The 144,179-nt window shown below is 45.2% G+C and overlaps 2 protein-coding genes, 1 long non-coding RNA gene and 1 other non-coding gene across 5 annotated transcripts in view; 2 read left to right on the top strand and 2 right to left on the bottom strand.

Annotated features, from left to right (window-relative positions):
- Positions 1–51,007, bottom strand: part of CEMIP (cell migration inducing hyaluronidase 1) — a 160,219-nt gene extending 109,212 nt beyond the window's left edge. For both annotated transcript variants that reach the window (XM_027521094.1, XM_027521095.1), the window contains exon 1: positions 50,759–51,007. The gene's annotated coding sequence lies outside the window, so the exon portion shown is untranslated. The remainder of the gene's footprint in view (positions 1–50,758) is intronic.
- Positions 51,008–62,038: 11,031 nt separating this feature from the next.
- On the top strand, positions 62,039–62,174 carry LOC113880200. Its single transcript, XR_003507664.1, has one exon. It is a non-coding gene; the product is annotated as a small nucleolar RNA SNORA1 (small nucleolar RNA).
- A 637-nt stretch (positions 62,175–62,811) lies between these two features.
- On the top strand, positions 62,812–66,191 carry LOC113879860. The gene is made up of 3 exons (XR_003507487.1): positions 62,812–62,890; positions 64,790–64,887; positions 65,915–66,191. It is a non-coding gene; the product is annotated as an uncharacterized LOC113879860 (long non-coding RNA).
- Positions 66,192–82,979: 16,788 nt separating this feature from the next.
- On the bottom strand, positions 82,980–137,619 carry ABHD17C (abhydrolase domain containing 17C). The gene is made up of 3 exons (XM_027521233.1): positions 136,951–137,619; positions 88,994–89,173; positions 82,980–84,446 (listed from the first exon to the last, which is right to left on the bottom strand). The coding sequence occupies exons 1-3, from the start codon at positions 137,538–137,540 to the stop codon at positions 84,227–84,229; spliced, it is 990 nt and encodes a 329-aa protein (XP_027377034.1). The 5' UTR covers positions 137,541–137,619; the 3' UTR covers positions 82,980–84,226.
- Positions 137,620–144,179: the final 6,560 nt, after the last annotated feature.

The following is a 144,179-nucleotide window of genomic DNA, read 5'->3' as shown; positions in this document are numbered from 1 at the left end:
AATGAGTTTTATAAATAATGCAGAATTTGAAGCATCTGGAAAAAGTATGCTATTATGTGAAATAAAGTTAGAATTTCCTCTCTGAAGGTGGGATCATATGTATTTTAACTTTCCTACCATGCATAGGCAGGCTTCCCAGGTGTCTCAGTGGTAAAGAATCTGCTTGCCAAGGCAAGAGACTTGGGGCCTATCCCTGGGTGAGGAAGAGCCCTGGGATAAGGGAATGGCAACCCACTCCAGTATTCCTGCCTGGGAAATCCCATGGATAGAGGAGCCTGGCAGGCTTCAGTCCATGGGGTGGTGAAGAGTCAGACACAACTGAGTACATGAGCACACACCACAGACAGGCTGCCTGAACTCACTCACAAAAGGTGTTTGGTTCACCGTAGAAGAATGAAAGTGATGGGAAGGTATTCCTGGGGGAAAAGAAAGACATGCAAACTGTGGAGTTCACAAGTGATGACTTACACACCTGGGGGCAGGAATGTCTAAGACGTGAGTCTCTGCCTTTCACAGCAGCAGGGAGGAAGGCCAGGTCTCTGCCTTTATCATAGATGTTTGAGTGGCTGAGACAACAACAGGCATGGAAGCACCCTCAGGCGGCCCACAGGGTCAGGGTGGGGAGAATGTGTCCGGGCCTCGTGGGAGGACTGTCTGCAGGCTCTGAAGTGGAGGAAGAGCCTTTAAGCCTAAGGGTCGGCCATGAGTCCTGCCTTGACCGGAGTGACACCTGTGGCTTGGCTCCAGCATGCAATGGCTGACGGAGACGTGGGTTCTCACTTTTGTTCTCTTCCTAGATGTTAATGAGAAGGCACGATGGCCTTGCTTACTCGTTTGAACCCTGGCCATTTATGCAGTGGCTTGGCCGACTCTCAGCACTTGGAGTGGTGTAAACGGAGGGTCAGACAGAGGCCTTCCCAGCCCGGCCCTCTCCTGGAAATTCTTATGAACATTTCCAAGAATAAGAGAAGAAAATCATGCCTGCTTTACCGAGGGTGAGAGAAAGAGCTTAGGCCTTATAGTTAGGAATTTGGCATTTTCATCCTGGCTCAGGAATGTTCCCTGGGCAGGTGTCCTTAGGGATATCACTTAACTCTCAGAGCCTCAGTTGCCTCGTTTGTCAACGGAAGGGAATGCCACCATGAGTTAGTTGTGAGAGCCATTTAATGAGCTCACACACACACAGCATGGCAACACCATCAATGCCCACACGGTACACAGCAGACACTCAGTGACCAGCCTTCATCTGCAGCTGGGAACACAGACGCATCTCAAAGCCACATCGCATGTTCATCATGTCAGCCCATAAAATAAACCAGGAGAATAGTTTGGGGTGCTGATAGGTCCTCTCTTCTCCTCCAGCTGATGGTGTCAAACCCAGATGGAGAAACAAGTGTTCACTTCACTCAGACTCCCTGGTACCAGCTCCTTGGAAAATCCTTTAGAACACTACTTGTCCCAACCTAAGTGATGAAAGCTGAGCCCACAGGTAGGACCAGCCTGCTTCTCCCAGAGGTTCGGGGGGGTCACTTTCTGAACTGGGGGCAGGCGGGCTGATTCACTCTGTCCCTTGTGGTCTACTCACCACACAGGAACTGAGAACATTAAGTGCCCCCTCAGCTCCCGCAAGCTCAAAGAGGTCAGAAGAATCAAAGATGAAAGACAGTGAGGACTCACTTGGTGGTCCAGTGGTTAAGAACCTGTGTGCCAACACAGGGGACCTGGGCTGGACCCATGGTCAGGAAGATCCCACATGCCTCGGGGCAACCAAGCCTGTGCACCACAACTACTAAGCCTGTGCTCTAGAGCCCAGGAACCCAACGATTGAGCCCATGTGCCGCGACTACTGAAGTCCACACACCCTAGAGCCTGTGCTCTGCAGCAATGAAGCCATTGCAGTGGGAAGCCCAAGCACCAGAACTAGAGACTAGCCCCCACTTGCCACAAACAGAAAAGGCCCCATGCAGCAACCAAGACCCAGAATGGCCCAAAGCCAAAAAATAAAAATTAAAAAAAAAGACAGTGAGTCCTTCCTATGTAGTAATGGTCTTTCACATTATTAATTAAGTTATAAATCAGTGAAGTGAGACCGGGTAAGAGCCGCCCTGGGGAGGGAAGCCGGCCAGGCTGCTGATGTCAGAACAGGATAGAGGCAGAGGCTGGTGCGGACACCTCCCCAGCCCCCAACACAAACAGAGGGCAGCCATTCCAGATGTATGGCTGGGGACACAGATGGCTCCAAGTGCCAGCAGGGAGAGGAGGAGATGACCGGCATAACCCACAGGATTCTTGACGGCAGACAGCAGGGAGGCCAGCCGGGATGGACAGGGGTGTCTTGCCCGCCAGCAGTTTCCACTGGAAACTTCAAAGATGAGAGCCTGAGGCCCAAACAAGAAAAGCCTTCGTGCCTCCAGAGGCCAAGAATAGGTGAAAGGGAGCAAGAGAAGGAAGAAACAGGAGGGAGTGGCCAAGCCCAAGCCATGAACTCCTGCCCGGGACACTTGACTGGAATCTGCTGGAGGTAAAGCAAACATCACTCACTTCCCTTCTCCAGTGCCAGGCAGACATCACTAATCAAACACCACACCCTTTCCCAGGGACCACGAAGGTGTTGTCACAATCCTCCCTTGAGTTGATATTGAAGGACGACACCTGATTGCTACCCCAGGCCTAGAGGAAAGACCAACAGGAGGGAGCGTGCCACACTCTGGATGTGCTGAGTCAATGCTCACATCAGCCTCAGCTGTGTCACATCTACACTAGAATCTTGCTGTCTGCACACTGGGGGTTGAATTTCAACCCTACCACTCATCAGCCAGGCCCTTCCTTCTCTGTGAGGTCAGGACACCTCCCAGGTGTACGTGAGAATTCCCACACCTGGCCTGCTGGTCATGCATGTATGAGATGTTCAAAGCGGGTTGGCTGTCTTTTTCTTGTATTCATCATTTCCCCTCTGGAGGCTCCCCCATCTGACCTCAGACCAAATACACAACTCACCGAGCATCCTTATCATCTCCCTCTCTCTCTTGCTCTTTTTTTTTGGTGGATTTCTTAGTTTTATTTATTTTTAATTGGAGGATAGTTGCTTTACAATATTGTGTTGGATTCTGCCATACATCAACATGAATCAGCCATGATCAGCTAACTCATTGGAAAAGACTCTGATGCTGGGAAAAATTGAAAGCAAAAGGAGATGAGGGTGGCAGAGGATGAGATGGTTGGATGGCATCATCAACTCAATGGACATGAACTTGGGCAAATTTGGGGAGATAGTAAGAGACTGCGAGGCCTAGCAGGCTGTAGTCCATGGGGTTGCAAAGAGTCAGACACAATTCAGCGAATGAACAACAATGACAATACATATGTCCCCTCCCTCTTGAACCTCCCTTCCACCTCCCACCCCATCCCACCCCTCTAGGTTGTCACAGAGCACTGGGTTTGAGCTCCCTGCATCATTCAGCAAATTCCCCTTGGCTATCTATCTTGTGCTCAGTCAGTCAGTCATATCTCTTTGAGACCCCATGGACTGTAGCCCACCAGACTCCTCTGTCCATGGAATTTTCCAGGTAAGAATACTGGAGTAGGTTGCCACTTATGTATATGTTTCAGTGCTACTCTCTCAATTGTTCCATCCTTCTCTTAATAATAATTATTGTTATTGTAATTTTTGGCTGTGCTATGTCTTCATTGTTGCAAGTGAGCTTTCTCTAGTTGCAACACTTGGGCTTACTTGCTCCATGGTATGTGAGATCTTAGTTCCCTGACCAGGGATTGAACCCAAGTCCCTGCATTGGAAGGTGGATTCTTAACCACTGGACCACTAGGGAAGTCTTCTCTTAATAATTATCAAGCCTGTTATGATTAACCCACATATGGCTTAGCAGGGGGCATCTCAATGGCTTGGATGGAAAAACTGCAAGTCCTCAAGTCTAGTCTCAGAACAGGAGACCCCAGGTGATGGTGTGTGCGTGTGTGTGTGTGTGTGTGGATTATAGAAGAGGGCAGGGCAAGAGGGAGGCTTCTTGGAGAGTCAGCCTGGGACTGAGAAGTCAAACAAGGTCCCCATCAGGAGGCCTCTGTGGTTGCCAGTGGGATCCTGAGATCCCTTCCCTGTCCTGAGTAATTCTGGCCCTGCGATGGCAGGTTGGAGTCCCCTGGCTGAGGGCACCATCTCCAAATGTCCTCATACAGGTAGATGCTTTGCTACTGGTCAATCCTCTGGGGAGTCCAAGCATGTCTGAAGTTGGCTGCCATCAATGGAACGGCTTGTACTTAACTCAGCGGGAATTAGCACATACAAACGTCTGGAAAACCACACAGGCTGGCACTCCCCAGGGGCGTAAACACAGGCACACTCTCACTTCAACAAGGAACTCAAACAAACTGCTTTCCCCAGTTCCCTTCCCAGAATCCTGCTCTCTTCCATTCCAACATGTGCAAGAAGGGTACTCGCGGTTTGTTGTTGTTGTTCTCATGCGTAAGATCGTGGAGGCCCAGGGAGGGTACACAATTTTCCTGCAATCACACCATCAGTTGGTAGCCCAGCCAAGCCTGGATTCCAGACCCCCCACTCCCAACTCTCAGCGCCATGTTCTCTCTGGGTTTGACAATTTCCCATACTTGGCTCTGCTTCCTGACCATCTGTTTGAAAAGCTGAGGAGCGAGGTGCCCTGTGTGGTGGCAGATGGAAGTGGATACAGGCACAGAAACCAGATGGCACCACGTGGCGTGGAGGGATGCTCTCAAACTGGAAATGTCCTCACTTTATGCCACAAACAACAAGGCAGAGGGAAGTAAACTAGACCATTAGCCAAGCAGCTGTGCTTGCTTCTAAAAACACTGCGCTCCCTTGCAGTGGCCTTCACTGCTGGGCAGGTGACTCTTTTAAACGTGGTGTTGACTCTGCTAATGTCGGTCAGAGCTTTCTGCTCTGTGTGTGTCCACTGTCTCTTTCGTTCTTCCAGTGGAAAACTGAGGATGGAGACATGGGGCTCATACAAACAGTCACCACAAGAGCTGGTCAGAGGGAGCTTAAAAGGAGGCTCACGAGACCCACATCAAAGGGAACTTTGCCTCTGTTTCAGAGACCTGAGGCCTGGCTCAGAATGGGTTTGGTTTGGAAAGGGGTAGAGCTGTGCCCACACACATGAGAAGACCATCAAAACAACATGAGGTCATTACAAACACCAATCACCCTCACTTCCTTCGAGGGCTCAGAGGTAGTGGCCCCAGGAGCAGGCAGCAAGGAAGTACATGTACTCAGCCAGGAACCACTCGGGGAGCCAGGCCTTGGGCTTGGCTCTGGGACTGAAGGGAAATGCACTGATCAAGGGCCTCTCGGAGCAGGGCAGCTGTGTACAAGGAGTGTCAAGTTTCAGCCATGTCTAGAAGCATCTGCCAAAACCAACCAGATGCTTCTGAAGGGGTTCTCAGACCCATCCCATATCAGAGACAGGTTGATAAGTTAGTACACTTTATTGGCTTTCCACTTGAGGACAAAATACGATCCAATCACCAGACCAGAGTCTCAAGGTAGAATAACCAGGAGGAAAAGGAAACTGGCTAAGTCACTCTCCTTGGGCCCAATAACAGACGGTCTTCCAACATGGTGGTCTCTAGCGAGCTCAAGAGTGATCAAGAGCTCCTGACTTGTAGCCTTTCCAATCCCATGGTAAAACAGAAACGCCCACCCGGGGATTCCCCTCAGAGGCCCCCTCAGGGGACCCCAGAGCTCCACCTCAGGTTAGTTCTCTCCCCTCAGCCTCAATTCTGTCCCATGACCCATGGTGATGTCCAAGGGAGCCCATGAGAGGATTGTTCCATAGAAAGAAAGGAGACCCATGGGGATATAAGTGCCCTTCTTCTTCCCACAAGACTTCATCTTCACTCTTCTCACTTCCCTGCCTCACACCTTGATTAAGACCTGTCATCCTGTCTTCTTGGATAAAACCTGTTAACTTAATCTCTTATAGAGCCCTCGAATTTGTCTATTTTGAGTCCTTGTTATTTTTACCTGGTTGATGGAAAAAAAACTTCCAAGTTGGGGTCCCTAGCATTACTGACCCTCTCCCATCCAACCCAGGTGGCTGCCATAGTTGTCTTTCTAAAAGATAGATGTGATAGAACTTCCCTGGCAGTCCAGTGGTTAAGACGCCATGCTTCCAATGCAGGGGACATGGGTTCAATCCTTGGTCGGCGAACTAAGATCTCTCAGGCCGTACGGCCAAACACAAAAAAACAAAAAAGAAGCAAATGTGCCCACGCCCTTCTCCTGCCCCAACTCTTTCCATGGCTCTGTTTCTTATGGGTCATAACTTGTTAGCATGACCCTTTATAATCTGGGCTCTGCTCACCTTTCTGGTCACTCGCAACACAGCAGTAGTGTATGAAACCACTAGGAATAAAATAGAAACCGAGCTTCCTGAACACAATGAGCCAGGGACAAAAGGATATGGTCTTCCATGCTCTAGCCACCTCCATTCTCCGTCATGGCCAATGGGTGTTTCCCTGTGAGAGGATGGGCTCCAGGGGGCCAGCAGATGGGCGAGGTTCTTCACTAAGTTCTGAGCAATTAGCACAGAGCTCAGGGCACAGCAGGCATCCAACTGGCTGAACAGAACTCTGGTTGAACAGTTCCTTTCCAACTTTCTCAAAGGTTTCACATCTTTATGTTGAAGACCTAATTCAGCTCTTTCTTTTGGCTGAGCCTCGTGGTTTGCAGGATCTTAGTTCCCCCACCAGGGATTAAACCCAGGCCATGGCAACGAAAGTGCCAAGTCTTAACCACTGGACCACCAGGGAAGTCCCCAATTTGACTATTTTGAAGGAACTCTTGTATTCCATACTCTGTGTGTGCATGTATGCCACATCGTTGCAGTCATGTCCGACTTTTTGCGACCCCATGGACTGTAGCCTGCCAGGCTCCTCTGCCCGTGCAATTCTCCAGGCAAGAATACTGGAGGGGGTTGTCATTTCCTCCTCCAGGATATCTTCCTGACCTAGGGATTGAACCTGAGTCTCTTAGGTGTCCTGCACTGGCAGGCAGATTCTTTACCACTTAGCATCACCTGTGAAGTCCCCCAAATTCTGTCCCAGATACTTTTACATCATTAGCTTATTTGAATCTCACTACAACCTTGTAAAGTGGACAATAATAACAGTAAAATTGTAATATCCAACATTCATTGAGCATTGCCAACACCAACAACTGTCCTACGTGTTTCCATGTCTTAATTCATTTACTGTGTACAACAAACTAATGGGTTAAGTACTACTGCAATCTCCACTCTATGAATGGGGAAACTGAGTTCGTAAAACAGTGAGAGACTTTCCCAAAGTTACCTCGTTCTCAAGTCCTTGGAAATCAAAGCCAGACCTATCAGTTTCCATAGCCTATGCCTTTGGTAACAATTATCACCCCATTTTACAGACGAGGAAACTGAGGCTCAGAAAGTTTAGGGAGTTGTTCAGGATCACACAGCTGGTGAGTGGCCTAGCCAGGCCTCCCAACTCCACGTCCCTCGCTGAGGTCCACCACTACTCCTGAGTCAAGTGATCAGAACTGAGGTTTGGGTGGACCTAGGAAAGAACACTGACCCATGGAAAATCAGGTTTCCCAGATAAGAAGACCCTGGGAGAATATGAGAATCTGTGAACACAAAGGCTGCACTGTTCTGCCAGCCCTTGAGAAATTTATGCAGGCCAGAGGAAGGAGGCCTTGGGTTCTGCATGAGTTTTTTTGGCAGCTGGGGAGACATGTGACTCACTGTATTTATAAGGAACAGGCTGCCCACTTTCCTCCAACCCAGTCTGGGGAACAGCGCTACCACGGAATACCACTGTCCAAGAGAATTCCAGATTAAATAAAGGAAAATCAATCAGGGACAAGGAACACACACACACCACACACACACACACACAGAAAAAAATAAGTGGCATGTTTTTGCACAGCTCCAAAGATTTCTGGAAAGGTCCAGAGTAGGAGCTGTGACTTTAGAGAAGGAAGGATGAATAGCAGTAAGAGACAGGCTTGATGAAGCTTCCCTCTTCCTGCACCACCATGCTCTGCAGTTTGGGATGTCCTCAATCCAGTTCTTAGGCTCCCAGCCCAGGGTCCTAGACTTGCCTCTGAATCCTGACCTTGCTCCAATGTGACCAAGTCATTCAACTTGATGAACCTCAGTTTCCTCATCTGCCAAACAGGATAACTGAGACCCACAGCTCAGAGCTTGTTATGAGGCTCAATGAATAATGTACCAGACGTGCCTTGCACAGACCTATTAATAGTACATAGTAAGCATTCAATAAATATTCCTCTCTTCCCCTCCCCACCCTCTCTGTAAGATCCTTTTCTCTCCCCCGTAAAATAATAAAACAGGCTGACAAAAAAATCTAGATGGTCATTCTCAATGACTCATGCCCCAGTTTCTTGTCATAAATGCTATAGAGCAGCAGTCCCCAACCTTTCTGGCACCAGAAACCAGTTTCGTGGAAGACAATTTTTCCACAGACCGGGGGCGAGGGGATGGTTTTGGGATGATTCAAGTGCATTACATTTACTGCCCTTTATTTTTATTATTATTACATCAGCTCTGCCTCAGATCATCAGGCATTAGATCCCTGAAGTGGGGGACCCCTGTAGAATGAAGGAGGGAATGCATACAAAGTGTTTCAATGGTTCCGATGAATATACATTTGAAGATTCTCACCTCGGCTCCCACTCTAGGTCATATCCTGCCGTAAGCAAGACATAAATGGGTAGGGCAAAAGTCCCAGATGAAAAGTGCCTTCTAAATCGCAGCCACTGGCCTCCTGAAGTAAGCAAACATGAGGCGAATTGAACCCAGCTTGACAATCTGGGACCATCACTAAGAGCGACCATCACTCTGATTAGGACCCAATCCTGCCAGGAGTGGGAGCAATTTCTTGGCTCACAAGGCCGCAGATTTCAAATCCTGTGCTGCTCCACGGCTTCCTGAGGTCCTAACCACACAGTGACAGCCATGGCATCTTTGCAGGAAGGGAAATGGGTGAGGCTGGTTTAAGGATTATATAATCCTCCATTTTTAAAAATACGAGTGGGTATTTTTGGAAAAGAACTGGCTGGGTGAGTTGTTGAGTAGCCTTTCTGGAGAGCCCGTGGACACTCAGAAAATGGCTTTCTCTCTGGGTCTCTAGAAAGATGTTCACCCAGTGTCACCAAAGAAGAATGAAGATGCCCACACAAGGCTGAACTATTGGAGAAAGGCACTTTACGTTGGGACTAGGCACTGTAGAATTGATGCTATTAAATTGTGGTGCTGGAGAAGACTCTTGAGTCCCTTGGACTGTAAGATCAAACCAGTCAATCCTAAATGAAATCAACCCTGAATATTCACTGGAAGGAATGATACTAAAGCTGAAGCTCCAATACTTGTCCTACTTGACACGAAAAGCCATCTCATTGGAAAAGACCCTGTTGCTGAGAAAGATTGAGGGCAAGAGGAGAAGGGGGAGACAGAGGATGAGATGGTGGGGTGGCATCACCAACTCAACGGACATGAGTTTGAGCAAACTCTGGGAGTCAGTGAAGGACAGGGGAGCCTGGCATGCTGCAGTCCATGGGGTCACAAAATGTCAGACATGACTTAGTGACTGAACAACAACAGCAACAAGGGGGACATAGGGTGATCCTTTATAAGCTCTGGACCGGTTTTGGAATTCTCAGAAGGCAGTGGAGTTTGGAAGCCATCCTTTGGCTGAAATCTCTGCATGCAACATCTACACCAGCCACTGTGAAGCCCCCGTGTGTGCATGAGTGTTAAGTCACTAAGACGTGTCCAACTCTGTGACTCTATGGACTGTAACCTGCCAGGCTCCTTGGTCCATGGGATTCTCCAGGCAAGAATACTGGAGTGGGTAGCCATTTCCTCCTCCAGGGGCTCTTCCTGACCCAGGGATCAACCTTGCATCTCCTGCATTGCAGGTGGATTCTTTACCACTAGCATCAGTTGGGAAGGCCCATGAAGCCCTCAGAGGGGTACAACTGATCCAGAATGACAAAGGCCCGGCAATTGCTCCCATGCCCTACTTTCTGTTCCCATCTTAGACATTACTAACTCAATCCTAGCTCTCCTTCTGTCTGAGCCCCTGACCCAATCTTTTGACACAACTCTTTCAGAACCCACCAGTGCTCACTAGGAGTTGGCATGAGGTGACACTTCTCCACTCTCTCTGCAACAGCTCAGGAGCTGCATTGTAGCTTCTGTCTGGATCCCTGCTGTAGGTACGGGCCCCAGTGGGCATAGCTGAGAAATTCTGACATTGGGTGGATGCTCCCTGAAGCTTCCAGGGTTTCTATTGTGATACAAACACAGGAGGTTGAAGCATAGAAACATTCTTATTTATTGGGGGGCAAGTATACAGCACTTTGCCAAAATTAAAACCAGTGCAGGAGACCTGGCTTCAATCCCTGGGTTGGGAAGATCCCTGGAGAAGGGAATGACAATCCACTCCAGTATTCTTGCCTGGGGAATCCCAAGGAGAGAGGAGCTGGTGGGCTACAGTCCACAGGGTCGCAGAGTCAGACATGACTGAACGACTAACACTTTCACTTTTTCACAGAGTAAGACAGATAACCAACAAGGACCTACTGTATAGCAAGGAGAACTCTACTCCATATCCTGTGATACAGCAGGGAAAAATAGGGTGGAACGACTTGAGAGAGTAGCATTGGCATAGATGCACCACCATGTGTGAAATAGATGGCTAGTGGGAAGCTGCTGTATAGCACAGGGAGCTCAGCTTGGTGCTCAGTGATGACCTAGAGGGGTGGGATTGGGGAAGTGGGAGGGAGGCTCAGGAGGGACAATATATGGAGAAGGCAATGGCACCCCACTCCAATACTCTTGCCTGGAAAACCCCATGGACGGAGGAGCCTGGTGGGCTGCAGTCCGTGCGGTTGCTAAGAGTCGGACACGACTGAGCGACTTCACTTTCACTTTTCCCTTTCATGCATTGGAGAAGGCAATGGCAACCCACTCTAGTGTTCTTGCCTGGAGAATCCCAGGGACGGGGGAGCCTGGTGGGCTGCCGTCTATGGGGTCACACAGTTGGACACGACTGAAGTGACTTAGTAGCAGCAGCAGCAGCATGGCTGGTTTATTTTGTTGCACAGCAGAAACCAACACAACATTGTAAAGCAATTATCCTCCAATTAAAAACTTCAAAAAATAGTCTGTGATAACCTATACAAGAAAAAAAATCTGAAAAAGAATGAATATACGTATAACCGATTCACTCTGCTGTGGACCTGAAACTAACACAACATTGTAAACGAACTGTACTTCAAAAAAACCAAAAAACAAACAAAAGAAACCCATCCACAGACACTCACATTTGCCTCTCCTTTGGGTCCAGGGTAAGTTTGGGCTTTCCTGCCTGCTGCGAATTTAGGCACAGTTGTGTGACTTCGATTGGCCAATGGTAGATGAGCAGAAGTGATGCATATCATACATGTGAAGTTTTAGGGACCAGCTCGTGGTTCCCATTTTCCCTTCCTTCCGCCTGGTGATTGTAGAAGTCTGTGTTGAGATAGAGCTTCTACTCAGTTGGGTGACTACCTTGGGTAGCCCCTTCTTGCTGAAACTTACATACTCTACTCAGAACATTTTTCTAAGGGGTGGGGCATGGAAACAAGTCATAGATCTCCCTGAAAAATTAAACATTATCTGAACATTGACTCTGAAACAACAAAATCAACTCCAAAATGACTCAACACAACCATTTAAGAATAAAGTCAGTGGACCTCCCTGGTGGTTAAGACTGTGCTCCGACTGCAGGGGGCTCAGGTTCTATTCCTGGCCAGGGAACTAAGATCCCCACGTGCCACACATGTGGCCAAAAAGTTTTAATTTAATTTTTAAAAAGAATAAAGTCAGAATCTACCACCACAACTTCCTAAATTAAAAACCTCACTCATCTTTGCAACTGTCACCCAAATCCTCCTCTCTAGCCACACCCGACTCCTGAATGTTCCCATAATCTCTCTGCCTTTGCACACATATTATTTATGGAAATCCTATTTTCCAATTCCTTAAACCACTCTCCCGCCACTTCTCCAATGGTAGATACTACACACTCCTGGGCAGCCTGCCCTCTGGCCTTCCACATCCCCAGTTCCGAGCTATATATAATCCTAATAATTATATCAGCTAATGCATCATAATTTTAGCTCCTTCCTCCTTTTGCCTGGCTTTCAATTTATATTTCTACATAAATAGCCTTATTGTAAGCCCTTTACTGTCAGCTAGCTCCATTCTTTTCTGGAAGTAGGCAGAGTATATATTACCAACATAAAAATATAACCATTGATTTCTCCTTACTCTCTTCAAGCATATAAATAAGATCTGAAGTCATGGGGAGGGAAGCCATCTCTTGCACTTGGTTTGTAGTTCCTCTCCTGGAGTCAGGGTATGTGGTAGGTTCCTAAACACCAGTATGAATTGGTCCCTTTTCTGTCCCCTGGGTCAGAAAGATCCCCTGGAGGAGGGCATGGCAACCCACTCCAGTATTCTTGCCTGGGGAATCCCATGGACAGAGGAGCCTGGTGGGCTACAGTCCGTAGGGTCACAAAGAGTCAGACACAACTGAGTGGCTAAGTAGCAGTAGCAGCTATGCCCTGTGCTGTGTTTGGGACTGAAGATACAGGATACAACATTCTCCCCACCTCAACTCACCCCTGTCTCTTCTTCCAACATTCTATCCCAAGAGCCATGCCCTCCCCTCCTCACACAAACAAGATGAGAAGAATTTAATAAAATCTAGCAAAATGGGACTTCCCTGGTGGTTTAGTGACTGGGACTCTATGCTCCTGATGCAGGGGGCCAGGGTTCAATCCCTGGTCAGGGAACTAGATCCCACACGCTCGCTGCCACTAAGATCCCACAAATAAGACCCAGCACAGCCAAATAAATAAATATTAAAAAAGAAAAAAAGTAAATGCAGTAGATGGGGCCATGTTAGAACACTGGAGGAAGTCACAGAGTTGGCAGCAGTGAAGGCTGGGAACGCGTCAGGAAAGGACATTTCGAGATGCAGAGTGGCCGGGCAAGGCATCCCAGAGGAGCTACAGCTTGAACTGGGCTGGGAAACCTGGCTTCTCTGAGGGGCAGTGGGAGGGTGATCCAGGTGAAGCAGAAGCAAGGTTAGGAGGCGGGAGACGGGAAGACCATGATGATGGGCACAGACCTCAGCCTGAAGGAGGCTCTGGAGAATGAGGCAGAAATGGGTTTGAGGAAATATCCAGACAGCTCTTCTGCCCCTCAAGACTTCTGTGGCTTCAGAGACTTCCCTGGTTGTCCAGTGGCTAAGACGTCATGCTCCCAATGCAGGGGGCCTGGGTTTGATCCCTGGTCAGGAAGGTAGATCCCACATACCACAACTAAGAGTTTGCATGCTGCAACTAAAGATCTCACTTGCTGCATCTAAGACCCAGTGCAGCCAAATAAATAAAAATAATAGCACTGACTTTGCATGGCAAAATCGCACTGCAGAACACTTGCTTTAGCAAGTCACAGCCGCACTTAACTCACTTGGATTTTATGCATAAAATTCAATCTGGAAGAATACTGGAAAGAAGGCACTGTTGATGGATTCATCCCAGGAAAAGTATTTATTCTTGCCTTTCCTTGGCCAAGGAAAGCTTCTCTGCTGGAAAAAGCACCTCACCCTCCACTGAGCTGCATGGCAAAGATTATAAATAGAAATAAAGAAGTCATTCTGACATGTTTATCATTTTTCCTTTAACTCCTGGAGCTCCTGGAGCAGAAAAGATCTGGACTTTCCCCCCCTCCTTTTGGGAAAAAAAATCTTATTTCTTGATGTTTCTAAGTTATAGCCCAGTAATAAAACATGGTCTTTTCTTCTTTCCCTCCCCTTTGTTTCTTAGCTATAAAAATGAGGAGTTAAAGATTATTTAAGTAAATAAACTGAATCTGTCCTGTTTTAAAAGTAACAGATTCAGTTTATTTACTTAAATAATCTTTAACTCCTCATTTTTATAGCTAAGAAACAAAGGGGAGGGAAAGAAGGAATGAAGGGCGGGGTTGGGGAGGAAGGAAGGAAAGAGGGAAGGAGGGAAAGAGACCGTGTTGAGTCTCTACTCCACTCCAGGCACCATGCTGTGCACTTTCCCACCAGGTACCTCATTTCATCCTCATCATCAAACTATCTGGCAAGTATGTGTGGCCTTATTTTCATGATCAAAGAATCCGAGGTACGGTGTTTCCCCATGTTTCTTTCCCAGTGGCACACAACTAGATGAGGGCAGAACAAGGAGAAGTAACCTCCCTGCCAGCCTAAAGTCTGGCATACGCATGAGTTCTTCAAGGCCAGGCTCAGTCAGCAGCCTTCTCAGTTCTGAAGCCACAGAAGTCTTGAGAGAGGCAGAAGAATTACCTGCATATATCTTTGAACCTCTTTCTGCCCCGTTTTCCCAAACGAGTGAATAGCTACTATAATCTCATTGGAAAGACTCTCTCAGGGTTCAGAGAGAGGAGCAGAGGAACTGTCCATTTGCACTGAGCACCTGTCAGTTATCAAGAAGTATGTGCATGCTCAGCCATGTCCTACTTTTTGTGACCCCATGGACTGCAGCCTGCCAGGCTCTTCTGTCCAGTCTTCAAAGAAAGAGTATAAAGCAGACCTCACCATTGCGCAGGAGCTATGTCCCTTGGTTCAGACCCATGAATATGAACACTGGGAGAAGAAACAGAAAATCAACGTCATTGACCTTGCGCATCCCCAACCCATATTCCAGAATTTTGCCTCTGGAGTTGCTTTATTTTCCTGTCAATGTCAAATGATCCTGTCATTCTCTTAAAACCCTTTTTATAATGTCTGAGCAAGATCATGCTGTTAGGAAAATCACCAGATAGCTACCCTATAAGATTCTCATAGAAATAACCACGGGTTAAGAAAACAGGTGCAGATAATGAGGAGAGGAGGCCAGGAACAGACTGGATGGATTGAGCAGCTTCTTCTGCCCAGGATGCTACAAGTTGGGCCAGGATAAATGAAGCCTCATAAGAAACACTAGAAATTCTCCCTCCTGAGAAAGAGTATCATGGGGTAGGCAGAGAGGACCATTCCAGGCAAGCTTCACCAACGTGCTCCAACAGGTAGATGTGGAGGGGGCTGAGATGCTACCGAGGGACAAGTCCAGGTTCTCCACTTGCCCCTGAGGATCCACAGGACTGAGGGGCCCTGGATACTGAAGGCACACACCCCGTAGAACACAGACACACTCTGTCAGCATCTGAAAGGAAGGTGCTGGCAGTCAGAGACTGCACCTGCTAAGCAGGCTGTGCCAAACCAAAAGTAGGATAGAAATCTGGTCCCAGGCTTCCCTGGTGGTCCAGTGTAGGAATCCACCTGCCAATGCAGGGGACACAGGTTCTATTCCTGGTTTGGGAGGATCCCACATGCAGCAGAGCAACTAAGTCCATGAGCCACAACTACTGAGGTCACATGCCTAGAGCCCATGCTCCACAACAAGAGAAGCCACAGCAATGAGAGGACCAAGCCCAGCAACTGGAGACGAGCCCCCGCTCGCCGCAACTAGAGAAAAGTCCAAATGCAGCAACGAAGACCCAGCATAGCCAAAAATGGATAAATATTTTAGAAATGAAATCTAGTCCCTTAGGGGAGGAGCCCCCTGCAGAGAGAAGTTTCCCTGGTGGCCCCTCCCCCCCCCACTTCCCCACCTCCCATCGCCTACAGCCTATGAGTCACTGGACATGCCCCACACCCAATGAGAGGTGCAGGCAGAACACAGCTCCCTGCTTTTCAAATCTAGATAAACCTCTCATTATTAAAAATGAGTGAAAAACAAGACACCTTAGAAAGGATCCTATGGAAAAACTCTGTCAGCATAAAAAATGGATACCTCACAGGAGGCCAGACACGAGGATAAATTTGACAATGTATCTAATTCACAATTTCAACATATTTGAAGAACATGTGGATTCCAGGAAACAAACAAACAAAGAAAATCCAAGATAAGGTAAGACACTGGCAAAATCAAGGCTGCTACTGAAAACAGAAGTAAAAGGGGGACGCTGGAAGGTTACAAGGAAACTGAAGATGCAACAGTAGAATTTACATCTGCATTGGAAAGATCATAGAATTAACACAGGAGAAAAATCACCATTTGAAGTAAGTACTGGATGGTTCTCTCAGAACCATGCATTTCTCTACGTCTGCGCCTCTTTTTTTTTTTTGTCATGCGGCATGCAAGATGTTCCCTGACCAGGGATCGAACTCTTGTCCTCTGCAGTGGAAGGGCAGAGTCTTAACCACTGGACCACCAGGGAAGTGCCTCCAGGTCTGTGCCTTTGCCGTGCTGTTCCCTCTGGCTTGGGTACCCTTCCCATTTTCACAGACCCAAAGTCAATTGGTCCTTTAAGGTCCAACCAAAGAGCCTCAGTGGATGAGGACATCCTAAGAACCCGCATGTTCTGCATTGCGGTAAGAAGCAGTGACATTGAGTTTGGTCTTAAAGGACGAACAGATTGTCAGGGACATATGGAACTTGAAGAGGACCTTTAAAGGCAAAGGACGAAATGGCTAGAGATGGAGCTGAGGGCCAGCATGACGCCCTGGCTGGAGCCCAGAGGGAGCTGCGGGAAGCCGGCAGGGTTGGAGACGTAGCCAAGCTCTGAGTTGCTTTGAGTGCATGCCAGAGATGGTACTATGGATGGGAGGCAGGGGCTCAACTTTAATCAGTAAGTTTCTCCTACTGCCAGTTAAGAAGCCAGGTCCTGGAGATAACTCCAGCAAACCAATCCTGCCCTCCCATCTTTGAGAAGCAAGGAGACTAGTGGGTTTTAAATGAGAGGGAAGGGGCTTCCCTGGTGGTCCAGTGGTTGAGATTCCACCTACTAATGCCAGGGGTATGGGTTCGATCCCCCGTCAGGGAACTAAAGTCCCACATTTTGCAGGATGTGGCCAAATTTTTTTTTAAGTTAAATGAGAGAGAGCGTGATCAAATTTGCCTTTCAGAAAGATATTTGTAATTTGTACTTATCAAATGGCAAAATTATTCTGAAATGGACACTTCAGAGTGCTAGCTCTGAGATCACCTATGAAAGTGTTAGTCACTCAGCAGTGTCAAGCCATAGACTATAGCCAGCCAGGCTCCTCTGCCCATGGGATTCCCCAGGTAAGAATACTGGAGTTGGGTAGCCATTCCCTTCTCCAGGGGATCTTCCTGACCCAGGGATGGAACCCGGGTCTCTTACCTCACAGGCGAATTCTTTACCATCTAGGTCACCAGGGAAGATTACCTGCTCAAGTTCTAATCAGATGGGGCCCCTTGCTGTCTGACCATGGGCAAGTTACTTCATCTTTCTGGTGCCTCTGGTGCCTCTGGTGCCTACTCTTAAAAGAGTATCACTGCTCCTATCACAGATGGTGATGGTGATGGGAATTCCCTGGTGGTCCAGGTGGTCCAGTGGTTAAGACCCCAGGCTTCCAGGGAGCTCAGTTCAGTGCTCTGTGACGACCTAGAGGGGTGGGATGAAGGGGGTGGGAGGGAGGCTCAAGAGGGAGGGGGCATATGTATACACATATCTGATTCCCACTGTTGTACAGCAGAAACTAACATAACATTGTAAAGCAACTATATTCCAATGAAAAAAAAGTGCTTCCAATACAGGAGGCATGAGTTTGACCCCTGCTCAGGGAATTAAGATCCCTCATGTCAAAAATGAATAAATAAATAAACACAACAAATGATGTTGGTGATGATAGCAGCTAACGCTTACAGAACACTCATGATGTGGCAACCGCTGTCTTAAGAACATCTGTGTTAACCCATTCAGTCCTGAAGACAACTTTCTGAAGGAAGTGTTAAAATGTTCCCACTTTACTAACCCCTCTGGAACTAGAAGTGACCTGCTTCTGGCTTCAAAAGGGTAATTAACTTGTTCAAGGTCAAGTGGGGATAGGTATTATTAGCTCTCATTTTCATTTTTCATATTCCACCCTTACTTCCAAGAGACAAAAGCATTCGTAAAATGACAATTCATCCTGTGTTGTAAAAGGAAAAACACACAGTGATGTAAAAGAATGAATTTCTTTTGAAGCCTGTCCTCTAGTATTTCATCATGACTGCTGTAAGCTTCTCTATGCTCAACTGTCTTTTTAAAATCCTAACATTAAGAGGTACTTTATTATGCAAGCAAATATTAATCAAAATGATGCTCAAGACCAGCAAGTACCAAAAATAATAGTTACAGGACAATTCGAATGTGTAGGCACTGAGGTGATTTTCTTTCTTGATCATTCAGTCATCCTTCTTCCGAGGTTCTAACCAGGTAAAAGTGAAAGTGTTAGTCACTCAATCGTTTCTGACTCATTGTGACCCAATGAACTGTAGCCCACCATGCTCCTCTGTCCATGGAGTGTTCCAGACAAAAGTACTGGAGTGGGTAGCCATTCCCTTCTACAGGGGATCTTCCTGACCCACGGAGCAAACTTAGGTCTCCTGCATTGCAGGCAGATTCTTTACCGTCTGAGCCACCAGGGGTAGGAGGTGGGAGGTAAGTTCAAGAGGGAGGGCAGATATGTATACCTACGCCTGATTCATGTTAATGTATGGCAGAAACCAACACAACATTGTAAAGAAATAATCCTCCTATTAAAAATAAATAAATAAAAAAAAAAAGTGAATCCAAATGTTAGGTTTATTCATGGAGGCTCAATAACTTCCAAAGTACAGGGCTTTCTGGTCAAGCTCTGTCTTGAATGAGTATAACTGGCCTCGGCCCCGTCCTTCTCCATGACAGGGCATGTTAACCTTTCAAGATAAAGTGTGTGTGATGATCCCCTGGCCTAAGCTGAGTGTTTGTTAACTGCACGATTCATTTCAGTGTTTTCTTAGCCTAATAAATTAGACCGAGCACTTTGCTATTCTACTGCATTAAGCAAGACTTGACCAAACTTTTTTATGAGCGTGGTTAACCATAAAGCTGATTAGTTTGATCAGACAGCCAAGTTTGCCTGTGGAAAAATAAGAGCATGCTCACACTACAACTTGAAAAGATCAAATGCCCCTAGAAATAACCACAATAGCTGAGGACAAAAGCAAGTCCCCTTCTCTGAGTATTTTCCTGTGCCCTGGGCTTCTCACTTCATCTGCCTTAGCCCAAATAATCCTCAGAACAAGCCCTCAAGCAGATGCCACTAGCTTCATTACACAGGTGAGAAAACAGGTAACTCACACAGGCCCATACACTTGGTTAGTGCCAGAGCTAGGATTTGAACCAGTCTTCAAAATTAATCTTGGTTTAAAAAAAAAAAAAACAACAACTAATAATAAACTTTAATTATTTAGAGCCATTTTAGGGTCTCAGAAAACTTGAGCAGAGGTACAGAGATTTCTCATATATTCCCTGCCCCACATATGCACAGCCTCCTCCATTAAAAATACCCCCACCAGAGGAACACACCTTTTGTATCAGTTTGGGATTCTCGTGCAGGGGTGGTAAGAGGAAAAATAATCTCGAAATACTGATCAAAATTAGCCTCCATGGGACTTCCCTCATGGTCCAGTGGTGAAGAATCGTCCTGCCAATGAAGGGGACATGGATTCGATCACCGGTTCAGGAAGATTCCACGTGCCGCAGAGCAACGGACCTGAGTGTCACAACAAGAGAAGCCGAAGCAATGCAAACACAAACACTGCAACCGGAGAAAGCCCACGCACAGTGATGAGGACCAGCACAGCCAAAAGCAAATGAGTGACGTTTTAAAAATTAGCCTCCACGAAGATTTTTTTTTTCTTTGTCAGTGAGGGAATAATGTTTTAAAAGGAGTAGTGAGGAGCTAGAAAAATGACAACAGAAACATCGAGATCTGGAGTGGCTGTTTAATTGGGTGAGTGACCTTCCTAGCACAGGACTTGAGAGGGAGAAATGTTCACCTTGTTAACATGCCTATTTCCCAAATACCTGGTACTTTCCTAATAAAAAAAAATGGTAGCATAGTACTTTATTTTTGTCAAATGCCAATTTGCTGAAAATACCATCAAAACAATCTACTTCCAAGACAAAGTTGAATTTATAATATAAGAGAGACAGACTACAATTTACTTATTTTTAAAAGGTGTCTCTGATTCTATTAGATTTAACACATGCGTGCATAAATTTACACGACCACCACTATAGTCAGAATACACAACAGCTCCATCACCCCCCAAATTTCCTTATGCTGTTTCTTTGTAGGCAAAATTTCTCCTTCTAATCCCTGATGATGACTAATGCCTCCTACTTGGTCCCTATAATCCCACTATATGGATATATTCATATTTGGGGATGCAATATACGAGAATCATGCATTGTATCAATGTACCCATTCAAAAACATTTGGGGCATTTGCAGGTTTGGGCAATTATGAATAATGTTGCTATGTGCTGTGTTTAGTCGCTCAGTCATGTCTGACTCTTTGCGACCCCATGGACAGTAGCCCACCAGGCACCTCTGTCAATGGGACTCTACAGGCAAGAATACTGGAGTGGATTGCCATGCCCTCCTCCAGGGGATCTTTCCAACCCAGGGATCAAACCCAGGTCACCCGCATTACAGGCAGATTCTTTATCATTTGAGCTACTAGGGAAGCCCAATGTTGCTATAGCCATTCATATATAGGATTTTGTGTTAAATAAGTTTTCAGTTTTTTGTGTGAAATAAGTGTGAATAAATTTTCCATTCTCTTGAGTAAATACCTAGGAACAAGACTGCTGGGTCATATAAGTGTTTATTTAACTTTATAAGAAACTGCAAAACTGTTTTCCAGAGTAGCTACATGATATTATAATCCCACCAATGAGTGATTCTTTCTTGCTTCATATCCTTTCAGTACTTATTGTCAATTGTTTGTTTATCCATTGTATTAGGTATGTAAATGATACCTTATTATGATTTTTATTTGCATTTCCCTAATAGCTAATGATGTTGACCATCTATTCCTGTGCTTACTTGTCATCTTTATATTTTCTCTGATAAAGTGTCCTTTCAAATCATTTGCCTATTTTTTAAATTGGGCTTTTTCTTACTGTTAAATTTTGAGAGATCTTTATAAATTCTGCATACAAGTCCTTTGTCAGGAGATTTTAAAATATTGTCTAAACAGTCTCTACAATTTGCAGCTTTATTCTCCTAACAATGTCTTTTGCAGAAAAAAAATATTTTGAAGTTTTGATGAAGTTCTATTTATAATTTTTTTCTTTTATGGATTATACTTTTGGGATCATAATTAAAAATAATTTGCCTAACTCAAAGTCACAGAAATTTCCTTCTATGTTTTCTTCTAAATGTTTTATAGTTTGGGGGGGTTGAGGTTAAGATAAAGGATTTTTTTTTGCATTTGCATATACAATTGTTTTCCCCTACTATTTGCTAAAAAGAGTATCCTTTATCCATTAAATTGACTCTGTACCTTTGTTTTAAAAAAAAAAAAAAAAAAAGCTTCCAATGGACATGAAGAGAAAAGCACTGAAGTGGTTCCTGGAGCTGGCCACTAAGGTGACCATACTCTGAACAACATACAGCTGAACAACATACTATCATGAGGGGTTTGCCAAAGTTGGTCACAGGCAACCTGCATTGAATCAGAGGATGTGGAGTCAAAATAAAGCCATGCGGACAGTGAGCCCTCAGGCACAGTGACATGAATTCTCTGGCACTCAAAGCAGCTAGACAAATTACGCCAGAGAAATCAAGGTATCTGTGGGCTGTGTTTAAATGAGGCTCACAGAAAATGTGATGGAAGATGACAGTCATCACTGTCTGTTGATCAGGGCTGCCTCTGGCATGTCTCAAGTGTTCATGACAGTTACCCTTGACCATGTCCAGGAGAGACTAAAACTGATGCCACTGATCTAGCCCTCCAGGGCTGTGTGCTGGGATTCCTGCAGTATATCAGTTGCACCAGGCGAAACAACGCATTCAGAAGGAATTAGAGCAGTTGCGTTCTCCATGCCCTGGGGGAGCAGCAACAGGCTTTCACTGGGGCCAGATGACTCATCCTCCAAAGGCCAATTCATAAGTCTCTTCTATGCCTGAATTTCCCCAGACCTGATTAGTTCCCACCTGCTTTGGGCTTATAAGCTACCTGACATATTCTGTTATTAAAGGACTTTTCATGTTGAATTGTAATGATCTGTTTACTTTTCTGTCCCCTTCTCCGGTAGGGTATAAGCAGATTAAAGGTAAATGTTTTGATCCTAGCATCCTGGTGCCCACTGCAGGACCTAGCATGCAATTAGTGTTCAAACAGTTCTAACAAATCAATAACAAAGATGATGTCTAGGTGATGGGTAGGCTGATGGATAGATAGGTAAATGAGTGGCTGGAAGGTTGAGTAGGCAGATGGATACTTCAGAATTGAATGTACTGTTCGACAGGTGACCAGATAGATAGAACGCTAGATGGATGGGTATGTGTATGGGTTGTTGGTTGGACAGATGGAAGGACAGATGGATGAAGGAATGGCTGGATGGATGGGTAAATGGCCAGATGAATGGAAGAATGGATGGATGGAAAGACAGACTGGTGGGTAATTTGTTAGATGGAGAGACTAGACGGGTAGATGAATGGGTAGGGAAGGTAGGTGGATCAACAAGGAACAGACAAGTTCCCAAGAAGCCAAGTCACTGAACCATTTTAAGAACAAGTTCAAAGAGCAGAGTTCAAACAAGTTCAAGATTCAAAAAATTGGTAAACCATTTTGCAGGAGAATTCAAAATGAATCTTACCCAAATCAAAAGGTAAAATAGCTTCAAGCTATATTTGTAAGCCTTATTTTGCATTATAAGACACAGGGTGGTCCCAACCACATCATCATGTTGTACATCCATATTACTATTAAGAAAGAATTCAGTGTGTCAACCTCAGGGTTTCAGGATTCCCTCACTAAGATTCCTAGCACCTGCTCAGTCATTTGGTCAAACACTAACATAGGTGCTACTGGGAAAGGATTTTGCAGATGTGGTTTAGACCCCAAAACAGTTGCTCACTTCTTTAAATCTGCCCTGAGCAAGTTCACCCCACAATCCAAACCTCTCACAAAAACTCACGGTAATTTGTGTTTCTGATGCTCACTTAGCATCGACCATCAAATCACTTCCACAGGCTATTTCCTGTGTCATAAACTGAGGCTCTCATATTTTAAACAAATGCACCAGAACTTAGACATCCAGATGGTTCTTATCTTATCCTACACACCCTCTGACCAGACCGGGAACTTATTCTAACATCTCTCTACAGGGAGTGGCCTCCAAAAGGCTGCAGCAATTCTTGACATTACTTAAAGGTGGCAAATTTTTACCATTCTTAGGATTCAATTCCTGGAGATAGTCAGACATCATTTGAAAAAAGAACTGGAAAGTAAAAATGATCACACAGTACACTAGGGATTTCCCTTGTGGCCCAGTAGCTAAGACTCCATGCTCCCAATACAGTGTGGGTTCAAGCCCTGGTCAGGGAACTAGATCCCACATGCTGCAACTAAGAGCCAGTGCAGCCAAATAAATCAATAAAAGAAAAAATTAAAAAACCCAGTATACTGTTGTGCAAAGTGAGTGCCAAACTCTAAATCTCAGATATTAATTCTCTTCCAGGGCTGACAGTCTAGTTTAGAGAGCAGTTCCAAAGAGCTTTTCAAACTCTCCTAAGCTACCGTCTAAGGGAGACGTTATACTTAATTCTACCACTGCTCTTTTCCCATCCCTTATGCCAGGTATATGAAAAAGATGAAGCTCCAGGGACTTCCCTGGCAATCCAGTAGTTAAGACTTCACCTTCCAATGCAGAAAACACGAGTTCAATCCCTGGTTGGAGAGCTAAGATCCCACATGCCTCGTGGCCAATAAACCCAAACATAAAACAGAAGCAATATCATAACCAATTCAATGAAGACTTTAAAAAATGGCCCACATTGAAAAGATCTTTTAAAAAAGATGGAGTTCCGTAAAGTATACAGTGAAAGATGATCACTGTAGATGCACTGTCATGTGCTCCTTCCTGGCTTCTGGCAGAAAACTGTCCTCCTGGGCCATGCCCCACCACTGGGGAGATCAGAGACCCCTGTGGACATAGTCTCAGGGGCTCTGCAATGCAAGTATATTCAGGATCATCCAGATGAGTACCTTCTAATGAAGTGCTGTGTACAGTTTCAGCGCCCACATTTGCATCATCTGGGATCCAGTCCTGACTGAACGATATCTAAATGCCCTCAAAAAAGTTTTCACTGTAATTAGAGTAAATGGCCTAAGTGAGTCACCAGACTGCATGTTGGTACAGGCATACCAATCTCCCCAAATGGTAGGAGATTCTGAAGGTTGCTAGCAGATGCACTAGACAAATCTTGACTTCACCTGCACTAACATTCAACTGTTCATTAGCAGTCAGTAAACATGCCATGAAGAACACCCCATGAACCAGCATTTGACTCCTTTTTTTTTTTTTTTTTTTTGCTATTAGACATTGATTTCCTTTTAGAGACTGGCTTAATAAAATAATGGCTTTGTGGCTCCAAATGAATTCAGTGTTATCACGTGGAGCAGGGGGATGATACAGGATAACTCAAACAATGGTCCTTTATGCACAAAATCAAATCAATCAAGACCCTAACAAGTGAAATATGAGATGTCAGCAATAAAGCTTTCTTCCTTGAAGCCCAACATCAGAGATTGGCAAGGTAGTGTACTGAGCTAATGTGGATGCTCTGAATTTCATTCATGTTACAGTTCTGTTGGCATATCATTTGTAAAATTGCTTTAAATTTATAATTGTATAAGAACTATAAGCTGGAACTCCCTTGGCGGTACAGTGGATAAGAAACTGTCTGCCAATCCTCCCTCTTCTGGGAGGATTTCTTATGCTGCCGTGCAACTGAGCTTGTGCAACACAACTACTGAGCTTGTTCTCTAGAGCCCACTTGCTGCAACTACCAAAACTCAAGTGTCTAGAGCTGGTGCTCTGTGACAAGAGAAACCACCACAATGAGAAGCCCAAACACTGCAACTAGAGAGGAGCCCCCACTCGCCACAACTCGAGAAAGGCCTGCTGGCAGCAACGAAGACCCAAAGCAACCAAAAATAAAATAAATACAGATGAAAGAAAGTGAAATTGCCATTTCCTGCTCCAGGGGATCTTCCCAACCCAGGGATCGAACCTGCGTCTCTTACGTCTCCTGAATTGGCAGGTGGACTCTTTGCCACTAGTGCCACCTAGGAAGCCCAAATATAAATAAAATAAATAATTAAAAAAAAAAACTCTAAGCTGAAGGAATGTATCCTTGGTGTGATATTTGTACATATTTAAATAACATAATAATAAGGGTAATTTAAGTCAACACTGGGACATCCTTGAGAATGCTCTTTCTTTAAAGGGGTCTGTGTCTTATTCAAGCAGGAGCAACACCGCCCTAGACTTACTAACCACACCGTAACCACCACAGCGCAGGCGGGCTCAACTGGCTGGCAAAGGCTCTCTTTAAACACCTACCTCAGGGATTGCCAGACAAGGACTCCAGCATGGGGAGAGCCTGGCTCACGGGGCCATTTAAACCTGAAAAGAAGGTCTTCTTGTTTGCGTGTCTGCTTTGTAAATATTGTCCTGGGCTGGGCAGGAAGAAGCAGATTTTTTAAAACACCCATAATCATCATCTTCCGTGTGTTCCTTTTGCCCTGGACTGGACTCACAGAACACAAACCGCCTCCTGCAGCTTTGTCAGGCTGAAGCCGACTGGTTTCTCCCCAGGGTGATAGGATCTCTCAGCTGATTTTATCAGTGCACCAAGCTTGTTCTTTGGGCTGTTGAGGTATCAGTCTGCCTCTCTCTCTTGCTTTCATGTGGTTGTGGGAGCTGGGATGGGGGTAGGTATTAACACAGAAACTGGGGTTTCGTGCTAGCTGAAGGCACACAGGGGCAAATGTACACTCTCAGGGCAGCAATGACGGTTCAGCCACGTGACCCGCTCCCAGCACTGGTTCCCTGAGAAACTCAGGCCTGGGCTATCTCCCACATTACAGAGGAACTAAACTGACTCAGTAGACAAGAGTCTGAGCAGACTCCGGAAGATGGTGAAGGACAGAGGAGCCTGGCATGCTGTACTTCATGGGGTTGCAAAGAGTCTGACACTATTTAGCAACTGAACACCTATAAGGAGATCAAATGAGTCAATCCTAAAGGAAATCAACCCTGAATATTCATTGTTGAAATCAACCCTTAATATTCATTCAGCTGTTGCTGAAGCTAAAGCTCCAATAGTTTGGCCACCTAATGCCAAGAGCCGACTCATTGGAAAAGACTGCGATGCTGGGCAAGATTGAAGGCAAAAGGAAAAGAAGGTATCAAAGGAAGAGATGGTTAGATAGCATCACTGACTCAACGGACATGAGTTTGAGCAAACTCTGGGAGATAGTGAAGGACAGGGAAGCCTGGCGTGCTGCAGTCCATGGGGTCACAAAGAGTCAGACATTACTTAGCAACTAAACAACAACAACAATGACAAAGGCAACAGCGAAAGTCTCTCTACCTTTTGCTCGCCACATGGTTTAGGCACTGTGATAAGAACTCTGTAAAGGCTTGTCCTAACCGGAGGGAAGAGATTTATTACAGAAGGAAGATCCATTTGCTCTCATGTCAGAGTCATTTTCAGAAGTTTTGAAATGTTCACCTGATGTGAAGAAATTCCAGTCATCCATTAGAAAAAAAAAAAAAAATGCTTCAAGAAAGCCTGATCCTGGGACTTCCCTGGTGATCCTATGATTAAGACTCCGAGCTCCCAAGGAAGGGGGCCAGGGTTCCATCTCTGGCCAGGGAACTAAGATCCTGAATGCAGCACGGTGCAGGCAAAAGTCTGATTCTGCCTAAAAATCTGCCCTCGCATGTCTGGAGCAGCTGGGGAAAGGAGATGGCATTCTCCTCCAAGGCTCAAAGGGTCCTAGGGACAACTGCACCCAAGCTTCTTGGCTCCAGGTAGGGACACAGGCTCAGAATGGTCAACCTGTCTCAGGCCACACAGCCACTTGGTGTGGAAGCCAAAAATAAAAATCAGGGTTCCTGGACTTTCCTGGTGGTCCAGTGGTTAGGACTCTGTACTTTCACTGCAGAAGGACAAGGGTTCAATCCCTGGTCAGGGAACTAGGATCCCACATGTTGAGCAGTGCTGCCGAAAAAAAAAAAAAAAACCTAGGGTGCCTGTTCCTTCTCCCAGAACTCTTACCATCTACTGACAACTCTCAACTTGGTCCCATATACTCTCTGGGGGTGCAGCAACATCACTTACAAACAGGCCAAGCGGAAGGCACCATTTTCTTCAGCAAGACATTAAGTCAGAGATCAGGGCCATTCAGCGCTGGAAAGGGATCCTAGAGTCCAGCAGATTAACTTTCCAGATAGGATCTTGGTAGCTCCCCATAACAGAGGATGAGAGAGAAGCCAAGAAGAGAGACCTGAGCTCAAACAGCAGATCTCCCCCCATCCCACCACCACACACACAGCCAGATTTACTGTGTATCTTTGGGCCAGTTGCTTAACTTCTCTGGGCCTCTTTTCATCTCATCTAGGTTGTCTGGATAGCACAGACCCACGCTTGTGGAACAGCAGGGAGAGCTCAAAGAGGCAAGAGATGCAAATACTGATCATAATGCCTGAAGGATAGTAGGTATTAAAGAAACTATAACCATCATTATCACCACCTTCATGCCTTACTTCCAGCCCAGGGAATTTTCCATGACTCTCTTGCTTCTTGCAAGATTCTTTTCGGTTTTGCTTTGATGTGGATGGACCTACAGTCTGTCATACATACAGAGTGAAGTAAGTCAGAAAGAGAAAATCAAGTATTGTATATTAACACATATATGTGGAATCTAGAAAAATGGTACAGATGAACCTATTTGCAGGGCAAGAATAGAGATGCAGACACAGAGATTGGACATGTGGCCATGGGGAGGGGTGAGATGAATTGGGAGATTAGATTTGACATAAATACACTACCATGTGTAAAGTAGATAGCTAGTGGGAAGCTGCTATATAGCACAGGGAGCTCAGCTCAGTGCTCTGTGAGGACCTAGAGGGGTGGGATGGGGGGGGGTGGGAGGGAGGCCCAAGAGGAAAGGGGACATATGTATATGTATAGCTGACTCACTCATTGTACAGCAGAAACTAACACAACATTGTAAAGCAATTATACTCTAATAAAAATTAGAACCCTAAAACTAAACCGTCTTGGTTGGACATTTCTTAATCCAAGTTGACCTAAAAATATGGATCAAAACTGAACTGAATACTGTTCATACATCTATTGGGAGGATGGCACTCCTGCCTGGTCATGTATAGCCATGTGAAGTCATCCATAGCCTTTGGAAGACTACACATTCATTCCTGGGAGAAATGCTGCCTGCCCACTGTATGGGTGGATGGAGTCCAGCCATCCCACAGCCCTAAGGGAGGGGCAGTCCACACTGGGTACTATTCACCCATGAAGGAGCAAAGTCTGGCTTTCATCCATCATCTCCTGGGATCACCCCACTGCTGTGCTGGGCAAGAAGGATGAGGCAGTAACTGCTGGTCTTCTTATGTGAGGACATACAGAATGGCCTCTGGAGGCAGGGCGGTTTGCAATGGGGTCAGCAATCCCCCCACCTCCTCTGGGCTCTGGGAAACATCAGTGGAGAACAGTGGTGTGGAGAAGCCATCCTGCCCTAGAAGGTCTGTGCCCAGTGCAAGCCCTGGGTACTTTTTGTCCTTCCGGCCAAGACCACGTGGGACTCAGAGGCAACTGGAATACTGGCTCTCATGTGTGGAAACATGAGAAACTCTATTGAGTTTCATCATTGTGAAGGTATGTCTCCTTACCCACAAGGGATCCTTCCAGATAAAATCAAGGTGGGAAGGAAGGAAATACCTGACTCTTATCTCCATGATTCTAATCTGCAAGCCTGGAATGACCCTTTCTTCCTACAGATAGATTTAGGATATATAGGTCTGTTATGATAGTAACCAACTGAGGACTCCCCTGGTAGTCCAGTGGTTGAAATTTCACCTTCCAACGCAGGGCATGTGGGTTCTATCCCTTGTCAGGGAGCTAAGATCCCACATGCCTTGTGGCCAAAAAACCAAAACGTAAAACAGAAGTAATATTGAACAAATTCAATAAAAACTTTTAAAATGGTCTGCATCACACTATTTACAATAGCTAGGACATGGAAGCAACCCAGGTGCCCATCAACAGAGGAATGAATAAAGAAGCCGTGGTACATATATATGTGATGGAATACTACTCAGCCATAAAAAAGGAATGCATTTGAGTTGGTTCTAATGAGGTGGATGAGTCCAGAGTGAAGTAAGTCAGAAAGAGAAAAACAGGTATCATATATTAACACATATATATGGAATCTAGAAAGATAGTACTGATGAACCATTGCAGGGCAGCAATGGCAATGCAGACACAGAGAACAGACTTATGGATATGGGCAGTGGGGAAGAAGGAGAGGGTGAGATGAATGAAGAAAGTAGTATGGAAGCATATACACTATCATATGTAAAATAGATAGCCAATGGAAATTTACTGTATGACTCAGGGAAATCAAACCAGGGCTCTGTAACAAACTATTAAGGTGGGAAAGAGTGGGAGGGAGGTTCAAGAGGAAAGAAACATATGTACATTTGTCCATTGAGTTGGTGATGCCATCCAAACATCTCATTCTCTGTCGCCCCCTTCTCCTGCCCTCAATCTTTTCCAGATCAGGGTCTTTTCCAATGAATGAGTCAGCTCTTCGCATCAAGTAGCCAAAGTATTGGAGCTTCAACTTCAGTATCAGTTCATCGAACGTATACTCAGGGTTGATTTCCTTGAGGATTGATTGGTTTGATCAACCTCAGTATTACTTCACAAAATCAGGGAGGGATCCATCATGGTACAAATAAGAAAACTCGGGCCTAGAAAAGTGAAACCTGCGGTTCAAGTTCACACGACAAGCCAATGACAGAATCTTGAACCCAAGACTTCTGACCTCAAAGTCATCACTCTCCTGGCCATGTCACAAGACAGGCGTGTTGGCAGGCTCGAAACCTTCCAGGACACGTACCCAACCCATAGATTTATTTCAGTCATTCAGAGATGCAGAGAAAAGCAGCAGGAATTGACCCAGAATTGCAAGAAAGTGATGTCACCGCTCCCGCCAGCCCACACCCCATGGTCATTATCTTAAAAGCCATGAGACCATCCATGAAGGCTGGTGCTGGAACCGTGCCCCTGTCAACATCCGGGTGTGTGGGCAGGACCTGGCTGGTCCCCTGGGAGCTCCATTGCTGACATGGTGGGTCAGGGCAGGAACCTCAGCTGGCAAGACCTGCCCACCCACACCCAGCTAAAGGCAAGGGCACCAGGAAGGGTGAACAGGGCTTCCTTGGGGCTCTAAGACCTGCCCTGCAGCAGCTGACAGCCTCAGCCAGCCTTCAGGGCACGCAGCCAAGATCCTGTGGGGTATGTCCCCTTCCCACCTCACAGTCCCCTCCCTCCTGGACATGACCACTCTCAGATGTTGGCTTGTCCTTGTGACTGTACTTGGAGGATGGCTGGCCAACATGTCTCCAAGAGAAGAACTGATGACCCAGCTGCCTGATAAGATGAATGCAAATGCCAGGACATGTATACACAATTGAGACTCAGAGAAATCATGCAAGGTGTCACCATGTAAGTACATCCAAGTGCAAGATTACTATGGAGGAAGGAATTCTATCAAATGTAGGTGTGGTGGATTGATCGCAAACAGGGCCTGACTCCCCCACCTTTTGTGGGCTTCCCAGGTAGCACTAGCAGTAAAGAATCCGCCTGACAACACAGGAGACACAAGAGACGTGGGTTCGATCCCTGGGTTGGGAAGACTCCCTGGAGGAGGGCATGGCAACCCACTCCAGTATTCTTGCCTGGAGAATCCCATGGACAGAGGAGCTGGTGGGCTACAGTTGATGGAGTCACAGGGTCAGACAAGACTGAGCACACACACACTCCCATTTCTCTTCTCCCTGGATCCATGTCCTTTGCAATACAGCATTGCAGCTTCTCCCATCACCAGGAAGAATCAGAATCTCCTCCCCTTGAACATGAACCAGCCTTGCTTCAGCCAAAAGAAGGAAGCAGAGTGGGCCTTCCCTAGTGATCCAGTGGCTAAGACTCCCAGCGCCCAGTGCAGGAGACTGGTGTTTGATCCCTGGTCAGAGAACTAGATGCCACAAGCCACAACTAAGACCTGGTACAGGGCTTCCCTGGTGGCTCCGTGGGAAAGAATCCACCTGCTAACTCAGGGGACACAGGTTCGATCCCTGGTCCAGAGAGATCCCACATGCCACAGGGCAACTCAGCCCGTGTGCCACAACTACTGAGCCTGTGCTCTAGAGCCCAGGAGCTACAACTACTGAAGCCCTCATACCCTAGAGCCGGTGCTCCTCAACAAGAGAAGCCACTGCAATGAGAAGCCCACACACCACAATTAAAGTGCAGCCCTGCTTGCTACAAGAGAAAGCCCAGCATAGCAACAAAGACCCAGCACAGCCAGAAGTAAACAAAAGAAAGTTTGGGGCCAAAAAAAGAGAAACTTTATTTTTTTAAAAAAGACCCGGTGCAGCCAAATAAATTAATAAAATATTTTTAAAAAGAAATACACAAACTAAGACATTTTTTAAAAGGGAGTAGAAGTGATGGTATGCCACTGAGCTTTGAGATCAATGCATGCTTTTCCTCTGTCTCACAGAACCAGATCAGCCACCTTAGAACACACCCAGGCTAGTCTGCTAGATGATGAGAGATACAAGGTCCAGATACACGGCCCAGAATACTGGACATGGTATACACGGTCCCCTCAGCCCCGCGGAAGACAGCCCGCTAACACCAAGCACGTGGGTCAGGACGACCTAGACCAGCCAGCCTCCAGCTGTTCTGCCAGCTGAACTGAGATGCAGATGAGCCAGTTGGCTGGCAGGTGCAGTCCAGCCACAGAAGGGGGCACCAGGCTGAGCTGTGTGCCCCATAGATCCCTACACCTGCAGGTCAACAGCTCCACTTTCTAACAGGCTTCTGAGAAGTTAAAAGAATAGGTAAACTCAACGTTTTTGCCCCAACATATCTTCCAAATAGGATCCGAAACAGTAGGAACCTCCATTATCTTGCAAGTCTTTCTAGAATGTGAATTTCTTCTCTAACTCTGATATAAAGGAAGGTTTTTGAAACCATGGTTTGTTGACTCCTGGAGAGTGTGACTATCGCATGTATTCAATGAAAAAGAAAAGCCTGGAATGAGGAAGAAGTCCTGAAGTAACATGACATTAAAGTCAAGGTTTTACAAGGATCTTATTAAAGAGAAGGACCAGCAGTTTAAAATGAGTTGCCACTCCCAATGTTAAGTAGTACAGCTGTGGGAAGACATGGAAAAAACAGTCACAGTCAATCATTAGTTATTCATCCATTCATTCCATAGAGGCAGCAGGCAGTGACTCCATCACATTCTACAATAAACTCTGAGTTTCTATAAATAAATAGGACATGAGCCCCTAGACAGAAGACAGGACTGAACATCTAGTGTTATAAATCATGGCATCTGGGAACCCAGAGGATGGGAAGGTTATTTCAGCTGCCTCTTCAACATACGTCAGGAACAAATTTCCTTACACTGTGTATATACAAGCTCCTGTTCCGTGGAAGAGACTGCACTCAGAATGCTGGCATCCCTCTGGACCATAGTCTGGGCATGCCTGGGAGTTCCCATGGGTGGTCTCTCTCACTCTTTGACTCACTGGGACACACAGATGATCACCCTCCCCAGGGAGGAATGATCGGGCTCCTTCCCCCAGGGAGCACTTCCCAGGGAGGCTAGCAGCCCAGTGTGCCACCGGACCGACCCTCATTTGGCTAAATTTTCAGAGTAGAACAGCCAGCAGTGCTAGCCGCGTCTCTGCAGAGCTTTCCAGACATAGCCAGGTCTAGTCTGCTGAGATGGAATCTCTAAAGCCCCGCCCAGATGGTCAGATCAAATGTCTGGCTGAATTCCTACCATGCTAGCCTTATCACATCCCTGCTATCTTCTCCACTGGTAACCAGATCAGCTAAGTTTTCACTGGCAGCAGGAGCCAATGGATAAAGCAGAGCTTGTTCAAGAAAACTGTGCTTGGATAATGGGTTGGTTGATTCAGGGGAAAATGAAGCGAGAGTCTCTCTTTGTACCATGAACTGAAATAAATTCCACACAGGTCTAGGAGCTTAAAAATCAATCCATGGGACTACCAGTGGTGGTCTAAGACTTTAGAATTATATACTGACAGAGGAAGATTGAAGGCAGGAGAAGGGGGTGACAGAGGATGAGATGGTTGGATGGCATCACTGACTCAATGGACATGAGTTTGAACAAACTCCGGGAGATAGTGAAGGACAGGGAAATCTGGCATGCAGCAGTCCATGGGGTCGCAAAGAGTCAGACACAACTGAGTGACTAAAGAATAACAAGAAGAAGAAATCTGAAGGAAATGGTCAACAGATTGGACTACATGAAAATATATCATGTATTTTACAAAATAACCAAAAAGGAAGACAGGGAGAGAGATCCATCTCCTGGCATCTCTCACTCCAGAGCTTCATCTCTCACCCCACTTGGCTTTGTCCATATATTATTACCTTGTTAAATTGCTGGTAGCTCCTTTCATGAACCACATGGTCTGACCTCCCAGTATCCAAAGGTCCTATCTCTGATCGACAGATTCTCACTATGTTGTCATGTTCAAATCAAGCAATAATCCTCCAGGAATAAAGGAATCCTCTCACTTTTCTGCCCACTCTGTGCCTTGAATGGATGTAGAATGTTTTACTATTCTCTTTTATTCACATGACCCCACCACAACTTGAATTGCAAGGTAGGAGCATGAGTTATTGGTTTTAGTACATTCCATGTCTGGTGTAGAGTGGTGGATTAATAAGTGTTTGCTGAATAAACTGGCTAAGCAAATGCAATATGTCCTGGTTTTATTGATTCACCTGGCACTGACTCAAAGCTTCAAGTCCCTGGTATCTTTCGCGATAAAAGTCAAACTAATAAATGCATTGCTGACTTATCACCCATGTAAGTGGGACACAGGGCATGCACCAGAAGTCCTGTGATAAGAGCATTTCATCCAGAGTACCTTTAGCCTGCTCATTCATTTTCCAGCAGTCTCCTCTTGTGTACATCTTGGGTTTCATGTTCTCAAGCAGAGCATCCACGATGAAAAATGGACCCGCTGAGGGTACACATTACTGACTCTGAATTTTGCTGCAGTCTTATCCATTTACAAAACACTCTGTGGTCTGAGTGTAATCAGCAAAGAGAAGCTAACCCAGATCTCTGTTTTAAATCTTTGCTAAGGTCTGTTTAAAGGTGTTTCAAAAGTGTTGTGAGGGGGAAAAAAGCATCTCTTTAAGGAAATGCTTTCTGGTACAAACTCACGCTGAAGCTGAAGTTCCAATACTTTGGCCACCTGATGGGAAGAGCTGACTCACTGGAAAAGACCCCGATGCTGGGAAAGATTGAGGGCAAGAGGAGAAGGGGGTGACAGAGGATGAGATGGTTGGATGGCATCATTGGCTCAATGGACATGAGTTGAGCAAACTCTGGAAGATAGTGAAGGACAGGGAAGCCTGGCATGCTGCAGCCCATGGGGCTGCAAAGAATCAAACAAGACTTAGTGACTGAACAACATCAAGAAGGTTGAGTTCCTTTAGGACTGACTGGTTTGATCTCCTTGCTGTCCAAAGGACTCTCAGATATTCAGGGTACCCTGCATGGGCTCAATTCACTGAAACCACCAAATGTCTAATTGCAACTCCAGGGCAGAGAAGAGCTAAGGGCTGGAAGGTCACCTTGGCACCTCTGCAGAGAGCGCTCAGGGTACCCATCTCATCCAGTTGAGCGGGACTATTTGAACTGAACTAGCACCCTTCACAGTGATGACTCTGTTCTCCCTAAAGGTGAGCTGTACATGAAAACTCTGTCCCATTTAACCACATTCCTTCCACCACCTCTGCTGCAGGTCAGTCAAACAAAGCAGTCAGGAATCTACCCAAGAATTTGTGAAGAATTAGGAAGGTGTTTATAAAAATTCAGCATCGGACTTTACTGGTGGTCCAGTGGTTGGGGGTCTGCCTGCCAGTTCAAGGGATATGGGTTCTATCCCTGATCAGGAAGATCCCATGTGCCACTGGGCAACATGCGCCACAACTACTGAAGCTCTCCTGCCCTAAAGCCCACGCTCCACAAGAGAAGCCACTGCAATGAGAAGCCTGTGCACCACTAGAGAGTAGCCTCCCCGCTCACCACAACTCAAGAAGAGCCCGAGCTGCAACAAAGACCCAGCACAGCCATAAATAAATAAATACACTTAAAAAAAATTTAAGTATAAAAGTAATTAGCACAAAAGTCACAAACACTCTGCTCCCACACTAAGAGTGGATACAGAAAGCATTGGCCTGGAAGGATAATTCCAAAGACACACGAGTCTCAGAACATTCTCCTCAAAGGCTCAGAGCTCAAGCTGCAGAGGGACTGGGCCTCACATGAGGCCATGAGGCCCCTGAAACACTTCAACTTAATGTTCTCCCTCTGGCCCCAGCACCAGGATTTCATTATAGGCAGTGCAGTTCTTAATGCCTTCACCGGACCCTAGGAAGTACATTCTCAGGTGAGAACTGGTATTCTCGAATGGACTTCCTGCCAAGAACACTACCCTCAGAAGTGAGGGACACCCAAGCCACCTGCCACCAGGAGCAATGGTCTAGTGTCCACCTCCTGATTACACCCTGCCCCTCATCAAAGTCACAGGCAAAAATGCCCTGACTCAGCTTTTAAGGACCACCATCACCTGTCCTCACTTTTACGGTCTCATTTCCAGGGAACTCCTAGACCTTCCCCCAAATATCTGATTTCTGGATTCTTGAAACTAAATTCAGGCTAGTCCTTCCCTCCTAACCTTCTCTCCTCCAGCCAGCAAACCAGATCCTCCTTCAAAGCCCAATCAAACAATATTATCAAAAATCTACAAACAATAAATGCTGGACAGGGTGTGAAGAAAAGGGAACCCTCCTATACTGTTGGTGGGAATGTAAATTGGTATAGCCACTGTGGAGAACAGCATGGAAATTCCTTAAAAAAAAAAAAACAAAACCAGAACTACTGTATGATCCAGCTATCCCATTGCTGGGCATATACCCTGAGAAAATCATAATTACAAAAGATACATGCACAAAAATGCTCATAGCAGCACTATTTACAATAGCCAGGACATGAAAGCAACCTAAATGTCCAACACCAGAGGAAAGGATAAAGAAGATGTGGTACATATATACAATGGAGTATTACCCAGCCATAAAAAGGAATGAAATTGTGCCATTTGCAGAGATGTGGATGGACCTAGAAACTGTTATACAGAGTAAAGTCAGAAAGAGAAAAACAAATATCATATATTAATGCATATATGTGGAATCTAGAAAAATGGTATAGACTAACCATTTTTGCAAAGGAGAAATAGAGACATGGACATAGAGAACAAGCATACAGACACTACGAGGGGAAGGGGGGTAGGACGAAGTGGGAGATTGGGATTGACATACACACACTACTGTATATAAAATAGAGGCCTAATAAGAACCTACTGTAGAGCACAGGGAACTCTCCTCAGTGCTCTGTAATGACTTAAATGCAAAGGAAATCCGAAAAAGAGGGGGTATATGTAAATGTATAGCTGAGTCACTATACATTAGTATATTGTGCAGAAACTAGCACAACATTGTATACTCAAAAAAAACACTGCCTCCATGACACCTTGTCTCTTTCCCCAGTAAAGTTACTTCTCATCAATCTGCAGTGCTTCCATACTGTCCACCCATTTACAGCACAGATTGTAGGTACCTGAAGGCCTACCCATCTTCTCAACTGAGAGCTTCTCCATGGCACGGAAATGTCATGAAGTCATTTCTGAATCCTAGGTGTCCTGAAAGAACTGGTGAATCAACAACTGTGTTTGGGTTACCTGTTATTCTCAAAACTCCTGTTATTCTCAAAATGCTTTACTATGAATTACAGAAGTCCCCTAAGCGTGCTTCCTCAAAATTTAAGAATCAAGCAACTTCAGTCATTATTTGGAGCACGGGCTTTCAGATTCACACAGACCTGGGTCCCTCTGCCAACTCCATCACACCCAGGCGAGTGACCTCAGGTGGATCAGTGGTCAGGATTCAAGCTCTCACTTCTGAGGGCCCAGGGTTCAACCCCTGGTCGGGGAACTAAGATCCCACCTGCCGTGTGCCCTGGCCAAAAAAAGAGGGGAAGGGGTGAGGTGGCGGAATGCAACCCCTAGCTGGGAGGCTCATCCAAAAAAGAAAAATAAAACCAAAATATGACTCTACACCTCTCTGATCTCCAGACCTTGGAAAGGTGATGTCCTCAAACAATAGCAGAGCAGAAGCTCAAGCTCACACTTAATAGGCAAGATTCAATAGAAACATCATTTCTTCTCCGTGTTAAAAATAGTTTCTTATTTAAAGTAACTGTATGTGGGGCATGTTTAAAGTAAAAATGAACTTCACTGGCACCGGTCCTTCTCAGAAAATCCTGGGACATGTTTATCTATTACCATTTGTAACAACATTGCCCAATGATTTTAAAATTAAAAACAGATTTCAGCTCTGCCACCAAGTAAGTTCAAGTATATACACAGCCCACAGTTAGGTCATCAAAGGAAACTCTGAGGTTCCTCAATGCTGGGAACCAAGTCGGTGCCTCCGAGATGGCCGTACTTTTTATTTCCACAAAATCACTTCACTGCGAAGAAATCCTTGCTATGAAAGCTCCGAAGCCCAGCTCCTATAACTGCTTTCTCTTTTGTTCCCAGGAACTGAATTGAGAAATCTTGTGAACGCAATGCCTTCTTAAGAACTCACAGCCACAGTGAAACATCAGTCCAGCATAATTGGCAAAATACTTACCATGGAACACCACAATTCCTCTCTCCCCAGAACGGAAGACAAGCAACGGAAAAGGGAAAATATCAGCTTCAGATCACATGGATGTCTAGAGAGGACCCACACGCCTCTCCTCCACTTTCCCTAAGACTCCTACACCCCCAGTTCAAATCAACAGGTAGGTTAAGAGCCAGAGGCACATTTAGCATCCCCAAAGCTTGCTCCCCTGTCTCTGATACTGATCTCTTTCTGTAAAAAATAGTAATACCCAGATATGTTTACTGAACAAACCACATTCTCCCTCACTGAATTGATACTGCCTTCACTTTCACTTTTCACTTTCATGCATTGGAGGAGGAAATGGCAACCCACTCCAGTGTTCTTGCCTGGAGAATCTCAGGGATGGCGGGGCCTGGTGGGCTGCCATCTATGGGGTCGCACAGAGTTGGACACGACTGAAGCGACTTAGCAGCAGCAGCAGCAGCAGCAGCATGTCTTACATTATGGACTTCCCTGGTGGCTCAGACGGTAAAGCGTCAGTCTACAATGCGGGAGACCTGGGTTCCATCCCTGGGTCGGGAAGATCCTCTGGAGAAGAAAATGGCAATCCACTCCAGTCCTATTGCCTGGAAAATCCCATGGACAGAGCAGCCTGATAGGCTACACAGTCCATGGGGTCGCAAAGAGTCGGACACGACTGAGCGACTCAGGCTTCCTTGGTGGCTCAGATGGTAAAGCGTCTGCCTGCAATGCGGGAGACCCGGGTTCGATTCCTGGGTCGGGAAGGTCCCCTGGAGAAGGAAATGGCAATCCACTCCAGCACTCTAGCCTGGAAAATCCCATGGACGGAAGAGCCTGATAGGCAACAGTCCATGGGGTCGCAAAGAGTCAGACACGACTGAGCGACTTCACTTTCACTTTCATGTCTTACATTGGAGCTTCCCTGGTGGCTCAGCAATGAGAATTGCTCAGAGAATGGCTCAGAGTGGCTCAGAGAATCCGCTTGCAATGCAGGAGATGCAGGTTCAAACCCTAGTTCAGGAAGATCCCCTGGAGGAGGAAATGGCAACCCACCCCAGTATTCTTGCCTGGAGAATCCCATGGACAGAGAAGCCTAGAGGGCTATGGTCCACAGGCTTGCAAAGATTTGGACACGACGGAAGTGACTTAGCACAGCACATGTCATACATAAAATGTTCATACATATTGAAAAATATCTGTAGGGCATTTATCCTCCTATTGATCTGTTTTCATTCTTATAAGACAACCATATGATCTATTTATATGTATTTATATATATGGTTTATTAGAGTATAATTGCTTTACAATGTTGTATTAGTTTCTGCTGTACAACAAAGCGAATCAGCTATATGTATACCTATATCCCCTCCGTCCTGAGCTTTGCACCCACCCCCAGTCCCACCACTCTAGGTCATCACAGAGAGCTCTGCACCAGAAAATACCAGAACAGAACCAGCACTGATGATAAGGACTTTGACTTCCCAACAGGAAAGAGCCCTGAAGGAGGTTAGTCAGAAGAAAGTTGAGGCAAAGATGCAAAATTTAAGATAGGACCAAAAACTCAGTCAATCAATGTAACTAATATTGTATCACAACATTTAACAATCTAAATAAATGCCAGAAATCTGTAGTGAATCAAATGTCAAATTTTTCAAGAAAGACAGAAATAGTATCACTGGTTTTTCTTTTTGCCTCCAGGACCTACAGTTGCTTGTGTCTCATAAAATGGGCTTCCCAGGTGGCACTAGTGGTAAAAAAAAAACAAAAACAAAAACAAAAAACCCTCCTGCCAATGCAGGAAATACAAGAGACATGGGTTTGATCCCTGGGTCAGGAAGATCCCCTGAAGGAGGGCATGGCAACCCACTCCAGTATCCTTGCCTGGAGAATCCCATGGTCAGAGGAGTCTGGCGGGCTACAGTCCATGGGAGTCAGAGTTGGACATGACTGAAGTGACTCAGCACTTCGTACACACAAAAGGCTATAGAATTGACCAGCCACAAGCCTGGGGCTCAGCTGTGAGTACCCGTTGGGTGAAGCTTGGGGATGGCTGTGGGAAGGGAAGAGAAAGGAACCAAGTGGACTCATGGCTTAGCGATGCTGGGCAGAAAAAACAACCTTTTGCTGAGTAACATGGAAATAGATCTGAAACATATGGATTAAATTCCTCCCAAAATAAACACAATTTTTAAAGGAAAGGAAAAGTACTTAGCCACTATGTTTGAGGTTTTCCTGAACCCAATCCTTTGGAAAATTGACACACGAGTGAATTACTCAGTGGTTATAACACAGCCGGCTTTGAAACAGGCTCGTCATAAACCACCAGTTTGTTTTTCAAACAAAAAATGTTAACGGTTTGCCTAAATCTGCTCCCTTGGCTCAGTCCTTTCGAGGTTCATTCTTGTTGTTCTTTACAGGATGGGGAACTGCTCTGCATGGCCACTGTCTGCCTGAGAAGCTCTGGGTTCTAAGCCCCAAGAATTAGGGGAGTTCAAGGAGACCAAGCTGGGAATAATGGCCCCTACTACACAGCAAGGACAAGAGCCCTGGAAAGAAGGCGGGTTACTGATGCACTGGACTAAGAGCTAGACAGACATCCAAGATGTCCTCCTGTAACTTCCCTCATGGTCCAGGGGTTGAGACTCTGCTAGTTTCTACTGCAAGGGCGCAGGTTCAATCCCTGGTCTGGGAAGTTCTACGTACCATGCAGGAAAAAAAAAAAAATAGATCATTCTGTACCAGCTCCAAACCCTTGGGCATCAGTGTCCTCATCATTCACATGCAGGCACCATTGCCCCCTCCGGGGACCAGAGAGAAGGAGGGCACGCAGCGGGGTGAGAGCCGGGCAGTAGCCGCTGCAACCAAGTAGACAGCTCAGGCTCATCAGTGGCCATCCATCAGACAGTCCTGTGGGATCTAGGAAGCCAGTGTCATTGGTCACCTGGCCTGACAACTCAGGGCAACCTAAGAGCCTGTGTAAGGCCAGCCCTAGGAAGCTAGAGGAAGCTGAATCCTCACAGTTTGGGAGTCAATCCTATAGTTCCTGGTGGACCAGTTTCCAAAGCAATGGGCACTGATGTCAAGACCCTTGGACACAAGACCATCTGGATAGAGAGGCTGCTGATCACCAGCTCTTTCTTGACACTGCCTAGTTCAGTGGGTTGTTGGTCTGGCAGCAGACACAGCCCCAGGCAACAGCACGTGTATATCCTGAAAGGAACCCTCGCTGTCCCTTCCCTCCCTCAGGGTTTCTCAAGTACCCAGTAGTGCTCTCTAGACTGAGCATACCTCACATTCGTCACCTTAAATCAGTCACATGATGATGCTTTTAGAGCTTGCTCTGTGTCTAGGTGGTGCTACTAATATAGAATCCACCTGCCAACACAGGAGACATGAGACAGGGGTTCGATCCCCAAGTCAGGAAGAGCCCCTGGAGAAGGAAATGGCAACCCACTCCAGTATTCTTGCTTGGAGAATCCCATGGACAGAGGAGCCTGGTGGGCTACAGTCCACAGGGTCACAAAGAATCGGACACGACTGAAGTGACTTAGCATGCACGCCCACACAGTGCATACAGGGAGTTCTTCAGATCCCTTTCTAAGGACAAGGACCATCCATCAGTGAGGGGTGGGGCTCCCTTCGGGCATTGTTCCATTTAGAGCATCAATTTTCTCCTTTGAGAGAGCTTTGTAAGACACACACAGGAGCTCCAGCTTGAACTGGAACCTTCCGCCTCACCCTGGGCCAGTGGAACTTTTCTATTCTTAAGCTTCTGGCTTAACAGTCCCTTTTCAAAATTCACTCTCAAAAACATCCTGCCTTTAAATTTTACATTTGGCTAGTTTACACAGATGAAAAGAGATGCGAGAGCCTCGGTAGAATTTGTTGAGTCTTATACCCAGAAATATGCTTTTATTTTTTTCCCTTGCCAACTTTTTTAGAATCTGAAAAGTCTTGGACAGTTAGACAAGGTTGCAAGTAAAAAAGCCCATTTCTGCAAGAAGCTCACTGCTCTCTTTGCTTCCCCCGGTGGACAGCTACTGCTGGAGACTTCTGAGCCAGCACCTGCCACACTCCCTTTCTCACGGGGAGCCCGTGTGCCCCACATTTGTCAGTGTCACACAGGACAATTCTGGTTTCCTTCCACTGACAACTATTGACACAACAACCAGCAAGGCATCCAGAATGTCAAGAAGCACAGCAAGACCAATCACAATAAAACTAAGATAACACTCTTCATAGGACTGCCAAAAGCAATGAAAAATTCTCCAGGACAGAGGTTTCCAAACCATGCTCCATGGAACCCCTACAGTTCTGTGGAATTCTTTAGAGGCCACAAGACAAAACCCAAACCCTCACAGCCACAGCCACGTTTTCTCTGGTTAGTAAACTGGATTTAGTAAGATTTTGTAGAAAAAAAAAATTTATGGTTAAAGTAGTTTTAAACCACTGACCCGAGAGACAAAGGCTCCAGAGACCTACAGTTGCCCAGAGGGATGTTCTCTCTCTTCAGCTTTAGAGAGTTCATGCACCTGAGGCAGCTACAGAACTTCATGCAACTGAAGGGTTGCAAGAAATGAAATGTTTAGGCCTGTCTGTGCTTCTGGATTTTTCTGCATGGCCTCCGCATTTTCCCTCATGGCATGCTGCAGTCCATGGAGTCGCAAAGAGTCAGACACAAGTGAGTGACTGAACTGAACTGACTGTGCTTCTGGATTTTTCTGCATGGCCTCCTCTCTGCATAGAATGCCTTCTGAACTCTACTCTCCACATTTGCCTCACCAGAAAATTCCTCTGTGTGTGCTCAGTTGCTCAGCTGTGTCCAACTCTTTCGTGGCCCCATGGACTGTAGCTCATCAGGCTCCTCTATCTGTGGGATTTGCCAGGCAAGAATACTGGAGCTGGTTGCCATTTCCTTCTCCAGGGGATCTTCCCAACCTAGAGATCAAACCTGCATCTCCTGCATTGGCAGGTGGATTCTTTACCACGGAGCCATCTGAGAAGCCCCAGAAAAGCCCTGTAAACTCCTGCTAATCCTTCTAGATGCACCTCTTCTCATGCCACTTCTCAGGGGAGCTTCTCAAGGGATGACCCCTGGCTTTGCCTGCCCCCAAGCAGGCCCTCTGCCCACCACACCTCCTGACCCATCTGTCCTAGCCCTGGTCACACTGCATGGCAACCGCTGATTTGGATGTTTGCTTCTCCATGTGGGGGCTTCCCTGGTGGCTCAGTGGTGAAGAATCTGCCTGCCAATGCAGGAGATACGAGTTTGATTTCTGGTCCAGGAAGATCCCCTGGAGAAGGAAATGGCAACACACTCCAGTATTCTTGCCTGGAGAATCCCATGGACAGAGGAGCCTGGCAGGCTACAGTCCATGGGCCCACAAAGAGCTGGACACGATTGAGTGACTAAACAACAACAACCCCTTCATGGGACTGTTAGCTCTGGAGGACAGAGATCACTTATTCAACTATGCCTCCTTCATGGCTAACACAGGGTCTCCCCTTAGAAGATGCTCAAACCAGTAGTCAATTTCTTCCCTGCTCCCGGATGCATCAGTGGCGACTAAATGCAGTTGCATACCTGCATCTTGGGCTGCAGGGGGCATCTCCAATGGCCAGTTCATCCCCACAGTAATGCCATAGGGAGGGCAGTTGAGGAAGATCATTGAGCCTAAATTTCATTTTCAGGTTCCAAAAAAAAAAAACCAGTTGTGTCTTCAGAGTCAAATAAAGTTGTTGAAATGTAAACACGCATTCTCAGTGTCTGGAAGAGGACTGAGATGAAATTCCCCAAGTGATCTCTTAATACCACCAAAATTACACTCAAATGCCTCTGCCAGGCAAAGATAAATTGCCATTTTCACAATGGTCTTGCACTTAAAAGTAACTTGGCCCAGGGAGCTTTGGAAAATTTATTATGACCGGGAAAAGGGGAAACTCAAAGGGGTTCAAGATATTTAGTCTACTGATAAGACAGCTTAGGAGTGACAATAATTATCTCCAAGAATTTGAAGGGTCGTTAGCAGGTCATTAGAAGGACACCGGCCAGCTGGGCCCCATCTACTTGGACATCAGAAATGGACTCTAACTACACCAAAACGAGTTGAGTTAGGGCTTCCCCGGTGGCTCAGTGGTAATGAATCTGCCTGTCATTGCAGGAGATGCACATTCGATCCCTGATCCAGGAAGATCCCACATGCCTGGAGCAGCTAAGCCCATGTACCATAACTACTGAGCCTGCGCTCTAGAGCCTATGAGCTGCAACAAGAGAAATCACTGCAATGAGACGGCCATACACCACAACTACAGAAGAGCCTGAGCAGCAACAAAGACCCAACACAGCCAATGAATAAATAAATACATTTTTTTTTAAGTATGAAGACCTTAAAAAAAAAAAAAGTCGTATTAGTGTCACAAAATGCCAGCAATGATGTAGGCCCTGGTGACCCAAAGAAAGCTCGTGGACCAGCAGCATCACCTGGGAGCTTGTCAGAAATGCAGATGCTGGCCCCACCCCCCAGATCTGTCTGATCAGAATTTGCATTTTTACTAGCGCCCCAGTGACTTGCTTGCACGTTCGAGTCTAAAAAACTCTGCCATGGTACCTTCCTTGGTTCCACATGTTGAGCTAGGTTGCTTCAGTCGTGTCCAATTCTTCACAATCCTATGGACTGTAGCCCACCAGGCTCCTCTGTCCGTGAGGATTCTCCAGGCAAGAATACTGGAGTGGGTTGTCGTTTCCTCCTCCAGGGGATCTTCCCAACATAGGGATTGAACCCAGGTCTCTTAAGTATCCTGCACTGGCAGGCAGGTTCTTTACCACTAGTGCTACCTAGGAAGCCCCACGGGCTGGGTCTGTCCTCATAGCCATAAAGTCTCAGGCCACCAGCATGAACTCCTGATCCCAGAAAAGGCCACATATTATAGTAGGCTCCTGGAGAAGTCAGCACCCCCCTGCCCCACACCGCGCCCTCCCCCCGATGATGAATAGAGACAAGAGAGGCAATAGTCTAGCACAAATACTTTGCATGCCAGAAGGACCCTTTTCTAGATGGGCCTTCCCTGTGACAGAAAATGCCTAATGGCTAAGCTCTTCTGTGGACAGCTGAAGGAAAGAAATTCTTAGGGTTTGCAAAAGCTGTTGTCTGGTCAAAGCACTTTAAACCCAAGTTATATCTATCATGTGGCTGTCCTTGTGAAAGATTCAGATAATGCCTCAGCAATTTCCCCACATGAGGAGCCAGACTGTCCGGAGCTGGAGAGCGGAAACCTGTTCTGAGTGAGTGTAGGTGGGGGAGGTGGCTGCCTGGGCTCCGCCACACACAAACCTCGCTCCCTCACCTGCAAGGGATGGGAAGGGAGAGGTGGACTCAGATGCTTGGAGCCAAACTGAGCCTAGAGAGGGGCCCTGGAAGGTAACATAGGAGGGGAGAGTCACAGCTTCTCTCCCTTGGGGTGGGGAAGTGAGTTTCCTGGCACCGAGGGTACAAAGCAGAAAGCAAATGTATATTTGATGACATTTCTCTGCAGGCAGCCTCTCTTCCAAAGAGCCAAGTCTGAATGAAGCCTGGTACCAAAGCAGAGAGCGGAAAGAGGATAGGGAACCTCCCAGAGAGGCTAGGAGAGCCCCTGGAAGTGCAGATGTTAATAAGACTCACTGTGATAATGTACCAGGTGTGCGCGTGCGTGCTCAGTGGTATCTGAACTTGCAACCCCACGCACTAGCTCAACACGCTCCTCTGTCCATGCAATTTCCCAGGCAAAAATACTTGAGTGGGAAGTGGGAAAGAGGTTCAAGAGGGAGGGGACATATACATATCTATGGCTGATCTATGTTGATGTATGGCAAAAAAACAACACCACAATATTGTAAATCAATTATTCTCCAAATAAAAATAAGTAAATTAAGAATAATAAACAAAACTGGAGCGTGTTGCCATTTCCTTCTCCAGGTGATCTTCCCCACCCAGGGATTGAACCCCAGTCTCTTGGGTCTCCTGCATTGGCAGGCGGGTTCTTACCAGCTGAGCCACCAGAGAAGCCCAACAGGCACCACAATTCTGTCCAATTTACCAAAATGTCCATTTGCCATGCTCTTGGGAAAGGAGGCTCTGGGCCCAGCTGATCAGCCGGCAAAACAGTAAAAAGGAACTCAGTCTCTGCCTAGACCCATTACCATCCTAATCTCCTACTAACCTAACCAGACACAGGAGAGTAAGAATGTAATCACTTCCTGTTCCCTGTTGAAAAGAACTGAGTTGCTTCCATATAATGATCAAAAATGCAGCAAAAGGAGACAACTGATGCAATATCTGGAGGAGATGAACCATTTTGGTATTTGCCATCATGTGGAAAGAGAGATGTAGGGATTTCTGGTGGTCCAGTGGCTAAGACTCCAAGCTTCCAAAGCAGGGAGCCCAGGTTCGATCCCTAGCCAGGGAACTAAATCCCACACACTGAAACTAAGAGTTTAAATGCTACAACTAAAGATCTTGCATGCTTCGACTAGGACCCAGGCTTGTTGTTGTTCAGTGGCTCAGTCGTGTCCAATTCTTTGCGACTCCATGGACTAAAGCATACCAGGCTTTCCTGCCCTTTACTATCTCCTGGAGTTTGCTCAAACTCACGCCCATTCAATAGGACCCAGTATGGTCAAATTATTTAATTAAAAACTTTAAAAAAGAGAGAGATGTTACCTAGACTGATCATGGATATGAGGTCTTGTGGATTTGACCCATAAACATAACTTTGTTTCTTTTAGAAATCAACATGCTTGTATTTATCTTTTGAGTTATAACTATAAATGCAAAATGTGTTTATCAAACTGTGCTGCTCCATCAATACCACATGAGGTATTAAAAGGGGGTCACTTAAGCAGCAGGCCTCAAAAGATGCTGAGAGTCACCCCCATCAGCCCGCCAGCCATCCCCACTTAATGCCACACTTGCTATTTCATCTGTCTGTCCCAGCCACTCAGAAGCTGCTGCAGCAGACAGAATACTACAGGATCCAGGAAAAGCCTCTTTCTGTCTCTCACACCAGTCCCTCCCCTTCTTTGGCCCTCTACTCCAAAAGGATTCTGTAGTTAGATAGTTTTCCTACCAGTAAGTCTTGTGTGCTGGAAACTGGAACAATACAGGAGTCCAGAGAAGAGAATCATGATTTCAAGTTCAGCCAGGGCCCACGTCATCATTCACATCACCAGATAGACGAAAGATTCCCAGAATCCGTGGACTGCATCCATCAGTTCCACTCCTTCCAGATGGAGGGAGCTGAGATGACTTTGATCTACTAAGGAAAAAATATATATATATATGGAAAATCTAAGAGCATCAGAATGTAAAACTGGTGGAAACACACACAGACACCCACATGTACACCCATACTTTTTGTAGGAAAAAAAAATCTAACTGTGAGATTGGACTCAGTACAACTCCATTATCCAAACTTCTGCATGATGTCACATATTCAACTTGACTCAGTGGTAAATAATCCATCTGCCAATGCAGGAGATGAGGGTTTGAGCTCTGGGTCAGGAAGATCCCCTGGAGGAGGGCATGGCAACCCACTCCAGTATTCTTGCCTGAAGAATCCTATGGACAGAGGAGCCTGGAGGGCTATAGTCCACAGGGTTGCAAAGAATTAGACATGATTGAGCACACCAGACAGAACCTCAAAGACAGAGCTGGAGGAAATCTTCAGATCTATCTGTGACCACCTAAGTGGCAATGCTCCAGGCAGAGTATGGTAGTGTTTTGGTCCAGGTCTCACAGTCAAGCAAGGTTCAAACACAAGGGCACGTGCCTCCTGACTAGGAGCAACCATTCAGGGGTCTCCTAGACCATATGCTGCCCTAGTACATCGACCCCACACTTCATCCTCCAGGAATCAAGAAATGGGGCTGCAGTGGGCACTTCCCATCAATACCCAAGGGAACCTCACCTCCAAGAGGACAAGGAGTTCCCTCAGAAGATCCTGAATTCCTCTGAGAGAAGGATCAGGAAGAATAGATCATCTCAACCAGAGGGCTGTGATAACATTTTGAAAATGACTTACTTTCTCCAAGTGGCACAGGTGGGGAAAACAGGCAACTGATTTGTTTCATGCAAACATTCTTCCACTGATCTTTGGTGAACACGTTAGGGTTTTTTTGTTGTTGTTGCTGTTGTTGTTGCTTTTGTTTTTTCCAACACTGTAATCAACTTCAGCACTTTCATCATTTCTATCGACAAGTTCTCGAACATGAATATAAAGTGGAGCTGGAGTCCCTATCAAACAATCACTAGGTTAGGAGAGACAGCAGAGGGCTGGTGAATGTAATCCAAAAGCAGTGCACAACCGACTTTAAAATATACCTCTGGGAACTTCCCTGGTGATCCAGGGGTTGAGAGTTTGAGCACCCAATGCAGGGGCATGGGTTTGATCCCTGGTTGGGGAGCTAGGATCCTGCATGCTGAGTGGCATGGCAAAAAAAAAAAAGTAAAATATACTTATAATCACTACCATTTTAAGAGCTTTCTTTGTGTTTAGCATGGATATAAGTGCTTTACATTTTACTACTTAATTCTCACTGGCAACTCTGCAAGGTTGGTTGTGTTGTCCCCGGTTTCCATATTGGGGAAATAGACAGAGTTTAAGCAACTTTTGAAAAGTCACACAAGCTGTCTTCAAAAATGAATAAAGATGCTTGAGTGTTTTTACTCTCTATAGGCCTTCTACCAGACACAAACAGAAGCAGATCTTCTGAGTTTCTGGCGATGTTAAGATGAAGGAAGCTACATCTTCTACATAGCTGAAAAATTACAAAAAGAAGAGCCTCAGCCAATGTCATTTCTTATCAGAGAACGGAGATGTTTAATTTGCCCAGATTAACTCCTACAGGTTCTCTGCAGCCTGTTTCCAGGCAGCCAACTTGCAAAATGCTCTACTGGGCTAAAGAGGAACCAATGGAAGCCTCTTTAAGAGTGTTATGCGCCTGGGAGGAAGCGATTGGGCTCGGAAAACAGCACAGCTGCTTTTGCAAAAGCATCCAAACTCATTCTCTGTAAACGTGATCTATCTGCTTTTTCTCCATTCTGTCCCTGTAACTGTGAAACTAGTATCGCCTTCCGGTACCGTATTTACTAAAGAATTTAATAATGCGGAATATGATCCTATGTCAAACGCCTAAAACAGTTTGGGGGGGGGGGGTGGTCTCTAATTAGGTCTGGCACCATCTCACTGTCTCAGCGTGCGTTGCACAATTACAACACCTCGGAGGGCCCCGTGGTGCTGCAGAGAAGCCCCCCACGACACCACACTGAAAGTCGGGTAAGAGCTCAGCTTCAGGGCGATCTCGGAGCAGGTCACAAACCACCCAGGCTTCCTTTATCCTCCTGAGTGGCTCACGTCGCCTCGGGACGGGATCCCGAGGGCTCCCGCAGACCATCGGCCCTTCTCCACCTGCCCTGTACCCCTACTCTCCGAGTCTGGAAGGAAAGCCGCGCCACTTCCCCGGAGACCCAGGGCCACCGACCGGGAGTGGAGGAAGCGGCTGGGAGCTGTCCATGGTGGCGCCGCGCCTGGGCACGCAGAGCCGCCGGCTCCCGCCCCCGGGCGCGCCCGGGATCACGCTCCAGACCGCCGGAATGGAGAGACAGACTCGCTCCCAGCCTGCAGCCAGGCACTGGCTCACACATCAAAAGTTCAGTTTTAAAAGGGTTTTCTCACCTGTGGGCAGCCTTGGCTGCACGAAGCAGGACTCAGGACCTCAAACCCGGCTCCTGGCGGCGCGCCTGGGACGGCCGTAGTGTTGGACCCTTGGGGAACCGCGGCGGTCTTGAGAGCGCGGACAGCGAGTCTGCGGCGGAGGACCTCGGCGCACTGAGCTCCTTTCTCAAGAGCACATGCGTCCCGCCGGCTTCACTCCAGAGTGTCTCTGGCCCTGGTTCCCAGAGTGGCGAGCTGGAGACCTGGCCACGGCCCTGGCCTGGGCTCCGCCAGGTCCCTGTCTTTATTCCCAACCTTATTTGACCTTTCTTGGAGCTGACATTCCTCGCCAGGGACTGCCGAACCCTCTTGTAGCGATGCCAGGTTGAGCGTCGTAGTCTAGACACCAGTAGGGGTTCTCCTGTCATCTAACATTCAATTAACCTCCACCCGTCGTGTGCCAGAGCGATGCTGGGTGCCTCACGCCGTCGGGGAGAGCGCGCGCGGGGAGGCAGCAGGAGGCGGAGGGGAAACGAGAAGGAAGATGGTGCTCAAAGCCGAGCAGCAGGGCGCAGACCTGTTGCCAGGTGCGCGCTCACTAGTGCACGGTGTGAGCCGGCTCCCTGTGAGCTGGACTCCGCGATCTGACCCTCGGAGCAGTCACTCCTCGACGAGACACTTCGGGGCGCAAGTATCTCCCCGGAGACATTCAGAACGGGGGAACTCTACAGAAAACGGGGACCTGCTCCCCGCCGGATGCGCTCCGAGGACACTGGCGCCCCCCCGGCACCTGCCCCGTGCAAAGTCTCACACGACCTCAGAGAAATCCCACAGCAGACGTGTGCCCATCAACAGACACGTGGACAGACAGACAGACAGCACAGCACAGACTGGACAGACAAGCCCATGACGCGGTGCGTTTTCCCTAACACCGGTGGAGGCGCCGAACCCCCCATCTCCCCTCCCCTCTGAGGCTGAGCAGTCCACACAGCCCCGGCGCGCCGAGCCGGCCCGCTTACCTCTGGGTCGGTAGCCGAGACACTCTCACGCCTCGCGGGCCAGAGGCGCTGCGGTCAGAGCGGTCGGGTGGCACACTGACCGGCCCGGTTATGTCCCGGGACTCGGGCAAGCCGAGTGGTAGTTCGTCCGGGAAAGCGGGGTTCAGCCCCTGACCGCGCTCAGCTCCGCCGGCTCCGCGCGCCGCTGGCCCTCTCCAGGATCAGCCGGGGTGCACCGCGCTGCGCTCGCCCGCGCTCCCCGGCCGCCCGCCAGAGCGGCGGCTTTTATAGAGTGCTGCCTGCTCTTCAGCCGGCTGCGCCAGGCTGGCTCCTCCCCGGGGCCCCTGACGCCCGCGCGCCACCGACCCGCCCCCCGCTGAAGCTCGCCTCCCCCTTGCCCAAGTCGGGCGGGGGCCCCGGGCCCCGGCCGGACCCGGGCGGGCTCTGGCGGCCGCTCTGGGAGACGCAGACCCGAGCCCGCGGAGCCTGGGGGAACCCGGGCGCGCGGAGTCCGCCGGCGGCGGCGGAAGCAGCCAGGTGAGGGCGCTGGAGCCCAGGACACGAGAGGAGCAGCCGCGGCTAGCAGCGGAGAGCCTCTTTGCGCTCGGAGGGCTTGGGGTCGTGGTGCGTAAGCCTGAATCCCCGCTCCAAACCAGCGAGGGGAGAGGCTCTCTCGGAGAAAGCCTAGCACCTAGCACAGAATCGCGGAGAGATGAGGTTCAGGGTTATTAAGTCTCAGAATATTTTTTTTTTCCTAATCTTATCAGGATGTAATAGGGAAGAACAAATCTGAATCAGTATTAGATGTGTATCTTTTGCTTTAACCTTTGTATTCTATTACTTTAACAGTGTTGCCTGTAGCCTGGAATATAAAGGATAGCCCATTCTCAAGGCTCTGACCTTTGAGGATAACACTTGTTCTTGCATAGAGAGAGAAAAAGTTTCAGAACAGAGAGTAACATTTGTCTTGTTGGAGGTTTATAGGAACACTGTGACCCGATTTCAGTGGACAAAGATTACTGCACCAAGACATTTGCAACCACCAACCTTGTCCTGTCCCTCACCTTGCCTTTAAAAATGCTTTGCTGAAACTCTTCCCGGAGTTCCAGGTTTTGAGGTCCTGCAATAGACTTTTTTTGCACCAAATTCCGACATTTCGGTTTGCTTGGCCTCACTGTGTGTTGGGCACACAAGCTTGCCTTTGGTAAGGAGAGGGTGGCTTTAGAAAGAGATCCTAGCATAAGATTAAGCAGTTGCTCCGAGTGGAAGACCCATGGGCTTTTCTGTCAAAGAGATCTTGGTTTGAAACCAGAGTCAGACACGCTAGGTATGTGACTGCGGACGGGGATCTTATCACTCCCTGGTGGCTCAGACGGTAAAGAATCTGCCTGCAATGCGGGAGACCTGGGTTCCATCCCTGGGTCAGGAAGATCCCTTGGTGAAGGGAATGGCAACCCACTCTAGTTCTCTTGCCAAAAGAATCCCATGGAAAGAGGAGCCTGGTGGGCTACAGCCCATGAGGTTGCAAAGAGTCAGACACGACTGAGAGAATAACACTTTCACGTTCACAGGGATCTTAACCTTCCAGGGCCTCAGTTTCCTTATCAGGAAAAGGTGTTGCTTCCTTACCAACTTGTAGGATGTGAGGGCACAGTAGTGCAGGTACCTAGTTCACAGCAGGTCTTCAGTAAGTTAGACTCCTCCCTGTATGTGGGGGAGAGCTCTCTACCTTTGACTGGACACACTGAGGCCCTCCAGGGTCAGATCAAAAGGCACAACTGGTCTAGATATTTCCCTGCTGGAAGAAACAGTCCTAGTGGAAAGAGCCCATAACAGGGCCCTGGGGCACCTGGCATCTTCTCCCAACTCAGCCACTAACTTGCTTTGTGGTTTGGAGTCATCCATTCTCCTTCTCTGTTTGCTGTACCTCTTCCACTTTCCTGGAGCTTACAGCTCAGTCACTCACCTGGTGGACTGGAATCCTCCTAGAATAGCTAGTCCTTTCTCCCTTCCCTTCCAGCGCAAGTGAAAACTGACTCTGCAGGTACGGTTCTCATTCTAGGCAGCACACATCGCACTGTGAATCCATGTCTAGACTTTGAAGTCAGACAGAAGCTGCTGGACTCTGTGTCTGTGTTTTCTGCACTGGGACAGAAGCCTTAATTACCTGACTAAACTAGGGAAGCAATGCCTTGCCTCTCCAGACCTTTCTCAGAAAACTGATCTTGACCACCCCTAGGTCCCTTACCAGGATTCTCAGCCTTTCTTGACAGGTAGCAGGCTGGGTACTATGGCAGGTTCTCCCCTCCCCGCCTCTCCCCCACCCAGCCTTTCCTTTCTAGCAAATTTAGATAGAATGTACCCAAGGGCCCCCGCATCCCTTCCTTAATTCCTGATTTCTTTTCTTTCTTAATAAAATCCCCTAGACACCAGGCATTTGGAGAATGCTGAGCATTTAGTCCAAATGGAGACCTTGGACCAACCTTGAATCAGCCTTGCTTAAAGCAGTGAGAGTGATAAGCAGGCTCCCCGCCGCCCGCCCCCTCCCCCACCCCGCCCTATCAGGAGAGAGTAGATTGGAGACCTGCATGACACGAGGTCTCTGGTGAGACGCCTGTATCACAGGCCTCTGAGAGAAGAAGCCAGTAAAGGAGGATTCCTGTCTGCTGATGGGCTCTGAGAAGTGCTTAGTCATGTTTTCTCAAAGCCCAGAAATGCCCAGCACATTCCTCGGTGTCCAGCTTTCTTTATCACAGACTGATGCCCCTGGGGAAAGAATGATGCTGATGAATTACAAACAGGCTCTGCGTGTCTTAAACCAGATTCTCCAGCCAGAGCTCCATTCAGCACTTCCACTCAGCACTCAGTGATGGACGGGGTATGTGGGCAGTTCTTTTTTTGGATGAATGTTGGCAGCATGACTCTGACATAATTACTACCCATACTTTCCTCAATCCAAGGTCTTGTTCTTATAAATGCAGGCACAGGAGCTGGTCAAGAAAGGCCATGCTGTGTTTTCTGGTTCGTGTCAGAATCCCCCAGCAAAATCTCCAGATAGGGAAGAAAATAATCTTTTTTATTTATTAAAAAGAAAAAAAAATTTTTTTTTGGCCTTGATGCATGTGGGATCTTAGTTCCCTGATCAGGGACTGAACCCATACCCCCTGCATTGGAAGCATGTAGTCTTAACCACTGGACCACCAGGGAAACCCCAGGAAGTAATCTTAAATGGTATGACTCCATCCAGAAAGCCTGCTGTGCCTCCATGTGCATCTGCCTCCAGCTTACCTTTCTCAGAGGAGGTGAAGCCCCCTCCACCACATCCTTAGAGTAGAATGGTCTGCCTGCTTGCTGCTCCCATAAGCTGCCCAAGTCTGGTATTTTCAGTCAGCTGGCTGGATCTAACTCTGTCACTTAGAGCAGGAGTAACCACACTCTACTCTCTGGCCAGCAAAGGTAGTCCTTGCTGCAAAAGCAGCCTCCCTGTGTGACATTTAAAAGCCGGCCACAGCTGTGGCTTCATCCTTCAAGCACCACTGCTGGTTTTCCCAGGCAAACAGTGGACAAATCTGGGGCAACAGGGGGGCATGGAGAGTTGGGAAGAAGCTAGGGTAAGGAGTGAGTACTGTCCGTTCAAGGCTTCCAGCAAACCCCACAAGAAAATCCCACTCAGGGATACCAGTCCTAATTGTTGTTGTTGTTGTTCAGTCGCTCAGTCTTGTCTGACTCTTTGCAACCCCACAGACTGCAACATGCCAGGCTCCCCTGTCCTCCACTAGCTCCTGGAATTTGCTCAGACTTAACATCCATTGAGTCAGTGATGCCATCCAATCATCTTGTTCTCTGCTGCACCCTTCTCCTATTGCCTTCAATCTTTCCCGGCATCAGGGTCTTTTCCAGTAAGTTGGCTCTTCACATCAGGTGGCCAAAGTATTGGAGCTTCAGCTTCAGCAACAGTCCTTCCAACGAATATTCAGGGTTGATTTCCTAACTTTAGAATTTCCTCTAACAGCTATCACAAATAATGGGCATTTTTAAATTCCACCAACAGGGGTCGCCCTTGGACACTGAGCCTGAAGCTGGCACGCTGCTGCTGCTGATAACTCGCTTCAGTCGTGTCCGACTCTGTGTGACCCCATAGACGGCAGCCCACCAGGCTCCTCTGTCCCTGGGATTCTCCAGGCAAGAATACTGGAGTGGGTTGTCATTTCTTTCTCCATAAGCTGTTATGGAAAAGGGGAAATTCCCAGCCCTGGGCCCTGCGGCCAGATTTCCAGGACTCTAACTGCTCAGTTCCTGTTTTGTTGGATGCGGATGAGGTTGCCCAGCTGAGAAGGGACAAGTGCTCAGTTTTTCTGGTGAGTGGAGGTCCACACTGGAATTTGAGATGGGAAGTTCTAGAACACTGGCCAACCACTTAGGAGCTCTGAAAATAGATTTCTACGTCTTCCTCTTCGATGTCATCATTATCATACAGAAAGAACATGCTTTCCTGTGTTTTTCTCTGTCTAAAAAATACATATAAACTTGTATGTGTATACATGATGTTTTCGTATCACTTAGTTCTTTTTCCTAGATGCAAAAACCATATATATTCTTTGTAAAATAGCAAACAAAAAGACTTTGAAAATTCAGAAACTGAACAAAGGAGAAATCACCTAACTGTAAATATTATGTGTGTAATTGAGACATTACAAAAATCTTAGAAAATACAGAAAAGCCCAAAGAAAAACTATCACTTCTATTCAAAGATCTTCTCTGTTAACTCATAGTATATAACCAAGTATTCTTCCATAGATAAGTTACATATACAGATGTGCAAATATGTACATGTGGTACTCTGTTGGCCATAAAGCTTGTTTGGGAACCCATTCTGGCCAACCCAATAAATATTCAGTAAGTAGTTCAATGTTAAACTCAAAATCTTTCTCCACCAGGTCACATATCCCGGGAGACAAGGAGCAGATCAGATCAGATCAGTTTCGTCTGACTCTTTGCGACCCCATGAATCGCAGCATGCCAGGCCTCCCTGTCCATCACCAACACCTGGAGTTCACCCAGACTCACATCCATCGAGTCAGTGATGCCATCCAGCATCACTGGAATAGCCCCTCTGTCGTCCCCTTCTCCTCTTGCCCCCAATCCCTCCCAGCATCAGAGTCTTTTCCAATGAGTCAACTCTTCGCATGAGGTGGCCAAAGTACTGGCGTTTCAGCTTTAGCATCATTCCTTCCAAAGAAATCCCAGGGCTGATCTCCTTTAGAATGGACTGGTTGGATCTCCTTGCAGTCCAAGGGACTCTCTAGAGTCTTCTCCAACACCACAGTTCAAAAGCATCAATTCTTTGGCACTCAGCCTTCTTCACAGTCCAACTCTCATATCCATACATGACCACAGGAAAAACCATAGCCTTGACTAGACGGACCTTTGTTGGCAAAGTAATGTCTCTGCTTTTGAATATGCTATCTAGGTTGGTCATAACTTTCCCTCCAAGGAGTAAGCGTCTTTTAATTTCATGGCTGCAATCAACATCTGCAGTGATTTTGGAGCCCAGAAAAATAAAGTCTGACACTGTTTCCACTGTTTACCCATCCATTTCCCATGAAGTGATGGGACCGGATGCCATGATCTTCGTTTTCTGAATGTTGAGCTTTAAGCCAACTTTTTCACTCTCCACTTTCACCTTCATCAAGAGGCTTTTTAGTTCCTCTTCAATTTCTGCCATAAGGGTGGTGTCATCTGCACATCTGAGGTTATTGATATTTCTCCCGGCAATCTTGATTCCAGCTTGTGTTTCTTCCAGCCCAGCGTTTCTCATGATGTACTCTGCATATAAGTTAAATAAGCAGGGTGACAATATACAGCCTTGACGTACTCCTTTTCCTATTTGGAACCAGTCTGTTGTTTCATGGCCAGTTCTAACTGTTGCTTCCTGACCTGCATACAAATTTCTCAAGAGGCAGATCAGGTGGTCTGGTATTCCCATCTCTTGAAGAATTTTCCACAGTTTATTGTGATCCACACAAAGGCTTTGGCATAGTCAATAAAGCAGAAATAGATGTTTTTCTGGAACTCTCTTGCTTTTTCGATGATTCAGCGGATGTTGGCAATTTGATCTCTGGTTCCTCTGCCTTTTCTAAAACCAGCTTGCACATCTGGAAGATCACGGTTCACATATTGCTGAAGCCTGGCTTGGAGAATTTTGAGCATTACTTTACTAGTGTGTGAGATGAGTGCAATTGTGTGGTAGTTTGAGCATTCTTTGGCATTGCCTTTCTTTGGGATTGGAATGAAAACTGACCTTTTCCAGTCCTGTGGCCACTACTGAGTTTTCCAAACTTGCTGGCATATTGAATGCAGCACTTTCACAGCATCATCTTTCAGGATTTGGAATAGCTCAACTGGAATTCTATCACCTCCACTAGCTTTGTTCGTAGTGATGCTTTCTAAGGCCCACTTGACTTCACATTCCAGGATGTCTGGCTCTAGGTCAGTGATCACACCATCGTGATTATCTGGGTCGTGAAGATCTTTTTTGTACAGTTCTTCTGTGTATTCTTGCCATCTCTTCTTAATATCTTCTGCTTCTGTTAGGTCCATACCATTTCTGTCCTTTATCGAGCCCATCTTTGCATGAAATGTTCCTTTGGTATCTCTAATTTTCTTGAAGAGATCTCTAGTCTTTCCCATTCTGTTGTTTTCCTCTGTTTCTTTGCATTGATCGCTGAAGAAGGCTTTCTTATCTCTTCTTGCTATTCTTTGGAACTCTGCATTCAGATGTGTATATCTTTCCTTTTCTCCTTTGCTTTTCGCTTCTCTTCTTTTCACAGCTATTTGTAAGGCCTCCCCAGACAGCCATTTTGCTTTTTTGCATTTCTTTTCCATGGGGATGGTCTTGATCCCTGTCTCCTGTACAATGTCACGAACCTCATTCCATAGCTCATCAGGCACTCTATCAGATCTAGGCCCTTAAATCTATTTCTCACTTCCACTGTATAATAATAAGGGATTTGATTTAGGTCATACTTGAATGGTCTATTGGTTTCCCCTACTTTCTTCAATTTAAGTCTGAATTTGGCAATAAGGAGTTCATGGTCTGAGCCACAGTCAGCTCCTGGTCTTGTTTTTGCTGACCGTATAGAGCTTCTCCATCTTTGGCTGCAAAGAATATAATCAATCTGATTTTGGTGTTGACCATCTGGTGATGTCCATGTATAGAGTCTTCTCTTGTGTTTTTGGAAGAGGGTGTTTGTTATGACCAGTGCATTTTCTTGGCAAAACTCTATTAGCCTTTGTCCTGCTTCATTCATTCATGGACCTACAGTGTGTGTGGGCATTTAATTGCTCAACCATGTACTACTTTTTCAGCCCCATGGACTGTAGTCCACAAGGCTTCTCTGTCCATGGAATTTTCCCAGGCAAGAATACTGGAGTGGGTTGCCATTTCCTACTTCAGGGGATCTTTCTGACCCAGGGACTGAACCCATATCTCTGTGTCTCCTGCACTGGCAGGCGGATTCTTTACCAGTACTGCCACCTGGGAAGCCCTTTACTTGCTCCTATAATGTCCAACAGAGAGTTGGTATGTAAGAAGTGTTTACACTGTAAATGAATGAATACACAGATGGAACTTTTTTATTTGTGTTGTTTTGTTGGCTGTGCCATGCAGCTTGCAGGGTCTTAGTACCCCAACCAAGGATTGAACCCTGCAGTCAAAGCCCCGAGTTCTAACCACTGGACCACCAGGGATTTCTCCAGATGAACATTTTTAATTAAAATGGTATACACGCAGTTGATAGAAAAAGAGACCCAAATAGTTCGTAAACATTTGCAAAGAGACTCAACTTTGCCCATAAACAAAGAAATGCAAAGTAATGCTATGTTGAAATCCCTATCAGATTGGCAAAAATTCAAGTGTTTGATGATACCACTTTTGCTGGGGTTGGGGTGAGGTTGGGGAACAGAGCCTTGCCTCATACCTGGCTGATGAAAGCTCCATTTACTACAACCTCTGAGGGCCGTTGGCCAAGATTTTTGAGAATGTACATAATATTTGACTCAGCAGTTCCACTTACAGGAATTTATCCTATAGCTAGAGTTGCACCATGTGTGAAATGACATGTCCAGAGTTATACATTGCAGCCCTATTTGTAATCACAAAAAATTAGAAACAGCCTCATCGCCTAGTGGTAGGGCTACCTCACATGTTACATTCATATAATAGAAAGTTGTGTGGTCACTGAGTTGTGTCCAACTCTTTGTATCCCCATGGACTACAACCTACCAAGCTCCTCTGTCCATGGGATTTCTCAAGCAGGAATACTGGAGTGGGTTGCCATTCCCTACTCCAGGGGATTTTCCCGACCCAGGGATCAAACCTGTGTCTCCTGCCTTGATAGGTGGATTCTTTACCAATGAGCCACCAGGAAAGTCCATATAAAAGAATACTATGCAGCTATTTTTTTAAAAAAGAATAAGGATCAGTTTTATGTATTAAAATGAAAAATCAAAGTGTAAATCAATGTATATAACAAGCTACTATTTGTCCAAAAGGGGAAAGGAAAAAGGGTTATTTGCATTTACTTACAGATGCATAAGAAATCATCTAGGATGCTATATAAGACACCAGTAACATGGTTTCCTATCTTACTGGTGATGGTTTTGGTGGGGCGAAAGGATGATGAAAGATACAAATAAAAAAATAGACATTTTTGTTGTGTAGGGTTTTATGCTTTTTCATTTTTGAACCAAGTAAACGAACTACCTGAGGAAAAAGTGAATAATTTTTAAATGGCAAAAGATTATGTTCATATGTAATAATAAGCCTTTGTTATTTAATAGTATACTGTATACACATTTCCCCAAGTCTTTTTTTGTTTTTGGTTGTGCTAGGTCTTCACTGCTGTGAGTGGGCTTTCTCTAGTTGCAGCGATCAGGAGCTACTCTTCATTATGGTGCATGGCCTTCTTGTGAGGATTCTCTTGTGGGGCACAAGCTCTAGGTGCATGGGCTTCAGTGGTTGCAGCATGTAGGCTTAGCAGCTGTGGCTCGTGGGCTTAGTTTCTCTGTGGCCTGTGGAATCCTCCCGGATCGAGGATCAAACCTACTAGGTCCCCTGCTTTGGGAGGTGGACTCCTATGCACTGTACCACAAGGGAAGTCCCTTCCTAAATCTTAAGTCTCCATCAACAGTATGTTTGAATGGTATACTGTTCCCTAATAAGGATATAATTTATACTATCAATCCCCTAATATTGGTTTCAGTATTCTAAATAAGACTATGATTTCAAACACCTTTGCACCTCTCTATCATTATTTCCTTGGGATCAATGTCAGGTTGCATCAACTTAAACCCAGCTTACCCTTTAGAAAAGTTGGATCAGTCTCCATTCTAACAGTCTATGCCAGTGGGCCTCTTTCCCTGAATTCACTTTAATACCTGGTATTCTTGTTTTTTAACCCATTGCCAACATAGTATAAAAATATATTTCATTGTAGTATTAGTTTTCATTGTTTCTAGTGGAACACTTTGATGTCTGAGCATTTGTAGTTCTTCCTTTGGAAGTTGCCTGCTCCGGAAGAGAACATGTCACGGACCAATCACACCAAACCTTTGTGAGCTTAGTAGATGCTATGGAAGAATTGCTGCAGTGAGGACTCTAAACCATTTTGACATTAGACAGTTTCTTGGCAGGTCACGAAGCACCGCTCCGTGCTTCCATATTTCTCCAGCGGTATACAGATAGCCAACAAGCACATGCAGATACCCAACATCACTAATCATTAGGGAAATCAAAACCTCAATGAAATACTCCTTCACACCCATTACATTAGCCACTATAAACAAAAACAAAATATAGACGATCACAAGTGTTGGCAAGGATGTGGAGAGATTGTACACTATTGGTGAGAATGTAAAATGAGGCAGACACTATGGAAAATAACATGGCGTTTTTCAAAAAAACTAAAACTAGAACTACCAGGGACTTCCCTGGTGGTCCAGTGGTTGGGATCCTGTACTTCCACTGCAGGGGCAGGAGATCAATGTCTGGTGGGGGAACTAAGATGTAGCCAAAAAAGAGAGATAGTCATTTTATTATCTGCTGTATTCCCGGTGACCAGAGCAGTTCCTCCATAAACTAAGAGGCACTTCACAAACATTTGTTTTCTTCCTGTGCTCAGTTACTCAGTCATGTCCGACTCTTTGTGACCCCATGGACTGTAGCTCTCCAGGCTCTTCTGTCCATGGGATTCTCCAGGTAAGAATACTGGAGTGGGTTGCCATTTCCTTCTCCATCACTGCCTGAATACATATTAATTACTTCACTATAACATCAGTTGGGCTTCCCAGGTGGCACTTGCAGTAAAGAATCCACCTGCCAATGCGGGAGACACAGGTTCAATCCCTGGTCAGGAAGATCCCCTGGAGAAGGAAATGGCACCCCACTCTAGTATTCTTGCCTAGAGAATCCCATGGACAGAGGAGCCTGGCGAGCCACAGTCCATTGGGTCACACAGAGTAGGACACAACTGAATGACTGAGCACAAAGCATAGGGACGGCAAACATGATTGATTTGTCATGGATCTTGAGATGTTTGGGACCTTTCTCCAATGATCAATGAATTCATTTTTAATTCTCGTAATGCCATTGGGAGCAGAGTGTGTTTAGTTGACAGCTCCATGTTTACATTTCAGGATCAATAGGACACTGCTCAAAGAGATCTCTTCATCTCTTTTCTGCAGGGCAGACGTGAAGCCACTCCTCATGACTCAAATGTTGCTGCCATTGGGTACCCTGTCAGCTCTCTCCGATCCTGGGTTCTCCTGGAAGCTTGTAGAGAATTCTGTTGTGGAATCACAGTACCATGCGTGTTTGCTTCCCTCTCGTCCTTTTCCTCCCCCTCCTCTTCCTTCCTTCCTCAGCTGTGAGCTCTGAGGACCAGACATGCATCTTACTCTTCCCTCCGTCCCCAGACTAACACAGTGACAGACTGAGTAGATGCTCAGCAGATTCAGTAATAAATAAATAGCATTTCTCCAATGAGATTCACAGAATACTCCCAAAGATAAACTCCTGGCCTGGGAAACCAATATGTATAGATAAAATGGTATTTGAATACTCCATGAAATTCCTAGACAGCCAAGACAAAGGGTTTGGTTTTGCTTTTACTGCTAATACCCTTAGCTACAACATGTATACCTCACGGTTTCAATGGCAACATAATAAACACATTTGGTATGTTTTTGTATGATGCCATGCAATCTTTTGCCTTCTTTCCAAAAGTATAGAAAGCACAGCAAAGCCTCATTCTACTGAAAATGGACACTGTTGTTCGTGGTGTCCATAAACTGTTAATGTAGCTATATTGAGCATACAGGTTCTGCTTCTTTTACTGCAATTTTATTGCAGTGGTGATAATGAGACCTGTTAACGTATCACAAGCCTCTTCAATATTAGAAAAGACGAAGGAATAAATAGCTATGTACTTGCTATATTTAACTTCTAGGGTCCTAAAGTAAATTGCTTGAGAAGACTGGATCCCGGAGATTACAAATTTGAATTTGGAATTTTGAAGTGTGTCCGTATTCCACTGGAGATCAAAGACGCTGAACCAAAAGAACTGTGAACTGGCCGACATGACAGCCGTGGACTGGGCCAAGCTTCTTTTTGAGAGGGCAGCTTAGCTCGATGATTATGACTTTGGTGGAACTAAGGTGACTGACAGTGGAAAGAACTGGGACATGAAAGTCCTTAAAAAGTTATTGATGATTTTGTTTATGTTACACACCTTTACACTTTGTGCAGGAAAAAAAAGAAAGGACAGTGGTGTGGAAATGGACTACAGGTAAACTGCCACTAAATCAGCTGTTCTCGGGCAATTCTCTACCTAGATCACCTCTTATATAAAAATGCAATGTGTGTGTGTGCTCATTCGCTCAGTTGTATCTGATTCTTAGCAACCCCATGGACTGTCGCCCACCAGGCTCCTCCGTCTGTGGAATTCTCCAGGCAAGAATACTGGAGTGGGTTGCCATGCTCTCCTCCAGGGCCTCTTCCCAACCCAGGGATTGAACCCACATCTCTTGCATCTCCTGCATTGGCAGGCAGGTTCTTTACCACTGAGCTACCTGGAAAACCCAATAAAAATGCAGGTAAGCAGGCTAATCTGGACGTTACAGACTGACACCCTGCAGAGCCCAGGGCTGCAGGGGTGCCTCATTTGGCCCTGCAAGTGTATATTTGTCATAATAACAACTGTCTCTTCACATCCCCACTTCTCTACTCAGTACTGCCTCACACCTGGCCCACTGTATGCATTCACGATGCTCTCTGCCCCTGTAAGTGTCAGCAACTGTCATCACTGGACTAAACACAATGTTTTCCATGGGATGCTGAAGAAAGAGGTGTCGATGCTATATCTGAGGCAAAAAGCTGGATTTGTTGTTTGTGAGGGCAGGAGGACAGATAATTAGATAGTTGGATGGCATCACTGACTCAATGGACGTGAGTCTGAGCAAACTCTGGGAGATGATGAAGGACAGGGAATCCTGGTGTGCTGTAGTTCATGTAGTCTCAAAGAGTCAGACATGACTGAGCAACTGAACAACGACAAAACACAGTAAACTATGGATTTCTTAATGAGCGTTTGGGAAGCGTGTGGCTGGGGATTAGTGGACTCTTAACAGTGGGAGTATTCAGGCACTAAGTGACCTTTAGCAAAGAAGCCAGGTCACTGCAACAAGGCTCTTGCTGATTGGCTGGCACTCAGAAGCATGTGTACTGACCAGAGGAGGCTGTCAGTGATGAATTGGGACAGCTTTAAAACCTGTTCCCCTGGTACTTGTTCCAGGGGCCAAAGAACAAGGAGTCTTTTCCTGAACTCCTCTCAGTAGGACCCTTTTTGGATTTAAACATCAAATAATCCAGCTCAGAGATTTGCAAAATTTGTGTGTGCGTGCTTAGTCGCTCAGTCGTGTCTGAGTCTTTGCAACCCCATGGACTGTAGCCCTCCAGGCTCGTCTGTCTGTGGAATTCTGCAGGCAAGAATACTGGAGTGGGTTGCCATTTCCTCCTCCAGGGGATCTTCCTGACCCGTGGACGGAACCTGCGTTTCCTACATTGGCAGGCAGTTTCTTTACCACTGAGCCACCTGGGAAGCCTTTCAAACTTAAATGAAGCAAATCAGATCCCCTGGAGGACTTGTTAAACAGGCTGTTGGGTCCCTCCCCTGCAGAGTTTTTGATTCTGCGGGTATGGGATGGTGTTAAGAATCCACACTTCTGATGAGTTCGCAGGTGATGGTGACGCTGCTGGTCCAGGGACCACACCTTGAGAACTATTGGTCCAGCAGTGTTGGATTTGAAGGTAATCAAAGAAAGTATTTAGAGGGTTTCCTCCGCAGCTCAGTGGTAAATAACCCACCTGCCAATGCAGGAGCCTCAGCTTCGATCCCTGATCAGGAAGATCTCCTAGAGAAGAAAATAGCAGCCCACTCCAGTATTCTTGCCTGGAAAATCCCATGGACAGAGGAGCCTGGAGGGCTACATTCCATGAGGTCTCAAAGAGTCAGACATGACTTAGCGACTAAACAACAGAATATTTAGAGACTACCCTGGTGGTCCAGTGGTTAGGACTCCATGCTTCCACTGCTGGGCGCCATGGTTCAATCTCTGGTTAAGAAACTAAGTTCCCACAAGCTGCATGGCATGGCCAAAAAAATTTTTTTAACTGAAAAAAAAATTATATATATAAAGGTTGCAAAGAGTTGGACATGACTTAGCAACTAAGCAACAACAACAGTAACAATATATATATACTTAACACAATATGATACTAGTGAGTCTAAGAATTCTGTAAATGATTTTGTAAAATGGTTTTTAATCACAGTCATATCTACATACCTTTGAAAACTAATGGTAAATATATAGGAGAAAGATAATACTTACTCCTGCTAAAATTAATGACTAGAAAATATGAATTCCAGGACATATTGTAGAAACTCTGTCTCATCCTTTCCCTCCTCTCCCTTCCCTCTCTTCCCCACTCTAAAGGTGTGGTCCATCCTGTCCTGGGGGATCCTAGACCTGATAACTTCCCAGGGGAGCTCCAGGCAGCAGATGGCAGTTTAACACATGAACTTCTGGTCAAGGTATGAGTCACATTAGTGCTGCTAAGTTGCTACAGTCACTCTGACTCTTTGTGACCCTCTGGATCGTAGCCTACCAGGCTCTGTTTCTTATAGAATGTTGTCCAAGGGATTCTTCAGGCAAGAATACTGGGGTGGGTTACCATGCCATATTAGTAAACTGATGTACATCAAAAATACAGGGGGCAAGGAAGCTTACAAGACAGTGGGGGGAGGCTGGCTGACTTTCGAAACTCTTTCATGTCCTCAAGGAGAATGGCCCGTTTGTTTCAGTGTAAGTGCCGGGTGATATCAGGTTGTTCTGTGTCTTTGAAGATAAACCATGCTGCCGGCAGGACACACACTGTCCTCAGAAGGAGAGCCTGGCACTCTCCTGAGTTTACACTTTTACCTTCTGGTGGGGGTTGGTGGGGGCGGGGGTGGTTGTTCAATGTAAGTGTACAAGAGAGAATTCAAAACACTTTGTGTTTCTGGAGAGGAATATTTTTACCAAGAAAATTCTTATTAAGGAAAAAAAAGCCCCCAGGGATTCTATTCTACACAAAAGCCAGTGCTCTGTGTGATATGGAGAGTGAATAGAGACTCGGCACATACTGAATAACGCTGCCCTGTACCCACATCTTCCCGGGAGGATTTTACTAATGTGTTCACGTGCAAAATTCTTTGAGGAGAGACCACAGTGTTCTATTTCTACAGCTGATAAGAGCTGGTAATTTTATTGAGAGCTCAGTACGTTCTTTATACAGTCCTCACCTCAGTGTTATGATGTAAATCCTGAGTCACTCTCATTTTACAAGCAAGGAAACTGAGGCACAGAGAGGGCACACGGCGTCCCTGTGACACACAGCGAGATGCAGGCTCAGGCAGAGGGACTCCACACATGCAAGCTGAACCCCGAGGTCATCAACATCTCAAAGGCCTAGAGACTTCATCCCTTTAATTACCTTCTCGGTTGTCTCGTTTCCTTTAGAACGCGTTGTGATCTGACTTTTTCATGTGCTCACCTACTACTGTCTGTTTCCCCTCCTAGCAGAGAAGCTGCAAGAGGACAAGGGCTTTGTCTGCTCACTGCTGCATCCTTAGAACCAAAAACATTTGTGAAAGGAAGGAAAGGAGGAAAGGAGGGAGGGAGGGAGGGAGAAGGGCAGGGAGGGATGGGAGGAGGGACAGAATGAATTCTGTGTATGAGTCTGCTTGGTAAATGAGACTTGACAAAAGAATGCCTGTTATATTCTGTTTTCTTCTATTGACGGCTAGTTGTCCAGAGTGATCTTGTTTTTTAATTTTTATTAAAGATGTGGACCATTTCTAAAGTCTTTATTGAATTTGTTACAATATAGCTTCTGTTTTATGTTTCTGGCTTTTTAAACACGAGGTGTATGGGATCTTAGTTCCCCAACCAGGGATCGAACCAACACAGTGGGAGGTGAAGTCTCAACCACTGAACCGCCCAGGAAGTCCTGGTCTTGTTTTTAAAGAAAAAGCCCCATCAGTTTCTTGCACTGAAAAGAACAGAGCTCACCTTTAAGGTGACAGCAGGCAGTCCAGAGGGCGCAGCACCACCCGGCTACATCCACCGGCCCTTTGTGTGCAACTTCCCTTAGGTCACCCTGAGACCCACGTGAGCCATGCTCACGTGGCTGTGTGTGTGTGTTGGGGGGCTGTCCCAGGCTTCCTTCCAGTATGTCAGGTGGGTCATCTCTGATGAGTGGGATTAGTAAAGCAGGAGAGAGGAGACAAGAGCCTCTCATCTTTCTACTTTAAATACGCCTGTATTGCTCGAATCCCACCCCCGCCCATGAGTATCTGTTATTTCTAGACTGAAACACAAGCAATAAACAATATCAAAAGAAGAATTTGTAAGTCAGGAATTGGCAAACTACAGCCCATGAGCCAAATCTGGCCCACCACCTGCTTTGTAAATCAGGTTTTCTTGGAATACAGGCCTACCCCTTCATTTACATACTGGCTATGGTTGCTTTAGTGCAACTATGGTAGGGTTCAAGGGTGGAGACCCTATGGCCCTCGAAACCAAAAAGATTTACTCTCCAACATTCTATAGGAAACATTTTCTGACCCTTGATCTAAAATAGTTTCTTTTAAATTCCTTATAGTCCCCCCCAACCGCCCCCCCCCCCCGACCCCGCCCCATAGAAACGAGACACAGAGAAACGAGTTAACAGAACTGGATTCTTTCTTCCTACTAGGAAGGTAGCGTGTGCTAGTTGCTCAGTCGTGTCTGACTGTTTGTGACTCTCAGCCGAAAAAAAAACCTTTCTTAGCATTTCCAGGAATACAAATATCTGTCTGTATATCTGAAAAGACTTAAGTAAGCTGAGGGTCAGGCACAAGTAAGCTGATTGACCACAGTACTTGACTTTTCCTTCAAGCACCCGGTAATACTTAGCCTATAATATATTTATCTGATTATTGCCTCTTTTCCCACTGTTACCAGAATGTAAGTTTTACTATATTAGGGATGTAGGAAGCACGATTTATTTATAAGGGGCTTGATATTTAGGCCACCTAAATATTTGGGGTTATTGGCATTGATTATATTTATTGATTTCCTCTTGTGGTTTTGAAAAAAAAAGTTTAATGTATTTTGAGTCTACTTATTAAAGTAATAATGAAGCAAAAGCCCATTACGGTTTCTCCAAGTAAAAGTGAGAATATCTGTTTGGCAAAATATGTCATGAAGACAATAAAGAAGTATGCCTGCATGCTCAGTCATGTCTGACTCTTTGTGACCCCATGGATTGTAGCCCGCCAGGCTCCTCTGTCCATGAGGTTCTCTAGGCAGGAATACTGGAGTGGGTTGCCATTTCTTCTTCCAGGGATCTTTCCCACCCAGGAGTTGAAGCCATGTCTCTTGTGTATCCACACTGAGCAGGCGGACTGTTTACCAACTGCGCCACCTAGAAAGCCCAGACAATAAAAAGGTGAGGAACAAACTGGGAGGATATATTTGCAGCATGTGAAAGTAAAGGATTAGTACAGGAATATATAATCACCTAGAAAAGAGAGAACTCTGTCAGAAAAGTGGACCAGAGTCATGCCCAGACATTTTACATGAAAGAACTTACAAAAGGCCCATGTGTTTTTAAAAGGTTGCTTATTCTCACACATAATCAGGGAAGTAATATTTCACATCCACTGTTTAAAGCAAAAATTCACAGTCAGAGGATGTCAAGTGTGAATGACTTGGAACTTCCCTGGCAGTCCAGTGATTAAGACTTTGTCCTTCCAGTGCAGAGAGTATGGATTTGATCCCTGGTGGGGGAACTAAGATCCCACATGCCCAGTGGCATGACCAAAAAAACTGTGTGAATGACAGGAACTTCTATCCAGCTGATGGGAGGGAAATCGGCGCTCTTCCCCTGGAAATGACTTGACATTACTTAGTGAAGCTGAACAGACAGATACCGTACAACTCCTCAGTACTCAAAATGGAGCCCTGTGATCAGCATCGCCTGGAAGCCTCCTGGAAATGCAGAATTCAGGTCCCCATTATGGACCTATGGAGTCAAGATCTGCCTTGAGATGCCCACTGGAGGCCCCTGGGGATCTTTAAAAAGCCCAGACGCCTAGGTGGTACCCAGACCGGCTAAACTGTAATCTCAGGTTGGGACATGGGCATTAGCATTTTAAAAAGCTTCTCATTTCAACCTATAACTGGGGTTAAGAAGCAGCAACCAGATGTCTCTCATATTATGAGAAACACAAAAGTATCTTTAATAGCCAAAATTTGGAAGATAACCAAAATGTCTACCAATAGCAGATTTTACACATGCATGCATGCACGCACACACACACCCCCCACACATTCTTACTATAAAGAAAAGCAGTGAGTGACTAATAGGAAATTCAGGATAGTGGTTACTCTGTGGGGTGTGGAAGGAAAAGGCATGTGATTGGAGGAGAATGGGGGAGAAAGAGAATTTTTAAAGCCCTGGTAATATTCTTTTTTTTTTTTCTCCAGCCATGCCACGCAGCATGTGGGAGGGATCTTAATTCCCTGACCAGGGATTGAACCCACACCCCCTGCATTGAAAGCGTGGAGTCTTAATCACTGAACCACTAGCGAAGTCTCCCTGCTAATATTCTATTTCTTATGTTCAGTAGTGGGGAATACTGGTGTTCCTTTCTTCCTCTTCAACTATAAAAATAGGGTTTATGCACTCCTTTGGATAAAATTTTAAAGTCTAAAAAATGTTTTAAGAGGGTATCTTTTACTATCCCTTCTTCTGAGTTGCCTTCTTCAAAGCACCTCACCCTTCCCCAGACCTCCTCTGCTGCTCTGCTCTGAGCTGGTTCTCTCCACGTTTGCTGAGATGTCAGAGCCGAGCAAATGGACCCACTGCTCTGCCCACCTGGATCTTTTCCACCCCAGAGATCCTGGTTCACTCCATGTCCCATCTTAGAAAGTTCTGGATGGGCTCAGGACTTACACATGCCTCGAAGGCCCATCTAAGGGGCATCTGGGAGTCCCGGGAAGGGAACTCTAAAGGGCATTAAAACAGGAGGCAGTATCTGTATGTGTCTGGAAGGCCTGGGCCCTTCCCACCTTCACACAGACAAAGCCAGACAGGGCCAGGTGTCAACAAGCCGGGACCAGCCAAATGGTAAATCATTTAGCAGCAGAATAATGATTAAGCTACGACAGGGCAGACTGTCTTAAACTAGAGTTTTCAAAATGCTTTCTGGTTTGTTCTAAACCCAAACTCAGCCATCTAGTTAATGAGTGGGTCCAAGACACCATTACCTCTTACAAAGCATTTCTACCTACAGAATCTCATCTAATCCTCCCATGATTGCAGTGGGGATTACTACCATTTTAGAGATGAAGAAACAGGCTCAGGGCAGTTAAGAGAATTACCCAAGGACTTCCTGGTGGCATGGGCTTCCCTTGTGGCTCAGCTGGTAAAGAATCCACCTGTAAAGCAGGAGACCTGGGTTCGATTCCTGGGTTGGGAAGATCCCCTGGAGAAGGGAAAGGTTACCTACTTCAGTATTCTGGCCTAGAGAACTCCATAGACTGTACAGTCCATGGGGTCGCAAAGAGTCGGACACTACTGAGTGACTTTCACTTTACTGGTGGCACAGTAAGAACCAACCTGCCAATACAGGGGACATGAGTTTAATCCCTGGTCTGGGAAGGGATTGTCATGTGTCAGAGCAACTAAACTCCTGCGCCACAACTACTGAGACCATGTACTGCAGTTAGTCTGTGCTCCACAATGAGAGAAGCCATGAGAAGACCACACACCACAGCTAGAGAGTAGCCCCTGTTCTCTGCTACTAGAGAAACTCAGCACAGTCAAAATAAATAGAATAAACAAATTTTAAAATGTTTAAAATAAAATCCTTAAGAAAAAAGAGAGAGAGAGAGTTGTTCAAGATCACATGGTTACCATGGCACAAAAACTCACAGCCAGGCCTGCTGTCTCCAAGATTCTTCCAATGGTCTCAGCCCCTTCTGGGTGTGTAAATGCTCCTGCACTCGACTCTCGCACACCCAGAGATGCCCTCCTTGTGCAGAGGGCCCTGGCCAGCCCATGCCCTTCCTTGCCTGGACTTGCCTGCAGAATACATTCAAGCTCCTTAGTAACCTCTCCAAAACCTGCATTCACAGTTTCTGAGATTAAAAAATATTGGCTTTAAAAGAACTTGTAGACATGACTCTCTAGTTCAGTGACGTTAGTCCTTCAAGAATCACTGATATCTTTGAGAATCTGCTGAAACTATGCAACTTCTCCCCAGAACAATGCCCACAGACATCTCCAAGGGGCCATGAACCCCAAGACTCTTGTTGAGAACTGCAAATCAATGCTCTGTGATGACCTAGAGGGGTGGGATGGGGGGGTGGGGGTGGGAAGGAGGCTCAAGAGGGAAGGGATACATGTATACACATAGCTGATTCACAATGGTGTACAGCAGAAACATGATGTTGCAAAGCAATTATACTCCAATTAAAAAAAAAAGATTGCAAATCAAGAGTTACAGTTTTGGTGTTTTCTCCAAAAAGTTAAAATAGAATTACCATACAATCCAGAAACTCCACCCAGAAGAATTGAAAGCAGGGTCTCCGATATACATATATGAGTATGATATATATGAATATGGGTATATATTCATAGCAGCACTATTCATAATAGTCAAAAGGTGGAAACAACCCAAATACCCATCAATGGATGAATGGATAAACAAAATGTGGTATACACATACAATAGAAAATTATTCAGGCTTAAAAGGAAGGGAATGGAATGTTATGATACAAATGAACCTTGACAACATTCTATTAAGTGAAATAAGCCAGTCACAAAAGGACAAATACTGTGTGACTCCACTTCCAGGAGGTCCTTAGAGTAGCCTTAGAGTAGCCAAATTCATAGAGACAGAAAGCAGAGGGGGATTTGCAGGGGTTGGGGGAGGGGAAATGAGGAGTTAGTATTTCATGGAGACACAGTTTCAGTTTAGAAAGGTGAAAAGACTTCTGGGGTAGATGGTAGTGAGGCTGCGCAACAATAAGAATGCACTTGATGCTACTGAGCTTGTGCACCCCAAATTGGTTAAGATGGTGAACTTTATGTTATATATATTTTCCTCTGGCTGGGAAGGAATAGGGTAGGGCTCCTTAGGTGGCACAGTGGTAAAGAACTCACCTGCCCACACAGATGTAAAAGACTCCAGTTCGATCCCTGGGTTGGGAAGACTGCTAAGAGAAGGGCATGGCAACCCACCCCAGTATTCTTATCTGGGAAGTCTCAGGACAGAGGAGCCTGAAGGACTACAGTCCATGGGGTTGCAAAGAGTCAAACAGAACTGAGCGACTTCCACATATACACATACACTTACTTTAGAACATTTGAATCAATTTTGTGCATAAAATTAGCAGTAAAAAAAATTTTTTTTTACTTCTACCAGTTTATTGCTACCAACCCATCTCCCTCTACCCTCCTTATTATGTGTGGCACAGTCATGTAACCCCATGGACTGCAGCCCACCAGGCTCCTCTGTCCATGGACTTTTCCAGACAAGAATACTGGAGTGGGCTGCCATATCCTTTTCCAAGCAGTAAAAATTTTAAGTGTCTTATTTATCCAAACCTTTGTCACGAAGGGGTATTATAATTCACATATTTATAGCATCTTCTAATTTTCAGTTCAGTTCAGTTCATTCAGTTGTGCCTGACTCTTTGCAACCCCATGAACCACAGCACACCAGGCCTCCCTGTCCATCATCAACTCCCAGAGTCCACCCAAACCCATGTCCATTGTGTTGGTGCTGCTATCCAACCATCTCATCCTCTGTTGTCCCTTTCTCCTCCAGCCCTCAGTCTTTCTCAGAATTAGGGTCTTTTCAAATGAGTCAACTCTCCACATCAGGTGGCCAAAGTATTGGCGTTTCAGCCTCAACATCAGTCCTTACAATGAACACCCAGGACTGATCTCCTTTAGGATGGACTGGTTGGATCTCCTTACAGTCCAAGGGACTATCAAGTGTCTTCTCCAACACCACAGTTCAAAAGCATCAATTCTTTGGTGCTCAGCTTTCTTTATAGTCCAACTCTCACATCCATACGTGACCACTGGAAAAACCATAGACTTAACTAGATGGATCTTTGTTGGCAAAGCAATGTCTCTGCTTTTTAATATGCTGTCTAGGTTGGTCATAGCTTTTCTCCCAAGGAGCAAGGGTCTTTTAATTTCATGGCTGCAATCAACATCTGCAGTGATTTTGGAGCCCAGATAAATAAAGTCAGCCACTGTTTCCCCATTTGCCATGAAGTGATGGGACTGGATGCCATGATCTTAGTTTTCTGAATGTTGAGCTTTAAGCCAACTTTTTCACTCTCGTCTTTCACTTTCATCAAGAGGCTCTTTAGTTCTTCTTCACTTTCTGCCATAAGGGTGGTGTCATTGGCATATCTGAGGTTATTGATATTTCTCCTGGCAATCTTGATTCCAGCTTGTGCTTCCTCCAGCCCAGCGTTTCTCATGATGTGCTCTGCATAGAAGTTAAATAAGAAGGGTGACAATATGCAGCCTTGATGGATTGCTTTCCTGATTTGGAACCAGTCTATTGTTCCATGTCCAGTTCTAACTGTTGCTTCCTGACCTGTATACAGGTTTCTCAAGAGGCAGGTCAGGTGGTCTGGTATTCCCATCTCTTTCAGAATTTTCCACAGTTTACTGTGATCCACACAGTCAAAGGCTTTGGCATAGTCAATAAAGCAAAAATAGATGTTTTTCTGAACTCTCTTGCTTTTTCAATGACCCAGCGGATGTTGGCAATTTGATCTCTGGTTCCTCTGCCTTTTCTAAAACCAGCTTGAACATCTGGAAGTTCATGGTTCACATATTCCTGAAGCCTGGCTTGGAGAATTTTGAGCATTACTTTACTAGCGTGTGAGATGAGTGCAACTGTGCGGTAGTTTGAACATTCTTTGGCATTGCCTTTCTAGCATTTAATTGTTTACATGTATTTTTTACTATTAGATTATTTGATTAAATCTATAAGTGATTATTTGGGGCAATAATCTCTTCAAACAAATATTGAGCAACCTGTTCAAATAAATATTTGTACCCACTTTATAATATAAAATGGTATTCCATTATTTAAATGTATATATATTTGATACATATGACCAAAGTGATGACATGGACCAGAGCCTTGTCTAACTCAATGAAACTATGAGCCATGCCATGTAGGGCCACCCAAGAAGGACAGGTCATGGTGCAAAGTTCCGACAAAACGTGGTCCACTGGAGAAGAGAATGGCAAACCACTTCAGTATTCTTGCCTTAGAACCCCATGAACAGTATGAAAAGGCAAAATCATAGGACATTGAAAGATGAACTCCCCAGGTCAGTAGGAGCCCGATATGCTACTGGAGAAGAGTGGAGAAATAACTCCAGAAAGAATGAAGGGATGGAGCCAAAGCAAAAACAACACCCAGCTGTGGATGTGATGGGTGATGGAAGTAAAGTTCAATGCTGTAAAGACCAATATTGCATAGGAACCTGGAATGTTAGGTCCATTAATCAAGGCAAATTGGAAGTGGTCAAACAGGAGATGGCAAGAGTGAACATTGACGTTTTAGGAATCAGCAAACTAAAATGGACTGGAATGGGTGAATTTAACTCAGATGACCATTATGTCTACTACTGTGGGCAAGAATCCCTTAGAAGAAATGGAGTAGCCATCACAGTCAACAAAAGAGTCCAAAATTCAGTACTTGGATGTAATCTCAAAAATGACAGAATGATCTCTTTCGTTCCCAAGGCAAACTGTTCAATATCACAGTAATCCAAGTCTATGCCCGACCGGTAATGCTAAGAAGCTGAAATTCAATGGTTCTATGAAGATCTACAAGACCTTCTAGAACTAATAACCAAAAAGAGATGTCCTTTTCATTATAGGGGATTGGAATGCAAAAGTAGGAAGTCAAGAGATACCTGGAGTAACAGGTAAATTTAGCCTTGGAGTACAAAATGAAGCCGGGCAAAGGCTAATAGAGTTTTGCCAAGAGAACGCACTGGTCATAGCAAACACCCTCTTCCAACACACAAGAGAAGACTCTACACATGGACATCACCAGATGGTCTTTGCAGCCAAAGATGGTGAAGCTCTATAGAGTCAGCAAAAACAAGACTGGGAGCTGACTGTGGCTCAGATCATACACTCCTTATTGCCAAATTCAAACTTAAAGAAAGTAGGGAAAACCACTAGACCATTCAGGTATGACCTAAATCAAATCCCTTACGATTATACAGTGGAAGTGACAAATAGATTCAAGGGATTAGATTCGATAGACAGAGTGCCTGAAGAACTATGGATGGAGGTTCATGACATTGTACAGGAGGCAGTGATCAAGACCATCCCCAAGAAAAAGAAATGCAAAAGGGCAAAATGGTTGTTTGAGGAGGCCTTACAAATAGCTGAGAAAAGAAGAGAAGTGAAAGGCAAAGGAGAAAAGGAAAGATATATCCATTTGAATGCAGAGTTCCAAAGAAGAGCAAGGAGAGATCAGAAAGCCTTCCTCAGCGATCAATGCAAATAGAGGAAAACAATAGAATGGGAAAGACTAGAGATCTCTTCAAGAAAATTAGATACCAAAGGAACATTTCATGCAAAGATGGGCTCAATAAAGGACAGAAATGGTATGGACCTAACAGAAGCAGAAGATACTAAGAAAAGGTGGCAAGAACACACAGAACTACAAAAAAGATCTTCATGACCCAGATAACCACAATGGTGTGGTCACTAACCTAGAGTCAGACATTCTGGAACGTGAAGTCAAGTGGGCCTTAGGAAACATCACTACAAACAAAGCTAGTAGAGGTAATGGAATTCCAGTTGAGCTATTTCAAATCCTAAAAGATGATGCTGTGAAAGTGCTGCACTCAATATGCCAGCAAATCTGGAAAACTCAGCAGTGGCTACAGGACTGGCAAAGGTTGGTTTTCATTCCAATCCCAAGGAAAGGCAATTCCAAAGAATGTTCAAACTACCACACAATTGCACTCATCTCACACGCTAGGAACGGAGAAGGTAATGGCACCCCACTCCAGTACTCCTGCCTGGAAAATCCCATGGATGGAGGAGCCTGGAAGGCTGCAGTCCATGGGGTTGCTGAGGGTCGCACATGACTGAGTGACTTCACTTTCACTTTTCATTTTCATGCATTAGAGAAGGAAATGGCAACCCACTCCAGTGTTCTTGCCTGCAGAATCACAGGGATGGGGAAGCCTGGTGGGCTGCCGTCTATGGAGTCGCACAGAGTCGGACACGACTAAAGTGACTTAGCATAGCACACGCTAGGAAAGTAATGCTCAAAATTCTTCAAGCCAGGCTTCAACAGTCCGTGAACCGTGAACTTCCAGATGTTCAAGCTGGATTTAGAAAAGGCAGAGGAACTAGAGATCAAAACTGCCAATATCCGTTGGATCATCAAAAAAGGAAGAGAGTTCCAGAAAAACATCTACTTTTGCTTTATTGACTAAACCAAAGCCTTTAACTGTGTGGATCACAACGAACTATGGAAAATTCTGAAAGAGATGGGAATACCAGACCACCTGACCTGCCTCCTGAGAAATCTGTATGCAGGTCAGGAAGCAACAGTTAGAACTGGACATGGAACAACAGACTGGTTCCAAATCGGGAAAGCAATCCATCAAGGCTGCATATTGTCACCCTTCTTATTTAACTTATATACAGAGTACATCATGCGAAATGCTGGGCTGCATGAATCACAAGCTGGAATCAAGACTGCTGAGAGAAATATCAATAACCTCAGATATGCAGATGTCACCACCCTTATGGCAGAAAGAGAAGAAGAACTAAAGAGGCTCTGATGAAAGTGAAAGGAGAGTGAAAAAGTTGACTTAAAACTCAACATTCAGAAAACTAAGATCATGGCATCCAGCCCAATCACTTGATGGCAAAAGATGAGGAAACAATAGAAACCATGAGACTTTATTTTGGGGGGCTCCAAAATGACTGCAGATGGTGATTGCAGCCATAAAATTAAAAGGTGCTTGCTCTTTGAGAGAAAAGCTATGACCAACCTACACAGCATATTAAAAAGCAAAGCATTACTTTGCTGACAAAAGTCCGTCTAGTCAAAGCTATGGTTTTTCCAGTAGTCAAGTATGGATGTGAGAGTTGGACCATAAAGAAAGCTGAGCGCTGAAGAACTATGGTGTTGGAGAAGACTCTTGAGAGTCCCTTGGACTGCAAGCAGATCCAACCAGTCTATCCTAAAGGAAATCAGTCCTGAATATTCACTGGAAGGACTGATGCTGAAGCTGAAACTCCAATACTTTGGCCACCTGATGTGAAGAACTGACTCACGAGAAAAGACCCTAATGCTGGGAAAGATTGAAGCCAGGAGAAGGGGACGACAGAGGGTGAGATGTTTGGATGGCATCACTGAGTCGATGGACATGAGTTTGAGCAAGCTCTGGGAGTTGGTGATGGACGGGGAAGCCTGGCGTGCTACAGTCCATGGGGTCACAAAGAGTCGGACATGACTGAGCGAGTGAACTGAACTGATATTTGATATAACCACTTGATTATTTGAATCTGTGATTATTACGGACAATAATCCCTTAAGATAGTCTCTTCACCTCCTGTACCCTTTGATAAAGGGTGCCTCATCATCTGATTATTAAATATATTTTTACATTATATGTCATATGATTTATTATAATGTCTCCCCCAGTTTGTCACCAAGTATGTTATTTTTTTTACCATGAAAGTTTAATTTTTATTATTTATGTTTTGGCTGCACTGTGTGACTTGTGGGATCTTAATTCCCCAACCAGGGATCAAATCCACGCCCTATGATTGGAAGTCAGAGTCTTAACCACTGGACCACCAGGGAAGTCCCGCTATGATTACAAATGTATTCCTTTGTGGTTTCAAGCAGTAATTATATGGTTCTCAGCAGATGAGTACAAAATACTGAAGCAGCCGTTGGCAGGGGCCAGAGCTGGGGTCATGAACGGCTTCTAGACTCTGGAATCTGAAGGCCTGGGCCTTTTCAGTCTTGGGACTGCCTGTTTGGAATTCTTCTACCTGCTATGGCATGTCTCTGCATCTTTTTCACCTTCAATTGCCCTGGCTATTCTTGGCCCTGTGTTCCCCTGTACACATTATAGGAACACCTTGCCCAAAATAAAAAAAAAATAAATACTGTTGGGATCTTTTTTGTAATCATTTAACCCTATAGGCCTATTTGGTAAGACTATATTAAAAATGAGACTTCTTATCTATTAACATGGTGTAGTCCTTGGGATCTTTTTTGTAATCATTTAACCCTATAGGCCTATTTGGTAAGACTATATTAAAAATGAGACTTCTTATCTATTAACATGGTGTAGTCCTCATTCTGGAGAAGGCAATGGCAACCCACTCCAGTACTCTTGCCTGGAAAATCCCATGGACAGAGGAGCTTGGTAGGCTGCAGTCCACGGGGTCACTAAGAGTCAGACACGACTGAGCGACTTCACTTTCACTTTTCACTTTCCTGCATTGGAGAAGGAAATGGCAACCCACTCCAGTGTTCTTGCCTGGGGAATCCCAGGGACGGGGGAGCCTGGTGGGCTGCCGTCTCTGGGGTCGCACAGTCGGACACGACTGAAGCGACTTAGCAGCAGAAGCAGCAGCAGCAGCAGTCCTCATTCATTTTTCTTTAATGTCCTCCAAAAAAGTTTACGATTTTCTCCAGAGTATGTCTAACATGTGTTAGATTATTCCCAATTACTCAATATTTTTAAAGTTATTGTTATTAAAATTATTAATATGCAATTAATATAGACTAATGTGTTTAACTTATAATATGTAATCAACTAAAAGCTATTATAATAATTATTGCATTTAATTGAATTTTAAACATTTTAAGCTGATAGAAATAGGATTTTTGTATATTGATTTTGTGTCTAGCAACCTAACTAAATTCTTATTACATCTAATGATTTGTTGATGCTTTCAGGTGTTTTATCCAGACACCATAATCTAAGTTTTATTTTTCTTTTAAAAATGTTTATTATGGCATGATCTGCTAAGTCACTGCTAAGTCACTTCAGTCGTGTCCGACTCTGTGCGACCCCAGAGATGGCAGCCCACCAGGCTCCCCCGTCCCTGGGATTTTCCAGGCAAGAACACTGGAGTGGGTTGCCATTTCCTTCTCCAACGCATGAGAGTAAAAAATGAAAGTGAAGTTGCTCAGTCGTGTCCGACTCTTAGCAACCCCATGGATTGTGTAGCCCACCAGGCTCCTCCATCCACGGGATTTTCCAGGCAAGAGTACTGGAGTGGGGTGCCATTGCCTTCTCCGATGGCATGATCTACATATCATAAAATCTACCCCCTTTGAAGCATATATTTGAATGCTTTTTGGTAAATATAGCTGTGCAGCTACAATTATGTGGCTTTAGAATGTACTTATCCTTTTTATTTTTCTGTATCTTAACACATTTTTTTCATTTCTTTAACTCTAGTGCATTTGCTAGGGGCTTATGGGAATACCAGACCACCTGATCTGCCTCTTGAGAAATTTGTATGCAGGTCAGGAAGCAACAGTTAGAACTGGACATGGAACAACAGACTGGTTCCAAATAGGAAAAGGAGTACGTCAAGGCTGTATATTGTCACCCTGTTTATTTAACTTATATGCAGAGTACATCATGAGAAACGCTGGGCTGGAAGAAACACAAGCTGGAATCAAGATTGCTGGGAGAAATAACAATAACCTCAGATATGCAGATGACACCACCCTTATGGCAGAAAGTGAAGAGGAACTAAAAAGCCTCTTGATGAAGGTGAAAGTGGAGAGTGAAAAAGTTGGCTTAAAGCTCGACATTCAGAAAACGAAGATCATGGCATCCGGTCCCATCACTTCATGGGAAATAGATGGGTAAACAGTGGAAACAGTGGCTGACTTTATTTTTCTGGGCTCCAAAATCACTGCAGATGGTGACTGCAGCCATGAAATTAAAAGACGCTTACTCCTTGGAAGGAAAGTTATGACCAACCTAGATAGCATGTTCAAAAGCCGAGATATTACTTTGCCAACAAAGGTCCGTCTAGTCCAGGCTATGGTTTTTCCTGTGGTCATGTATGGATGTGAGAGTTGGACTGTGAAGAAGGCTGAGTGCCAAAGAATTGATGCTTTTGAACTGTGGTGTTGGAGAAGACTCTTGAGAGTCCCTTGGACTGCAAGGAGATCCAACCAGTCCATTCTGAAGGAGATCAGCCCTGGGATTTCTTTGGAAGGAATGATGCTAAAGCTGAAACTCCAGTACTTTGGCCACCTCATGCGAAGAGTTGACTCATTGGAAAAGACTCTGATGCTGGGAGGGATTGGGGGCAGGAGGAAAAGGGGACGACAGAGGATGAGATGGCTGGATGGCATCACTGACTCGAAGGACTGAGTCTGAGTGAACTCTGGGCATTGGTGATGGACAGGGAGGCCTGGCGTGCTGCGGTTCATGGGGTCACAAAGAGTCGGACATGACTAAGCGACTGAACTGAACTGAACTGAACGTGTGTAATTTTGAACAAAAGAATGGTAGGTGATATTGGGCTCCAAAATCACTGCAGATGGTGACTGCAGCCATAAAATCAAAAGACGCTTGCTCCTTGGGAGAAAAGTTATGACCAACCTACACAGCATATTAAAAAGCAGAGACATTATTTTGTTGACAAAGGTCCATCTAGTCAAAGCCATGGTTTTTCCAGTAGTCAAGTATGGAAGTGAGAGGTGGACCATAAAGAAAGCTGAGGGCTGAAGAATCCAACTCTGGTGTTGGAGAAGACTCTTGAAGAGTCCCTTGGATTGCAAGGAGATCCAGCCAGTCAATCCTAAAGGAAATCAGTCCTCAATATTCACTGGAAGGACTGATGCTGAAGCTGAAACTCCAGTACTTTGGCCACCTGATGCGAAGAGCTGACTCATTTGAAAAGACCGTAAGGCTGGGAAAGATTGAGGGCAGGAGGAGAAGGGGACGACAGATGATGAGATGTTTGGATGGCATCACTGAGTCGATGGACGTGAGTTTAAGCAAGCTCTGGGAGTTGGTGATGGACAGGGGAGCCTGGCAATACTGTATTGTGCAAATAATAAAAATGTCTTCCTTATAAAAGAAGGCTTTATCTCTCCAGAGTATTTGGGCTTTTATTTTAATTACTAGAACTTACAGGGAAGCCTGGTGTGCTGCAGTCCATGGGGTCACAAAGAGTGGGACACAACTGAGCGACTGAACTGAAGAATGGTAAGTACCATGGCTAATTTGCAATCCAAAATGGAATAATGTGGAACTTCCCTGGCAGTCCAGTGGTTAAGACTCCATGCTTCCACTGCAGAGGAGCCATAAAATATTTTAAAATTTAGAAAATTTAAAAAATAATTTAAAAGTAAATAAAATATTTAAATATACATAAAATGGAATAATTTTTCCATTGTTTTACCACTCAGTATAATGCTTGGCTTTTTAGTTTGTTTTGAGATAATCTCTATCCATACAGTTGCTTTCTAGCCCTAGTTTGATAAGCTTTGTTTGGTTTTTAATTATGAATGGGACACAGAATTCCATCCAATGTTTTGTATGTGTCTATGGAGAAGATCATATGATTTTCCCTTAAATGGGGCAGTTTCCAATTAGTCTTCCCACTGTGGAGGGCACTCCATGGTTTGTTGACAGTTCCCTGAGCTCCACCAAACTGGAAAAGCAATGCTCAGGTTAACCTAAGTTCAGCAAATTCCTTCCAAGACAAAACTAGCTTCATCTTTACTTGGTCTCTGGCCTGCATAATCTTTATTTTATTACCAGTTCCTGCATCTAAGACTTTTCCATTGTATTTAGTAGTGCTAGATTGTTTTTGCTTTTTTCCACTGGGAGAGTTGGTCCTCACTCCATCTCAGAGCAGAAAACAGATCTTTTACGTTTAGCACCAAGTGTGTTTTGAATCTGTAACTGTCATGAATGGGGTCTCTCTTGGGATTCCCACTGTCATCACACATGCCATCCTCAGAGAAAGGCTGTCCACATGACAAACTTCAGGAAAGAGTAGACAAAACCCTCTTCCTCGGTTTTTGGGAAAAAGTCAGGAGTCAGAAGACATGAGCCACTTCAAATGGGTATAAACCACAAACCACCTACATCAAGTTACTAAAACAGTGAACTTCAGGGGCTTTGCCCCCTTAGCTTCTGCAACTGTGGGTTTTACTATAGTTTCCCATTGAAAGTGAAACTGTTTGTCACTCATTCGTGTCCTACTCTTTGCAACCCCATGGACTGTAGCCCACCAGGTTGCTCCGTCCATTGAATTCTCCAGGCAAAATATTGGAGTGGGTTGCTATCTCCTCCTCCATGGGATCTCCCTGACCCAGGGATCGAACTCAGCTCTGCCACCTCGCAGGCAGGTTCTTTACCATCTGAGCCACCAGATGTATCTTATGATAGTTTCCCATGAACACTGCTGAAAGTTGACAGACAGAAGTAAGTTTACTAGTGTCAGTTATAGCAAGACAAGTTCCTGAGCTCTACCGTACAACATTCTGCCTAAAGGTAACAATACTGTATTGTGCAAATTATAAAAATGTCTTCCTCATAAAAGAAGGCTTTATCTCCTTAGAGCTATTTGAGCTTTTATTTTAATTACTGGAACTGCTTCTTTAATGTAAGAATATACTAGATAAAAGCTGATTTTACATTTTTTTTCTTAAAAAAAAAAAGTTTACTAAATAAATAGTTCAGGAGGGGAAGGGCAGGGGACGGTTAGAGAAGATGCAAGCAACAGACAAATGGACTCAGAAATCTGGTCTCTGCAAACCCATTTCAGTATTCTTGCCTGGAGAATCCCATGGACAGAGTAGCCCAGTGGACTATAGTCCACGGGATTGCAAAGTCAGACACAACTGAGCGACTAAGCACGCACACACAGAACACAAACCTAGGTTATGTGCTGTCTCACTCCAAAGGCACGCTGTTGGATGTGTTTCCATTCAAGGTCACCTAGACCTCTGGGACAATACCACCTCTGGAACTTCGCTGACGCATCCTAAGGTGAGTGGGGCCCCTCCCTTCTAAGGCCCCCCTTTTAAGGTACTGATCTAAGGCCAAGGAGTAGCTTGCAAGGTGCTGGGACATATAAGCACGGGAGCACAGCCCTGTGCCCTCCTCCATCATTTCTCTCCCCAGGAAGTGTAATCCTCTCACACTTGCAAACAAACACCTCTCAGTTGTTTTTCTGGTCAGTGATCAAAGGACAGAAAAGACTCAGCTCAGGTGTTCCCAAGAAACAGGCCTGCTCTCAGTCCACGCCAGGTCCCAGTGAGATTGCCTTCATCTCTCTTGTTTCAGAGCCAGAACCCACTGCATTCTCTATTTGGACTCAGTCTGCATGTTACCACTATGTGCTTCTCATCTTGGTTTCTCCGAAATTAATCTACGGTCTTTCACAGAACAAAAGCATACACCTTGAGAAAGGTAGAGACGTGTGTAAGTTGCAAGTGTTTCTTCTTAAATCCAGATGAAATGCTTCCTTTGATGGAGAGAGGAAGGAATAAATTGCAAGAGCCCACACTTTCAGATCCATGCATCCTTTATTCCATGACCAACCACTGTGTTGCAACCAGGCAACACTACACAGACGGGCAGTCACCCGCAACCCAGCTATACAACAATCGGAGGCTTACAGTACATTTAAGGCTTTTAAATTTGGAAAAAAAAAAAAAAAAGCTTTTTAATAAAACCAAAGAACTCTCAAACCCAAACCCCCAATCAACAGAAGTAGTGTAACAATTTTAAGCATCTTACATTTCTGATGCTGTTGGTGCAACCCCAGTGTCAAAATCCAAATAACTCCTAAACTAAAAAGATTAGTTTCATGAAATTTTAATTACATAAATTTTTCAAAGCATAAACTTGTCTTTTTTTTGTCTTGGAAATGTTATAAAATTTTTAATAGCAAAACATAGGAATAAAAACATATTAACAAAATGTATTCAATCATTTACATTACAAACAAGGAATCTGCAGTTCATTGTTGTGGCCTGACAGGAGAAAATTACTCAATAGGAATCTATGCACAATGTGATTGCAAATATGTACAGTACTTTAAAAAAGCCTACAAGGAGGAAAGTTGGCTAGGTTCTTTGTTAGACCAACCAGACGATCAAAATATTAAAACTCTGTGGACTAGTAGTAATAACTTTACACTTAAAAAAAAAGTTTCATTTTGTTTAAGAATATTCCAGTTATATTTATATGGTTTCAGTTGATGAAGCCATTCACCATAGTTCCAGTAAATTACCCTTTAATTGATTTGTTTGGGGGAAAAGATCGACATGTTAATAAAAATGAACGAAGGAATTTTCATCACAATGGTTTCCAGTTAAACTATCACAGCTTCACAAATGGACTGAACCCATGAATCCAGTGGCTGAAAGAGAGCTGCAGGTCAAATACTGAGAACACCGGTAGAGAGAGGCTGAGTCCTGCATTAATGCATCCTGCGTGATGGGTAAGGTGGAGAAAGGGATGTGAGCAACCTTTTTTACAGCACAAGAAAGTGGCTCCCCCACTCAGCTCTCATTCCCGCCCTGCAAGGCAATGAAGCTGGAAGTCACAACTGTTCGGTTTAACATGACGTGTGAGTCGGTAGAACCTGTGGATACGAAAGACTGAGAAGTCCTCAGCTCTCTGATGAGGATGCCAGAAAAGCTGCGCGCTTCCTTGTGGTGATCACGCCAGGACCGCTGTCCAGTGAAAGCCTGTGTAAAACGGAGGACTCGTGTTCACAGTCAATGAGGTAAGATCAAGTTGTCGTCTTCAGGAATTGGGAAGTTCGTGAGAAATGAACTGTTTTAGTCTCTCTAGGTATTGTGCGTAAAGCTCTATGTCATTATGCCCGGCCCCTTCGACCCAGAGCGGCTCCACGGCCCGGGGACAGCGCTCGTACATGGCCAGGCCGTGGGAGAAGTCGATGACCTCGTCCTCTGTGCCGTGAATGACCAACACGGGAGAGGTGACTTTGGAGATCTTGTCAATGCTTCAAGACAGGAAAGGGGGAGAAAAAAGAAGGATCACAGACTTCACACTCAATGTAACCGAGTCAGCATCCTACGCAAACAAGCCACGTGCCCTGGAGGAATTTCCCCTCACTTTTCTAGTAGTTCATTTTTTTAAAAAAAATTAACTTTGCATTTCACAATAATTCTTGATTTACAGGAAAGGTACAAAGATAACACAGTGCTCCTATCTACTCCTAACCCTCTTTCATAAGGCCAATAAGGCACATGATCGTAGTCCGTTTGTCCAAACCAAAAAACCAGCATTGGTATGTTCCTAAACGCCAGACTTTATTTGAATTTTATGAACTTTTCCACTGAAGTCCTATTTCTGTTCCAGGATCCAACTGAGAATAAATACCTCAATGCCGTTAGCCATTGTGTTTTTGTAAAAGTATTTTATTAAAAACAGAACTTCTAAAAGTCATCTGACTACCCATCCAGTAAATAATATTTCTGATACATTCACATTTCGGGGAAATTTTTTTAAAAAAATAAACAAGCTAGAACTTAACATACTGGAATGAATGTCTCTTGAAAGCTGGGCACTGAACAAAGCCACTCAAGTTTTCAGGACTCTGTGTGTAAGCCATCTTCAGGACGGATTAGCAAGGTCGTCGGAAGCCTCGTTTCATAAAAACGAAAACCTCATCCTTAAATAAAAACTGTACTATATAGCTTGGAAATTTAATGTATGCCTAGATTGGATCCTGAATGAATTCTGTTTACAAAAGTCAAATCTACCCACCAGGGAAGTCCCAAAATTCAGCTTGTGAGCCCATGAACTGTAGCCCCGCAGGGTCCTCTTGTCCATAGAATTTTCCAGGCAAGAATACTGGAGTGGGTTGCCATTTTCTATTCCAGGGGATCTTCCTGACCCAGCTATTGAACCCATGCCTCTTGCATCTCCTGAACTGGCAGGGAGATTCTCACCACTGCACCACCCGGGAAGCCCAATCTACCCACAGAGGATGAATATTTGAGGATCTCCAAAAGAACATTCTACAGGCTCTGAAAGCATTTCCCAAAGAGGAACTGAGAAGTTAGCAAGGCTTGTTAGGCTGGGTGCGTGGGTGACTTTTCTGCTAGAGGTCACTGTCATTCCCCCTACAAACACATAGAGGGGTGACCTTCTGTCCAGTTTGGCCTCCTGCCAGAGACCCCCTTACTGCTGATTTTCTGTATCTGATCCTAGCTAAAGTTACAGAAGGATTGACTGGTTCTACCCACAGGGGTCATTTTGTTATGTCATGACTAGCATTTACTCAGGGCTTACCTGGTGGCTCAGTGATAAAGAATCCACCTGCCAATGCAAGAGACTCGGGTTCGATCCCTAGGTTGGGAAGATCCCCTGGAGAAGGGCATGGCAACCCATTCCAGTATTCTTACCTGGAAAATCCCATGGACAGAGGAGCCTGGTGGGCTACAGTCCATGAGATCACGAAGAGTCAGAGATGCCTGAGCAACTAAACATCAACAAACATTTATTCAACATGGACCACGACCAAGTGCTTTACACTTCACATATGAAATGTTGTTCATCTTCAGCGAGACACAGTTAAAGAGGAGGGACTGTCTCTGTTAAACCACGGAGGGAACTGAAGCTTGGAGAAGATTATTAAAGAACAGGCATGAGGCTGCGGAGCTAGGACAGAGCTCTAACATCCATCACACATTTCAAAGATCTACAAACAGCTGTCACGGAGCCTCGTTAACAGCTCATGAAGTTGCCAACCACCTCACAATGTCCAGGAAGAATGCAAGACCTCATTGGCCGTGTCATTTGCCAAGGTCAGGGCTACTGTGGCAGGAGTCAATTTGGCAGATTAGGAATCTTGCTTAGAAATCTACTATCCTCTTATATTTAATTTTTAAAGTGACTTCTTCTCAGAATGCAAAAGTCCAATTATATTCCATTAAAAATCTATTTGCTGACAGTTCCATGCTGCATGATTTAGGGGACTCTCTATAGCCTGGAAGGTGTATTTAAGTTAAATGCCACCATCTTGATTCTAAATATAAAGGAGGTAAGGGAGAATAAGGGCTTCCCTGGTGGCTCAGACAGTAAAGAATCTGCCTGTAATGCAGGAGACTCAGGTCTGATCCATGAATCGGGAAGATCCCCTGGAGAAGGGACTGGCAACCCACTCTAGTATTCTTGTCTAGAAAATCCCATGGACAGAGGAGCCTGGTGGGCTACAAATAGTCTATGGGGTTGCAAAGAGTCAGGCACAACTGAGCGACTAACACTTCCACTTTTTTGCAAGAGAGAATAAACCACCAACCAAGTAATTATTAGGATTACTTCTCTCTCTATATATATATAATGTTATAAATAAATGTATCTTTGGCCATGCTGCATGGTATGTGTGACCAAGGATTGAAGCTCGGAGCCTCTAACCACTGGACCACCAGGGAAGTCCCTTATCTCTATTCTTCAGTATTAAAAAAGAAACGGGAAAGTGCCTTCCTTAAAGAGAGGGACACAGAAACAAGTGTGCATTTGGTAGCAACAGACACCCTAAGAAAACATTCCTCAAGTTCAATTAGTCATGACAGTTCATGTGACTATTGATGGTTTGAAGTCTCTCATTTTGATACTTCATGGTACTGAACAGGAAGAATGGCCTTTTCTGCCTATTTCCACTCACCCACCTTAATGAAGCTGCTTAAACCACTTAACTCTCAGACTCAGTTTCCTCACTGTAAAATGAGTCTTTCAAGATAAGGAGCATGAAATGATTAGCCCATGCCTGGCAGATCACTCAAACCGAGTAAGAGTAGTATGCTGGTTTCCTATTAATTAATACACTGCAATTAGTTGCCGTGGCTGTATTTTAAGGTATCTGCTAATTTAAGAGTCAGGGGAAAACCTATGTATTTTGTTGCCAGATTAACCCCTTCGTGGCTTTCCACAAACATACTAAATATCTCCCTTTCAACAAATGGGCCTCTCATTACCCATTCAGCACAAATAAGGCCACATTTGAGATGCACAGGGTCCCTGCTTAGCATTCTCAGCCATGCCACTGGAAATCTGCAGCTTGCTTAACTTTCCCATGAAGCTGAATCTCATACAGGCTGCACAGAGTTCACCCAAGGTGTTAGGAGAAAATTTCTTCTTGGGAAACAAGGCCATCTGTGGAACAGATGGTTATCCAACCGAATAATGCTCCCCCCACCCTCATTCCCAATAATAACAGAATGACAGCAATGAAGGTGTTGATCAAAATCCACAAACTGTACATACTTCTGTTGAGGTTTTCTATAACATGGCCATGGGTGTCCTGCTGTCAGAATTTCGGATGTGCCCTGGGCAAATAATCTTTATTAAATACTTTCCTTAGCTTGTGCTTAGTCGCTCAGTCGTGTCTGACTCTTTGCGACCCCGTGAACTGTAGCCCACCAGGCTCCTCTGTCCATGAGGATTCTCCAGGCAATTATACTGGAGTGGGATGCCATGCCCTCCTCCAGGGAATCTTCCCAACCCAGGGATAGAACCCAGGTCTCCTGCATTGCAGCTGGATTCTTAACCATCTGAGTCACCAGTGAAGCCCCTCCTCAGCTTAGATTAAAAAAAAAAAAAAAGCAGAGGTTTTCAAAGAGAGGTGTTCAAGAAGGCAATGTGCCCACTGCTTTTGCTTGTATAAAACACCTGCCTGTCTTCCTCCTTCTGTTCGGGGACTGGAAAACAGCAGGGGCTAGGCTGGCAGGAGCTCTGCCGCCCCTGGGGTGCTGGCAGGAGGGGGCCTGGCCATGGGCTCTCGTGCAGGGAAGGGGGGCTTCAGGCACAGGTGGGCAGCAGGAGGTGTCTAGAGCTGTATGGAGGACTTACACTGTCCCTGACGCCATCATCGGCATAGCTTATGTTACTTTTTCTCTTACCTAGCAGTCTGACCAAAAACATAAGAGAAATTTCAAACTTGGGGATGCTTACAGTTTTTATATGAGTATCTGTTGTTATTTGGTTGCTAAGTCATGTCTGACTCTTTTGTGACCCCACGGACTGTAGCCCCACCAGGTTACAGTCCATGGAATTTCCCAGGCAAGGATACTGGAAAGGATTGCTATTTCCTTCTCCAGGGGATCTTCTCAACCCAGGGATGGAAGCCTGAGCTATCAGGGAAGACCTACTTGAGTATCTAGACCTCTGATTTAGTTATTGTGACTCAACAATACATGTGCATCTGAGTGAACAAATGAACACTGTACTAGTTCCTTTAAGACATCTGTGCACTTGTTTTTTTTAATCCTGTACATCCAGCTGAACCAATTAATCCTGGATGTCGGGACAAGCAAGGTCCTTAGCCATCATCTGGCAGGTTGTTTTTTACAAATGAGTCTGGCCCAGAGGACTAAGTCCATGGTCGGTGCATGTGCCACATCCGCCTCCTGTCCCCTGAGGAGCCCAGCACAGGGGTGATGGCCGGCTGCGTTCAGGAGAGGTTTACCCACAATTAACCACGGCTTCTGATCTGAAGTTGAGTCACTGGATGTCTTAGTACTTACTGTACAGCAGTGAGCTTACCTGGGGAAGGCGTCAAAGCAGTACGTTTTCCTGGTGTCGGGAAAAGCCACACGCAATCCAGACATCAGAGGCGAATGGAGAATCACCGCAGCACATTCATACCTGGAGGCCAGGTCTACCGTGGGGACCGTCCCAATGCTCTGACCATACAGGATGATGTTCTCGGGACTTACGCCATACCTGGAGAAGTCAGAGGGCACAGGCCATTAGCTTACATGCGGCAGAGAGCGCGAGGAAGCCAAACACCACAGTGTCACAAACTCACAAAACTCCTACAACTAGGCCTTTCCTGGTGGTCCAGTGGCTAAGACTTCACACTCCCACTGCAGGGGGTCTGGGTTCAAACTAGATCCCACACGCTGCAACTAAGACCTGGTGCAGCAAAAAAAAACAAACCAGAAAACAGTTTCTGTGTGGCCCCAGGCCTTCGAACTTGACACCATCTAACACAACTGTGCTTGCAGAAGAAGAGGGTCCCAGGATTCAAGTCTTGTCTGGTGTTCCTGCCTGGGATTCATTTCAGTTGGAAGAACGAGAGATTAAAAAAAGGGTCAGTGGGACTTCCCTAGTCGTCCAGTGGTTAAGAACCTGCCTTCTAATGCAGGGGATGCAGGTTCAATTCCTAGTCAGGGAGCTAAGATCCCACATGCCAAGGAGCAACTAAGCTCCGTGCCACAAAGACTAAGCTGGGCGCTGCAAGGAAGAGCCCACATGCTGCATCCAGGACCTGATGCAGCCAAATAAATATGTCTTTTTATAAGACAGGTCAGCAAAAAGAGTTTTGATGGATGGTTTTGAGGAAGGAACTCGTGGCTCCAGTATTTCTTGCCTTAAATCCACAAATTTAAAACAGAAATCCCTTCAATGAGGATGAAATCTTGAGAGGTATCAGGAAGGGACTCTGTTATCATTCATCAGCAGACCATCCCCCAGAGAGATGCTATGGACTGAAGGGAAGTTATTCTGGGGAGGACCTCCCGCCACTGGAACCACCGCTGAGTTCCTTCTCTGATGGACAGGGAGGTCCATTTCAGTAGGATTTAACTGAGAGTTCAAAGTCCCTTGGAGGGGGAAGTATACTTAAGATTAGGGGTCTTCTTCTCCCTCCACAATTTTCATTAAAGTAGCTCTGACACCCCAAAGCATGAGGGCCACTGGATGCTGCATGAGTAGATTGCAGGGTGTCACAAGGCACTGGGAGAGAAGACTAGCTGCAACCCCCACATCTGAAGTGTAGGCTCTTTCCACAATGGCCAGCTCTGTGGCAGGATATTTCACTATTGATTATAAACAACTAAATAATAAACAACAATAAGAGGAAGAAAAAAATAAAAACTGAAGGTAGTTATTGAAGGGGAGAGGAGTAAGAGATGGTTAATATTAAAAGTTAAAAGAAAAAGAGGAATTCCCTGGCAGTCCAGACTCTGAGCTTTCACTGTAGAGGGCATGAGTTCAATCCCTGGTCAGGGAACTAGATCCCATATGCCACGTGGTGTGGCTAAAAGTAAAAAAAACAAAGTAAAAGACTTCCAGATTAAAATGGCATCAGCCAAATGATGCCATTACCTTACGTTCTTTGATCGGATCTGCGGAATGATGAGAACCATACGGGATAACCTATCAATAGCAGTGAGTGTTACTATTAGAGTCAAACTTATTTTCTCAGTAACTTGACACTGTTTTACATCCTGTTTCACGGACCTTGGGGGCTACACTGAATGACTAAAGGAGCACTGGGCACAGACTCAAAGGGCAGAGGTGGGTGTGTAGTTATTCAAAAAGCCTTTTCTTGAGTGTCCTGACTCTGTCCATTCTCCAAGATCATGACCTCCTTGAAATGTCTTTATAGAGCAGCCTGAACTTTTCACTGAAGGATGCTCAGCTTTCAGGATTTCTACTCATGGGCATCAGGACACACCTGGCACCAATCTCAACAAATCCTACTTCTGACAAACAGACACTCATAGCCTTAACAACACACTTTACAACTCAGCGTTTTCACTGGAAAACTTCACTATGCGAAACACTAGCTATTAAGAGTGGAAAATATGACAACTGTTATTACATTAAATAAAGAACTTTGGGATTTCCCTGGTGGTCCAGTGGCTAAGACTCCGTGCTGTCTATGCAGGGGGCCTGGGTTTGATCCCTGGTCAGGGAACTAGATCTCACATGCTGCAACTAAGAGTTCATATGCCACAACTTAAGATCCCCTGTGCCGCAACTAAGACCTGTGCAGCCAAAGAGAGAGAGAACTTCTGGTCCTCAGAAGGCATCATTAAGAAAGTAAAAGGCAAGTGGTAAAAATTATTTGCACACACAGAACCAGCAAAGGGTTCACAACTAAAGCAAAGAACACATCAGTGGGGGAAAAAATGATCAAGTACAGAAAAACAGCACTCTACAAAATTATTATTTCATAACAGAAGACATCTAAATGGCAGAGAGGGGAGGAAGGAAGGCAGGGAGGGTAACTCAACTTCATTAGTAAAAATGAAATGAGATTTCACAAATGAAAACCACAGCGTGATACTAACAAAAATTTAAATGCTGACAATACTAAGTGTTGACAAAAATGGGACCACAGGAACTTTCATTCTTTCCTGACGGGGACATAAGAGGACAGATAGAAGCACTTTGCAAAAAAGTAAAAGTGAAGATATAATAATGACACATTCCAATGGACCTAGCAATTCCTCCCCCAGATATATTCACCATGGATTAGAAATATCTTCTGGACTATTCATGGGTGGTTGGAGACAGCCCCAAGTGGTGTCACAGAGCATCACAGGACAATGAATGGTGATGAATGGTAAAGACATCCTGTTCAGAATGGATGAGATACAATCAGAATGAGCAGATACACAGAACACTCCATGTGCAAAAAACTTAAACCAACTCAAATTAAACTTCACTGCTTGGACTCTTTTGTTGACTGTGAGGGCTACTCCATTTCTTCTAAGGGATTCTTGCCCACAGTAGTAGATATAATGGTCATCTGAATTAAATTCTCCCATCCCTGTCCATTTTAGTTCACTGATTCCTACACTGTCGATACACACTCTTGCCATCTCCTGTTTGACTATGTCCAATTTCCTTGATTCATGGTTCCTATGCAATACTGACAGCACTGGGCTTTACTTTCACCACCAGACACATCCACAACTGAGCATCGGTTCCACTTTGGCCCAGCTGCTTAATTCTTTCTGGAGCTATTAGTAGTTGTCCTCTGTTTTTCCCCAGTAGCATGTTGGACACCTTCGGACCTGGGGGGCTCATTTTCCAGTGTCATATCTTTTTGCCTTTTCATACTGTCACGGTGTTCCCATGGCAAGAATACTGGAGTGGACTGCTATTCCCTCCTCGAGTGGACCACATTTTGTCAGAACCCTCCACTGTGACTAGTCCATCCTGGGTGGCCCTGAGTGGCCTGGCTCACAATTTCATTGAGTTACAAAAGCCCCTTTGCCACAGCAAGGCTGTGATCCATGAAGGGGAGCTTGAGTGAAAGTTGCTCGGTTGTGTCTGACTCTTTGCTGCCCCATAGACTGTAGCCCACCAGGTTCCTCTGTCCATGGGATTCTCCAGGCAAGAATACCGGAGTGGGCTGCCATGTCCTCCTCCAGGGCATCTTCCTGACCTGCACTGCAGGCAGATTCTTGACCACCTGAGTCATCAGGGAAAGAAAGGCAAAGAAGTGAAGCCCTAAAAAACCAGGGTAGTGGTTAAGGACAGGAGGAGGGGTAATAGGTTATGGCTGGGAAGAAGCATGTTGTTTTGGGGAGACTTATGGATCGCTGGATATAGTCTGTATCTTTTTTTTTTTTTTTGGCTGAGCTGCACATCATGTGGAATCCTAGTTTCTCGACCAAGGATCTAACTGGGGCCCCCTGCATTGGGAGCATGAAGTCTTAACCACTGGACTGCCAAAGAATAGTCTATGTCTAATAGCAGTCATAGACTGCCTAAGAGTCCATGTCTTGTCACAACTGTTCCTTTTACAGTTCATTAAGCAGAACATTTACAATCTTATGAACATTACTGGCTACCATTCTATCTATTATATTTCACAACAGTATTTTTTAAAAGCTCACCAGATATTTCAGTTATGGAGACAGCCCTCCTGGAAACTGTTATGAATCATGATAGTTTTTGTGCTAAACACAAACCTTCTAAGGAAACATGAGCCCATTAGAAATTACATCTCATCAAGAGCTAATGTGGGGAAAACTCATGTTCAAATGTTCCACAAAAAGCAGCCAACAAAAAACAGGGTCACAGTTCCATTCCTTCAAACAAAATCTATACGGAAAAGGGAAGTGAAAGTAATCTATTAAAATGATAATAATGGTTATTTTCGGGTAGTGAGAACCAGGTAATGTTTCTTCTTTCAAATATTCATTTCTAATTTCCTATAATTATTAGGTAGTGATTTGTTAAAATGAATAAATTAAGGAAGCGCAATGGCTGGACCGTTTTGCATGGAGTCAGCAAGCGTTCTTTACAGCGTCTGTATTTGAAAAGCCTTGAAAACTAAAGTGCTAGTGAAATGTTCAGATCTGTTAGTATTACATTACGGACTTTCCCCTGTTTATTATACTGTCTGACAACACATGAGAAGCCTCGGAGGTACAGATGGGGCTCGGGGGCGGCTAATTCTCTGAAGGTATGGAAGGTTTTCAGGAAAACTCTAAGAGGTTTCTGGTCAAACATCCACCTCTTACAGACGAGGAGGCTGAAGTGGGTCCCTTTTATGGCACCACTAAGATGTTGTTTTTGATGGAAAAAAAAAAAAAGGTAGACGATTGATGATCTCTATCCCTCTATACCAATGGTTCCAAAATAAGAAGTATCTGAATGTTTTGGGAATCTTAAAGAATATAAATTCCTTTAGAAATTTTCCATACTTAAAAACTCCAGTGGGTTTGCTGATTCCACAAACTAACCATTGTTTGGTACTTAGTAAAAACTGTCAAACCAGATCCTAAAGTGCTTTTAGCTCTCAAATTCAATTAAAAGATGAGGGATAAAAAGAGAGATGGTAAATGGACTCTATTACTAACTCTGGGTGAAATTCAGGGCATTTGAAGATCATAGCTCTTAGGATTAAGTTAAAAAAAATATATATATATATATAAAAATTTTTCCCCCCAAAACATCAACAATTCCCAAGTCCAAAACCTTTATCCTAAAGTAAAACAGATGTTAAGCTCTTCCAGCCTGGACAGGACAGTTTTGTGGCATGACACAGACAGGCAGGATTTTTTGCTTTTTTTACTTAGAATTTGCTATTTTGGGGTATCATGATAGCAAAACATCAAAAGTGATTTCTTACAACAGTCCAAAAACAATGTGTTTTTTTCTTCCATGTGTCCAACCCCCAAAGGCAGGCTTTTACAAGTAAACTTCCGCGTTTCTCAGCTATAAACACACCAGACCCGGAGACACAGAAGCCATTCCCCCTTCTTATGCCCAATGGCTCTCTTCTTCTGCTGTTTCCCCCTTACCCCTTCGTGTGTCTGGAAGAGGTGTTGCTTTTCCATCCCAGGGCTAACCTTCCACCCGAGCGCTGGATCCTCATCCTCCCCTAAATTTGAAAATTTCATCCCCACCCATGCAGAACCAATCTTAATCCCAGAACCACACACATCTCCAAGTCTCTGGATCTAAGAAAGGGCCCATCTTCACGGATGCTTCTCTAGTGACAGCCCCATCTCTCATCTCTCCTTCCCCACCACATCCTCATCCCCAATGAAGCCCCTGAAATCCACCCCCTGCCACCACAACGTCCAGTGAGCGGCTATCAGAAGTTCCTGATGCAACTCCTTCTCCCCAACTCCTCATCCAATTTCTCCTTCTTCTTTTCCTTCTCCCTCCTTTTTTCTTTTTGCCACAACCAGCAGCATGCAGGATCTTCCCTGACCAGGGATTGAACCTGTGCCCTCTGCAATGGAAGCACAGAATCTTAACTGCTGGACCACCATGGGAGCCCATGATGCCTTTCTTCTGTATTCACTCTTGGTTCCTCCCCCAGCCCCACCACCCACAGGCTTGGCCCCTTCCTGGCTCCCCTCCTCCTGCCGTAGCCTTCCTACTACTCTTACATCTTCACGCCAAAGGATTTTTACTGAATCCATGCCTCAACTGTTAACTCTCTGCTGGCAATGCTTCCAACACAGCAGTCAAAGTCAGGATGAAGACAAAGATAAATTACGGAAAGGAGTGGACCGTCACATAAGAAATCCAGCTAAAGATCTCAGCTTATTCTGGCAGTGACTGATTAGCTTGGTGATTATGCAAACAGGGGACTAGTTTCTACACCTGGAAGATGTCACTTATTGTTTTAAAAATAACACATTAAAAATAATAGTTGCTGAATGCTTCTTTACGGACTAAGCACAGAACCTCTGTGGGTACAGAAAGATGAACATAAAACACTGGGTGGGTGCAAGCAACTTATAGTCTAGCTGGGGAAGCAAGGAATGTATGTAAAAGCTTGGGGTGGGGGACAAGCTAAAGCCAGATCTAAATCTAGGATGAGTGATTAGGACACAGGATGTCACAGCAGATGAGGCAAGAAATTCAAGGTCAGGCAGGGTCAAAGCCACGTGAACAAAGCACTTCATTTGCTTGTAGCCAACTACAGCTCCATTTGCATGTCACACAGACACACGTTCTTATCAGACTCTCCCTGGACCTCCCCACGAAATCTTCAGTCCTGACTTAAATATGCAAGCAGGTACTGTCTGCACATGGATCTCTAGGGAAAAGCCACTCTTAGCTGGTGAGAGTCCATGCATTCATTTTACAGCAGAGTCTACAGTCAGAATGTCATCATCTCCTGCAAGTGCATCCAGGCCTGCCACCGCTGGTCCTGGGGACCCGCAGCGGGTTCTGACACTCAGGTCTGACCCTTGGCACGTTGAGAGACTGAATAGCCAAGACCTGTATTTACACTGTAGCTATAACTGAGCCTGGAAGTCCTGATGCTGATGATCAGAGCCCCAGGCCTGCCAGAGGACCATTCAGAGGCCCTAGTTTCATAGCATCCTCAGCATGAGCATCGCATAAACACCAGCCTCTGAACCTGAGTCTCCTCTTGGTTACAGTCTCCACTGCCCCTTAACCCTTCTTTGACTGGATCCCTCAAATTTCACCCAGGCCAAAATTCTGATTCCATTAAGTCCCATGCTCAAGCACAGTCCATCAGATCTTCAACCCCAAAGTCCTAGACAGTGTTATAACCCCCAGAATCCTAGACATCCTGGCCATCCTGCTTTTTTAAAAAAATTAATTTTTATTGGACTATAGCTGCTTTACTATGCTGTGTTAGTTTCTGCCGTACAGCAAAGTGAGTCAGCTACACACATACATATATCCCTTCTTCCTTGGATTTCCCTCTCATTTAGGTCACCACAGAGCACTGAGTTTAAAAGGGAGGAAGAAACTGCCCGCAGAGGGAAAGACTTGAGTTAGAGACGAACTCCAGTAGCCGCTCGCCTGTAAATTCGTAGAAATACTTGCATGACACAGAGTGAATGGGGCCAAAGTCAGGATGGGTTCTGAGAAAACATACTAGAAAACTCAAAATGCAGTATAGGGACTTCCCTGGAGATATAGCAATGAAGACTCTGCTTAACAATGCAGGAGCCACAGGTTCGATCTCTGGTCAGGGAATTAAGATTTACTTAAAATACAACACAAGGAATAAGGAATGATTACTTTCCACAGCAGGGAACGCCATATGTATGGTAACTCCTTGGAAACCTACAAATTTTGCTCTCTACTTCTTTCAAACGTCTAGCATCTTCTTGCAGTCACCAGCTATGCTGAGCTCAGATCAACAACACAAATGTTAAGTTCTGGTTCCTACTCAGGAGCAGGAGTTGAGGCAGGAGGTGCTCATGGAGGAGGCTTGAGAGTACAGTACCAGGGGAACCCACGTCCAGTGGGGATGTTCCCTTCAATGATAAGGGAAAATGTTTGTTTTCATTTTAACATAAAGCTTGCCTTTCTGTCTATAAACATGGCCAAGCTGAGCCTCTCTAAGACACACTGCATCCTGTTTAAGTTAACGGACCTTGGTTTTGCCCTGCATGAAGAGCATTTCCATTTATCTTCAGATGAAGCATGTTTGGCACAGTTCCACCAACTTTGAAGTCAACATTTTAACTATTTCAGAGCTAGGACTCCTACTGGAAATACGTTTAGACATAGGACAAAGATAAATACAAAAGGTAACGTGAAAGTTAATTGAAGGATGAGGTCTGAGGATACTGAAAAGCCCTAATACACTTCAGAGCGAAGCCTCAGAGTAAAAGGTCTGGCTGGGAGGGAAGTAGGTGGGTAAACACAGGCCTTGAGAAAACATAGATGACCTGGGAACACTCACCTTCAGCCACAGAAACAGGAAATCCATCTTTTACTTTCTGTAGCCAGAGCTTAACGAATGTGTGACTTCTGCTATATTTTAAATTGCTAACCAACAAGGACCTACTGTACAGCACAGGGAACTCTGCTCAGTGTTATGTGGCAGCCTGGATGGGAGGGGAGCCTGGGGGAGAGTGGATACATGTACGTGTATGGCTGAGTCCCTTTGCTGTTCACCTGAAACTATCACAACATTGTTAATCAGCTATATGCTGCTGCTGCTGCTGCTAAGTCACTTCAGTCATGTCCGACTCTGTGCAACCCCAGAGACGGCAGCCCACCAGGCTCCCCTGTCCCTGGGATTCTCCAGGCAAGAACACTGGAGTGGGTTGCCATTTCCTTCTCCAATGCATGAAAAGTGAAAAGTGGAAGTGAAGTCGCTCAGTCGTGTCTGACTCTTAGTGACCCCATGGACTGCAGCCCACCAGGCTCCTCCGTCCATGAGATTTTCCAGGCAAAAGTACTGGAGTGGGGTGCCATCACCTTCTCCGAATCAGCTATATACTCCAATACAAACTAAAAAGTTAAAAAAATAAACCACAAATGTGTGATTTATACTTTAATTATGAGGAAGATAAAAAAGCATTCATCCCCTGAAACATGATTATTTTTCCTTTTTTAAAATGCACCTTTGTAGGTTTAGGCTTTCTAAATGTTACACTAATGCTTCACAGACAGATTTCTACTGGTCCTTTAACCCCAGTGGCAAAAGCAAAGGAAACACAGTTTCAAGTAAGTACCTGCTGCGTGGGCGCTGTTTGAGACAATTAAAAATTTTAATGGTAAGCGATGTCAGTGGATTGTTTCCTTTTTTCTGACCAAGGAAATGTGGCTAAAAGGGGCATTGAAAAGCAAGATGATGATAACTGTGAAAGTTTCAAAACTCTGAGCCAGTGCTCATGGTATCCTTCTCAACACTGGTTACAAAATAAAGTGTGCCAAAATGCAACATTTAAACTAGCCTCCTTCACCGGAAGCATCAGTGAAGGTGATGAGGATAAATATGAGCTCCTGGGTTATTAGTCTCTGGGGAACTGCAGAAGGAAATGAGGTTCAAACCAAGAAATAACACTAAAACCAAGCTAAGTTTAGGCAACATGACTATCACGGTCAGTACGTTCATCAGAGCACAACGAATGGAATGGTTCAGTTGGGGCCAGGAACTAGGGAAGCACAGAAGCAGAAGCTTGAAGCCAGTCACTCAGGAGGGGAAATCTGAAAACAAAAGGGAAGAAAGGCAAGAGCTGGAGGGGAAGATGAGCATCCTAAGAACACAGAGGGCAGCCTGTCCTGGTGAGGGTGAGGGTTTCACCTCGGAAAGCACAGGGCCATCCAAAGGAGGTGTCACCCACTCTGAAAGCATCTGGGGAATGTGCACACAGTCCCCAGAGGATGGAGACGTGACAAGCTGTGCCACCGGAAGGAAAAGAATGGCTGGGCGAGACATGTTTTGAGTGGCTCACATCACGCGTCTGTGCAGCAAGCAGTGGTGGGGAAGGGACAGACATGAAGATAATTCTGTAGTTAAGGGACAGAAAATGAGCACACACAGAGATGTTGAGAAGGAGATCATGGGGGGTTGGAATTTCAGTTTTTAGAAAATACGTTGAGGACTTCCCTGGTGGGCCAGTGGCCAAGACTCCCAACGCAGGGGACCAGGTTTGATCCCTGGTTGGGGAACTAGATCCCTGCAACTAAAAGATCCTGCATGCCTCAACTAAGACCTGGTACAGCCAAATAAATAAGTAAATTATTAAAAAAAATAATATGTGCAGCTTGGGAAGACAGTGGGTTCCAGGTAACTGTGGGGCATCCCAGGAAGGCACATGTGAGTCACACTCTCAGGGCTCCTTGTAAGGAAAATCCTTATGAATCATACTGAGGTCAGTGTCAGATAGGCGAGCCTCTAGGTGCTCCTCACGCTGCCTCCTGCCAGGGTGTGGGAAGCCCAGCAGCTGGAAGGACGAGGGCTGGGGTGTCCGTCCAGGCCAGCAGCTGCAGGAGCACAGACAGCCACAAGCAGAGGTTCTGGAAGAGACAACATGGCCCAGGTCCCATGGAGACAGATGGACCAGACGCATCACAGCTTATATCTGTAAACGAAAAGGGAATGTGTCCTTTCCTTCAATGGACCGTGATGACAATGACACAACACACAGAATGAGGGCATTCCAGCAGATCCTAACTCACCAGGAGGCAGTGGTGTGGCGATGCACGCCTGGTCAATAGAGCCTTTCTTACAGGTACTCAGGTATTTCAGAACATAACAAGGGGGCTTCCCTGGTGGCTTAGTGGTCAAGAATCCGCCTGCCAATGCAGAAGACATGGGTTCAATCCCTGGTCTGGGAAGACCCCACACGCGGTGGGGCAACTGAGCCTGTGCACCACAACTACTGAGCCCAGGCACCCTAGAGCCCGTGCTCTGCAACAAGAGAAGCCACTGCAATGAGAAGCCCACTCACTGCAACTAGAGAAAAGCCTGAGTGACAACGAAGACCCAGCACAGCCAAAAAAAAAAGACAAGCATTATCCAATTTTTGTAAACTAGTATCTACCCTCAAGGATGGGATTTCATTCTATCCTAGGTGTTAGAAATTTCCTTCCAAATCACAGCACAGGGATTGGCTATCTGTGCCAGGTCTAAAACCACCTTCCAAACAATTCTTTTTCTATCTTTTGGCCAAGCCAGAAGATAAATTTTGGAAGTGCAGAGTCTTAACCACTGGACCACCATGGAAGTCCCAAAACAACATGATTCTTTGTGACATTAGAGACTGTTCTCTCCCCTACAATACTCTTTCTCTGTGTCAAAGCAAAAATAAACAAGACTTGGCATGACTTAATTTTTTTACAAAAATTACTTTTCAGAGGAAAAGTTAACAGTCCCAAAGAATACGAAAATCACCTCACTTTAGCTCTGTTACAATTAAAACAGAGTAATTTGCTTGAACTTGTTTGAGTATAATTGTGCATGAAATTGTTCTAATGATAATTGGGGCTCTTTTGGCATTCTGTAATTATCTAACACGTTGGAAAAGCCAGAAGAAATGCTGTCTTTCCTCCCCACTGGCCTCCCCACCACCAACAGCTGCATAAATACCTGTGAAATGGTTAGAATGCCACCTACCCTACAGTACAGTTTTTGAGAGGATTACCTGAGCTGGCTTATGTAAGTCACAAGCATCTGATAAAAAAGGCATTTAATGTATGTCGCTCCCATTCACACCAAATACAGATTGAAAACAGACACGTGACCAAAGAAAAGCCTTAAAGCAGAGGTCCCCAAACTCTGGGATCTCATGCCTGATGATCTGAGGTGGAGCTGATGTAATTATAATAGGAATAAATGTGAATGTAAAGCCCTTAAATCATCCTGAAGCCATCCCCCATCCCTGGTCCATGGAAAAAGTGTCTTCTAAAAAACCAGTTCCTGGTGCCAAAAAGGTAGGGGACCTCTGGCTTAAAGGTATTTCATACCGAAGAAACACAGCTAAAATTAAAAGACAGAGCTCATGAAATCTCCGGGACAGGGTAATACATTTTTAAAAAAAATCTTATTTAATTATCCCTTTGAGGGCCGAAGTCACTTCTTAGAACTAGAAACCCAAGAATCAATTTCTAATTATTTTATCTCACTGTAAGGTGAGTTCTCCCAACAGCCATAGCACACAAGACATGGTCAGGGTCTGCCCTGCCTCACAGGGACTCACAAATGGAGTTCAACAAAAGCCCTTTAACTCCTACATGACAACTGCTGAGATGTCCAGTAGACATTCATGGATGGTCACCCACAGCCGACAGAGAGCTTTTCTGATCTGCTGTATCTTCAGAGCATCTCTCTCCTGACCCTGGAGCTGCGGGTATGAACACAAGCCCAAGGTGGACCTCCTTGGCCAGAGTGACTGCTTCTGGTAGAAGCAGAGTTGGAACCAAGACCAGTCAACAGGAGTTCTTCCAGGATGCTTGTGCCCTCTTCTGCCGAACATCGCCTTTGTCACTGCTCAGAAAAAACCTCCTCAAAATTACTACAAGACTTCCCTGGAGGTCCAGTAGTTAAGACTCTGCAAGGGGTGAAGGTTCGATTCCTGGTTGGGGAACTAAGATTCCACATGCCCTGCAGTAGAGCAAAAAAAAAAAAATTGTTACCAATAAGAAAGCAAAGTTGAGAGAAGTGAGCTGAGTCTTGAAGCTACCGTTTGAGGTCCCAAACCTGGTCAAGCACCCCATCACAGGGCTCCTGGAGTGTTGACCTGGGTGGAGCTTACACTATTCTCTCGTGAATATGAGCTAACATTAGCCTTTTGTGAGCAGCTCAGAGTATGTAGTCACAACTGTGTGATGGTCTGGGGTGTGGACAGAGGGTGGAGATTTGCACAGTGGGTTAGAGAAAAGAGTAGGCTTTGAATCAGACAACTCAAGGACTGGAACCCAGCTCTGCCATGATCAGTGATCTGATCTTTGTTTAATTTAAAAACTTTGTATTTATTTTTTTGGGGGGCTACAGGGCAGCATGAAGGATTTTAGTTCCCTGACCAGGAATCGAACCCTCTGCCCTGCAGTGGAAGCAGAGTCCCACCACTGGACACCAGGGAAGTCCCAGTGACCAGCAGTCCTGTTTCCTGGGCTCTAAAGGGGTGTAACCTTGCCTTGGATCTACAGGGAGAATTAAATGAGGTGATGAGTGAAACCCCATGGACTCCCTTTTTGTCCCCCGTCTAGGCTGCTTTCATGTGTCCGCAGTCAGACGTGGCACGAGTGGACGTTGAATGTGACCCCAGGACACAAGATGACACATGATCTGAAACCAGAGTGGTGGTTCTCTCCCTCCCATCAGCTTGGGCTTGGTACTGTTTGCTCCCTTAATGTTCTGTGTACACTCACAGTGGAAGTCTGTTAAATAAACATCCTCCCTGGGACAAACCTGGTGATGTCCCGAGTCCCTCCTTGATGACATCGCAGTTCCTTTCTCTTCGGTCTCATTCCTTCTTTGTGCCTGTCTTTTTTCCCTTGTATTCTCTACTCTTCATTTGACTTCCAGAACATTCCATTCCCTGCCCCCCTTCCTCCTTCTTAAAAGCATAGTAAGTTCACAACATCAATTATGGAAATAACTAGAACTACAGGACAGGTTGAGACTTCCCTGGTGGCTCAGATGGTAAAACGTCTGCCTACAATGCAGGAGACATAGGTTCGATCCCTGGGTCAGGAAGATACTCTGGAGAAGGAAATCGCAACCCACTCCAGTACTCTTGCCTAGAAAATCCCATGGACAGAGGAGCCTGGCGGGCTACAGTCCAAGGGGCTGCAAAGAGTCGAACGCGACTGAGCGACTTCTCTTTCCTCACAGGACAGGTGAATGGAAAGACCCTTCCTCAGAGACCACACAGATGGGTCACTCTAAGACAAGGAAACGAAAGCTTTGAGAAAGGTTAAAACTTCACTCTGAATTGTAAGTACCAAGATAACTGCTATAAGTATATTATAGCTCCAGAATATGGACAAACTGGGGAAGAACTGTCAGTCGCACAAATCACAGCCAAACCAGCACAAGCATATTGGAGGGGGCGCAGCATAGGTTCAGCATCAGGCAGAATTATCAGTCCTGCTCTAGGCTTTAGTTGTCTGGCGAGTTCAATGGGCTCCTACCTATCCAGGCTAGGGTGGTGTGTAACTGCTCAGTCATGTCTTTTATCATCCCCTTGCAACACAAATGTAAAATGATTTGGAATCAGTATGTCCAGACGCCCAACCTAAGCATTTCTGAAATAAATCATGCTTTAAAATGTGCACATTCTGCTTTAGGGCACAGAGTTTTCATCTGGGAAAATGGAAAGTTCTGGACACAGATGGTGGTAATGGTTTCCAAACAATGTGAACAGACTCGATGCCCCAGAACTGTCTACTTAAAACTGGTCCAAAGATTCCATTTCATGTTATGCACATCTGGTCACAAAAAGAAGGGGGACAAGTGAACAATCCTCTTAAATCTGACTTCTACTAATTATTTTCTTATTAGAGCATACCAGGGAGAAAGGCTAGCTCTCCTGAAGTCCAAATGAGATTTTAGGGAATTCTCTGGTGGTCTGGTGGCTAGGACTAGGTGCTTTTACTGCCAGGGCCCCTGTTCCATCCCTGATTGGGGACCTAAGATCCTGAAAGCCAAGAGGTACAGCCAAAAAAAGAGAGAGATTTTACTACAAAAATAAAATAGTAAATATCGTTCACTTTTTTTTTAAAGGAAGAAGATTCTAAAGATATGCATGTCACTAATCCTGTGTTCTTTTACAAATCTGGTAGGACATTCTACTCATGAGCCATCTCCAAGGGCAGCTTCAGGGAGGCTCAGTGGCACTAACGAAGGTGGGATGGGGGTGCCAGCTCTGTTTTACTTAATCACAAAGACCTTCTTATCCTTTCCACTATCTCTCCACCTTGCCTGAATTTGTTTTCTTTTTTTTTTTTTTTAAAGCAAAACAAAGGAAAACCACTCTTTAGCAAAGCCCACCAGTTCTGCCATCCCTTTTCTTGGGGACATGAAAGGACTCACTCAGGGACATCACAAGATGAGGCCAGTGCGGGACGTGGGGATGGAGACAGACGCCTCTCTTCTCAGTGGCACCTTTCGTCTGAGTAACACCGGCACAGAATTCCAATTCTATATCTAGATATTCAAGGGCAGCTGTTAGAGAGGTTGGCTGCATTCTGAAATATCACCCCCGAGGCTATCAAGGACAGAGGGCTTGGGATTCTGGGTGGCGGAGCCAGCCTTGCGGCCTCCAAACACCAGACAGCGTCTATGTGACTCATAGGTCTTACCCACAAGGGAGCCTTCATTTCCTTTTCCAGTCCGTCTAAAATACGGCCTTGAGGTAACTTCAACATTACATTTTAATTAAAATACTACACAGCCTATAAACACAGAGGCAAATGCCATGCCCCTATTTATCATTAAACAGGAAGCCTTTATTCGGCCCACTAAGAACATCATGTACCATATCATTAATAACTCAAAATACTCAGCTCACCACATTCCATTCCATATACTCCATCCAACCTGTTCTGATATCCTCATAAACCAGTCTTTGGCATCTAAGGTAATGAATGAAAGAATGTGAAAGTCGCTCAGTCGTGTCCTACTCATTGTGACCCCATGGTCTGTAGCCCGCCTGGCTCCTCTGTCCATGGGATTCTTCAGGCAAGAATTCTGGAGTGGGTTGCCATTTCCTTCTCCAGGGGAATCTTCCTGACTCAGAGATCCAACCCAGGTCTCCCACACTGCAGGCAGATTCTTTACCGTCTGAGCTACCAGAGAAGTCCAATGTAAGGCAGTGGAATAAGTAGCCCGGTGAGGGTGACCTCCATCCCCCGCATCTAATGGGAATTCAGGGAGGGCAGAGAAGCCCAGATCACCTGAAGAAGCCGATTCCATGTGCTACGTGGAACACGGGACTTTAGGACCCACTGGCAGATACTGGGATTAAGATGCTAAAACATGAAGAGTTCGAGCCATCTTATGTGCCGCCACAAAGATCTGACACAGCCAAATAGATAAATATTTTTTTAAAATATGCTAAAACAAAAGATGGGCTTCCCTGATGGCTCAGCAGCAAAGAATCTGCCTGCAATGCTGGAGATGCTGGTTCAATCCCTGGGTAAGGAAGATCTCCTGGGGAAGGAAATGGCAATCCACTCCAGTATTCTTGTCTGGGAAATCCCATGGATAGAGGAGCCTGTCAGGCTGCAGTCCATGGGATCCCAGAGTCGGACACAACTGAGTGTGCGGACGCGCACACACATACTCACCCACACATACACCCGAAAGGATGGGAAATGAAACAAGAGTGGACTGTCAGACACAGTCAGGAGTCTTCTAACTCAGGCAATGCTCTGGGAATCTGCTGCTGGATCCATCTTCTCTTCCTTTGTTCTGAGCATCATAAATGCACTCCACCCTCTGAGCAAGGCTGATCAACAACCTCCAGATGTCTGCTTCTCGGTGCTCACCCCTCACTCTAGCGGCCCCCTGTTCCAAACTGGCCCTAGCTGGGTCCTGTCCTCTCTCTAAGCCCATTGGACCTCAAACAGTCCCAATCTCTCCAAAATTCCATCCAAGACGCCAACGGGTACTTTAACATATTAAACTTTCAAATCTCTCTCTTCAGTCCTGGAATGTTCCTACGTTATTATTTCTAATACATCTGACTCCCTGTTGACAATTTCCCATGGTTTGTGAGTTCCCATTAAGTCAAGTCAATTTGGATAAAGAAGAGTATTTACTCCAGAATTGCAAAGTTCATCAAAAGACATTTTTTTTTCATTCAAAATTGGAAAGAAATCAAAATATACAAATCTTCTATGAAGTATTAACAAATGCTTTCAATACTATAGCTCTGTTTGTATGCATTTTTACCTTCAAAAAGAAGCTTATTTTCACCATCTTTCACAACATATCAGAATTCCTCATATTAAAAAAACAAAAGTGAAACAAGGACTTCCCTAGTAGTCTAGTGGTTAGGATTCTGAGCTTTGAATGTAGGGGGTGCAGGTTCAATCCCTGGTTGGGGAATTGAGAGCTCACATGCCACATGGCCCAGCCAAAAAAAAAAAGTGAAACAGTATAGCCAAAATGTTCATGAAAATATTACGGTTTTATTATAATTTCAGACTCGCTACTTCTCTGGCACAAAGCAAAATTTATGGGCAAGGTTATAAGTTCTCATAAATTGAATATTTGAATTGAATATTGTATAAGAAATACGTCAGTTGAGCTGGCCCCCACCTCTCCCACCCACCATTGGTTATATACATCCATGATGACTGGGTTCTATCCCAGGACAGAGATAAAGCAGGGGATAATTTATTTCTCAAATAATCACTGTGGGACTTCTACATATCTATGGTGATACAGGCTAAGGGTAAAAGAACAAAGAAAGATCTGGGTTATGCCCTCCTAGGGCTTATAGTCTAACAGTCTGATTGTGTACACTCTCTTTATTCCAAATTTAGAGTGCCTGCGAGACTTCCCTGGTGGTCCAGGGGCTAAGACCCTTGCGCTCTCAATGCAGGGGGCCAGGGTTCAACCCCTGGTCAGTGAACCCGTATGCCACAGCTAAAGATCCCATGTACCTCAATGATAATTAAAGATCCTGAGTGTTGCAACTAAGATTGGGCACAGACAATTAAATAAATAAAAATAAATAAACATCAGAATAAGAGTTCCTGATTCGAAAGATTTGGGGAGGCAGATCCAGGCCTGATTCATTCCCCTCACTTGACAGATCAGAAATCCAAAGTAAATCACTGCATTGCTCATGGGCCCTTGTGTTCAACGCCTCCAGGCATTTTCCTGAGGCATTTCAGGCCCTTTGACGTCATTTTCCAAGGGGATTGGGCCCCTATTAGCCTCCTGTCCCCACTACCAGCCCCCAGTCACTGCCACTCTGCCCTGCAGGCTCAGGTCACAAACCACACTTGATCAGGCCAGCCTAGAGGTGCTTAACCCATGGGAGGTGGGTGTCCCTTCGACCTGTGAACAACAGCCAGGAACCACTGCTGTTTATCATGTGAAGGTACTTGGCACACAGAAGGGTGACCCGGGATGAACCATGACAAGGAGAACGACGAGGAAGAGGAGACTGAGGATGATTTTTATTATTGTTGTTCAGTCGCTAAATCGTGTCCGACTCTTTTAAGACCCCATGGACTGCAGCACACCAGGCTTCCCTGTCCTTCACTATCTCCCGGAGTTTGCTCAAATTCATGTCCATTGAGTTGGTGATGTCATCCAATCATCTCATTCTCTGTCACCCTCTTCTCCTTTTGCCTTCAATCTTTCCCAGCATCAGGGTCTTTTCCAAAGAGTCTTCCCATCAGGTGGTCAAAGTATTAGCATTTCAGCTTCAGAGGCAATGATGATCTGTGGAATACCTTATCTCTAATTCTAACAACAACCTGCAAGGTGCCATTAAGTTGCTATTGTCAGTTCTTTTAACCTGCAGTTCTGGGAGTCTGGTGGTTTTTACCAAAGGCCATAAAGCTGATGGGCTTCCCAGATGATTCACTGGTAAAGAATCTGCCTGCCAATGCAGGAGTTTGATCCCTGGGTCGGGAAGATACCCTGAAGGAGGAAATGGCAACCCAATCCAGTATCCTTGCCTGGGAAATCCCATGGACAGAAGAGCCTGATGGGCTACAATCCATGGGGTCACAAAGAATCAGACATGACTGAGAGACTGAGCACACACGTATGAAGCTACGCATGAAATGCCTGAAGCTGATACGTGGTAGAGCCTGGCTCTGACCTCACATCAGATGTTTGCCTCCAGAGCTCAGCCCCTCTGCCCTGAGGCTCACAACAGCTAGGGAGGGGTGGTTGCAGCCTCATAGTACCCTGATAGCCAGATGAAGTCAGGAGTGCAAGAGGCCTAATGACCCCTTCACCGAAGTATTTAAGCATGTCACCTGGCCCTTCCCCTAACTCCACACTCATCTTTAAATCATGAGCTCCAAAACCTTACTGGAGGCCCGGGAATTCCTGACACAGCAGAGATCAGCAGAGCCAGAGCAGTCATTGGTTCCACGACCACAGGAAGGCTCAGACCACACAGAGCGCAGACCTGAGACTCAGATGCTGCGGACCACCATTCTTACCTGTGCTCTTTCATTTCCCCCCTCCTTTCTCACCCAGTATCTTCCCAGTTTGGTCAGGAAAGCTATCTCTACTTATGGAGACAGATTCTATTCTAAGTTTTAGAAGAATACTCCATTAGGACTAGGACTGTTAAAGGACCGGGAGTGACTCAGAAGTATGCAAACTATTCAACCCTTCCAGGCAGAGGCTGACTGAGCACAGAAGACATTCTTCAGCAAAGGTACAATGAAAATGAGAAGAGTCAGCTGCCAAATACAGTTTGAATTTCTCAAAGAACCAGATACTACAACACACCCTCCGCTGGCCAACTGCCTGCTTAAGTGCATGGACCACCAAGCCACGTTAAGCAATTCTAATCTCTTGCCTCAAGGGTGAAGAAAGTTGAGCTCCTCAAGGACTGGAAGACGCCAAAGCAAGTCTTCTTAAGAATTCATCATATCCACTAAAACATTTTCAAATGAGTCAACAATATTTTGATTTTACACTTTAACAACAGAAATAGAAACTGCCGACTTAAAAAACAGTCATAACCTAGAAGTTAAGACTTGGGTTTTATATGGTGGGAAATTCTTAGGACTTCAAGCATGGGAGGGAGCATCTCAAGTAGCCCTGAAAGAATTGCTGGTGTAGGGGTGGGAGTGGGGGCTGGGGTAGCCAGGTTATATAAAAGTCTTATAACAAAGGGCAGGTAATCTGAACATCAAAGATTATTGCTATTCAAGGAAAACCAGATATCTCAAGAAGAGGAATTTAGCGCTTTTCTATGTTTGGGAAGATGTTAAGTATCTGGGCTTGGAGAAATCCTTCCTTTTATCTGTATCTCAGCTATCTGGGGCAAGCTTCCGGTGTTTTCAGATCCCCTCTTCCACAGAGAGTGGCTGCAACCTCAGGGCTGTTAGATAAAGATATTCTCCTCCTTCCTGAATTCCCTTAGGGTTCATCAGCTCAACAATCCCTCTTAACTGATATGGCAGGAAATATTCCATTTCATAAAGCAATTAACCAAGAGGAGGAATAGTCCATGATATTCATTTTATATACATAAAATTCATTCTCATATATACATATAAACTTTTCTATACAATAATTGAATCAAAGGAGCAATCAAAACCACAATGATAGACAAGGTTATTGAAAGGCAAAATAACAATAAAATCTTCATCATTGCATTGCCCATCAAAATATTCAAAACCTATAATAATGCTAAACTAGCATACAGAATTCAAAGCTTCAGGAACATGCAGGTATCCACACATGCTAACAGCAGGGAGCAGGAACTAGTAACCTTCCCATGTCTGCAAGAGCCCATCATTCCCAGAATGTCTAAGGAAGAAGAGACTGTAGATAGGGACTTCCCTGGCAGTCCAGTGGTTAAGGCTCCCAGTGCAAAGGGCATGGGTTTGATTCCTGCTTGGGGAACTAGATCCCGCATGCTGCATGGTATGGCTTAAAAAACAAATTTTAAAAAAATTAAAAGGGAAGAGACTGTAAATGATCTCTATTCCAACAGTCTATTAATTTGTAGAAACTGTAGAGAACATTCTTTGTATATACCTGCACCTCTTCATGAAACTCACCCACAGACTAAGGTGCTCATGAGACACTTCCCTTTCCGCCTCTTTGCCTCTTCCTTGCAGGTCTTTGTCTGTTTGACTCTGGTTATTCTCCAAGAATTAACTCAATGGACATGAGTCTGAGCAAACTCCAGGATAGTGAAGAGCACGGGAGCCAGGCGGTTTGCAGTCCATGGGGTTGAAAAGACTGGGACACAACTTAGTGACTGAACAAATTCTCCAAGAAATTAGAGTATAAAAACATAATAACAGTGGTTATGTAACTAAGCTAACAAGGAAACACTACAAGGACTAATAATGAGAACTGCCATAAAAATTGGCAAAGTAAAAGTGTGTTTCTCCATCCTCTCCCCTTGACTGTGTGTGTGGGTGGGGTAGGGGGTTAGTGGACGCTCAGCTTCATTTGACTCTTGCTGCACCATAGACTGTAGCCTGCCAGGCTCCTCTGTCCATGGGATTGCCCAGGCAAGAATACTGGAGTGAGTTGCCATTCCCTCCTCCAGGGGATCTCCTTGACCCAGGAATTGAACCCATGTCTCCGGTATTGGTAGGCTAAAGCCAGGATTCAACCTGAATTTGAGCCAGAGACCAAGCTCTTAACCACTAAACTACCAAAATACAATACAAGGAACGCAAGCAGCACAAAAGGCCCAACTGCTGGGACTTGTCTGGTGGTCCAATGGTTAGGGCTCCATGCTTCCACTGCAAGGGACACAAGTTTGAATCCGGGTCAGGGAACTAAGACCCCACGTGTCACACAGCACAGCAAAAAGAAAAGACACCCAAATGTGTCCTCAGAGGAACAGGCAAGTAAAGGACCAGCATTTAAGGCTTCAAAAACATACTAAAAGAAAAAAAAAGAGATACAAATCTGAGAAAATACATTCATAAAACAAAAACAGTATGCTATGAAAAAGGGAAAATCAAAGAGAAAAAAAAAGTGATAGCTAAACTAGAAAGTTTAACTCAAAGGTTAGAAAATAAAATTGAAGAGACTTCCCAGGACACCAAACTAGACAAAGAGAGGGAGACCATGAGCAACAAAAGTAAAAAATAAAATCCAAGAGACTGGCGTAACAGAAGCCATACTCAGAGAGAACTATGACAATGGACAACTTTGAGACTGCAGGAACTGACAGGACTTCCTGTCGAACTGACAGCAAGTGGGAATTGAGGTAGAGGAAGGTGAATGGAGTTCAGACACTGACTAAAGTGGATGGAGCTGGACATAAACTTTAAATTTATGAATTTAAAATCATTAATATGGCCCATGAAGAAACAAAACTATCAGACACTAAAAATAGCAAGAAGTCATTAGGGGCTTCTCCGGTGGCTCACTGGTAAAGAATTCGCCTGCCAATGCAGGAGACAGGAGTTTGATTCCTGATCTGGGAAGACCCCACATGCCTCGGAGCAACTGAGCCCATGAGCTACAACGATCAAGCCTGTGCTCTAGAGCCTGGGAGCCGCAACAACTGAAGCCCACACGCCTGGGGCCCACGCTCTGCAACAAAAGAAGTCACGGCAATGAGAAGCCTGTGCACTGAAACTACACAGCAGCTTCCATGTGCCACAGCTAGACAAAAGCCTGAGCAGCACTAAGACAGCACAACCAAAAATAAATAAATAGATAAAAACGTAAAAATAAAAAGTCATCAGGACTGGATAATTAAAAAAAAAAAACCCCATGTTTATCCACAGAAAGTCAATAAATACTATCTAGAGTTACTCTAGGGTGCTGGGGCTAAGGAAGAAGAGGGGTTACTATCACTTTCTGTCATAAGCTCTTGATTTATTATTGTATGCATTTTATTGAATAAAAACATTAAATTCTGTCATTAAAATGTCATTCGCCACTAGGGTCAGGCATTACTAAGTTTTCTCCCCAGCGTGTTGGCATAGCTTGATGCCTGATGAGATATCCTGCGTTATTTACTGTGGTATCCTCTCCATGAGCACCCCACTGGCATTTTCTTTAAAATAAATGAGGAGTGTGGTTTGAAGAGATGAAACACAGACATTATTCATACTGGTTCTCAAAGTTATTCCATCCCTCCTATACCTCACTCTGCCCTTTCCAAATCAGCTACATTTCTGGTTGAAGCACAATGACGACACTGCATTGGCTCTGTGCCGCCATCCTCCAAGCCACTGGATGCTAATTTGCAGCCATCACATTTAAGAATTGGATCTAAAAATCAAGACTGAATATTAACAAGGTCAACGGCAAGGAGATACTGAGGGGTAAAGCACTTACTTACACTTACAGGAAGAAAAGGAATGTAAGTATTTTTTAAATCTTCAAAGGTGGTTTAAGTAAAAGAAACTACAAACTAGACACCTGATCTGGTTTGCACACGAGGTGGGAAAAAAAAAAAATTTAGGGGAGGGTCTTAAATTTGATCAAAAGATTGAAATGAGGCAAAAATTCTGAGGGGGCGGTGGAGACAACTTATTTTTAAAATTTTGGCCATACCACAAAGCATTGGATGAGGAAATGGCAACCCACTCCAGTATTCTTGCCTGGAGAATTCCATGGACAGAGGAGCCTACTGGGCCACAGTCCATAGGGTTACAAAGAGTTGGACAGGACTGAGCAACTAACACAAACACAAACACACACACACACACACACACACACACACACTGTGCAACTGGGATCTTAGTTCCCCAACCAGGGGTTGAACCTGTGCCCCCTGCATTGGAAAGTGGAGCCTTAACTAGTAGAGCCAGGGAAGTCCCCGTGGAGAATGCTTCTAATCAGTTCAGGAACAAAGTCACTTTCCTAATCTAAGCCACCTTCCTGCCAGACCACCCATGTAGACATCTGTATCCTAGATGGTGATGCTACCAGCTGGCGGTCCATTAAGGACAGCAGCAACCATACTCAGCACCATTGTTGAAATCAGCTGCATATATCATTGCAACCATTTAGGGACTCTGTTCGAGGGCATCTTAAGCTTTTCAGGAACCCAGACAAGGGAAGAGGGTGGGGCTTCTTACTTGGATTCAACTTAATTGCTCTGAGGAAAAAGGGGTCAGCTAGCAAATAAGGATTTTCAAACCTCTGCTTAAGTGTGTTTTGCTTATATTTCATCAAATGAGTGGAAAATGGAAAAAATGAAAAGAGCTAACATTAATAAGCATGAAGTATCATAAACTTAATATGGTTGAGGTAAGGATGAAAAGTATCTGATGGACAAAAGCTTGGATTTTTTTTTTTTTCCATCCATCAAATGCCCACTGGCCTCTGACTGAGAGTGTATGTTCAATTGTAAAGGAAAAAGAATACTTAAAGAGCATACATGAAAAGCTAGAAATAAATGTCATTTTAAAGACTATCTGGAAATTGAGATATAATTGGGGAATTATATCTCAATTATATCTCAATTTAAAAATGAACTTTCAAAGAATGAAAACTTCCATATAACACAGACCATCACTGAACTTAATCCAATATGTTCAAAGGAGCACATGTATGAACAGTGGGTTGCCTGTTCAGAGTTAAGATTGTATCACCCAATGAGTCTGGTCCTGGGAGGGACGGTACCAGTGTACTTCCCTCCTGTCAAACCACATCTACTGGACTGTTCTTGTAACTCAAGGTCTGTCTCAAAAGTCACTAAACAGGAATGCATTCAGAGAGGATGACCCAGATGGTGAGAAATCTGGAACCAGCTCACAAAAAGCATGCTCCAAGGAACTGGGGATACTTAGCCTGCTAAAGAGCAGAGCAAGTACAAGAAGAATTTCACTCAGCTGACACTGACAGAGGCGTTAGGTGCTGCGGGCGATTCAGATCTGAAGGAGATGCCATCAGTGCCCTCCTGCAGCTTACCTGACAGTGGTGCCCAAGTACCTGACAGATGTTGGGTGGAATGACAAGCAAGAACTGGGACCAAAGGACGTCTCTGGTAGTCCAGTAGTTAAGACTCCACGTTTCCAATGCAGGGGACACAGGTTCAAGCCCTGGTCAGGGAACTAGTATCCTGCATGCCACGCAGCCAAAAAAATTAAAATATAAAGAAAAAGAAGGAAAGGAGTGAGGGAGGGAAGAAGGAGGAGGTATGAATGGTCCTAGAGTCTGTCATACGGAGTAAAGCAAGTCAGAAAGAGAAAAACAAATATTGCATATTAGTGCTTATATGTGGAATTTAGAAGAACAGTAGAGATGAACCTATTTGCGAAGAAGAAACAGAGACACAGACATAGAGAACAAACGTATGGACACTGAGAGAGGAAAGGAGGGGGTAGGATGAATGGAGAGATTGGGATTGACATGTACACACTGCTGATGTATAAAATAGATAATTAATGAGAATACACTGTATAGCACGGGGCCGGGGGGAGAAGGGATAATCTGTAGGACAAATATTAAGGTAATCTTAAAAATGCATTCTGGTATACAGTAGGTGCAAACAAATACTGTTTGATTTCACTTACATGAGGTACCAAGAACGGTCAGATTCATAGTCAGAAAAGTACATTGGTGGAATGCCAGGGCTGGGGATGGGAGTGAGATGGGAGGGAAGATGGGGAGTTAGTGTTTAATGGGGTCACAGTTTCAGTTTACACAAGTGAAAAACTTGGGAGATGGATGATGGCGGGAGTTACACAACAACGTGAATGTATTTAGTGCCACTGTCTAGGCAAATACAGTTACAACAGCATGTTTTATATTATGCGACTTGTACCACAATAAAAATTCATTAAAGAAAGAAAGAAAGAATGAATGAATTGGGACCAAGGGGAGAAAAGTAAAAGAGTGGTGCTTAACAGAAGAAAAGCTTTTCTTCTTGGAAGGATTCCACTGTTGATATGCAAATATTGATTAAGGTATTCATTTAAACATAAAAATATGGATTACTGGCAAAGATAAATTCAGGATTCAGATTGTTGGCTACCTGGGAATTGGAGGTTGCTGGCAGGAGTTGGGGGGGTGGGGGGGCCAGGGCGGGGGCGGGGCAGCGAGACAGGGACCAGATGGTTAGAGGGAAATTGCTGTCATTTCCCTGGCTTTTACCCTTTAAGGTAAAGCTTTGGGATACTTATTACTAAAACAAACATTAAACAGATGAATTAATTGATAGCAGATCATAAAAGTATACTAAGAACTTTATGATGAATCAAATTTTGCACTTGATGATAGAAATTAAAATAACTTCCTAAAGGAATTATGAGTTAGACAACTGAGTAGCTCCCGGATTTCTAGATTTTAGACATGAGCCCAGCTGCCCCTTCCTTTCCTATGCCCATAAAATAGGGAAATGGTTTAGGTTGCCAAATAAAATACAGTAAGTCCCCTACATACGAACCTTCAAGTTGCAAACTTTCAAAGATGCGAATGTATTATAAACCTATTACAGTACAATACTACATAGCCGATTGTGTTACTTGGGTACCTAAGCTCACTCACTTTGTTGGACTTACAAGCAAATTGGACTTAGAAATGCACTCTTGAAACAGAACTCATTCATATGTGCAGGGGGCTTAACTGTAATTCTAAAGAAGATTTTAACAGCAAAAGCAAGACTGGCAAAAATCTCAGAATATTGGACCTTTAAATACATCATCCAGCTACTGGAAACCTGCATTGCCTTTTCCTTATTTTGCTTTGAACAAGTCAGAGCGTCTTCTTACATCATGAACTGGCGTTAGGGATACACCAGATCATTCCAGTTCTCATGTCCCTTCCAAGGATCATCTATCTGACTGTATACCCTAAGGGTCTACCTGGTGGCTCAGATTATGAAGAATCTGCCTGCCAGGTAGGAGACCCGGGTTCAATCCCTGGGTCGGCAAGATTCCCTTCCCGGGAATAGCAACTCACTCCAGCATTCTTGCCTGGAGAATCCCATGGACAGAGTAGCTTGGCAGGCTACAGTCCATGGGGTCACAGAGAGTTGGACACAACTGAGAAACACACACACACACACACACACACACACAGAGAAATGTAATGGACTTATAGAACACAGCACAGTTAACCAGAGAAATGATCATGCTGTTTCATATCTCTGGCCATAATTCAAGAAGACTAAACTTTAGTGGCATGGGAGGAGAAGGAAAGGATTAAAAATGATTTTCCTTATGAATGCTGTCTTACACCAGGGATCCATTCTGCCAAGAAATCTATAATGCTGTGGATATAACTCTTCTACTGCAAGAGCCTCTCCTAGGGTCAGCTGCTGCTGCTACTGCTGCTAAGTCACTTCAGTCATGTCTGACTCTGTGCGACTCTAGAGATGGCAGCCTACCAGGCTCCCCAGTCCCTGGGATTCTCCAGGCAAGAACACTGGAGTGGGTCAGAGACCCTCTCATTTCCAAGAAATTATAAGGGACCTAGAGCCTGATAAGAACTCATAAAGCAGAGAGATTTCCAATAGGGTCAGAGGACTTATCTTACTAATACTTGTTGTCCTGTGATTGTTGAGACAGAAACTTGTCCAGATCCAGTCTGGGCTTAAGTCAGTAAACCCTTATTAAAAACTGCCAAGCAGTAGGCTCTTAAGCAGCTGGTTGTGATAAACACCCTATATCCTTGGGGGAGAGCAGGGGACGTGACTCCAGGAAACCATGTGCAATGATAATTCAAGCTCCTGAGGATAAGAACCCCACTCTGTAGTTATCCCTCCAGGCCAGGTCAATACATCTAAGATGAGTTTTTAAGGATTTTCACTTTCCATCTACAAAGAGAATTTCTGCCATTCCATTGGAAAAACTGGTTCAACTTTAAAACGCTCGGGAATAAAACACTGTTCTATTATTTAAAATAGGTCATAATGGCTCCTTAGAACCAATTTGGGGAATGAAATTAAAGAGAAGAATGAGAAAGAAAGCTCAATAGTGCTTTAAAAAGGGAGGGAGGCGGGGGTGGAACTTCCCAGGCAGCCCAGTGGTTAAGATTTCTCTTTCCATCGCAAGGGGTGCTGTTTGATACCTGGTCAGGGACCGAAGATCCCACATACCTTGCAGACAGAAAAACAAAACATAAAACAGAAGCACTATTGCAACAAATTCAATAATGATTTAAAAAAAAATGGTCATATTAAAATATATATATCTTTAAAAGGAGGGTGGCATCAAACATGGCAAGACTATGTTGCTGGAATATTTGCACACAGCTGACAAAATCATTAGAAAACAACTGTGGAAGTAATTCCTAATGGCAACAAATTGAAGAGGAAGCCTTAGAACATTTTTAAAGTCAAAAGAAATATACTGAAACCGAGCACTTGCTACTTAACAGCCACACCGGGTGATGTAAGTCGTTTTCTCCTCCTCCACTTCCTTCTATCTTTGTATCAAGTAGTGATAACTGTCTCTCCTGTCTTTCTCATAGAGCTATTCTCAGGAACAAAGACTGTCTGGGATAGTACTTTGGAGATTACAAAACCCTTTAGAAATACAGTAAGCTATTTTTCAAATCTTTAAAATAAAGGATATCTACTATTGATATAAACTTTTTCCTTTTCTTTCCCTCTTTCTTTTCAGATTTTTAAAAATCCATATGAACAAACTTACATACAAGCACTTTACATTTACTGATTTACTACTCATAACGAACACGACTGCATATACAACTATCATTTCTCCATTTTACAGAAGAGACCAAGTCACAGAAGAAACGCACAGGTAGGTTTCAAACCCAGGCTGTTGGGCTGCTCTGTCCTTGCTCTGCACCATGGAGCTTTCCCGAGAGTTATCAAGGGTTCTGTGTCCTCATCCTCAGCCACCTTCACTTTAGCAGGATCCATACAACAAAAGCGAATTAGTGAGGATTATCCAATCCAAGTGCTGAAAAGAACCTGAGTGGACATCTCAATAGGAAAGAATCATTTCTATTCTTTCTTTCATTTGATTTCCAAAGGTTCAGGAGGCTTTTGTTTTGTTTTGTTTTCAGAATACCATTAGACAAAAGCACTGAATTCTATGTTGGGGGTGGGGTGGAGGAGGGAGGAGCAAGGCACTTCTCTGGGGATATTCAGTTATCTTTTAAATGCCAACTAAAGATTTTCTGGTTCTGTAGAAGTAGAAGATCTGGTAACAATGCAAGACTGTACCAAGTGTCTGGCCAAACACCTGACACATCAGACACTCAGTTTGCCCAAGGACTGCCACTTCTAAAAATGCTAATTTCTCATCATGCTCAGATCCTACAATTCTGAGAAAAGAGATAAAAAACTATTAAGTAACCATATTAATCTAGAGCACTATTGTCCACACTTTTCATCATGCATCCTTTTTCATAAAAATGAGAACATGTACTCCTAGTGTACATGTGTAAGATGTTTAAACTTATATGTACATGCTTTAAAACACTATAAAATCTTATGAACATTTAAAACAAAAACATAAATTGAAAAATAGCAGGAATCTAATAAAATGGTACAGATGATCTTATTTGCAAAGCAGAAACAGAAACACAGACAGAGAACAACCGTATGGACACCAAGGGGGGAAAAGAGAGGTGGGATGAATTGGGAGACTGGGATTAACATAAGGAAGCCCAACATATATATACTACTGTGTATAAAATAGACAACTGATGAAAATCTACTCTATAGCACAGGGAACTCTACTCAGTACCCTGTGGTGACCTAAACGGGAAGGAAATCCAAAAAAAGAGATATGTGCATACTTGCTGTACAGTAGAAACTAATACAACATTGTAAAGCAACTATATCCCAATAAAAATTAAGAATAAATAAATAGCAAGCAGAAATATAAGTTCTGGTATTTTCTTTGCACATCCCAACATACAAGTCTTGAGCATCCTGGATGATGCTTACCCCACCCCATCACCTTGGTAGAGGAGTAACAGAGAATACTGTGATTTCAGAACCAGAGCCCCAGGGTCCAGGGTCAAGATGACAGGGTCCACAATATCACCTCTGTGTGACCCTGTGTGACCCTGTGGCTCTGTGTGACCTGTGTCTCCGTTTGCCCCTGGGACAAGTCATTCCTCCCTGCTGGTCCTCAGTTTTCAAATCTTGGTATATGTTGGTCGCTCAGTCATGTCCGACTCTTTGCCATCCCATGGACTGTAGGCTGCGAAGCTCCTCTGTCCATGGGATTCTCTAGGCAAGAGTACTGGAGTGGGTTGCCATTTTCTTCTCCAAGGGATCTTCCTGACCCAGGGATTGAATCTGGATCTCCTGCAAGTGGAGATAACAGTTTCTACCTTACAGATATGTTGATGATTAAAATAATGTACTGAGTGTAATGTGCTTAGCACAACACAGACAACCCAGGAATGATGGTTAAACCAGAACTGACATTTAATGCAAACCACCTTCTTATAAATGGAGAAAAAGTGAGGCCCAAAGACATTACCTGACTTTCCAGGCCATGGAACTGGATATCTCAATGGTGGCCTAGAAGCCACCATCTCTTAGCTCCAGATCAGTGATCTTTTAACTGTACCTTAGGGGGTTCTCTGGTGGCCTAGTGGTTAGGATTCCTGGCTTTCCCTGCCACGGCCTGGGTTCAGTCCCTTGTTTGGAAACTGAGATCCCACAAGATACATGGTGTGGCCAAAAAAGGAAAAAGATATATATATTAACTGTAACCTACTATTTCTAGATAAATGGAACACACTCTGGGGTCCCCAACTTTTCTATCTTTACAACACTGGTGTTGAAATCAAGGGTCAAGACTCCAAAACCTTTTCTTTGATAAATATTTGGTATTAAATCTACTTAATATCTTCCTTAAATTTATTCTTACAAGGCAATCCATGCTCCAAAGATGGTACAATACCAGAGCACACCAGGAAAAGCTCGTGTCTGCAGCTAGCTCATCACAGGCTGATGCAGACAGCAAGAAGATGTTACTGGGAGGCAGACAGCTAAGATTTGTGCATTTCAAAGATGTAGATTTTTCCTTTTAAAAAAAAAGAGAGACCTATTATAAAATAATGACAAAAGAGTAAGGAGGGAGCGTGGGTTGAAGTATACAGATGCTATAAGAATGGCAGAATGTTGATAGCGGTTGAAGGTGGGTGAGAAAGACATGGTGTTTAATATTTTATTTGCCTTGTATATCATAATAAAGAGAAGACTCCTGAGAGTCCCTTGGACTGCAAGGAGATCAAATTGATTTAGTCAATCCTAAAGGAAATCAACCCTGACTATTCATTGGAAGGACTGATGCTGAAGCTTCAATACTTTGGCCACCTGATAGCAAGAGCCCACTCACTGGAAAAGACTCTGATGCTGAGAAAGACTGGAAGGCAATAGGAGAAGAGGGCAGCAGAAGATGAGATGGTTGGATGGCATTACTGACTCAATGGACATGAATCTGAGCAAATTCTATGAGATAGTGAAGGACAGGGAAGCCTGGAATGCTGCAGTCTATGGGGTGGCAAAGAGTCAGACACGACTTGGTGACCGAACAGCAACAATCATAAAAGTTTTTTTAAAAAATGGCAAGGGGGGAAAAATAGCTAGTGTAGAAGTCTCAAGGACCTCTGGAAATGAAGACAACAGGGAGGCAGTCAGTGGAATTGGACGGACACTTTTCTCCCGTTCTGCTTTCTCTCAATTGTCAGCTGAGATGAAAAAGATACATATTCCTCAACAATAGCAGCCACAACCACCTTCTCCAAGTCTTTTAAAAACATGAGCTGGTCATCAGTACATGTGTGGAGGACTGGGGGCGTGCACTTTGACAGCAGGTAGACTTGCATCCACTCCTGGCCCATCAACAACAAGAAAGACAAACATCCCCCTATCACCTCAAAGTACTCCTGCTACCCTTCTTGGGGTGGCCCCTGCAGGCAGCTTTGTCTTCCAGTCATGTGAAGGAGGGGACGGTGGGCTATGGAGAGGACCTCAGTCCCCAGGGTCCGAGTTGCCCCTCTCCCTCCCCTGAGCTAGGGTAGACACTCACACCCTATTCAGGAGAGAGACCTCAACAGGAAGCTGTGTGTGTTAGTCATTCAGTTGTGTCTGACTCTCTGCAACCCTAAGGACTGTAGCCCACCAAGCTCCTCTGTCCATGGGATTCTCCAGGCAAGAATACTGGAGTGGGTTGCCATGCCCTTCTGCAGGGAAAGCTGGGGCGGCCACAGATAACCGGTGGTGCAAGCAAAGGAGATTAAGACTCTGAATCTTAAACCTGCAAAGAAAGAGGCCTCAGTAAAAACACCGCCCACCCATCACCCCCTCCTGCACCCAATCATTCTCCTCACTGCTTTGATGACACTCAGTGGTCTTTGGTACAACACAAGGAGTGTTGTACTGGGGTTTCTGTGCAAGCAAAAGTCAGCCTGGCCGTGTCCTCAAAAAGATCGCATTCTTTTCTTCCTTTCTCCCTCCCTCCCTCCCTCCATTCCTTCCCTCCTTTCTTTCTTTTTTTTTTGCCACATCTTACAGGATCTTATTTCCCAGACCAGGGATGGAACCCACGCTCCCTGCATTGTTAGTGTGGAGTCCTAGCCAATGGACTGCCAGGGAAGCCCCAAGGAGATTACATTCTTACGTTCTTGCAGGAGTCAGACAGAACAAACCAACGACCAGGTGATGAGAGCTAGAACAGACGTATAATCAGAGTTCTGGGAGGACAGAGAGGGGTGGCTGCCTGGTTGGCAAGGTTGTGCAGAGGAGACCAGTCAGTGGGAGTGGGGTGGGGTGGATTCTGAACAGCCTGTGCTGGCCTGACAAGGGCATACCAGTTAAAGACACAGAAAAGTCAAGACATGTTTTTCTCCCATAAACATACAGTCTTTTATTCCAAGCAGCACTTTTCAGAAAAGAGGTGCTCATGGAAGAGACAAGTCCTGAAAGATTTAGATTCCAGTTGTCTGGGGTGTGAATTAATTAGCTTTGCAATCCTTGAGTCAAAGGGAGGATGGGAGAATGACTCAAAAATAATACAAGGATGGAATTTAGAAGTTAAAGATGTCTATAAATGTCCCCAAGAAACTTTTGTCTCGAGGACTTCCCTAGTGGACCAGTGATTGAGAATCTGCCTCCCAACGCAGGGTACGCAGGTTTGATCCCTGGTCGGGGAACTAAGATCCCACATGCCATGGGGCAACTAAGCCTTAGTACTGCAACTACTGAGCCCACACGCCCTGAAACCTGAGCTCCACAACTAAGAACCGACGCAACCAAATAAACAAACAAATATTTATTTTAAAAAAGAAAAGAAACTCTTGTTCCATTTTCAGTTCAGAGAGAAAATAAATGGGAAATAGGTTGGCGGAGGGATTATGCAAATTAAAACTGTCATCTTCACCATACTTAATCCTGCTAAAGTGACTATGATACTCTCACATTTTACACAAGATGTGTAAACTCGGGTCCATCTGAGTCAGCATCAGGGTTTTCAGAAGATGGTCCAGGAGAAGCCAGGAAGCAGACGGTAATGATGGGCCCCCTGGGAGGACCACAGAACACAGGAGCAAGCAGAGCCTTCTGCAGGCTGCTAGGGGTGCTCGGCAAGCTCGGAGCCATCAAGCTGCTCTCCCAGTTCCTCAGAAGAGATGGCAGGCAAGATCAGTGATCACTCCCCAGGGACAGAAAGTGACCAAAGAGCCACAACTCAAGTAAGCAGAACATATACAGCTTGATGCCACGGGGATGTCTCCTGGGGAGACTGTTAGCTGCTCAGTCATGTCTGACTCTTCTGCGACCCCATGACCATGGGATCAAACCCATGTCCCCTGTACTGTGGGAAGATTCTTTACCATCTGAGCCACCAGGGAAGCCCAAGTCTCCTGGGGAGACTAGTCACCCACCGGAACATCTGACCCTCCCATGCTGGGTTTGTTCAGGGGCCTGGCAAAACCAGATGAAAGGACTAAATAGGCTGTTATGGGGTGACTTGGAGAAGGCAATGGCACCCCACTCCAGTACTCTTGCCTGGAAAATCCCATGGATGGAGGAGCCTGGTGGGCTGCAGTCCATGGGGTTACTAAGAGTCGGACACGACTGAAGCGACTTAGCAGCAGCAGCAGCATGGGGTGACCTTGGCAAGGAGGTGGCAGAGGCAGGGCTACCCCAGGGACAATGCCAGTTCTCCCAAGTTTGTTTTTGGTTTAACTGCTTTCCCTCTTGGAAGGGACGATGCCCAAATTTATCTGCAGTCCAGACTTCGTTCCTGAACTGGACTTACACCCTACTGTCTGCTCTTCATCTCCACTGAGAAGTCTGATGTGTGGGGCTTCCCCGGTGGCTCAGTGGCAAAGAATCTGTCTGCCAATGCAGGAGACAGGTGTTCCATCCCAGATCAGGGAAGATCCCACATGCCATGAGGAACTAAGCCTGAGTGCCACAACTACTGAGCCTGTGCTCTAGAGCCTGGGAGCCACAACTACTGAGCTCACGGGTCCTAGAGCCTCTGCTCCATAACAAGAGAAGTCTGTGCACAGCAACTAGAGAGCAGGCCCTGCTCACCACGACTAGAAAAAAGCCCACGCAGCAACAAAGACCCAGCACAGCCAAAAATGAAAATAAATATATAAATAAAATTGTTTTTTAAAAAAGAAGTCTGATAGGTACCTCAGACTCACTGGATCCGATGCTAGACTCCTGACCTCCCCTGCCCCCCTATCCTGAACCACTTACTTACACCCCCACCCACAACCTTAATCAACTGCAACTCTTAAGTTTCCTGTTGTTCTAGTGGCATCAGCCACGCACTCCCTTGCTCACTGCTGCTGCTGCTAAGTCGCTTCAGTCCTGTCCAACTCTGTGCGACCCCACAGACGGCAGCCCACCAGGCTCCGCTGTCCCTAGGATTCTCCAGGCAAGAACACTGGAGTGGGGTGCCACCAGCATATACTGCTGCTTCTGCCTTTAAAAAAACATCCATATCTGAGCTCGTCCCTCCACCTCTGCTGTTACCACTCTGGTCCAAGCCCCCATCATCACATATCTAAAGCACTGCAGGGGAATTCAAATTCAAATTCAAATTCTGAATTCAGAGATCCTGAAATATCCTTGCATTATTTACAACAGGGATAAATCAAGTTGCTCTAGTTAAACCCATGTATAAGAATCTTGTTCTGGTATCACAGACCTTCATAGTCAATATAATTATCACTGCATAGGTCTGGTTCTCTCCAATGACAATCACTAACAACAGTTTTGGGTAAGTTAGAATTCTCATGTGATTACCAACCATAATAAAAATAATGGAGGTGTTAGCCAGCAGTTATAATTACCGTCTGCAAACTCCCTCTTTGCGAATATACTCTGAAAAAAGGCTTGCTCTGCATTTTTCCTCCAATGTAACTGCCCATTTAAAAATGTAAACTGAGGATTTCTCTGGTGGTCCACTGGTTAAGACTCTGTACTTCAAATGCAAGAGACTATGGCTGGATCCCAAGTCAGGGAACTAAGATCCCAGACGCCAAGCATCATGGCCAAAAAAGAAAAAAACAATTTTTTTTAGATATAAAAACATAAACTAAAGGAACAAACTAATAATCAGCATCGGAGGTTCTTTGTGTTCCTTTTCCATCCGAGGATTTAAGCAGTGCTCGGTTAATAAGTAATCTTGAGGTGACTGACTGTTCTCAGTGACCCAACAAATCAATGACACACCACAGTTAACTGTTGGTCTGAGCACTGAATGCGAATGGCTGAGGCTTTCTGGAAACAGGTTTCCAGTTTCACCATGGTGCCATGGTTTTAACACTCTGAAGTAAATCAATATTGTGGAAGTTATCAATGAGCTCCATTTTACAGAGCCTTGAAAACTCAATATGAGATCTCTGGTACAAGGCATCATGGGAGTATTCATATTTCAGAAGGAAATCTGTGCATTCAGGTCCCTAGACCAACTTTTGGAAATAAAGATACCTCTATATATTGATATTAGACAACATACTAAAAAGCAGAGACATCACTTTGCCAACAAAGGTCTGTATAGTCAAAGCTATGGTTTTTCCAGTAGTCATGTATGGATGTGAGACTTGGACCATAAAAAAGACTGAGCACCAAAAAATTGATGCATTTGAATTATGGTGCTGGAGAAGACTCTTGAGAGTCCCTTGGACAGCAAGGAGATCAAACCAGTCAATCCTAAAGGAAATCAACCCTGAATATTCATTGGAAGGGCTGATGTTGAAGCTCCAATACTCTGGCCACCTGATGTGAAGAGCCAACCCATTGGAGAAGACCCTGATGCTGGGAAAGACTGAGGGCAGGAGGAGAAGGGGACACAGAGGATGAGATGGTAGGATGGCATCATTGACTCAATGGACAAGAGTTTGAGCAAACTCCAGGAGATGGTAAAGGACAGGGAGGGAAGCCTGGTGTGCTACAGTTCATGGGGTCACAGAGTAGGACACGACTTAGTGACTGAACAACAGCAACAATCTATCAAAGGTCATCCCAGTAATAAAGAGCAACCAGAATGTCATGAGTGCTGGAGAGAGAGGAAATATCCTGTTTCACCCAGCATGCAAGTTCCAATACTGAGAGCTAAGCCTGGAAACAGCAGGGTGAGGGAAGAGAGCAGAGGAAGGGTTGGCCAAGTAATTGTGAGGTACTGGATTACAGGTATGGTTTCCTCTCTTTTTAAGATCTCCTTTAGGGATATAAACACTTCAGTAGATGAAGTGCTATCTGATTTAAAATACTAACGCACACCACTCTCCAAAGCCAGAGCATGATACTTAGAGCCCACGAGCCCAGAGGAAGAAATTCAGAGGCTCTTTCCCCTTTGTCACAAATAAAACTAACACTCCTTTACAGTTCTTTTATAGCCACACCCACCAAGCTCCCTTGACCGGGGTATTATTTACATCTCTGGAGAGAAGGGAGGGAGCAATTTCCTTAACACCTGATCTAAGTGCCCAGTCTGGGCTCCCCTGGTGTCTCAGTGGTGAAGAACAGGCCTGCAATGCAGGAGACACAAGAGACGCAAGTTCGATCCCTGGGTGGGGAAGATCCCTGGAGAAGGAAATGGCGATCCACGTACTGTACTCCATGGGGTCCTAAAGAGTTGGACATGACTCAGCGACTAAACTACAACTACAAACAAGCATGTGGTCTACAGCACGATCTGAGCATCTGGTGATTAATGCTCTCAGTGATCTTGTTGTTGCTGTTCAGTCGCTCAGTCGAGTCTGACTCTTTGTGACCCCAAGGACCAGGCTTCCCTGTCCTTCACTATCTCTAGGAATTTGCTCAAACTCATGCTCATTGAGTCTTAAACAACAAAAACACCCCGTCTGCTGTGCTCTGACTGTGTGGAAAACACTGCTAGAGCATGTGACATAAGGTCATTGTTATTATTATTACTGTTATCATTGTAGGCACAGGAAAGTTTTCTCTTCTTCCTTTCTAGGTTCTTTAGCTGGTCTAATAATTAAACCTTGATAAAAGATTAACAAGACAAAAGCAAACAAGTTTAATAACACGTGTATATGGGAAAGACCCAGGAAAACAGAGTAACTCTGAAACAGTGGAAGCCCTCACCTTAAATGCCTTCTTCAGCTAAAGCAAAAGAAGAGGGTGGTGGGATACTCTCTGGGAGGTCACGAGGCAAAGCAGAGAAAACAAAGGTGAGGTTGTAATGCAAATTAAATTATCACCTTCTGCACCAATGAGAGCTCTGCATTCATGATGAAGGTCACCTCCCCGCAACTTCCAGGAGCAGCCTGGAAGACACCCTTACAAATGGAGATTTCCTTTATTCATGGAAATGTCCCTGATGCTGGGAAAGACTGAGGGAAGGAGGAGAAGGGGGGCACAGAGGGTGAGATGGTTGGATGGCATCACCGACTCAAACGCACGGTTTGAGCAAACTCTGGAGTTGGTGAAGAACAGGGAAGCCTGGCATGCTGCAGTCCATGGGGTCACAAAGAGTCGGACAGGACTGAGCAACTGAACAACAACAGCATCTACTTGGGTTTTCCAAAGCTTCTCCTGAGTCTGCAAGTTTCTTAAAATAATCAGCCTCAAATAATCCTGATGCTGAGGAGACAGGAAGTGAAGTGGTCAACTCTGCACCCTGGTAAAATTTAACTGAGGTTCAAAAAGGTTAGGAAACTTGCCCGAGGTCAAGCAGTTAATAAGTGGCCTAGGCAGGACCTGAACTTATACCTGTTTGATTTAAAAATCTCTGCCCAGAACTATTAATGATGTCAGAGAAAGTGAAGGCGTGCAGTCACATCCCTCTTCAGGTTCCCCTTGAGACATTGCCTGAGCTACTTTGACAGAAGAGCCAGAAATTAGCTCTGGCTATATATCATCTAAATGAAGGACTAAGTCATTCCATCATTCCAAGCTGGGCATCTCTTCTAATCCTAAGACACAGGAGTCCGTGGACCCTGCAGAGTTTGGGAGCTCCCCTCTTCTCCCTTCTTCACCCACTGTCTCTGGGTGCTCCATGGGCAGTGCAGAATTCTGTCCCCACACCACAGATCAACTTGGCAGAGCAGCCCCAGTTGCAGGGCAGAGAGAAGAGAGGTGACTAGAGAGGAGAGTCCTATCGGTCCACAATTTTCCATTCCCAGGCTCAGAGAGGGAGCCAGAGGCTGGTCACAAGGCAACCACATCACTGCTCCACTGACCTGGTTTAAGGTCTATTAATTATGATCTGTTCTTCAAGGCCCGTCCTCTCTGGTCAGACACACGACGGGGCACACGGGCTGAGTGGAGAGTGGAGACTGCCCCGCACAACACTCTCCAGCTGGGGCAGGACTCACTGAGGCCCAGAAGTGCCAGCTGATGCTCCTGGCCATGGCCTCATCTCATCCCCAAGGGAGGAGCCCTGTCCACTTACACAGCCTCAGCCCCAGCCTTACCATCCTGGGGTACAACAGGAGAGTCAAGCATGGGAAGGAGGGGTCTAGAAGCCAGAGGGAGGCCAGCTCCTGGGCAGATGAGTGGGGAGAGGGAAGGTAATAAGCACAGCTGGGTTGGGGGGCAGGTGAGGTGATACGCAGCGATCAGGAGCATGAAGAGGTTTGTTGTAGAAAGAAGGAGCAGGTACGCAGAGAGGAGATGGGAGACACCAGCTCAGAAAGAGGAAGCTGAGAGGGTGAGAATCCAGGGTCTTGATGGCTTCCGAGCCCCCAGCTTCAGTCCCCAAGAGGCTCAGGAATCCTGCAAGTATAAGCGGGGCTGTGTGTCCTCACATGGTCCACATGAGTGGATTCCTGGCCACCAAAGACCTTTGACTAAAACCAACTATATAAGTATATGAAAAAAATCTTCCTTAGCATTCATTTTTCTCCAAGTCTTAACCAATGAGGGCTTCCGTGGTGGCTGGGACAGCAAAGAATCTGCCTGCAATGCAGGAGACCCAGGTTCAATCCCTGGGTCAATAAGATCTCAAGAAGGAAATTGCAATCCCTCCAGTATTCTTGCTTGGGAAATCCCATGGACAGAGGATCCTGGTGGGCTACAGTCCATGGGGTTGAAAAGAGTCCAATCCTTAACTACAGTCTCTAGGCGAGCGCAACTCAACTGAGGCTGCATGCAAGCATACACATATGCACACACATGTGAATTCATGTTCCTTTATACATGTACACACACAGACACACATACATGCATATGTCTAGACACACATACACACACGAAAAATATCTACCTAGGGCTGCTGAGATGCAGCCAGGCTTGAGATTCACTGCAGAGACAGAGTCCACCACGTTTCTCAGTGTAGTCAAGAGAAGCAAATTCAGAAACATTAGGTACGCTCCCTTAAAAATCACGAAACACAGCCTTACTTAAAGAAGGCACCTCAGAAGACATGTACAGTATGTCCCCTACATATGAACAAGTTCCATTTCCGGAAAGCATTCATAAGTCCAACAAAGTTAGCCTAGGTACCCAACTAACACAATCGGTTATATAGTACTGTACTGTCATAGGTTTATGATACTCTTCACACCAATGATACACACAAAAACACACAAAATAAAACATTTAAATCTTACAGTAGTACAGTACCTCGAGAAGTACAGGAGTAGAGTACAACAGCTGCACACAAGGGCTGGCATCGAGAGACAGAGAGGAGGTGGGAGATGGTAGAGCTGAAGGGTCATCAGCAATAGGAGCCGGAGGACAAGCTGAGAGGTCATTCATGCCTGAGGGTGATGGAACGCATGTTCGCATCTTTGAAAGTTCCCAGCTTAAAGGTTCATATGCAGGGAACTTACTACAGTCGCCTCCCTTGTTTTGAAAACAATGCAATGTAAAGCACAGGGGTGTGGGGTGCCTCCCTGCGCAAGGCGACAACACGGGTTAGAGGGACTGTTGGAATTAGAACTAATTTCCCTAGTTCAAAAGGTTTTGTGCTCATCTCACTTTCGCAAATTAAAACTTTTATGAATCAGCAAGCCTATTATTTAAAGCAATCCTGCAGTGGGGGGTGGGGAATCATTCTAATACACAAATAATGATATCCTAAGTACAGCTGTGTTGAGACTTCAGATTCTTGTACCCAGGGCTTCTTAAAGTGAAGCAGAATTACGGCCTCAACACTGGCTTAAGCAAAATCTAATAGATAGAGTAAGTCTGCCACCACCATGAACAGTACAATCCCTGAAGGCAGATTCTGGAGTCTTATACGGGGTTATTAATATATGTAGTTGTTGTTGTTTAGTTGCTAAGTCGTGTCTGACTCCTTCGAGGCCCCATGGAGTGTAGCCTGCCAGGCTCCTCTGTCCATAGGATTTCCCAGGCAAGAATACTGGAGTGGGTTGACATTTCCTTCTCCAGGGGATCTTCCTGGCCCAGGGACTGAACTTGGGTCTCCTGCACTGCAGGCAGATTCTTTACCACTGAGCTACCTGGGAAGCCCTCATGAGTTGAGTAGTTATTAATTTGGAGAGAGGGACAGAAAGGCAGGCAGTAGCAGAAGGTTGGGAGTGATGTCAAGGATTTGCTCTAAGTGACCTCAGGATAGTATCACTCTAATGACTTCAAGGGAAAAAAAGGGGGTTTTGGGGAAGGCTTTCCATCAATATTCCATTGTACCAGTAGAGTTTTCAGACTGAATTTTAGATAAGATTGAGCCTCCAATATTGCCCTAAATAAAAACAAACATGCTTAGAAGAGGAAGCCCATTAAGGAGTAATTGACCATTGACACAGAAACTGAAAACGCTTGTCAGATCTTTGGTACTTGGCTTACAAAAGGAAAGTAAGACCCCTCGAAAAATAGAACCATCGGAGGGAATTCCCTGGTGGTCACTGGCTAAGACTCTTGAGTTCCCAATACAGGAGGCCTGGGTTTGATCCCTAGTCAGGGAACTAAGATCCCACAGGTTACAACAAAGATCCTGCATGCTACAGCCAAAACCCAGCACAGCCAAAGAAATAAGTAAATATTTTAGAAAAAAAAAGAACCATGGGAAAGTGAGGTTTAGTGGGAAAAGGGTGACAGCTCAGAATCTGGTTGTGCTAGAGAGAAACCCAGCAATGACGGATCGGGGAGGGCGGATTGAAGAAGCAGGTACAGTCCAAGAGCACTGGAGGAGGGGAGTGGAGCCACAGCAAACCACAGAAACACACTGCACCTGTGTCAGTTTCAACAGGTCTGCTCTTAAGATTACATTCTTATTAGTGGGATATTTGCACACTGACTACCTTGAATGTCAAGCTGCTATTCTATTTCCATTCTAGGAAGATCACTGTGCATTCACGTATCACACCATTCACAGAACATTCTCTTTACTCTGTCCCTAATCAGTGAAACTAAGGTAGAAACACGAGCATTCTTCCTTCCATCATACCATAGAATTCCCTCTGAGAAAACTGACAACAAAGAAGTTAGGTCGTTAACTTTAACCTGCTTGGGAAACTAGTCACCGTTTGGCTCTTCCCAGGAGAAATCCATCCTGACTCATAAATGTCAACAACATCCACAACCATTAGCAGGTGCGTTTCAAGAGCCCACTACCTGAGGGTATCCATTACAGTCTTCCCAAGACAGGGATTTTCCAATTATATGGATCCTTTAAATCACAAAGGGAAAAGTTATAAAAGAGCAACACATGGCTACACATTTAAAGTTTCTCTAAAATCTGATCTGTCTCACAGAAAAAAGAAAGTTTCACATTAACAATAGGCAAGGGAAACTATCTTAGTGGCCAGTACAAGTACAGTATCAATACACGTGTGTTTGATGGTTAATGGCTCATTAGTTGAGAGAAGGAATGAGTGAAGGGAAATAGTCTTTTGTAACTTGTCACAGTTTAGACCGTAAAGAATCCACCTGTAACGCAGGAGCCCCAAGTTCGATCCCTGGGTCAGGAAGATCCCCTGGAGAAGGGAATGGCAACCCACTCCAGTATTCGTGCCTGGAGAATTCCATGGACAGTGGAGCCTGGTCCATGGGGTTGCAAACAGTAGGACACAACTGAGCAACTAATACTTTTGTACCTAGACACTGTAAGTCCTTTTTTCCCCCAGCATCTCTGCTTGTGACATCTTAGTTCCGTGACCAGCGGTGAAACCTGGGCCCCTGCAGTGAAAGCACAGAGTCTTAACCACTGAACCACAGGCAATTCCCTGAAAATTCTTATTTACCTTCCTCTCTCAGCATTGCTTTCTCTGACAATGTTACCAAATGCCTCTCTCCTCCACAGTTTTTGCATGAAGCAACTTCTATAGATGGTGATGGTAAACACTAACAACAAATTGACTCATAAATGCCCCTACTTTCCTGTTTCTCTAGATGAAAATGTTTCAGCTAAATTCTCCCCACTTTACTTACACCTCATTCCTTGAGTTATTTGCCTGTTTGGGTTTACACCTTCAAATCAGCTTGATTTTGATTCACTCCCTCTTGAATCACAAGCCCCAATTCTGCAGCCTAAAGCTGCTCACATCCAAAAAGGATGTGTGTTGAGGAGGCTTAATCTGCCTACTTAATCCCACCTTAACCAACAGGCAGCTTTTCCTGCACAGATTAATCACTCCCCTTCCCCCCAACCCAAATTACAACACTACCTTCCAATGAGGTTGCAATGATTTTCATAGTGTCCTTTCTACAGATATTTCTAAGTGACTCCAATTCACTCCCTCAATTGCTTGGCTACACAGCATGCTTGTAAAGGGCATCAGTAACTCAAATGTAAAACATGTCCCAACCTTCAAGGCCTCTACCATGCTTAGATTCTCCACTGTCTCTCTCACTGTTCCAATACCAACTGCCCATAGGCTGAACAGTATCTATGTGTGTGTGAATGTAAGCACGTGTCCCACTCCCAAAATTTATCTCTTGAAATCTAACCCACAGGGTGATGTTTTGGGACATGGGGCTTTTGAAGGGTGACTAGGTCTTGAGGGTGAAACCCATATGAATGGGATCAGTGCCCTTACAAAAAGTAAAAGTGTTAGTCCCTCAGTTGCGTCTGACTCTTTGTGAACCCATGGACTGTAGCCTGCCAGGCTCCTCTGTCCATGGAATTCTCCAAGCAAGAATACTAGAGTTGGTTGCCATTCCTTTCTCCAGGGATCTTCTAGACCCAGGCAGGGATCGAACCCAGGTCTCCTGCATTGCAGGCAGATTCTTCATCACTGAGCCCCCAGGGAAGTCCTTATAAACCAGCCCAAGAAAACTCCCTTGGCTCTTCCACCTTGTGAGGACATAACGAGAAGCTGGCAACCAAAAAACAGGGTTCTTGCCAGAGCCTGACCATGCTGACACCCTGATCTCAAGACTTTCAGCCTCCAGCACTGACAAATTTGTGTTGCTTTTAAGCCACTCACTCCACGGTACTTTGCTATAGCAGTCGAACCTTATAAGACATCAGCTTCTTTCTTCTAAGCTCAGTCTATACCCTCCTTTCAAATCCAACCTCTCTAATGCATACGTTTCAGTCATTTTTCAAATGCTTAAAATACTCACCTCTTGCCCAACTAGCAATGACCCACCTTTCCTGCCTTCAAGTTTACTTCCTCCCCAAACCCTTACTTTAGATGACTTGCCGACTTACTTAGGGGATGTGCTACCTTTACCTATGGAAACACCAGGCAGTGATTGTGTTTGAAGTCCTCCACCGAGGACTGGACCCATCGCTAGAGCATGCAGAGAGGGTGGGCCAAAAAGTTTGTTCAGATTTTTCCACATCTTGAAAAACCCAAGCAAACATTTTGGCCAATCAACATGGAGAAAGGATGCAAAGAAATACAAAAGGGTTACTGTTACTCTGTTGTCCAACAGAGATGCTTCAAGGCTGCAAGCATGAGAGATAGTGGATGCAAAGTGGATCAGACCTTGAGCCAATACAATTTTTGTTTTGAGCCAATACATTGTAACCTCTTTCTTTGCCTATGATTACGCCCATGGATACGAGATCCTAGAGGTAAAATAGATGCAACTTAAAAATTAGGAAAATTTGAATCTATTTATTTATGGGGTGCCCGTATGTGCAAACCACTAAACAAATATTTAATGAGTTCCTATTATCTTAAGGCACTTTGCCTGTTGTTGGGAATACAGAAGACAGGAAGTGCTTGCCCTCAGGGAACTTCCAATTTAGTGAGATGCAGTTAAACAACAAGAAACAGCAACACAATGTGATTAGTGCAAATGAACAAACAGGAACACCAGGCGCTCATGAACCCAATCAGGATCCAGTCGGGATGGAGAACGAGGGGCACAGGAAAAGGGCCCACACAAAAGGCCAGGCGAGCACCAGAAGGCCTTACAGTCCTCCTAGGGGAACAACCTAAGTGCAGAGATGGAAATGATTTAGGATGGGGTTGGCTTTCCAATCAGAGTTCTGAGCAGCCTGGTTCCTCAGATCAGAAAACAGAAAGTTCCCCAAGGAAGGCATGAAGACTGGGAGTAGAAAAGGGGACGTGAGGGGCTTCCCTGCTGGCTCATTGACGAAGAATCTGCCTGCCAATGCAGGAGACACTGGTTCAATCTCTGATCCAGGAAGATCCCACATGACGTGGAGCAACTAAGCCCACGTGCCACAACTCTAGAGCCTAGGAGCTGCAACGAGAAGCCGTCACAATGAGAAGCCCATGCACCACAACTAGAGTAGCCCTGTTCACCACAACTAGAGAAAAGCCCACATAGCAATGAAGATCCAGCACAGCCAAAAATTAAATAAATAACATTTTAAGAAAGAAAAGGGGATCTGAGCTAATCAGCCATAGAACAATGGGTATATGTGGTGGGAGGTACTGCTGCCGGGGCCATGACCTGAACAGAGTCATAAACGGGTGGAGAAGAGGGCATCTTCCAGGCAAAGTAGAACAGAAATCTACAGACAGCAGACCAAGGGGAAAGGCTGTTCAGGGATTGCTTAGCTTCACAGTCAAGTAACTCCTAGCCTATTAAAATAACTAAGACATGTATATGCACCTCCAGAAAAATGTGATAAATCAGACTGCATGGTAATGTGGAAACAGTCCTAAACTAGCAATCAGGAGACCTTCCCGATCTTCCTTAAGCTTCTGTCAAATGAGGGTGCATAAGGACAGTGTCCATAAATGAGAAGGTAAATTAACTTAGTCCTTCCCAGCCTGCATTCTTTTTCTGCTTCTTAAAAAAAAAGAAAACAAAACATAGTCTACATGTGTAGTGCTCACAGGCAAAACTACTGCTTTGTGAGACATTTGCTTCAAATATATAGAGCACTGAAGAATTGATGCTTTTGAACTGTGGTGTTGGAGAAGACTCTTGAGAGTCCCTTGGACTGCAAGGAGATCCAACCAGTCCATTCTGAAGGAGATGAGTCCTGGGTGTTCTTTGGAAGGACTGATGCTAAAGCTGAAACTCCAATATTTTGGCCACCTCATGCGAAGAGTTGATTCATTGGAAAAGACTCTGATGCTGGGAGGGATTGGGGGCAGGAGGAGAAGGGGACGACGGAGGATGAGATGGCTGGATGGCATCACGGACTTGATGGACAAGAGTTTGGGTGAACTCCGGGAGTTGGTGATGGACAGGGAGACCTGGCGTGCTGCAATTCATGGGGTCGCAAGGAGTCAGACACGACTGAGCGACTGAACTGGACTGTGTATGTGTGCTTGATCTAGATGCAAAACATAAAATGTGTTCCTTCTTGTGGGGTCACAATCAAAAAAGTTTGAAAAGCACAAGGTGTGTAAGGTTTCTTCAAATCCTAAGATTGTCATTTAGCCTTTAAGTTCTAACCTATTTAACAGGTGAGTAAATCAACCTTGATGTGAGTTCTGGCATAAAACTAAATAAATTCCGAGCAAAGGTGAGCTATGTGCTCAGCTTTGTGCTGTGTGTCTGTGTGTACTAAATTACTTCAGTTGTGTTCGATTCTTTGGGACCCTATGGACCATAGCCCACCAGGCTCCTCTGTCCATGGGATTCTCCAGCAAAGAACACTGGAGTGGGTTACCATGCCCTCCTCCAGCGACACAGGGATTAAACCTACATCTCTTATGTCTCCTGCACTGGCAGGCAGGTTCTTTACCACTAACACCACCCCATCACACAATTCAAAATTTAACCTTACCCAAAGCCATGCCCATAATTAAATTACATATGACACATGTCTCCGGGAAATAATTATGTCTCCTGTATGTTGTAACACAGACACACCTGCATATTCAGGGCAAAGGATTTGCCTCATGTCTGAAAAAGATTTCATTCTAATCTAGACACTTACATATAGGAACAGTATTCTACAGAAATTTCACCAAATAACCTACTCAAGGTGGGATTATGTTTCACTTTAAGAAGATCTAATGCCAACCCTTTATTTTAATACCTTGACCAACAGCAGCTACTAGTGATCGATCGTGTGTGACAAATATGTATGTGAAACTCTTTATTGAAACAGGTGACTTTTTAACTACTTGTAGATTCTGACTCGGGGGCTTCCCTGGTGGCTCAGCAGTAAAGAATCCACCTGCCAATGCAGGAGACAAAGATTTAATCCCTGGATTAGGCAGATCCTCTGGAGAAGAAAATGGCTACCCACTCACTCCAGTATTCTTGCCTGGAGACTCCCATGGACAGAGGTGCCTGGTGGGCTACAGTCCATGGGGGTCTCAAGAATTGTACAGCCTCAGCCTAAATCACTTTCAAAAAGCTTCATCCAAACAAAGTCCTTCAAGACTTGCGGAGAAGAATGTGAATAAGCAACGTATGAAATCCTAAGTATTTCCCTGTTGGATAGGCCATTTTCCCAGAAAGGCACAGAATAATTTATGAACATATGCATGAACAGGAATGAGGACAAAAATCACTAATGTTGGCTGTCTGCAAGTGGCAGGCAAACACATTTTAGATAAAGACGACACCTGTCAGTAGCTTAACAGTGCCAATTATACCTATTCTGGGGGCTCTTTCATCTGAAGCAATCCGATGTCAGAGAAAACATGACCTCAGGTGTTTTCACCATCCTGCTACTAGGTGGCTGGGGTGAAGTCACAGATACCCAGACTGGAACACAAACAGGTGGACGTGACTTGCCCACTTACCCGACTTTCGGGTAACTAGAGACTAAAACTCAAGTTTGGTTTGCTGGTCTTACCGTGTCTAGCCCCAAAACCAAGCCCCCAATTTGTGCCTCGCACATAAAAGACTCCCTCAGTAAACACTTTCTAGTCCTCCCGTGAATGCTAATTCAAGGTCAAGAGATTCCCCAAGCCCTTTAAGTACAAGATTCGAACTCCTCCTGGGGTTTTTTGTTTTTGTTTTTTTAACTAAGTTTCTGATAAAGATGCCAGGCTCACCACCACCAGCTAAACTTCCTGACCGCCTTGCCAGCTACTCAGCCCCGGAAGTCCAACTTCACACCACCCGACCTTCCAGCTCCCTCCAAGGCCGCCCAGACGTGGCCCCGCTGAGCACTTTACAACCGGAACGTATTTTGGAAGCCCTCCCGCCGGGCCCCCTGACTTTACAAGGAAGGAAACAAGAGGTTTGAGCTCATGCGCCTTGCCCAAGGTCACTTCACCCTGAGGCCCTCCAGCCTCTGGCCGCCGGCTCACACAAACTCAACGCGAACCAAGTTGTCTCTGCCCCGTATTTAAGCATGCCCACACTGCCACTTGTGGTGCCCAGAACCACAAAAGACCCAGCCGGGGAGATCGGGGGCACCCAGGCATGCCAAAGCAGGCAAAACCCTGCGAATCTGAACTCTCCAGGAACCAGAGGGCTGGCGGGGTTCTTGAAGGGGGTGAAAGAAAGCCAGGGATGGAAAAGAAAAGAGAAGCCACCACGGCCGCGGAGGGGTGTGTGTGTGCGTGGGGGGAAGGAAATCTCTGTTCGCCCACAGCCCGGAAAGAGGGTCCCTCTCCCCTCAGGCTGCCCCTGAGGCCCCCAGGGGATGCCAGCCCGGCCCCCTCGCAGCGGCCGGCCAGGCCTGGCGATCCTCGCCGGGCTCACCGGGTGCGCAGCGCCTGCCACGCGGCGTCGATGTCGGCGTAGAGGTTCTTCTCGGAGGGCTTGCCGGAGCTGACGCCGTAGCCGGAGTAGTCGTAGGAGAAGATGTTGCAGTTGATGCGCGAGCCCAGGCCGATGTAGAAGCTGCACATCTGGCCCAGGTCCACCGCGTTGCCGTGCGAGAAGAGCAGCGTGTAGCGGCTGGAGGGCGCGCAGCGCACGAACATGCAGCCTAGCCGGTTGTCCCGGGCGGTGCGCGAGAAGAAGACCTCGACGGCGTCCAGCTCGCGCTGCGAGTACTGCCAGTCGGCGCGCTCGCTCAGGTGCAGGCTGCACGCGCCGGGCCCCGCGCCCCCCTCCTCGGGCTGCTGCGGCGCCGGCTGGGCCGCGGCGGAGGCGGAGGAGGTGGAAGCGGCCGAGGCCGGAGCGGGCGCGCCGGGGCCGCGCTGCTCCGGCGCCAGCACCGTGTAGGTGGGCTCGGGCGGCAGGAAGGCCAGCTTGGCGGCGATGCGGCTCGGGCAGGGCGGGCAGCAGAAGAGCCAGCACAGTTCGCCCAGCGAGAAGCCGTTCATCCTGGGGCCTGGCTCGGGCATCGGGGCGGCTGGAGCGCGCCGCCGCCGCCGCCGGCACGGCAGGCAGGCAGGCAGGCCGGCTAGGGAGCGAGGGCGGGCGGGCGCGCGGCGAGGAGCGGGCGAGCGGAGGGCGGCTGCGGCCCGCCCGCCCGGCGGCTGGAGGAGGGGGCGGGGAGGCGCAAGGGGGTAGGCGGGGCCGGCCCGGCGGGCGCGGCGCTGGGAGCCGGGGCGGGTCAGCAACGGCCCGGCGGGCCGGGAGAGGCTCGGGCATCCGGGGCCCGCGCGCGGCACACAAAGCCGGCGGCGGCGGCCATGCCGGCTGGAGCGCGCCGCCCCCACCCCTGCCCCCGCCCCCCGGCTCCCGCACGCCCGCCGCCGCCGCCGCCTCTTCCGGGTTACTGCGGGCCCGCGCCCCCGCCGGGACCCGGGCCGGGCCGGCGTCTGGGCTGGGCTGCCGGGCCGCCTACCTCGACTCCGCGCGCGGGGGCGCGGGCACCTGCTCTGGCCTGGGAAGCGCGTCCTCCTCCCCGGGACGCCCAGGCGCCCGGAGCAGGGGGGCGCCCCCGCTTAGGGTCTGTATGCAGGGGCAGGTGGGCAGATCCCCAGAGGGGTTCCGGGAGGGGACGCTGGCACCTTTGCCACCCTGGGAAGCAAGACCCGAGCGCTCCGGGTTAGGCATGGGGGCACGTGGGCCGATCGGGGGACGGTGGAGGGTGGGGACAATTGAAGGGGAGCAGGTACACTCCCGAATCCGACTCTTCCTCTCTCTCACCTCTCCCAGGAATTCTCTTCCCTAAATCCAAGTTTTGTCATGCGTGGAGATTCTTGGGGATTTGTTGAAGAATTAACGAATGAAAGAGACTTGAACCTGAAATTCTTGGCTCTTTGTGTCCATTGGTGCTTTCTGAGCTGGCTCTTCCCGAAGTCTCAGGACCATCAGGCGAACTGGTGGTGTAGGACAGAGCGCCGATGGATCGCTGCATCTCCCTGTTACAGGAGTTGTTTCTGCCCATGTAGCTACAGCACTGAGCTTCCCTGGTGGCTCAGTGGTAAAGGATTCGCCTGCTAGTGCAGAGACCCAGGTTTGATCCCTGGGTGGGGAAGATACCCTGGAGTAGGAAATGGCACCCCACCCCAGTATTCGTGCCTGGAGAATCTCATGGACAGAGGAGCCTGGCGGGCCCCAGTCCATAGGGTCACCAAGAGTCAGACACAACTTACCAACTAAACTACAGCCACAGTATTACTTTCCTAGGGGCATGACTGGGCCTTCAGTAAATCCTGTGTCCATAGAAGTCAGCTATTATAACAGGGCCACTCTGTATATTTAGTATTATGCTACATTGCCACTGTCATTTCTCATCTCAAGGGCAGTAGATTTTCTGGTGTTAACTAGGTGTCCTTTACAGCCCTAGTTCCTCTAGACTTGTTTCTGGAATCCAGTACTTTTAATGGTCTTAATCAGGAAAGATTTTACAATGATTTAAATCCCTTGTAATCTTGGCACTCACCTTTAAGTGATTTTTTTTTTTCAAATATTACTCTCGGTGCCTTGAAACTGAGTAGGCTCTGGTGCCAATTTCACAGAGCCTTCCACAACTTCCTTTTTCCTCCTGATTTGGCAGCTGAATTCCCTTTGAGGAATTGACAGGAGATACCCTTACTGATTGCCAGCAGGGCAGCTAGAGACACGGAAATTGGCAGCATCACCACTCTGGGTCTCTTGTGTTAACTCACAGATGTCCAGGAGAATTTAAACTTTCCTCCTGGCTTTTGTGGAAGGTGTTATTTTTGAGCACCCTCATCTAAATGAATTTGCCCATCTTGATTTCAGTAACCTTCAGGACCAGGTTTGAAAAGATTATTTGTTCACTAAAATAAATTTTAAATGTTGTTGAAACTATCCAAGAAATTGGCTAAAGAAAACTTGGTTAGCAAAGCTTGTTCAGATTAAATATTTGAAGTCTATTTTAAAGTTATTCACACTTGGTGACCTTTCACCCAAAACCTTTTTTTTTCTTTCTTTCTTTTAATTTATTTGGCTAGCTGAAGCATGTGGTATTTACTTCCTCAATCAGGGATGGGACCCACGCCTCCTGCATTGTAATCGTGGAATCTTAACCACTGGACCACCAGTTGTTGTCACTCAGTTGTGTCGGACTCTGCGACCCCAGGGAAGGCCCCAAAACCAAATTTTTATCTTCTGGAGGTTAGGTTTCCCTTTTTAAAAAGGTGTATAACTTGCTACTCGATACAAAAATACTGTTTGTATTCAGCATCTATTGATGTAATGTTTCTTATGCTCACAGTACCTAAGATGTTAGAACTTTTGGGCTGAAGCTATAAAGAGAAGACAGTCCCTGCTTTCAAACACCTTACAATTTAATTAGAGTATTGGCAGAAGATTCAGAACACTTTCCCTGTGAATTTTTTAAAAAAGAGAGAGAGAGAGAACAAACCAAAACTCCAAAAGCCAAGGAAACGGTTTTGAACCATTTGCTGATTTGAACCATCACCTGATTCAGTGGTGATATTTCTGTGGGAAGTTAAGATGATTAGCCAAGTGTGTCACTCCCTAATCTTTCCAAGATTAGAATAGAATTTGGAGGACTTTCCTAGTGGTCCAGTGGTTAAGACTCTGTGCTTCCAATGCAAGGGGTGCAGGTTCAATCCCTGGTTGGGGAACTAAGATCCTACTTGCTGCCCAGCCAAAAGGAAAAATATTTGTTTATTTATATTCCTAAAGGATTTGTGGAGTGTCATGCAGTGTAATACCAATAAATAATAAAAGCCTGGTTTTTATTTTCATCCTCTTAGAAGATTACACAGAGGTGGATTCAAATAGTGTTTATTTCCCTGGACAGTATGTTGGTTCAAGTTTGTGGGAATATTAAATCGAGACCCTCTTTTAAATGAATTTGCTCATACTGATTCCAGTAACCTTTCGGACCTGGCTTCAAAAGACTGTCTTCACAAAAGTGATTTTTAGATGTTTTTGAGCTATCCAAAAAGTTAGCTAAAGAAAATCTGGTTGACGAAGACTGTTCAGACTATGTATCTGAAGTTTATTTTTAAGTTATTCACACTTGGTGAAGTTTTACCCCAAACCAGTTTTTGTGTATGCTGTAGAATAGAGCTCCCCAAACTTTCTCACCTCATGCCTCTTCATAGTCATAGTCAAATTTATGTAGCCCCTCAACACAATGCCCCTCCCCAGGAGGGAGAGTTTAATATCTCTGCCACACCTCTCACACCCACGACAAAGGTGGCAGCCTGTCTTGGCATACTGGTTGCAGAACTTCAACATGCAGCCCAGGAAGAATAAATTTGCCCTATATATTTGCAAATATATTTTCAAAGGTCAGGGATTACTGACTGATCACTTTGATCTTAAAGAATATCCATGTGGCTCTTCCTGCATTTTAGAGGAAGAGAGAACGGTAAAACTTCGAGTCTGGGTCAGCAGACATAGTTACTAAGTACTTACCATGAGTTGGTCACTGAGTCAATCTGCGGAATGCAGAGGTGGCTAAGACAGCTCCTCCTGCCCTCAACAAGCTCACTGAACGATTTGCTACACAGAATAACTCTGCATCCTGCTAAGCCATTCTGGGTCAGTAAACGGAACAGTATTCCAAGTAGTTAAATGCACTGGTCTCTATTATTAATATTGGCTTTTTGCACATTGAAGTTTTCTTCCAAATCAGTCTGCCTGATTCTGAGTTGCTCAAGATCACCCCACTTGTGACAGCATTTTTCACTGACCATCAGAGGATATTTATGCTTCAAAACTGGATATGGTTGTTTCAGTGGAAGTTAAAGAGAGATCGAAGATACATCAACCCCTGGGAATTCCCTGGTGGTCCAGTAGTTAGGACTTGGCGCTTTCACTGCAGGGCCCAGGTTCAATCCCTGATCAAGGAACTAAGATCCCACAAGCTGAACAACATAACCAAATTAGAGGGGGAAAGAAAAAATAGAGTGCCCTGTTTTATTTTTTCTTTCTTTAAATTTAGGACTGAATGCTCTGTGAAGGCTAGGATGATGTCTGTTTTGGTCACTGTTTCCTCCATGCCTTGTTTAAAGAAGATGCTCATCAAATATTAAATCATCAATTAAAGAATGAGTGAGTGATTTAGTGAATGCATCGAGACCAAGGTTATTCCTTCCCTTTCAGACAGTATTGTCAGAGTACAGGCTTTGAGAAAGACACAAAGAAGCCCAAGTCCATGCCAGCATCCCCTAGGAATAGACTACACATGTCCGCTGGCTAAGGAGTTGTGGCATTCTTCCCATCTTTCTTACTATTGATAACCGTGATCGGGTTTGTTCTGGGCAACAAAGCTCCTAGTTAAGACACATAGTCACCTGGCCTCCCCTGCTGTGAAGATGGCCACAGGACACAGTTCTGGCCAGTAGTCTCCAAGTGAAGTGTTTTTTGGAGCTTCTAGAAAGACTTAACAGAGCCAAACTCATCTGGCATGTTTCTCTTTTCCTGTCCCACTTGGGTTGCAGGCATTATATTACTAGAGCTATGACAGCCACCTTGCCACAATGAGAGTGAATTTCATAGTTGAAGATGGTGGAGTAGAAAGAGAAAAGTCTAGGCCCTTCAGGACATTGCTGAACAACTGCCCAGCTTTGCTTTCACCTGGGCTTTTTACTTTGTTTTTAAGTCTTTATTGAATGTGTTACAATATTGCTTCTCTTTTGTATTTTGGGTTTTTGGCCACAAGGCATGTGGGATCTTAGTTCCCCAACCAGGGGCTAAACCTGCGCCTCTTGCATTGGAAGGCTAAAGTCTTAACCACTGGACCACCAGGGAAGTCCCTGAGCTGCTTGTTATATGAGAACAATAAGTCACTTTATGTAACTGTATTAATAGTTGAGTATTTTGTTACCTGTAGCCTAATGCAATAATTAGGAATCTGATTCAGGGAACAGAAACGAAAGATCCAAACATTGTTCTTAACTGCTTTCTCAATAAAATCAAAGAATATTTTGTTGATAACAGTGGAATAGCTATGGCTGCTTTTTCCTCCATTTAAAAAAATTATTGAAGTATGACTAAAGATGGGGTAGAATTTTGAGGAGATATCTATTAAACAAATCCTTTGGAAAAGTGAAGAAAATCAAGCCGATAATTTTGAAGATAGCATAGTTGACATTTGCGGCCTTTCTGGGAAATCTGAACCAGTGCTCATTAGGGTAAGGGCCTGCCATTCAACTGAAAGCTTTTGGAGGTGAAGTATCTTTTTCCCAGAACCTCTCAGCCTGAGGGCTCTTATCAAGAGTGTTGTAAATGAGGTCACTGGAGCCCCAGCTGGGGAGAGCTCAGAGACCCATGAAATGATGAGAAAGCACCAGAGAAATAAGGATTGAGAGAAATCAAACACCAACCACCCACATATAGGTGCTTTCACAGTTTCATTCTTCGCATGGATGATTATGTCCTCAGACCTGCATTTCTTACTAGTCTTCTCCTATTCACGGATTCTTAATGGGAGGGCCAGAGTCCCCAAAATCTATCTCAGAATTTGGACTTGATGAGCAGCTTGAAGATAAGAACTTGTTTTCCCTGCACAATCAGCATAAAACTTTATGTCCTAGCGCATAATAGGAACTCTAAACAGACTTAACTGGTTATTGGGATTCAATTTCTAATAATCTCTAAATGCTTGTTTCATGTGCAAACATGTAAAAGGTTAAAGAAGTGATTTTTTTAAAAATGGGAAGTGAGAAGGCACAGCCTTTTATATGCTGAGCTTGCAATTTAGTTTTGTGGTGATAATAAACAATATGGCTTCAATTTTAAGGGTTTTTTTTTTTTTTTTTTTTTAATTTTGGATAGCTGCACATCAAAACGGTCCATGAATGACTGATCTGTAGTGTTATTCCAGGGAATTTACAATAATGAATATTAAGGACATACTCAAAAAAACAGTAATATCGGCATAAGACCAAACAGATCTAGCTGTCTGTGAATATTTCACATGTAATAAATTTGATGTTTCAAATTGGTAGGATTATACTAACTTATTTCAGCAATTAGCTAAATATTTGAAAAAAGATAGTTCAATTCTGATAGATTAAAAAAAATCAAAGATTTTTTAAAAAGGAAACCAAAAGACAGCTGGAAAATATAGATGAAGATTTATATATCTTTGAGCAAAATACCAAAGGCAGAAACCACACAGGAAAAGTTAGTGATTTGACCACATAATTTTCAATCTTCTATATACTGAAATTAATTTATAGATGAAATGAGATGATGTTGAGGACTTGCTGCCAAAAAAAAGGAACAAGATGATTAATAAAGACTTGATAATTGTTGAATCTGGGGCTTGAGTTGATGAGTACATGGGGGTTTCATATGCAATTCTCTCTACTCTTGTATATAGTAAAACTTTTCCATAATAAAAAAAAGTACATTTTTTTTAATTTTTAGGATTTTGAGAAACAATCTAGGCCAAACTATTTGCCATCAATTCATTTAAAAAGAAAAATACCCCAATGGGGAAAACAGATAAAATATATGAACAAGCATTTTATAAAAAGGAGTACAAATAACCAATAAGTATGTGAGAAAAAGTTTAGATTCAGTTTTAAAAGCAAATTTTAAAAATTTATTTTTAACTTTCTTGCACTGACCCCAATTTT

This window comes from Bos indicus x Bos taurus, chromosome 21 (assembly GCF_003369695.1).
Source record: "Bos indicus x Bos taurus breed Angus x Brahman F1 hybrid chromosome 21, Bos_hybrid_MaternalHap_v2.0, whole genome shotgun sequence".
In the NCBI taxonomy this organism is placed as follows: Eukaryota; Metazoa; Chordata; class Mammalia; order Artiodactyla; family Bovidae; genus Bos; species Bos indicus x Bos taurus.
Note: the sequence above shows the minus strand (reverse complement) of the source record. Positions and strands in the feature narration are given on the sequence as shown.

Excerpts from the sequence above, each read along its gene's own strand:
- ABHD17C (XM_027521233.1), bottom strand. The coding sequence starts at position 137,540 with ATGCCCGAGCCAGGCCCCAGGATGAACGGCTTCTCGCTGGGCGAACTG. Across the intron at positions 89,174-136,950 it reads TGGCAGGCGCTGCGCACCCG|GTATGGCGTAAGTCCCGAGA; the intron begins GTGAGCCCGGCG and ends TGACTTCTCCAG. Across the intron at positions 84,447-88,993 it reads TGCTTTGACGCCTTCCCCAG|CATTGACAAGATCTCCAAAG; the intron begins GTAAGCTCACTG and ends CCTGTCTTGAAG.